General features: G+C 46.2%; 4 protein-coding genes across 4 annotated transcripts in view; 3 read left to right on the forward strand and 1 right to left on the reverse strand.

Moving 5' to 3' along the window:
• Positions 1–5,366: 5,366 nt before the first annotated feature.
• SASH3 (SAM and SH3 domain containing 3) lies at positions 5,367–28,232 on the forward strand. Its single transcript, XM_070951917.1, has 8 exons — positions 5,367–5,435; positions 14,065–14,163; positions 15,806–15,940; positions 17,394–17,505; positions 18,967–19,115; positions 21,863–22,069; positions 25,570–25,720; positions 27,328–28,232. Exons 1-8 carry the CDS (start codon positions 5,379–5,381, stop codon positions 27,510–27,512), a joined length of 1,095 nt encoding a protein of 364 aa, XP_070808018.1. The 5' UTR covers positions 5,367–5,378; the 3' UTR covers positions 27,513–28,232.
• Positions 28,233–32,258: 4,026 nt separating this feature from the next.
• On the reverse strand, positions 32,259–48,560 carry ZDHHC9 (zinc finger DHHC-type palmitoyltransferase 9). Its single transcript, XM_070952181.1, has 10 exons — positions 48,485–48,560; positions 45,838–46,103; positions 38,923–39,083; positions 38,658–38,816; positions 37,064–37,201; positions 36,857–36,905; positions 36,545–36,647; positions 35,560–35,663; positions 34,268–34,433; positions 32,259–33,329 (listed from the first exon to the last, which is right to left on the reverse strand). Exons 2-10 carry the CDS (start codon positions 46,002–46,004, stop codon positions 33,195–33,197), a joined length of 1,182 nt encoding a protein of 393 aa, XP_070808282.1. The 5' UTR covers positions 46,005–46,103; positions 48,485–48,560; the 3' UTR covers positions 32,259–33,194.
• Positions 48,561–49,537: 977 nt separating this feature from the next.
• UTP14A (UTP14A small subunit processome component) lies at positions 49,538–70,185 on the forward strand. The gene is made up of 14 exons (XM_070951774.1): positions 49,538–49,675; positions 51,668–51,741; positions 51,846–51,910; positions 52,888–53,030; positions 54,122–54,277; positions 56,415–56,534; positions 56,657–56,751; positions 58,034–58,157; positions 59,279–59,356; positions 60,340–60,691; positions 62,301–62,632; positions 66,319–66,509; positions 67,878–67,977; positions 69,727–70,185. Exons 1-14 carry the CDS (start codon positions 49,604–49,606, stop codon positions 70,012–70,014), a joined length of 2,190 nt encoding a protein of 729 aa, XP_070807875.1. The 5' UTR covers positions 49,538–49,603; the 3' UTR covers positions 70,015–70,185.
• A 38,114-nt stretch (positions 70,186–108,299) lies between these two features.
• The window catches only part of BCORL1 (BCL6 corepressor like 1), a 41,591-nt gene continuing 30,671 nt past the window's right edge, over positions 108,300–119,219 (forward strand). Inside the window, exon 1 of the mRNA XM_070951725.1 lies at positions 108,300–108,451. The gene's annotated coding sequence lies outside the window, so the exon portion shown is untranslated. The remainder of the gene's footprint in view (positions 108,452–119,219) is intronic.

The following is a 119,219-nucleotide window of genomic DNA, read 5'->3' on the forward strand; positions in this document are numbered from 1 at the left end:
TGTTCCTCCGTCAGATAAACCCAAACAAGATACACACAGTTCAAGAGTTGTCAAGTCCAGTCCGTATTAAATCCAAGGCAGATAACGTTGTTTCAAAGATACAATGTGACTCACTAGTAGTTAGTTTTGTCCATCACAGAGTCTGAATGGCCACCTCACCCCCTTTTATCCCCTGTGGGGTGTGGTCCAGTGACTCAGCTTAATCTCTGGCATGCCTCCTTTTCTGCTGCGTGCGCTTGTCTCTCTGACGCTGGCGTGGATCCAGCCAAGACTTATCTCCCTTCACTGTCCGACTGCGAGGAGATACCTGGCTCCTGGCCAATCTCTTCTCCTTCGGGAGACACCTGAGGCATTGCCAGAGAGGAGGGTCCTGGAGAGGGAGGCCTGGCCAACTCCACTCCTTCATGTTCGGACCCTTCTCCCTCCGATAAATCGGCCTCGGGGATCGGAGTCACAACAGGTTGCAGAGCCAAACCAGACAGTTATGGAGATGCAGATAACAGATTGAAATGGAGAGGGGAAAAAAGGGCCAGCTGAATTCTGTGCACCATCTGGTTCCTCATCCCCTCATAAAAATGTTGTATAACAAAATTAGAGTTGGGGGCTAGGCGCAGAGGGGCTACTGCTGACAAGAACAGTGGCACACTGGTGAGTGACCAGGCTAATGGTTGATTCCAGGCTGAATGGTTGATCTGCAGGCTGAAGACAAAGAAAAGTAGGAGCCCGAGATGGAAACCAATGATCAATGAACAATAGTTTAAGAGAGTGACTACAATGAATGGCCTACCTCCATGACTCTTGGAGGGACTTCCAGTCGAAAGAAGGGTCTGACCATTTGGAAATCTAAAACTCGGGGCTTTTGCCGGGCTTCGCCACCCACTGAGTTTGCAAGTTGAAAGGGAAGCCCGCAGCAATTACCAGCTCAAAAGAGGACCTGCGCCCCCCCTTCCCCCCCCAATTTACGGCTTAGTGGTGGGGGGGGTAGCTTGGTGCTTTGCATGCAGAAAGTCTAGAGTTCCACCTTGGCCATTTGCACGGAGGTCTTCCAGAGAGGAATAGAACAGAATTTGTCCTCTGCTGGAGAGATTAGAGAACTGCTGGAAGAGGAGGGGAAGAGGAAGGGGAGGGGAGGAAGAGAAGGAGAGGGGAAAAGGGAAGAGGAAGGAGAGGAGGAAAGGAAAGAGGAGGAGGGAAAGATGATGGGGAGGAGGAGGGGGAACAGGAGGAGGAGGGGAAGAGGAAGGGGAAGAGGAAGGAGAGGAGGAGGAGGGGAAAGAGGAGGAGGGAAAGATGAAGGGGAGGGGGAGGGGGAGGGGGAAGAGGAGGACGAGGGGAAGAGGAAGGGGAGGGGAGGAAGAGGAAGGGGAAGGGAGGAAGAGAAGGAGAGGGGAAAAGGGAAGAGGAAGGAGAGGAGGAGGAGGGGAAAGAGGAGGAGGGAAAGATGATGGGGAGGAGGAGGGGGAAGAGGACGAGGAGGGGAAGAGGAAGGGGAGGGGAGGAGGAGGAGGAGAGGGGGGAAAAGAAGGGGAAAGGGAGGGGAGGAAGAGGAGGAGAGGGGAAAAGAGAAGGGGAAGAGGAAGGAGAGGAGGAGGAGGGGAAAGAGGAGGAGGGAAAGATGATGGGGAGGAGGAGGGGGAAGAGGAGGAGGAGGGGAAGAGGAAGGGGAGGGGAGGAGGAGGAGGAGAGGGGGAAGGAGGAGGAGAAGGGGAAGGGGGAAAAAGAGGAGGAGGAAGATGAGGAGAATTGTAAGGGGGAAAATGGCACCTTTAGATCTGAAAACTAAGTGGGAGGTTCCACAGGTTGGCACAGAGATGCTGGCGAATCGCTTCTAAGTCACTGCCCTCTCGTTTGCTCTCAGACCCAAATTTATGAAAATGTTCTCCAAGGGACGAAGATCCCTAGGTGGCTCAAAGCTCTCTCGTTTCATAGACTGAGCCTCCCTACGCTGTTTATTCGTACTTAGACTTTTCCTCTCCTGCTTCCCGCTCGGCAGCGGTTTTCACCTGCTCTGACAGAACTTCATTTTGATTCTTTCTCACTCTGTGCTTCAGATCTCAAACATCCTAGGAGTGACAGGGGGGCAGAAAAAAAAACATCTTCATCTGCTCAATAGTAGTAACTGTGAAAGGGATCTTGGAGTCCTAGTGGAGAACCATTTAGATATGAGCCAGCCGTGTGCAGCAGCTGCCAAAAAAGCCAACACAGTTCTAGGCTGCATCAACAGAGGGATAGAATCAAGATCACGTGAAGTGTTAATGCCACTTTATAATGCCTTGATAAGGCCACACTTGGAATACGGCATCCAGTTTTGGTCGTCACGATGTAAAAACGATGTGGAGACTCTAGAAAGAGTGCAGAGAAGAGCAACAAAGATGATGAGGGGACTGGAGGCTAAAACATATGAAGAGCAGTTGCAGGAACTGGGTATGTCTAGTCTAGTGAAGAGAAGGACTAGGGGAGACATGATAGCAGTCTTCCAATCTCTCAGGGGTTGCCACAAAGAAGAGGGAGTCAAGCTATTCTCCAAAGCACCTGCAGGTAGGACAAGAAGCAATGGGTGGAAACTAATCAAGGAGAGAAGCAACTTAGAACTAAGGAGAAATTTCCTGGCAGTTAGAACAATTAATCAGTGGAACAACTTGCCTGCAAAAGTTGTGAATGCTCCAACACTGGAAGTTTTTAAGAAGAGGTTGGATAACCATTTGTCTGAAGTGGTGTAGGGTTTCCTGCCTGGGCAGGGGGTTGGACTAGAAGACCTCCAAGGTCCCTTCCAACTCTGTTATTCTGTTCTATTCAGAATAGCTGAGACAGGGCGGGGGTGGTAGAGGCCCCCCCCCAACCTAAATAATTTGCCCAAACTTGCTGCACGAAACCAGAGTGGTGCAAGCTGGTTGCCCACCAAAGTCAGATGACACCAATGTACACACATTTCATCAGAGCAGCCAAGCTCACACGTGGAGAGAATGGCGCACAAATTTTTACTGAAATCCGCTTCAACATTTTGCCAGGAAGTGACATGTTTTGTGACCTTTATGTGCAAATCATTATTCTGCATAAAGAAAAAGGGGAGAAGAAAGAACCTCATTATAACTTTATTAATTATGGATGTTATTCAACTTTGATATTTAGGGTGGAAGGGAAGCCACAGACTGGGAATGTAATCCTGTCCTAATTATCTGGATCTGAAAGATTAAAGATTGTTTCAAGTCCAGCTTGGCTCTTGGTGATTTGGGCATCACTGTGTAACTGTCTTAGCAGTACGGAAGTTGTACGATGGTGGGTTTTTTTTTTTTAGACAGTTTGGGGATGAAAAGATTAAAATCCGTGAAACTGTAGGCTATAAACAGCAATAAAACAATACAATTCTCTCTCTCTCTCTCTCTCTCTCACACACACACACACACACACACACACACTCCTTCTCTCTCCGTCCCTCTCTCTCTCCCTCCCTCCCTCCCTCTCTCTCTCTCTCTCTACACAGGGTATATAGGATACTGCAAAATCTCCATTCCCACTCCCCTCCAGGGGAAGGATACTGCAAAATCTCCATTCTCTCCCCACTCCTGGGGGAAGGATATTGCAAAATCTCCATTACCACCCCACTCGGGGGCCAGCCAGAGGTGGTGTTTGCCGGTTCTCCGAACTGCTCCAAATTTCCGCTAACAGTTCTCCAGAACCTGTCAGAACCTGCTGGATTTCACCCCTGGTATATACAGAGAGAGGTGAGGGAAATTAGCATATAACTTCCTTGCATTCAAGTGGAACAAAACCTGATTCGTAACTTTTAAAATACTACCAAGAAGATCTTAGTTCTTACCATTTTTAATTCAAATTCAAAATTTTGCCAGAGGTTATGATTGAAATAAATTCACTCAATCCTTGGTTATCTTTTTTTCCCCAATCTGTCAGAAGTAATAGATGCAGTTCCTGGTTTCGTTTGCAAAAAAAGGTTGAAGAATCTTCAAAGCAGCAAGCTCGTAGTTCTGCTGAGAGTGGGTTGGTGAATGTTATAAAGGTAAAAGAAGGAATTGCTTCCCTGCACCAAATATGAAACACTGGTTAAAAATTAAGGAAAAGAGAGGCATTGTTAGATGCCCCAGTTCTCTGCTGTGACTGATCTAGCCATCACCATAAATCTAGGGATCTGAGCTGCAAAGATCCAGATGACCACAAGAGGGTAGCAAAGGGATAGCTGTTCCTGTCTCTCTGCTGCCATCTGGTGGACGTCCATACATTCTGATAGTTCTGCCAATCTCAATAAAACCAAAGTGTTCAGCCTTATCCTACATCAGAGGTGTCCAACCTTGACAACTTTAAAGCCTGTGGTCTAGGGTGAAATCCAGCAGGTTTTGACAGGTTCTGGAGAACCGGTAGCGGAAATTTTGAGTAGTTCGGAGAACTGGCAAATGCCACCTCTGTCTGGCCCCAGAATGGGGCGGGGTTGGAGATTTTGCATTATCCTGCCACGCCCACCAAGCCACACCCACAGAACCGGTAGTAAAAAAAAACTGGATTTCACCACTGCTGTGGTCTGTAGAGATTCTCAGTCATCCAAGTCATGGTTGTCCCAAAGGTGCTTTTTCAGGAAGCAACTGGACTTTCTTGTTTTTCTTTGAAGACGTTTCGCTTCTCATCCAAAGAAGCTTCTTCAGCTCTGACTGGATAGTGGGGAGTGGAAGGATTGATATTCCTTGCAGACACCAGACTTTTAGCTATACAATTTGGGATGAACAGCCTTTGAACGGTGTGGGAGTAGCAATGGATTTCCAGAGGGAAAAAAATTGCAGACTACAGGAACCATTTGCGCTACTCAGGTGACCCTGAGGACACAGATAAACCTCCAAGCACTTCAACGACCCTCTAAAAGGATGCTAAGGACCAGCTGTCTGCAAGGCGTATCAATCCTTCCATTCCCCACTATCCTGTCAGAGCTGAAGAAGCTTTTTGGTTTTAAAGCCTGTGTGGATTTTAATTCCCAGAATTCCCCAGCCAGTCAGTGCTGGTTGGAGAATTCTGGGAGTTCAGATCCACAAATCTTTAAAAAGAAAAGCTGTCCCAAAACACTTCTCCCTCCCTCCCTCCCAAAGTCATCTATCTTTTTTTGTAGCTTCAGACGAGGCCAGTCCTCATGAACGTCAGGTTGCCACTTCCTTCCTGTTTAAAATGTGCAAGCGCAGGGCTGGGTCTCGCTTTCAACTCTTGCAGAGGCCCAGCTGCTGGGAAAGGAGGTCCATGTGATGCACTGATTTCCTGCCTGTTTCTTGGCCTCTGGGCTTCTTGCGGTCCTCTGCTCTCTCTCTCTTGCTCTCTCTCTCTCTCTCTCTGGCGGTCCTCCTGCATCACCCATCCATGAATTAAGGCTCTTTGGAGGTGGCACCATGCTGCGTCGGAAGCCATCCAATGCCAGCGAGAAAGACCCGGTCCAAAAGAGGAAGGTGAGTGGGGGGAAGGTCTGTCTGAAGCCCTCGCAGGGCAACTGCCCGGCTGATCCATTGAGATGGACTGCAACAAGGCAATGAAGAAGGTAGCATGGATCCCCTTCCCTACCTTGGGTGTAGACACTCCAAATGTAGAGTCTGTAGGACTTTGGAGAGGGATGCTTTGTGTCAAGTTAGGAGATGAAGAATCAGAGAGACCACAGAAGGAATTTGAGCCCTGCCTGACCCCTTAGAGGCATCCACACCAGTTGCCCCCTCTGTGTTTTGAATGCTGTCATCAAGCTCTTGTGTCCCTTCTAAAAAAGATGTGGAGACTCTAGAGAAGAGCAACAAAGATGATTAGGGGACTGGAGGCTAAGACATATGAAGAACAGTTGCAAGAATTGGGTATGTCTAGTTTAATGAAGGGGTAACATGATAGCAGTCTTCCAATATCTCAGGGGTTGCTCCAAAGAAGAGGGAGTCAACCAATTCTCCAAAGCACCTGAGGGCAGGACAAGAAGGAATGGGTGGAAACTAATCAAGGAGAGAAGCAACCTAGAACTAAGGAAGAATTTTTTTTAAAAAAAAATAAGTTTTATTGGTTCCCCCACATTTACCCCTACAGAGTATTGGCCATATCTTATCTTATACAATTAATCAAATTCAAATACATTTTACTCAATTACAGTTTTTGCCAAAATCTTTTTTTCCCCTTTTCTTTTATTATGTCTCAATATTTCTATGCTTGCTTACATGAACAACATCTTCATTTGCCCTTAAATTCTAATTATTGCTATTTATTCATATTAGTTCTCTTTTATTCTTTAAACAATTCATTCTTTATCTTAATATCTTTATATTTGTTCGGGGTTGCCTTTCTTCCATTTCATTTTTTTTTATTGTACAGCAATCTTTCTCCTCAAACCTACCACCTCTCTCTTTTCTTAAGGAGAAATTTCTTGACAGTTAGAACAATGACTCAGTGGAACAACTTGCCTCTGGAAGTTGCAAATGCTCCAAATGGGAAGTTTTTAAGAAGATGTTAAATAACCATTTGTCTGAAGTGGTGTAGGCTTTCCTGCCTAGGCAGGGAGTTGGACTAGAAGACCTCCAAGGTCTCTTCCAACTCTGTTTTTCTATTTCTATTCTTGATCTACCCACGTGGCGCAGAGAGGTCCACTCCATCGGGGACGCCGTCACAACCACCCAAAGCATTTTCAAGAGCTCTTGCAGCTGGAGCAGTAAGGAGTGTGGGTCACACTAACGAAGAGGGGGCATGCAAGGAGTGAGAGATGCATTCTGCAGAGGGAGAAGGGGGGATATTGTAACTGCCCAAAGACGTGAACCGTTTTGAATAACAGCGCTTGGATGTGGTTTGGCTGTGCTGCTTTCTGCTGTCAGTACAAGTTTCGTGATAATAGTGGCACTCATATAAGTCTCTGGGTAGTGAGGTTGGGTTTAACATCAGGACTGTTCCAGTAATCCACCAGAATCTACTGTTAGAACACACAATGATCTTCCTCCAATCATAAGGATTCCTTACCTGTGCTGTACCAAAATCTGACTTTTAACTTTTCACAAGTTCGTTCTTTCTTTTCTTTCCCTTTCTTTCTTTCTTTCTTTCTTTCTTTCTTTCTTTCTTTCTTTCTTTCTCTCTCTTTCTTTCTTTCCTTTTCTTTTCTTTTTCTTTCTTTTCTTCCTTCCTTTCTCTCCCCTCCTTCCCTTCCCTTCCCTTCCCTTTCTTCTTTCTTTTCCTTTGTTCCTCCCTTTCTTTTTCTACTTTTCTAACTTATTCTTGGGGATTCGGATTTCCCGCCCCCCCCCCACACACACTACTTCAGACAAATGGTTATCCGACATCTTCTTAAAAACTCCCAGTGTTGGACCTTTCACAACATGTATGATCTATATTCCATCCCAGTAACAGCTCAGGGTTCTTTTGTGTTCAGACTCTATATTTTGCCCTGTCAACCCTGCCTCTTTTTGATCTCACAGTAGCCTCTGGAGCCATCAATCATAGATAGCATCCTCTTGGACTGTCAGCTCTTCGAGCTAGCCCGGACAAGAAACCAAAACTATGAGTACTATCACAATTCTACCTTTGTTGTAAAGTTAGATTTATGGGGCCAATGGCGTACAGTAATACTTCGGTACTCATCCTTAATTGGTTCTGAGAAGTGCGATACGTTCCAAAAACGATGAGTACCAAACAAATTATTCCTATAAGAAATAACATCATGAGTCACAAGGCAGCCAACGTTGATATGTTCTCGCTTGTACGTTGAGTACCAAATAAACAACAAATACCAGGACAAAATTTTCACACCAAAATGCACTGAGTACCAACTTCGATGAGTTTCAAAACAGCTGAGTACTGAGGTACCACTGCATTTCCAGATAAACCTCTCTTTTTTTGTTGCTGTTTTAAGATCAATCAATCAGAATAGAGCTGGAAGGGACCTTGGAGGTCTTCTAGTCCAGCCCCCTGTTTAAGCAGGAGATCCTATGCCATTTCAGACAAGATGATGCACAAGTATAATCCCTTGGAAGCAGTTTCCTACCAGAATGTGAGAAGAGTGTAGATTATCTTTAGGAAGAGATTGGATAACCATTTGCTATCTTTCTTATATTTTCTTTCTATAATTCCCAGTAAGAAAAATTCCGGTTTGACTTCTATATTTGTTGACAAAATTTCTTCCAGCCAGTTCTTTAGTAAATTCCAAAATTTTTGCACCTTTGGGCATTCCCACCACATGTGGTAATAATTCCCAACAGTCTCTCCACACTTCCAGCATATCGAGGATTTCCCCTTATTCATTCTTGCTAATCTTGTGAAGGGGAGGTGCCACCTATAAAACCAGTTTCTCTGCTTGTTGGGTCTTCCTTAAAATCCCTTTTTAAAAAAACATCTCCCTTTATCATCTCCCTTTATTTCCTCCCCTTCTTTCAAGGACCCCAATTCTACAATTTGAAGAGATGAGCTTAATGTCAACACAAAATCAGCTTGGCAACAGGTTAATTTCAGGGGAAGGTGTCCATCTCAGTCTACTGCAAGCATACCAAGCTCCCTGAAGACTCAGGGAGTCTTCGAATAGCCTCTGGGTTTTTCAGAGAGTAGCAGCTACACAATTTGGGGACAAACTTTGCAAACATCACAGGGTGTCCCCCCTGCAATGTAAGGGGCCTCCAGAATAGTGGCTGGGGCTGCCGCTAAGGGTATATTTGGGTCAATGGTCTGTGGTTCCTGCTCTTCCAAGGAAGAAGACTGACTTCTCGCTTAGTTCTTGTTAACTGGTATTTGCATGGGCTTATCTGAATGTGGAACTAAGGTTGCAGCTCAGCATCCTGTAGTTGCCTCTCTCACCTCAGCATCCTGGACTCACCCATATGCACCGAGGCATGTATTTGGGTTTCTGGGCTCTCAGCACATGCCTTTCCAGGAACACCCAAAAGTGTGGCATGAACATGTCTTCTTCTTCCTCTTCCTCTTCCTCTTCTTCTTCTTCTTCTATTTTGGATAAGTTTTTGATTTAGCAAAAGCTTCTATAAACAGATCAAGTTCTTTTCTTCTTCTTCTTCTTCTTCTTCTTCTTCTTCTTCTTCTTCTTCTTCTTCTTCTTCTTCTTCTTCTTCTCCTTCTCTTCTGCTTCTTCTTCTATGTTTTGGATTTAGCAAAAGCTTCTATAAACAAATCAAGTTCTTTCTTTCTTCTTCTTCTTCTTCTTCTTCTTCTTCTTCTTCTTCTTCTTCTTCTTCTTCTTCTTCTTCTTCTTCTTCTCCTCCTTCTGCTTCTTCTTCTATGTTTTTGATTTAGCAAAAGCTTCTATAAACAGAACGAGTTCTTTTTTTCTTTTCTTCTTCTTCTCCTCCTCCTCCTCCTTCTCCTTCTCTTTCTCCTTCTATGTTTTTGATTTAGCAAAAGTTTCTATAAACAGAACAAGTTCTTTTCTTCTTCTTCTTCTTCTTCTTCTTCTTCTTCTTCTTCTTCTTCTTCTTCTTCTTCTTCTTCTTCTTCTCCTTCTCTTCTGCTTCTTCTTCTATGTTTTGGATTTAGCAAAAGCTTCTATAAACAAATCAAGTTCTTTCTTCTTCTTCTTCTTCTTCTTCTTCTGCTTCTTCTTCTTCTTCTTCTTCTTCTTCTTCTTCTTCTTCTTCTTCTCCTTCTCTTTCTCCTTCTATGTTTTTGATTTAGCAAAAGCTTCTATAAACAGAACGAGTTCTTTTTTTCTTTTCTTCTTCTTCTTCTTCTTCTTCTCCTCCTCCTCCTCCTCCTTCTCCTTCTCTTTCTCCTTCTATGTTTTTGATTTAGCAAAAGTTTCTATAAACAGAACAAGTTCTTCTTCTCCTCCTCCTCTTCCTCCTCCTTGCCTGAATTAGGTTTCTTGGCAAAAGTTTCAGGAGTAGTTTGCCCTTGCCTCCTTCCTAAGGCTGAGAGAGAGGGACTGGCCCCAGGTCACCCATCTGACTTTGTACCCAAAGCAGGACTAGAACTCACTGCCTTCCAGTTTCTAACCTGGTGCCTGAACCAGTACACCAAATTGGCTCTTTGGTTTCTGCAGAAAGTGGGTTTCTACAGACCCTTGTTTTTTTTAAAAAAAAAAACAGAAATCAACCCACCCCCATTGCTGCTTTTTGCTACTCTCCCAGGTGTCTGGATTCTGGAAACTGCAGTTGCTAGTCACCTGATGCTAACCCACTTCCTCTGCACTGTATTGATCTACGTGTCGATTTTGAGCAACTCTGCAAAAAAAGAGAGAAAGAGCTGCAGAGGAGGGGGGAGGGGCAGTCACTCAGAACATAGCTAGATCAACTTAGAAAAAGCATCCGGACAACCCAGTATTCAGAAGTGAGCAGTGCTGACCAGGTGGTTTCTCCTATAGCAGGGGTCAGCAACCTGCGGCTCTGGAGCCGCATGTGGCTCTTTCATTCCTCTGCTGCGGCTCCCTGTTGCTGGTCGGCTCCACAATTGATAGGGCTTTCGGTTAGGACAGGTAGAGGAAAAAGGATGCCGCGCTAGGAAGAGACTCTATGGTGGAAGAACTGGACTTCTAGTCAATTCCAGAGTTGAATGGGGGGCTTCCAGTTGGACCTTTGTGGCTCTTTGAGTGTTTAAGGTTGCCGACCCCTGTCCTATACAGATGTGTAGAGGTACCCAAGACAATTCTGCTCTTGGATTTCATTGGTTGAACACCCAGGAGGTAGTAATACACAAGCATTTTTAAAAAAACACTTTTTAATGAAATTGCAAAAAAAAACAAAAAACCCAGAAATGGCTAGGCAGAGGCAAGATGCTATTTGAAACCCCAGATTTGGTCTTGGAAAGAAAGAGCATCAAAAGCTTTTCCCTTCATGTAACTATGTATGAGATTGCCAGCCTGCCAGTTTTGGTCGTCACGATGTAAAAAAGATGCTGAGACTCTAGAAAGAGTGCAGAGAAGAGCAACAAAGATGATTAGGGGACTGGAGGCTAAAACATATGAAGAACGGTTGCAGGAACTGGGTATGTCTAGTTTAAGGAAAAGAAGGACTAGGGGAGACATGATAGCAGTGTTGCAATATCTCAGGGGCTGCCCCAAAGAAGAGGGAGTCAAGCTATTCTCCAAAGCACCTGAGGGCAGGACAAGAAGCAATGGGTGGAAACCCATCAAGGAGAGAACCAACCTAAAACTAAGGAGAAGTTTCCTGACAGTGAGAACAATTAACCAGTGGAACAACTTGCCTCCAGAAGTTGTGAGTGCTCCAACAATGGAGCTTTTTAAGAAAAGATTGGACAACCATTTGTCTGAAACGGTATAGGGTTCCCTGCCTGAAAAGGGGGTTGGACTAGAAGACCTCCAAGGTCCCTTGCAACTCTGTTGTTCTGCCTTTCATTCAGGAGCAAGGGAGTCTATATAGCGATCCCTCAGTCCCTTGCAATCAGTTCACCTCAGTCCCTTGCAATCGTTTGAGCTGAAAAGGAACAAATCAGGGGTGAAATCAAGCAGGTTCTGACAGGTTCTGGAGAACCGGTAGCAGAAATTTTGAGTAGTTTGGAGAACTGGAAAATACCACCTCTGGCTGGCTCCAGAGTGGGGTGGGAATGGAGATTTTGCAATATCCTTCCCCAGGAGTGGGGAGGGAATGGGGATTTTGCAGTATCCTTCCCCTGCCATCAGAGGTGGGTTTTTCAGCAGGTTCTGACCAGTTCTGGAGAACCGGTAGCAGAAATTTTGAGTAGTTCGGAGAACCGGTAGTAAAAATTCTGACTGGCCCCGCCCCCATCTATTCTCTGCCTCCCAAGTCCCAGCTGATCGGGAGGGAATGGGGATTTTGCAGTAACTTTCCCCTGGAGTCGGGTGGGAATGGAGATTTTACAGTATCCTTCCCCTGCCACGCCCACCAAGCCATGCCACGCTCACCAAGCCACACCCACAGAACCGGTAGTAAAAAAAAATGAATTCCACCAGTGGAACAAATGGTCCAGGATCACCCAATGAGTTTCTATAGTTCAGTGTGGACTTGACCCCCAAGTGTCCTGACTCCTATCCCAGCACCACATCACATTGGCTTTTTAATTAACAATCTTCCAGAGTTCAATCTTCCGAAGAAGTCTTACTTCCGCCTCTGATATTGAGTCATAATTCCACCATGCCATTCCACCTCTGTCAAAAGCCACTCTTGTTCCAAGTTGAGGGTTTAGCCTGTTCTTCCTTAAACATCAGCCTCATTATTATAATCATCCCTCCATCAGCAGGCAGGCAGGCAGGCACACCAAAGAACAGGACCTGGTCCCAAGGACTTTATAATTATAACTTATTTCTAAAATCTGTAAAGAGCCCACTGTAACAACATTGCCAAAAAGGCATGAAGAGTTGTTAACCTAATCTTGCGTAGCTTCTTCTCTGGTAATGTTGTACTGCTAACTAGAGCATACAAAACATTTGCTAGACCAATTCTTGAATACAGCTCATCTGTCTGGAACCCGCACTGCATATCGGACATAAATACAATCGAGAAAGTCCAGAGATATTTTACGAGAAGAGTCCTCCATTCCTCTAACCGCAATAAAATACCTTATGCCACCAGACTCCAAATTTTGGGCTTAGACAACTTAGAACTACGCCGACTTCAGTCTGACCTAAGCATAGTACATAAAATTATCTGCCACAATGTCCTTCCTGTCAATGACTACTTCAGCTTCAACCACAACAATACACGAGCAAATAATAGATACAAACTCAAGGTCAACCGTTCCAAACTCAATTGCAGAAAATATGACTTCAGTAACAGGGTGGTCAATGCCTGTAATGCACTACCTGACTCTGTAGTTTCTTCCCCAAACCCCCAAAACTTTAACCTTAAACTGTCTACTGTTGACCTCACCCCTTTCCTAAGAGGTCTGTAAGGGGTGTGCATAAGTGCACCAGCGTGCCTTCCGTCCCTGCTCTAATATTCCTTTTTACTCTTACTCTTTTCATGTATTCAAATTATGTTTATACTTTTACCTGTTTTGTTATACATGCTTGACAAATAAATTTAGGAATATGAATATAATCTGAAAAGTGACAGGTTCCATCAGAGGATGGGGTGGGGGCAGGGCAAATAGGCAGCGAAATGTGTGTATTTTCAGCTACAGGAACCGGTTTAGAAGAAACGGAGGTGGGAAGTAGGACTTAATATTTTTTATGTAACCTCTGCATCTTCCAGCTCTCGCTGATTGACTGCCTCTTCTTCTGAGGGAGGGAGCCACATCTGTGCACACATGTTTGCCTTCCCGTGTAAGAGGCACCGAGGGATGGAGAAGGCGAAAGAACAATGGTCTCCGGGCAACTCCATCCACTTCTGGCTTGCAGCTCCATCTGCTAACTCCTCTCGCCAAGAGTACTGTAAGCTGCCCAGAATTACGGATGTGAGATGGGCGGCTATAAAAAATAAAATAAATAAAATAAAATAATAAAATAAAATAATAAAATAATAAAATAATAAAATAAAATAAAATATATTTATTTATTTATTTATTTATTTATTGCGATTTATATGCCGCCTTTCTCCCTAGGGACTCAAGGCGGCTTACAAAATGACAACTTCAATACAAATCACAATACAATACCAAATTAAAATCAGTAACCCAATTAAAAACTATTTAAAATTATACCAGTGTACCCCCAAACGGATCAGTTTAATTGGCGGAAGAGCCACGTCTTCAGCTCGCGACGGAAGGAAAGAAGGTCGGGGGCTGTCCTGAGCTCAGTGGGCAATCCATTCCAGAGGGTCGGGGCTCCCACAGAGAACGCCCTCCCCCTGGGGGTCGTCAGCCAACATTGTTTGGCCGACGGCCAAATAAAATAAAATAAAATAAAATAAAATAAAATAAAATAAAATAAAATAAAATAAAAAAATAAAATAAAATAAAATAAAATAATAAAATAAAATAATAAAATAATAAAATAATAAAATAATAAAATAAAATAAAATAAAATAAAATAATAAAATAAAATAAAATAAAATAAAATAAAATAAAATAAAATAAAATAAAATAAAATAAAATAAAATAAAATAAATAAAAAACAATGGAGAGGGCTGCAAGATTCCCAAGGCCCGTTGGCTTTCTCTGCTCTGCAATCCATGCTATTTCTGACCCTCTCTGCCTTCTTTCTCCCCACAGCTGTCGCTGCAGCGGTCCAGCAGTTTCAAAGATTTTGGCAAATCCAAACCCAGCTCCCCGCTGGCGAACAACAAGGCATTCAGCCTCGAAGAGGAAGAGGTAACACCCCATCCATCTCCCCCAAACCTGGGGCTCAGGGTTGGGTTTCACTTACCTTTACCACCGGTTCACCCCGCGCATGGTGTACGCGCATGTGCCCAGCCTTCCGTGCATGCGCTTTGCTTGCTTGCGTGCCTTCTGTGCACGCACCCGGCCTCGAAAACATGCCTAAATAGCATGACTTGGAGCTGGAGTGGGTGAGTGGGCGGGCCCAGCCACGATCGCCGCTACCAGTTCGCACAAACCGGTGCAAACTGGCTGAATACCACCTCTGCTTGGGCTCCTCTCTTCTGCCTTTTCAATGACAGCTTGGTTGGCTTCTCTTCGTCCCCCTTTGCCACCAATCCTGGCTCACATCCCTCTCTTATCAGTAGCCAAATTCTTTCCAACCGTATCTTTAACTTTCTCCATCGCTCTAACCTTACAGCAGGGGTCTCAAACTCAAGGCCCGATGTGGTCTGCGATGTGGTTGGATCCGGCCCGCAGGGCCGTCCTAGCAGAGGTGGGTTTCAGCAGGTTCTGACCAGTTCTGGAGAACTGGTAGCAGAAATTTTGAGTAGTTCGGAGAACCGGTAGTAAAAATTCTGACTGGCCCCACCCCCATCTATTCTCTGCCTCCCAAGTCCCAGCTGATTGGGAGGAAATGGGGATTTTGCAGTAACCTTCCCCTGGATTGGGGAGGGAATGGAGAATTTGCAGTATCTTTCCCCCGGAGTGGGGTGGGAATGGAGATTTTACAATATCTTCCCCTGCCATGCCAACCAAGCCATGCCATGGCCACCAAGCCATGCCACGTCCACCAAGCCATACCCACAGAACCGGTAGTAAAAAATTTTGAAACCCACCACTGCGTCCTAGTCTACCCAATGCAAAGAAGAAATATTGGGCCAGTATGGCTTCGGCCCAGTCTACCCAGTGCAAAGAGGAAATATGCCAGCAGTTTGGGGAATGGCGTCAAGCTGGCCATGCCCATGCAGTTGGCCACGACCACCCAGCCGGCCACACACCCCCAGCTGGCCATGCCCCCCCAGCCCCTCCAAGGTCAACCGCAGCCCTGATGCAGCCCTCAATTAAATTGAGTTTGACACCCCTGCCTTACAGGTAGTTCTCCACTGGGAACTTCCACCCATTGCTAAGCCATAACCATGGCCAATTTTATGACCTTTTTTGCACTGCTCATTAAGCAAATCACACAATTAATTATTAAATAAATCTGGTTCCCCCCCCCCCCATTGACTTTGCTTGTCGGAAGTCAACTGGTAAGATCACCAATGATGATCATGTGATTCTGACGTGCTGCCATCATGGTTAACACAATGTTGCCAAGCATCCAAATTTTTATCCGCACTATGATTGCACTGAGAAGGGCAAGACTGGTCATCAGTCCCTTTTTTCAAGCTCATCTTAAGTTCAAATGACCACTACACAAGTGGTAAATTCAGGACTACCTATAGTTGTAGCCTACTGGTTGGCCAAAGAAACTGTTTGCTTTCTGAAAGGCAGACTCCATGTGATATTGAGTCCAAAATCAGTGTCCCAAGCTAGGAAGGTCCATTCCTGAATTCAATTCATCCAAGCCCATAACAATGAGGAGTCATCTTCTCCCTTCCTGGAAAGCCAAGGTCCATGGTTCTCTCTGCAGGTTCTTGAAGGTAACCCACCACCTAGTCCGGATGACGTGGGACGCTCAAAGCTGGGCAAGAGATGGAGAGCCGCCATTTCCCGGACCATGAACCGGAAGACGGGCAAGGCAGTCGCTAAAACATTGGTAGATCAGGTGAGAGACGAAACCGTGTCCACTCCACCTGGGATTTGTGTGTGTTTGAGCGAGAGAGTTGTATAGGATGCCTCCTTCCAAAAAGTCTCACTATCTCACCGTTGCCCAGCATTTAACTTCTTCCTCTAAACCTATTTGCATGCTCTCTCTCTTACACACACACACGCACACACTTCCTTCTCCGTGTGGTTTTGTGAAAGCAGAAAAAAAAAAGAGCATGCAATAGAGAAGGCTTGCAGGTTCTGCTTGTGAGCTCTTCAGCAGGTAACCAACCCAAGGATGCGGGCTTCTGTTGCTACCTAGATACTGAACCCATCTCCACCCAGCCGCAGCGCGAATGTGCCTCATTTTTTTTTATATAGCCTAAAATAGATTTAAGGATGGTTACATGAAATGAAATCTCCTTTCTACCCCATGAGACAGTTCCTTTTGTTTTGTTCTTGTCTCATATCCCCAAATCTCACTATATTCCCCACTTGTGCCAAGTGCAGATGGGCAATGATATTTGGCTGGTCCATAGAAGAGTGGATGAGAATCAAGTATCGTGCTGCAAATGATTAATGGGGAGCTCCCGGGAAGATAACTTCAACCAGGAGGTTGCTCCTCAATCCCTTTTAGAGCAACGGTTGTGGCCCGCCAGCTGGCAGCAGACTCAGACGATGAGGAGGCTGGGGAGGAACTTGGGCCAGTTCTGGAGTCTGGGGAAGGCTCTGATGGGTGCTCTGTGTCAGACGCAGAGATAGAGCCAGGGCCGTCTGACATTTGATAGAGCCACTGGAGAGGCAGCTGCCTTTGGAGGCTGATATGAGTGAGGAGGAATAGCTGGGGCCTGTTCCAGATGCATGTATGCCCAGAGCAGTTAGGAAAGATGAGCAACGGAGGACAAGGAGTCGATTCGGGAAGCAAAGCACATGTGGATGCTGAATGACCCCTCCCTGGCTGGGGAATAAATAGAAGGAAAGAAAAGTGGTTGTCGTAGGAGACAACCATTCATATTTCTGAAGATTTTGCTCATTGTGTTTCGTGCCACAAAGACTGCTTGCCAGAACTTACTTTGCAGCCTTTCAGCTGGGAGCTCACGGCCTGGCAACGATTGCAAGGAACTGATAATGTCTGTTACTGCAGTTAACTCTTTGAAGGACTATTGACTGTTTTCGGTGGGTGAATGCCATTAATTCACCAGAGGTAAATAAAGAGGGGTTTTTCGTGACAAGGAAAAGGCTGGCTCAGAACAGCAACCTGTTGACCTGTGGAGTATGAAATGTGCAGTTCCTTCTTTTTAAACGCTCTTGTGTGTGCAACATGCTCTCTTCCCCTTTCCCAAAAAAGCATGTCTGGGCTTCATGGAAGGCAGGCCTTCAAAGGAAGCAAGGGTCAAACATAGCAACCAGGGCCAACTGTGTTTCTGTCTTGGGAAGAAAGAGTTCTCCATGGTTTCATGTTCATCTTGCAGGGACACGATGAATCCGAGACTCCTGCGTCTCCAGCCCACAGTCCTGTTGAAGAAGACTTTCCCATCTTTCCAGTCACAACTCAGGAGACTAACAGCCCCAGTGCCTCCAACGGTAAACGGCTCACCCATCTTAGATTAGATTAGAATTCTTTATTGGCCAAGTGTGATTGGACACACAAGGAATTTGTCCTTGGTGCATAGGCTCTCAGTGTACATAAAAAGCCAAGATACGTTCATTATGAGGTACAGCACTTAGTGATAGTCATAGAGTACAAATAAGCCATCAAATCATACTAGGAAACAATCAATATAAATCGTAAGGATACAGCAACAAGTTACAGTCATACAGTCATAAGTGGGAGGAGATGGGTGGTGGGAACGATGAGAAGATTAATAGCAGTGCAGACTTAGTAACTAGTTCGACAGTGTTGAGGGAATTATTTGTTTAGCAGAGTGATGGCGTTCAGGTAAAAACTGTTCTTGTGTCTAGTTATTCTGGTGTGCAATGTCCTATAGCGTCGTTTTGAGGGTAGGAGTTGAAACAATTTATGTCCAGCCCTCTTTTTGACTCGTGCAGTATACAGCTCCTCAATGGAAGGCAGGTCGGTAGCAATTGTTTTTTTCTCCAGTTCTAATTATCCTCTGAAGTCTGTGTCTGTCTTGTTGGGTTGCAGAACCCAACCAGACAGTTATAGAGGTGCAGATGACAGACAGCTTCAATATAACCTTCCTTCCTCTTTCTCAAGACCAAGCCATCCCTCTTCTTGTCTTCAGGAGATTCAGCTTCTGGCCTCCGATAGTCCTTTCCTAAACCTATTCTGGTTTACTGTGTCCAGAACCAGATATAATATTCCAGAGATAGGGTTCATCTAATATAGAATCATCATCTTCTTTTAACAACTGCATAATCCCATGCGAGGTGGAGTCTGGGCAACTGAATGGAGCTGAGTGTTTACTGGCCGGATGCCCTTCCTGTCACCAAGGCAGAGTTTTGTTCAGCAGATACATTCTCAATATAGAATGAAGTGCAAATATTTCTTAACGAACTCTAGAACTGCATATGCAGAACAACGATTCCGGTAGTTTATAGAATGGAGAAACTCACCCTAAGCTGAACTCAGTACAGATAGTCCTCGACTAATTTTGGAGCCCAAAATTTATGTCGTTAAGTGAGATGTTTGTTAAGTGAGTTTTGCTCCTTTTTAACCACCTTTCTTGCAATTGTGAAGTGAATCACTGCAGTTGTTAAGGTAGTAACATGGTTGTTAAGTGAATCTGGTTTCCCCATTGACTTTGCTTGGTCACAAAAGGGGATCACATGATCCTGGGACCCTGCAACCATCATAAATATGAGCCAGTTGCCAACGGTCTGAATTTTGATCATGTCACCATGGGGGTCATTCTGCAATGATATGAAAAAAATGGTGATAAGTCACTTTTTTCAGTGACGTCGTAACTTTGAACAGGTCACTAAACGAACCGTTGTAAGTCGAGGACTACCTGTGTTAAACCATCTCCAAGCTGCCATTGAGTCAGCTAACGTTTCTTTCTCCTGGCTCTTGTCCCCTTCTAGAAAGGGAATTGTTCAGTCCCACCGTGAGCAGCCACTGCAGCAAGGAAGAGATCATCTCTACCCCGTACAACGGACCCTTTTGTGGAAAAGCCAAGGTTCACACGGATTTTATTCCCAGCCCTTATGACAAGGACTCTCTGAAACTTCAGGTGAGTGCTTTGCATTTCTCTATGGCAGCAGTCAGCAACCTGTGGCTCTGGAGCCGAATGTGGCTCTTTCATTCCACTGCTGCGGCTCCCTGTCGCTGGTCAGCTCCACAATTGATAGGACTTTCGGTTAGGACAGGTAGAGGAAAAAGGATGCCATGCTAGAAGGAGACTCTATGGGGGGGGGGGAAACGGACGGATGGACCGCACTTCCGGTCAGCAGAGGAAAAAGGATGCCACGCTAGGAGAAGACTCTATGGTGGGGGAACCGGATTTCTGGTCAGCTCCAGAATTGAACGGAGGGGCTTCCAGTTAGGACCTTTGTGGCTCTTTGAGTGTTTAACAGTGGTGCGTTTCTACCAGTTCGCCCCAGTTCAGGCGAACTGATAGTGGCGATAGCGGGAGGCTCCGCCCACCCACCCAGAAGTCAGCACAGATGCTCTGCGCATATGCAGAAGATTCTGCGCATGCACAGAAGCGTCCCACGTGTGCTCCCAGTTCCGAACCGGTAGCAGAAGTAAGCGGAACCCACCACTGGTGTTTAAGGTTGCCGACCCCTGCTCTAGGGAGCTTTCCAAGAGTGTTCCTAATGCCACAAGTGAAAAAGACAGGGCAGGTATTCCTTCTTCCCAAATTAATTTTCCGTGGCAAGAAAAAGAAAAGGAGGAAGAGAAAAATCATGGAAAGATTATACACAGAAAAGGAAGAGGGCCCTCCGCTCAAGAAGCAGTGCTGGGCCACACAGAATATTGGGGTTAATAAGAGCTTTTTGGTGGGCGTTTGGGAGATTTAATGTCACTTCCTGGCTGGCTGGGGAATTCTGAGAGTTGAAGTCCAGAGCAGTGGTGAAATGTAAAATTTGTTACTACCGGTTCTGTGAGCGTGGCTTGGTGGCGGGGGGGGAGGGGGGATAACCTCTTCGGCTGAAGAGGTTGTAAAAAAAATGCTTTTAAAAGGCTCTGACGATCCCAGCTGAGCCGCACGATCGTCAGAGGCTTTTTTTTTAACCTTTAAAAGCATTTTTTTCAGCCGAAGAGGTTGTAGAAAAAATGCTTTTAAAAGTTTTTTTAAAAAGCCTCCGATGATCGCGTGGCTCAGCTGGGCATGGGGGAGGCGCAGAGATTTTTGCTACCAGTTCTCCGAACCACCCACCACCATCGCTACCGGATCGGGCGATCCGGTCCAAACCAGGAATATTTCACCCCTGGTCTAGAGTTCTTAAAGTTGCCAAGATGGGACACTCGTTGCTATAAAATATTGTTTTGATTTTATTAAGAAAATCTGTGCAGAATCTATTAATCCAATACATTGTGCAGAAATCGCTACTGGAAGAGTAGATTACTTCTCTCTGATGTTCATAGCCGTTCTCCAGAACTCGGCATTGCGACACAATTTGCTTTTGGAAATGTGCAGCTTTTGTTGTTTCTTAGGAATAAGCGTCATACGAACCCTATCGCATGTTTTGATTTGGGCTTCCTGCGCTGCATGAATCAAGTTTGTAAAACCACAGCTTGAGGGCATAACGTGTTGTGCAAAACTAGCCCATTGTGACATGCAGAGTGAACCATAACTGTGGTGAATTGTACAACCGGAGACCTGCTAGGCCAGTGGTGGTGAACCCTTTTACTAACCAAGTGCTGAATGGATAAACGCTTGGCACCCTTTGCGTGTGCGCGTGCTATCTGCGCTAACGTGCAGCTCCTCCCCTGTGCGCTGCACACGCAACTGCATCATTGGCGCATGCAGTGGCTTTTGCACAGCTTCCCCTGTGTGCTGTGTGTGCAATTGCACCATCTGCGCATTCATGTGGTTATTGCGCGTGCAATGCAGGTGCGCAAATGCCATCTATGCATGCATGCACTACACGTAATATACTCACATGCATGCACAAATGCACATGCATGCGCAGGAGAGCTCCGAAGACCAGCTGGTTCCCCTGAATTACGCACATGCGCACCGGAGGCCCGAACACCAGCTGGGGCGCATGCGCATGCACAGCTGCAGGTGAGTGGGGCGACAGCTCGTGTGCCAGGAAAGATGGCTCTGCGTGCCACATCGGGCACGCGTGCCATAGGTTCGCCATCATAGGTACTAGGAACTAACGATATTGCAACGCGCTCTACATGGGGCTACCCTTAAAAAGTGTTTGGAGACTGCAGTTGGTCCAGAACACAGCCGCACGAGCTGTCGTGGGTGCACCTAGATACACCCACATTACACCAATTCTCCGCGAGCTGCACTGGCTCCCTATTGGTCTCCGGTCACAATTCAAGGTGTTGGTTATTATCTTTAAAGCCCTACATGGCTCAGGGCCAGGTTATCTTCGAGACCGCCTTCTAACGCATAGCTCCCAGCAACCGGTAAGATCCCACAGAGTTGGTCTCCTCCGGGTCCCATCAGCTAAACAATGCCGGCTGGCGGGCCCGCGGGGGAGGGCCTTCTCTGTGGCTGCCCCAGCTCTCTGGAACCAGTTACCTCCTGAGGTCCGGACTATCCCCACCCTATTGGCCTTCTGAAAAGGGGTGAAGATCTGGCTCTTCCGCCAGGCCTGGGGCCGTTGATCTCGCTGTTGCGATCTCGCGAGATCCGGCCATGAATGGTGTGAATGAGTTTTTAATGTTTTTAATTTTCAAATGTTTTTTTATAATGATTTTAAATGCATTGTGAGCTGCCCTGAGTCTTCGGAGAGGGGCGGTATACAAATTGAATTAATAAATGAATGAATAAATAAGATATGGCATTTGGCACAGAAAGGGGACATCATCCACATCATTGCAAAACCTCCCGTCGGGACCTGGACCGGCCTTCTGAACGACAAAGTGGGCTCCTTCAAATTTATCTACGTCAGCATCATCCCTGAAGAGACCGTCTCGGCTACGAAGACCTGTTCGCGGCACAGGAGCAAAAGGCCCAAGCCCAAAACCTTGCAGGAACTGTTGCAACGGATGAATCTTGAGGTGAGAACCTTGCCCCGACAATGACTCAGTAGGATGTCTAGTCCCCGTCTGTCCGTCCCCCACTTAGAAAGGAAACCAAGCTGGGTGATTTTGGGCAAGTTTGTTTCTCAGCCCCAACCCATTTCACAAGGGAGGGTGTGGTGGGGAAAATGTAAGGTTGGAAGCATCAACAGAATAATAAGAGTTGGAAGGGACATTGGAGGTCTTCTACTCCAACCTCCTGCTCAAGCAGGAAACTCTATAACATATCAGATAAATGGTTGTTCAATCTCTTCTTGAAAACCTCCAGTGTTGGGCACCCACAACTTTTGGAGGCAAATTGTTTCACTGATTAATTGTTCACACTGTCAGGAAATTTCTCCTAATTCTAGTTTGGTTCTCTCCTGGATTAGTTTCCACCCGTTGCTTCTTGTCCTGCCCTCAGGTGCTTTGGAGAACAGCTTGACTCCCTCTTCTTTGGGACAACCCCTGAGATATTGGAAGACTGCTATCATGTCACCCCTAGTCCTTCTTTTCATTAAACTAGACATACCCATAGAATCTAATTGTTTTAATTAGGTTCTATTTAGGTAGTAGTATAGTAGACGATGCAGTGGCTCAGTGGCTAAAACGCTGAGCTTGTCGATCGAAAGGTTGGCAGTTCAGCGGTTCGAACCCCTAGTGCCGCGTAATGGGGTGAGCTCCCGTGACTTGTCCCAGCTTCTGCCAACCTAGCAGTTCGAAAGCATGTAAAAAATGCAAGTAGAAAAATAGGGACCACCTTTGGTGGGAAGATAACAGCGTTCCGTGCGCCTTCGGCGTTGAGTCATGCTGATCACATGACCACATAGACATCTTCGGACAGCGCTGGCTCTTCGGCTTTGGAACGGAGATGAGCACCCCCCCCTAGAGTCTGGAACGACTAGCACATATGTGCGAGGGGAACCTTTACCTTCACCTTATACGACATGGTTCAGAAGGTGGTTTTAATTCCTGACATCTCTCGGTGAAACTATGGAAGATCCCGTTGAGAAGTCAGGGTGTGTGGTCATTCTCCACCAGCAAGGAGTAGAGGGTGATGGATGATGGACATGGTCTTGGCAAGTTGCTGAGGACGAGGGCAGCCAAGGCCAATACCTACACTCAGCAGAACTAAATGGGCCCTGGGTGAGGAAGTTTCCAGCAATTCTCCTGCCTCATATGCATCAGAAAAGCATTACTCATCACCTTCAGCACCCTGATGGCGTGCCTGGCCAGGACAATACTTTATAAACAGGAAATGGCATTGGTCCATTCGCTGAGCATCTCTTGTAATATTAAAAGGGAACTGAAGGAGCGACTGTGTCAGAGATTTGGACCACATCAGAGGTGGATTTCAGCAGGTTCTGACCAGTTCTGGAGAATCGGTAGCGGAAATTTTGAGCAGTTCGGAGAACCGATAGTAAAAATTCTGACTGGGCCCGCCCCCATCTATTTTCTGCCTCTGATCGGGAGGAAATGGGGATTTTGCAGTAACCTTCCCCTGGAGTGGGGTGGGAATGGAGATTTTACAGTATCCTTCCCCTGCCACGCCCACCAAGCCCCACCCACCAAGCCATGCCATGCCCACCAAGCCACACCCACAGAACCGGTAGTAAAAAAATTTCAAACCCATCACTGGACCACATCCATGTTTTGAGCTCCCCACAGAGTAAGAAAACGGGTGCCCGCCTAAGTTTCATTTTGGGGCATGGCAGAAAACAGGAGAACAATATATTGATACCAGTGATGGGTTTCGAAATTTTTTACTACCGGTTCTGTGGCCGTGGCTTGGTGGGCGTGGCAGGGGAAGGATACTATAAAATCTCCTTTCCCACCCCTCTCCAGGGGAAGGATACTGTAAAATCACCATTCCCACCCCAATCCAGGGGAAGGTTACTGCAAAATCCCCATTTCCTCCCAATCAGCTGGGACTCGGGAGGCAGAGAGTAGATGGGGGTGGGGCCAGTCAGAATTTTTACTACCGGTTCTCCGAACTACTCAAAATTTCTGCTACCGGTTCTCCAGAACTGGTCAGAACCTGCTGAAACCCACCTCTGATTGATACCCATTTCTAGCTACTGCAATCAGCAGCAGAGTAAATATTTCATAAAAAAGGAAAAATATTTCTTTAGATGTACCTACTCACTAAATACAGGTGCTTCCCTTATGTTAGGTATTTTTTTCAAACCCTCTTCCTGAAAGTATTAAGCTTTGTATCTTAAAAGATAAATAAGACCTAATCTGCATCTGAGGTTGATTAAACCACAATTATTATTTTTAAAAAACTGTCTTGGATCGTTAGAATCTATTTCTAATGCACTCTGTTAATTAACTCTGTTAATTAACTCTGTTAATCTGTTACTCTATTGTATGAAACAAAAGCAGATTATCTCAGGTTCTCCTTGATGGTGTGAATTGGGATAGGAAACTAAACTCGCAAGCAATGAGAATTGCGTTTAGCAATCTCTGGAGGACCACACCCAGTTCTAAATCCTTTACGTAGGAGTTAAGTCACTTCTAGGTTCTCCAAGAGCTGTAGTGGTTAGAACGCAGCATTGCAGGCTAACTCGGCTCACATTGCCAAGAGTTCGAGTCCCTCAATCCATGACCAGTTCAAGGTTGACTCAGCCTTTCCGTCCTTCTGAGGTTGATCAAATGAAGAGCCAGATTGTTGGGGGCAAGATGCCGACTCTGTAAATCGCTTAGAGAAAGCTGCAAAGCACTGTAAAGCGGTATATATCGACAAGCTATTCCTCTCTCCCTCCCTTCCTCTTAGTCCCTTTCTTCTTCTCCTCCCTGGTGGCGCAGTGGTTAGAATTAGAATTAGAATAACAAGAGTTGGAAGGGACCTTGGAGGTCTTCTAGTCCAGCCCCCTGCTTAGGCAGGAAACCCTACACCACTTCAGACAAATGGGTATCCAACACCTTCTTAAAAACTTCCAGTGTTGGAGCATTCACAACTTCTGGAGGCAAGTTGTTCCACTGATTAATTGTTCTATCGGGAAATTCTTCCTTAGTTCTAGGTTGCTTCTCTCCTTGATTGGTTTCCATCCATTGCTTCTTGTCCAACTTCAGGTGCTTTGGAGAATAGCTTGACTCCCTCTTCTTTGTGGCAGCCCCTGAGATACTAGAACACTGCTATCATGTCTCCCCTAGTCCTTCTTTTCATTAAACTAGACATACCCAGTTCCTGCAACAGTTCTTCATATGTTTTAGCCTCCACTCCAGGTTAGATTGCAGTATTGTAGACGAAGCCAGGAGTTCAGTCCTAACCGGCTCAGCCTCCCATCCTTCCCGAGGTCCATCAAATGAGGACCCAGATTGTCGGGGGCAGTAGGCTGACTCTCTAAACTGCTTCGAGAGGGCTGTGAAGCGGGATAGAAGTCTAAGCACGATTGCTATTACAGGGAGAGAAATAAAAACCACTCCTTCCTACCCCCTCAGGTAATCTATCCCAAGTATTACAACGGGACTGTGTCTCTTCCCCCCTCCCCATTCAGGAGCACATCTCTACACTGTTACTAAATGGTTATCAGACTGTGGAGGACTTCAAGGAGCTGCAAGAGAATCATCTGAATGAATTGAACATCACTGATCCACAGCATCGCACCAAGCTGCTTACAGCCGCCGATCTACTGCTGGATTATGACAGTAAGTGCCCTTCTCCGCCCAAAAAAGAGCTTTCTTTCTTCCTTCCTCCATTGTCAGGCTCCTTTCTTGAAGCGAGGCCAATTCTGGGTGCAAAAGAAACCCCACCTTGAAATCCTACCACATTTGGTATTAAAGATACCAACTGTGACACGAGCCCAAATTGATCAATCGGATTAGACCGCGATGAGATAGAGCAGGGGTCAGTGGTGGGCTTCTACCGGTTTGCCCTGGTTCTGACAAACCGGTAGCGGTGGTGGGAGGCTCCGCCCACCCGCCCGGACATCATCACAGATGCTCCGTGCATACGCAGAAGTGCCGTGCGCGAGCGCGCACTCACAGTTCTGAACCGGTAGCGAAGGTAAGTGAAACCCACTACTGGCAGGGGTGTCAAACTCGATTTCATTGAGAGCAGTATCAGGGTTGTGGGTGGGGTGGACATGGCCAGCTCGATGTCACTCATCAAGGCTCCATTTTCAGCCACAACGGCCTCCTGCAGGCATCTGTCAGTGAAAATGGAGCTTGGGAAGGCCGCCTGCAGCCCTCCCAGGCTGTTTTGGCCCGCAACGGCCTCCTGCAACCTCTGCCATGTGCCTCCCCAAGCTCCGTTTTCATCGGCAGAGGGCTGCAGGAGGCCGTCACAGTCCAAAACACAGCCGGGGAGGGCTGCACACGGCCCTCCCAAGCTCCCTTTTTGCTGGCAGAGGCACCACAGGATGGTCCTTCACTGTTTTCAGGGTGAGCCCACGGGCCACATTTAAGCATCCCGTGGGCCAGATCCATCCCCCAGGCCTTGAATTTGACACCCCTGGGATAGACTTATTACAAATCTTGAAGTAGTAGTTTCCTATGACATGTGATATAAGGCACGTGGGGGCTCAGTGGCTAAGATGCTGAGGTTGTTGATCGAAAGGTCGGCAGTTCAGCGGTTCAAATCCCTAGTGCCGCATAATGGGGTGAGCTCCCGTTACTTGTCCCAGCTTCTGCCAACCTAGCAGTTTGAAAGCAGGTAAAAAATGCAAGGAGAAAAATAGGGACCACCTTTGGTGGGAAGGTAACAGCGTTCCGTGCGCCATTGGCGTTTAGTCATGCTGGCCACCTGACCACAGAGACATCTTCGGACAGCGCTGGCTCTTTGGCTTTGAAACGGAGATGAGCACCGCCCCCTAGAGTCGGGAACGACTAGCGCATGTTTGTGTGAGGGAAACCTTTACCTTTAACTCATGACATGTGAACATGGCTCCATAGTAGGAAGCCACACCGTAGAATTGTTTGCCGGTCCCAACATTTACCGTGAGGCTCCTGTTCATCACAAGCCAGATTACGGAAACTTCTGTTTCTCACCCAATCAATCAATCAGAATAGAACTGGAAGGGACCTCGGAGGTCTTCTAGTCCAGCCCCCTGCTCAAGCAGATCCTATGCCATTTCAGACGACTGTCCAGTCTCTTCTTAAAATAAAAAGAAACCTCCAGTGATGGAGCACCCACGACGACCCAGGAACAAATGAGGCCAGGCCAGACCATCCTTCTTCCCTTTCCAGAGTTTCCACTTTTGGCACCGTCCCAACTCTTGTTCTTTTTAACAGCTGGCTTCTCTCTTCTCACACAGCGAGCAGTGAGGCCGAAGAGGAAGGAGGCATCTTGGAAGGTCAGCTCTTTCCCGGAGAGCTCAAAGAAGACATTCCCCGCGATTCCGGCTGTTTTGAAGGGGCGGAGACTTTGGACAGTGGGCGGGAAGAAGACGTGAAGCTCGAGGAGGGGCTGCCATCCCATTCTCTGACCAGTTCGGGCTGAAGTGAAGGCCCCACTATCTGCATCCTGAGCCCCGGTTGGTTGGTTAGTTGGTTGGCTGGCAAGCAGGAGCTTCCTTCCCCTGCCAAGATAACTCTTTAGGCCAAGTAAGAATACAGCTCCAACTCCTGGCTGATGATGAAGGAGAAGGCTCGGATCCAGAATCCGCACTGATTACTGCACCAAAGACACTGTTGCCAGACTGTTGCATGCCAGAGGCTCCCCTTTCAGAGTTTGGCCTGCGGCGAGGAGGCGCTACGTTGAGACCTCCAAGGTCCCTTCCAACTCTGTTACTAATGCTTCCCAAGAAGCAACCAAACTCCACTCTGCCTCCGTGTGCCCAAGTCTCCTCTTCGGTGCAAAGAGTGTTTGCTTGCCACTGCCACCACCACCACCCCGACAGCTCTGCGCAATCCAAATACCGCCAGAAAGATGGACAAAGAACTTCTGAATGGGGCTGGGGCTTCTTCCATCCTTCCGTCGCTGAGGAGTCGTCCCCACTTTTGTAGCTGTAGTTGGGAAGGACAGGGGTGGGGGTGGGGGGACTCTGCTCTGTTTCTTTTCCAATAGATCTACTTTATTTGTAAACAGCTAGGGGTGTTTTGCAGCTTTAGGACAAGATTCTAATGAAGGACAGGTAGGTGCAATTTCTAAACTGGCTTACTGTATGAAATGGCAAGCACTATTCTCTGGGTACTGATCTTTCCAATAAAGCATATTTTTCTCTGGAGTGTAGATCTGACCCTGTATGTCTGGGTTGTTTTTAGAAAAATTAAAAGGTAAAATATTCTGGAGGGAGGAAGGAGAAAGAGAGAAAGAAAAAAGAGGGAGGGAGGGAGGGAGAAAAGAAAAAGAAAGGAGGGAGAAAAGAAGAAGAAAGAAAGAAAGAAAGAAAGAAAGAAAGAAAGAAAGAAAGAAAGAAAGAAAGAAAGAAAGAAAGAAAGAGGGAGGGAGAAAAGAAAAAGAAAGGAGGGAGAAAAGAAAAAAGAAAGAAAGAGAGGGAGAAAAGAAAGGAGGGAGGGAGGGAGGAAGAAAGAGGGAGGGAAGGAGGAGGGAGAAAAGAAAAAGAAAGGAGGGAGGGAGAAAAGAAAGAGAGAGAAAGGGAGGGAAGGAGAAAAGAAAGAAAATAAAAGAGGGAGAAAGAAAAGAAAGGGAGGGAAAGGAAGGAAGGAGGGAGAAAGAGGGGGGAAAGAAAAGAAAGAAAGAAAGAAAGAAAGAAAAAGAAAGAAAGAAAGAAAGAAAGAAAGAAAGAAAGAAAGAAAGAAAGAAAGAAAGAAAGAAAGAAAGAAAGAACACAATAAGCCCAGGACTCTATTATGAAGCACAACTAGGTAGCTTATTCCCTCAAGGCTTCATCCGAAAAGGGTCAAAGATCTCAAAAGACAGGTTTTGCAGAACAGCGAACGTGCAGTGAAGCAGGCCTGATCTTGAAAACTGCCAGGCAAAAGAGAGGAGCTATTCGTTGCCTGGTTTTCTGCTCTGCACTCAGAGCTGGTCTGCTTAGCACAGCTTCATTGGGTTATATCGAAAATGGGTGCACTGTACAAAAAGAAGCAATTACGGGAAATTCTGAATCTTGCACAGAAGCAGGAGCAGCCAGGCCTAGCTGCAGAGGTGAACAGCGGTGGCCGTCTTGAGGCCAAGGTCACACCAACAAAACTTAACACACCCACACTCCAAAACCTTCACTGAAACCAGCGGTGGGCATACTAGGTAGCTAGCATCAGCCTGGAATAATGTGTCACGGAACATGAAAAAAACGGTATCTTTAAAAGAGCAGGTGATTTCTTTCAACAGCAAAGGGGAGAAACACCAGCAGCCTTTTCTGCTTTTGACGCAAGGACGGGCAGACACACTGGGGGAAAAAAAAGAAGAGTTGTGTCGTCTTTCCACGCAGGCTACCATGTTACACTGGGATGCAGTACCTCTCCTGCCAATCATAGCCGCCGTTATGGAAACGGCTTCTACAGTATTTCTGTCATGAGAAATAAGTGTCAGGTGGGGAGGGCAGACGGTGAATTATTCCAAAATACGGCAGGAGCCTTATCAATCTCCAATGCCGACAGCTCTGTGATGCAATGATCGTCCGTCCGTCCCAAGGTGACGCAGGAATGCGAGAGATTTCAGCGCTGCCATTCTCTCCCCAACCATTTTTTGAGATACGAATACGGGGTTTTTTTCCCCGGGATTCTCTACACATCTGAATCAGGTTACTTCCTGGGAACTATCCCAAAGGAGCTTTTTGAAAAGGCAACTGGACTTCCTTTGTTTTTCCTTGAAGACGTTTCGCTTCTCATCCAAGAAGCTTCTCCAACTCTTGACAGGATGGCGGGGAATGGAAGGATTGATATTCCTTGCAGACAGCTGGTCGTTTGCGTCCTTTTAGAGCAGGGTCATCAACCTTTCGGACCTCAGGGACCACTAAATTCATCATTTAAAATCCCGCGGACCGCTAATATGATCTGCCTAATGACGGGCTGGGTGGGCGTGGCTAGGTGGTCATGTGACTGGGTGGGCATGGCCAACTCGATGTCACTCATGTCAAGGGGCGCCTCGCCGGCACCTACACACGGGTTCTTCCCGAGAAGTTTCCTGGATGAGAAGTGAAACGTCTTCAAAGAATAATAAGAAAGTCCAGTAATAATAGTAGTAATAATATTCTTTACTTGGACGTAATAGTATTCTTCCAACTTCTAATTTCTACCTTTATTATCGAACCATTGATAAAACAAATCCCACGTTAAAAAATAAATTAAAAAATAAATAAATAAGGAAGTCCAGTTAGCTTTTGAAAAGCCCCTTTGGGACAATCGAGACCTGGATGACGGAGAATCTCTGCAGGTATTCCTGGGAAGTAGGTTTCAAAGATTCGGGCCATTCTTCATTTCCCGCTCTAGAGAGGGTAGCTACAGGTAGTCCTGGACTTACAACAGTTCAGTTAGCGACCGTTCAAAGTTACGACGACACTGGGGGAAAAAAGTGACTTTATGACCGTTTTTCACACTTGCGATCTACGCAGCATCCCCATGATCATGACCAAAATTCAGATGCTTGAGCAAGTGGTTCATACTTATGACGGGGTCCGGGTCCCGCCTGGGGTCATGTGATCAGCTTTTGCAAACTTTTCTGACCCAGCAGAGTCAACGGGGAAGCCGGATTCACTTAACAACCCGTGTTACTCACTTAACAAAGGCAAGGATCCGCTTGACAGCTGCGGCAAGAAAAGTCATAAAATGGGGCAAACTCAAACTTAAACGCATGTTTCACTGAGCGACGTAAATTTTGGGATCGATTGTGGTCGTAACACGAGGGCTACCTGTATCGTACTCGAGAGATCAGGCATTCCTTTTTCAATTCATTCCCCCAAACATTCTTTTTGTAGAATGAAGATAAACCCCGGGGGAAAGGATTCTTAGCCAGCTTTCTCTCTCCACCGAACATTATTTTTCCATCGCCTAAGACAGTGATGGCTAATCTTTTTGCCATCACATGCCAAGTGGGGGGACCGCGGGGAGGTCGCGTGTGTGTGTGCCCACACCCATAATTCAATGTGCCCTACCTCCCGTGCATGCACACGCAACCCCCCCCCCCCCGTGATCCCTCCTTTTGGCACACAATGGCCTTGTAGGCCCATTTTTCACCCTCCCCAGGCTCCAGAGGCTTTCTAGGAGCCCGGGGAGGGTGGAAACAGTCTTCCCCACCCCCCGGAGGCCAGAAACAGCCCGTTTCCCGACTTCCAATGGGCCCAGAAGGCCTGAAAATTAACTGGCCGCCATGCACATGCACGCTGGAGCTGAGCTAGGGCAACGCTCGTGTGCCCACAGATATGGCTCTATGTGCCACCTGTGGCACGCATGCCATAGGTTTGCCATCACGGGCCTAAGAGATACATAAGCTTTCAAAACGTATTTATCCCCGTTTTCCTGTCCAACTGGCACAATCACCCCAGAAGCGTATAGGGTAGTATAGCTTTGCAATATGATTCTATGGGCAGAGACGATCTGTCGTGGTTCCCCCTGCCCACCCCATCTATTGTGGCCCGCCAGCGGCCAGCAGAGCTGGCAGCAGATTCAGACAATGAGGAGGTTGGGGAGGAATGTGGGCCAGTCCTGGGGTCTGGGGAAGGCTCGGACGAGAGCTCTGCGTCGGAGGCAGAGAGGGAGCCAAGCCATCTGGTAGTTCTTTGCTGCCTCCGGAGTCTCCAGAATCTGACATCAACGAGGCAGAAGAACAGTGGGAGCCTGTTCCCAGTGTGCGCATGCGCAGATCTGCCAGGAGACAAGAACAATTAAGAAAACAGGGTCGACTTGGGAGTAAGGCTTGGAAATGATTGGCCCCTCCCATAAGACATAAAGGAGAAGCGAACGGGACGTGAGCTTTTGCAGGAAGCATTTAGTTCATCTGGTCAGTAAAAGCTGTGGAAAAGTTCTGTTTGACTCTGTGCTAAATTTGGCCTTGCCCTGCGTGTGGCAATTAGTTCTCTGGCAGCATTCCAAGGGAGATAAGGTGGGTGTTTATAAACATTCCCCTGCAAGACTGCTTGAGAAGCCTTTCGGACTGGGAATGACAATAATTCACAGCCATATGAATTAAAGAGGTTTGCCAGGACTAAGTTTGTGCTGTATACTTTCTCAGGAAGCATAGGTCAGAACACCATCCAAATTCAGAGTACAGATGGCTTTCCCGACATATGGATTCTCAGTGCACATTCAGAGAGACAAGAGAGGACCGAATAACACACAAGGGATCTGGACTCAAGTCATAATTTAAGTCAGGTATTTCCCAAAGCAGCTTCCAGCACCGGATCAAAAGAGCTTCGAGCACAGACATTATGGGCTGTACGGAAGTCACAGACTGAGAGCCCACCTCGTCTTTATCTGTACAGCAATAAAACTTTCTACCCACAACAACACCGGCTCTTCTGCTTCCAGAGCATTTACACGCTGCCCTTGTGATCCCATTTCCCCAGCAGCCCTTCGGTAACTGCTAGTGAGAAGGAAGGTTCTCCCTTTTCCAGGATATGGAAGGAGATCAGAACCGCTTCTAATCGAAAAAGGGAGGCGGGGAAAAGGGAGGGAGGAAAAGGGAAGGTTGATACTGCACCACAGATTCCAATACCTGAACAGACGTCGGGGTGGGGGAGGAGGGGAGACAAAAGGACCACGAGGGTCCCCTGGCAGGGTGTAATTTAGGACTATTTGGGACTTCGAGCTGCCAATTGGCACGGTTTGTCAGGAACGTTTAAAGGAAGGCTACGATTTCTGAACTTGGCAGGCGCTAGCTTCCATGGATCCAGCCCGACTCCATTGGCAAACGGGACCAGTCAAACACACAATACTGCAGTCACAGAGGAAAAAGATGGCACAGATCAGAATCACCAGGTTCCGTCTTCTTCCCAGCACATTCCATGTTCCAGGGCTGGGGCCAGAGAGGCACTCCCTTAATTGGGCTTAGAGACTGCCGACAGAGGAAGAGTTCCGTCAAGCTGCAGCGACGAGTGCCCGGCCTCTGTGACAAAAAGGGAGCATTGGCAACTGTCAAGTTTGTGGGCACCGTTCACGACCGCTGGCGAACAAAACCGCCTAAGGAACAACATGCTGTCCAGCCAGCTGTTCCCGTCCTTGCTCACGCTGCAGCTTCACAAGAGGCAGCCAAGGAAAAGCACTCTCGGGTCCATCTCGGAGGCTAAGGTGTCATCTGCGCAGGATCGAGTGTCTGAACAGTTGATGATTCTGCTTCTTCTGCAGCAGCAGCAGTGGTAGCAGCAGCGACAGGTGGCTTGGTGGCTTCCTGGGGCACCTTGTCTGTTGGCCCAGGGAGCTGCGGAGGAAGAAAAGAAGGGAGGAGGACAATTCACAGCAGAGTCCTGCAAACAACTCCTTGAAAGCAAAACTGTCAATCTTACGGACATTTGGAGACACGTTAAGGATGTGGCTTAGTGTCTTGCCCATTATAGAAATCCTTTCTGGAAATCCATCCACCCAGCAACTTCCCTATGGGATACTAGAAAACAGTGTTGGTGCCAAGGCTGGGAGCAGGTACCGTATTTTTCGGAGTATAAGACGCATCTTAGTTTTTGGGGATGAAAATAGGGGAAAAAAATTCTGCCAACCAGGTATTCATCTGGCTAGTCCTTAGCCTGGTCAGCTTCAGCACATTAGTTCGTGCGCTGGTTTTGAGGTTGGGGCTGGTTGGGGCTAAAAAGCCGCTTCTAAAGCACAGCTGATCGTTGGAGGGAGCAGCAATTAGAAAAGCAGGCAAAGCACAGAAGATTGCTTCCTGCACGCTGGGGCTGAAAAACAGCTTCAAAAGCACAGCTGATCGTCGGAGGGAGCTCCAGTGATTAAAGCAGACGAAGCGCGGAAGGGGTAAGAGAAGGCAGCAACTGTTCCGGGTAGCCATTTTGGGCATCGCGCGTCTTGTTTTCAGCCTCCAAATGTGTTGTGTTTTCGGGCGATGATCAGCGGCGATGGGCTTTGGCGATCCCCGCAGCCTTGAACGGCTCTCAAACGGAGTCTTTGGAGGCTGAAAACATGACGCGCGTAGCTCAAAAACACAAGCCATTGTCGATGGCAATCTCTGCAGTCAGGAAGAAGACGCACGGAGGCCAAAGGGTGGAGGCCGACGGGTGGGCAGGGTTACATTCAGAGTATAAGACGCACCCAAATTTTTAGCCTCTTTTAGGAGGGAAAAAAGTGTGTCTTATACTCCGAAAAATATGATAATTTTTAATCATCCTAAGTGCTTTCCACACTTACCAGGCTTTGCTCTGGGAAGGCACTGCCGCCCTCGGGGGCACCACCAGCTTCCTGGGCACTGCATTCCTTTGCGCTTCTCTTCTCTCCTTGCGTTCTGGGCTCAGGCCCAGCTCCGCTCCCTGAGATAGCACTCTCTTGAAGCAAGATGCCCCGTCTATCCAGCACGCTATAAAGCAGAAGCGGATGAGCAGGGAAAATAAGACTTTTGAGGGGAAAAAAATGTTTAAAGAGATGAGAATAGCTAAATTATCAATAAAGGAGAATATGTGTAGATCAGGCTTGAACTGTGGGGTCCTTGGTGCTCTCTGAGCTTGGTGGTTTTCTTGCAGACGTTTCATGACCCAAACTAGGTTACATCATCGGTGCTGGGAGGGAGGGGGGAAGGGGGAGGGGGAGAAGGAAGAGGACGATGATTGTGGGGTTCTTGTTGCTCTCTGAGCTTGATGGTTTTCTTGCAGACGTTTCATGACCCAAACTACAGTAGTGGCTTAAATCGTGGAAACCTTTCGGGGAAAGTGTATTTTTGAGGTTTGATGGCTAATAACACCACTTTTTTTTTTGGAGTTTCAAGATAATCCTATTCCACTGCTGGAATGGCCTGGGAATAGCCCAGACCTTAACCCAATTGAAAATCTATAGAGCCGACTAAAGAAACTTGTTAGTCAGAAGCGACCCAGCAATAAAACCCATCATTCAATAGAAGCCATCATTCAATCTTGGTTTCACATTAGAACAGCTGCAGAACTCAAAGACTTGCTTCACTCCATGGGAAGACGTTGTAAGGCCGTCATTCATGCTAAAAGTTACCCAACTAAGTATTAACTGACATGGTGATAATTTTTGTATAATTTTTTCTCTGTTTCACTTTTCTTCTTTATACAGTAACTACTATTCTAATAGCAAATCCTTCATAAAAGTTATTGCATTACATTCTTGATTAAATTATCTTTCCATTGATATATAATTTTATGGTACTACTCCCCCCCAAAAAGTGGTGTTATTAGCTAGTTTTAGAAAAATACACTTTTCCCAAAAGGTTACCACAATTTTGGCCATTACTATAGGTCACATCATCAGTGCTAATCCACTGATCGATGAATGATCATTGATGAATGTTACCTAGTTCGGGTTATGAGACATCGTGACTCAGAGAGTGCCAAGGACTCAATAGCTAAATTCCATCTCAGATCTGCAGGAAGAGCCCCTTCCATCAATTCCCTCTCCACCACAAATGCTGCTGCACCGTTTCATACACAAGGGAAACAACATCGAGATACGGATTGAGCCATCACCTGGGAGGCAAAGGACCACACAGAACTTCGCAGCAGTTCTTCACTATGTTACCATGGCTGTAGGGATTCTGTACACGGTTCTTCCCTGTCCAGGAACCTTTAATCTGAAAGAACAAGAAGAGCAGCCTCTAAAAATCCAGAACCAAGGTTAGCATTGATCTACATGATGATGATGTACACCCAGATCCTAAATGAAAAAGCATCTTTCAAAGTTACTCTGGCTTCTTCCAACAGATCTCTCCTGGAACTCTTGGCTCCTGCTGTTTTTCTAATTACTTTGTCCTAATGAGATGCCTTCCTCATCCACAGAAGAGGTTTACTCCCCCCAAGTCTGATGCATCAGTCAAAGGCTCTTTACTGCTTGCAAATGAGAAGAAACAACTGCCCGGTTGAATAGGTGGGCTCTATTCTGCCTGAGGATTTGAAGAAACACTAGAAATTGTAGCAAAGGGACGGAAGATGGAAATGCATTTAAGTCTTTACTTCGATAAATGAAGACTTAATTTTTTTAAAAAAAAAATTGACATGTTTGGAAGAAAGCTTATTGTGTTCTTTGGAAGGAAATCCAGTGGTTCCAATCCATTTAAGGGAGAATGGGTATTCTTTCAAGAAACTTAGTCACGCCTGTCTAGAGCAAGGCCAGACTTCTATGATAATAGCTCTAACCAATGTTTCCGAAAAAGAACATTCTCACAGAGAATGTGAGAGAGAGAGAGAGGGAGGGAGGGAGAGGGAGAGAGAGAGAGGGAGACAGAAGGAGAGGGAGAGAGGGGAGAGGAAAAAAGGGGAGAGAGGGAGAGAAAGAGAGGAGAGAGAGGGGGAAGAGGGAGAGAAAAAAGGGGAGAAAGAGAGAGGAGAGAGAGAGGGAGAGAGGAGAGAGAGAGGGAAAGAGAGAGAAGAGAGAGAGGGAGAGGGAGAGAAGGGGAAGAGAGGGAGAGAAAAAGAGGGAGAGAGAATTTACAGATGTGTCTTTGGAAGTACTTACATCTTCGTTCGTTGTCTGATTCAAGGCTACCAGGAACGTGTGGAATCCAGTTAGGCCCACCACAGACCAAAGAGTGAAAAAGCAGATCAAAACCTCCAGAGCCGTGGAAAGATCAGTTAAGGAACACAAGCTCCTTACAGAATCATTAACTTCTCCCAACGCTATCCAACCCCATTTCCCCCCCTCACACACACACACACACACGCACACACACACGCACACACACACTGGAGAGCAGGGCAGAATGATTTCTCTCCTATTTCTCTCCGGCCAAATTAAAAACAACTATCAATCAATCAGCAGAAAAGATATGTCCCTGGAGTTTCTTTCAGCGTACTCAAAAAGCCGATCTTCAGGGATTCTGCATGGAAGGAAAAACACAATGTTTTTAATCGGCAATTATTAACCACATCAAGAGCGAAGGCCATTCCCCCCCCCCCTTCCTTCCTTCCTTTCCAAGATGCCTGTGCAAAGCTTTTGGTCCAATTTTTTCCTCCCCTGACTATAAGCCCTACTCACTCAGGGCGACGTAAACAATGTTGAAGGAGAAGATGTAGATGGTGAGGAGTGACAAGGAAAGGATGAAGAGGTAGAAATAACGGTAGTTCCTCTTTCCCACACAGTTTCCTACCCAGGGACAATGATGATCGAAACGCTCTGTAAAAAAAAAAAGAGAGAGAGAGAGAGAGAGAGGTTTTTGCTGCTTTTCTCTTCGCTGCAGAAGAGAAATTTCAGCCAGCATGTTGTAAAGTTTCACTCTCATACCAAGCCCACGCTGCAAATCCTTCTGGCTAACTATGGAATGGATTCATGCCCTCGTCTTTGAGGTGGGAGGATTGTCAAGTGGGCAACTTCTGCCTTCAAAACTTTGCTTTGTTTTAAAGAAGCAAACCTCTGTGATAGTGTCAAAGACCGGCAACCTACAGGAAAGGGGCTTGCCAAATTTTTGTGCATATGGGACCGTGTTTCCACGAAAATAAGACCCTGTCTTATATTTTTTTGAACCCTGAAATAAGCGCTTGGCCTGATTTTTGGGGAGGTCTTATTAGTTTGGGGCGTGTGGAACAAGATGGAGCTCCTTTTGCCGTCTTACCTGATTTCCAGCTCTGCGTTTAAATATTTTCAGGGAGGGCTTATTTTCGGGAAGAGGGGGGAGGCTTATTTTAGCGCATGTGCTCAAAAGCCCAATTGGGCTTATTAGCAGGGGATGTCTTATTTTTGGGGAAACAGGGTAAAGTAAACCTTACATTGGACTCTTTGGGGAAGGCAGAGGGAACCAGCAGCACTGGGAGGAATGGTGGGGGGACAAGGCCCACTATCTGAACCTGAAAAACAGTAGCAGAATGTGAGCTCTGATGCTTTCAGGTATTCTCACCCTCTTATTATAGGGAAGTTGCAAATCACCGCAGATGTAGACTTGTGTGGTGGCTTGCGTGGCATCGAAATGACTAACCCCCAAACTCCTGCTTTCGTTTCACTTGAAAGTCTAGAATTTACACTTAAAGAGAGGTTTGAAGGCTGGCTGTAGACATCCTGCATCCGGGTAGGCGGAGTTGTCAGGTCTTCAATTTCTTTTTCCCTTCAATCAGTAGCAAAAGGGACCACTTACTGCCTTACTAGAATGTCTTAAATTCTGCAGAGCAGCTCATGGGCCATCGGGAGAAGGTAAAGGTTCCCCTCGTATATATGTGCTAGTCGTTCCTAACTCTAGGGGGCAGTGCTCATCTCTGTTTCAAAGCCGAAGAGCCAGCGCTGTCCGAAGATGTCTCGGTGGTCATGTGACCAGCATGACTCAACACCAAAGGCGCACGGAATACTGTTACCTTCCCACCACCAAAGTTGGTCCCTATTTTTCTACTTGCATTTTTTACCTGCTTTCAAACTGCTAGGTTGGCAGAAGCTGGGACAAACAACGGGCGCTCACCCCGTTACGTGGCGCTAGGGATTCGAACCGCTGAACTGCTGACCTTTCGATCGACAAGCTCAATGTCTTAGCCACTGAGCCACTGCTGGCTCTCTTTTTTTTTTCTTTTTTAAGAAGGTACTTAAGTGCACATTCTCGGCCCCGAACAGAGCCCTGAAGGGATTTGGAGCCCAGCCTCTTGTCACTCACCCACACAGTTGTCGCAAATACTGCAATGTGAGGCTCGGGGTGGACGGAAGATCTTGCAGGTATAGCAATACTTCAGCTTCACGATCTGGTTATTGATCTGGAAGTTCTTAATGCGTGGAGGTGGCCGCTGGCCGGGAGGCACCGTTCCATTGGTTGCCTCTGAAATGAAAGCAGACTGTTGGCTGCCTGACCTTTGCCCATCTTGCCAGGAGAAGTAGTCTACATCCTCTGGCTGGCTGGTTTCGCCAATTGCCTCCCCACATACCTATTTCCATTTCAATGAAAGCTGCCTCATCAGGTAGGGCCCGTGGAATGACCCCAGGGTCACTGAAGCTTGTCCGCAACAGGGTTGCCATTGCAAACAAAAAGAGAATGACTGCAAAGACGGGGATAGCTGGGGAGAGGTGGATAGCAAGGTAGCGGCACCTGGAATAGGAAAAAATTCAGGTCACTGAAATGACACGCAAAGACAGTCAGTTCCTGTGAAGACTTATAAAGGTTCTAAAAAGGGCTCCAGGCAAGAGTCTCAACACTGTGGATTTCCACCCTTTCACTGGAGGCCAAAGAAGGGACTTGTTGGAGCAGTTTGTATTTCAAGAACCCCTTTTCTAAAAACAATACTCATCAATCCCACAGTCTGTAGAGATTCTCAGTCATCCAGATCATGGTTGTCCCAAAGGTGCTTTTTCAGGAGGTAACTGGACTTTCTTTTTTTTCCTTTGAAGACGTTTCACTTCTCATCTAAAAGGTTGCACATGACCAGCTGTCTGCAAGGAATATAAATCCTTCCATTCCCCACTATCCTGTCAGAGCTGAAGAAGCTTCTTGGATGAGAAGCTAAACGTCTTCAAAGAAGAAAAAACAAGAAAGCCCAATTGCTTGAGAATCTCTATAGACTTTTTAGCTTTGGGATGGATGCCCTTCGAATGGTGTGGGAGTAGGAATGCAGACTACAGGAACCAGGACATCACTCAGGTGACCCTGAGGACACAGATAAACCTCCAAGTGCTTCAAGAACCCTCTAAAATATGCAAAGGACAAGCTGTCTGCAAGGAATATAAATCATTCCTTTTTCCCCAACTATCCTGCCACAGGTGAAGAAGCTTCTTGGATGAGAAGTGAAACATCTTCAAAAGAAAAAACAAGAAAGTTGCCTTCTGAAAAAGCACCTTTGGGACCTCTGGGACGTCACCTCTGGGACGTCAATCCCACATTTGCTGAAAGCTCTTGGAAATATCTCAGCAGCTTCCAGTGCAAGCTTAGAACCAAATCACATCTGTATAAGGACCAGCACTGATTTCCGGCTTCCTCCTCCTGTGGCATTTATTGACACTCTTAGGTTGGCACTTGTTTTTAGGGAGTTGGTTTTGAACAATCATGTGCCTGTTTTGCAAATGATTAAAAAAAAAAAAGATGATAATTGAGGAAAAGCTCACACAGAAATTGTGCTCGTCTAGGCAGTTGATCTCATATTTCAACCAAAACAATCAGACTTAATGAGTTAAAAGGTCCGGCACTTTAAATATTGAGAGAGGAGAATAAGAGGAATAACGAGAGCAAGAATTGCTGGCTCGTGGATTAGCTTATGTACTACTAAAACTTTCATGGCTCTAACCTTTAACTGGATGAAACGATGCACAACAGGGGCAAAACGTTTTCAACCATGTGTATCTCAAATGAATATTCATTGAAACAACGGCAATGAGCAACAGGTTGTCTAGTTTTATATATTTTAACTGCACAGTAGCCCAGTTTAGAGGGATTCCAAATGGATCATCCTCCCCATCTCTCTCTCCTATTTTGGGTATTCCGTCATAAACACATACATGACACAATAAAAACATCTGCACCCCAAGGAAAACAGACATTTTTATATCAAATTGGCAGCCCTGCCCCTTGGAGAAAAGGCACATCATCAAGAATAGTGTTCCATGCCAACATTTTTAATCTGGTTGATCTAAAAGTGCAGGCAGGAAGTATATTGAAACGTAAACAACATTTAAGCATTCATGGAAATCAGTTCATGTGACTTAAACTTATTCACAACACAATCATTTTGATAACATCTTTTTTAAAAAAACAAAACAAAAATTGAACCAACTCCGAAAGTCAAAAATATTGCTAGATCCAACCGCTTAAATAATAGCCTAAATGAATCAGTGATTTCTTAAAATAATCCTCCTATAGCTTTCTACAACTTCTGGAAGCAAGGTTCAAATGCGGAACGTTCTGGTTCTTTCTTTCAAAGTTCCATGTGAATCAGAAGCAAAGTGAGTGTTTTGTTTGGAAGTGACACAATCAGCCAATTAACCTTGTCTCACAGGCTAAACATGCATAACAAAATCAACATTGAGTTGCTATGTACTTTCGCTCTGAACTTATACAATAGTCCTCAATGATATCCTTCACCATGTCCTTTCTCACTCTGTTCTCATTTCTGCTTAAAGAGGAGAATGCCAGGATCTTATGGAAACGTCAACAAATACAAGCAAAACTATTAAAAAATTCAAAATTCTCTTTCTTTATTTAGAAACACTTCCCCAGCATCACAGGTGCTTTAACCTGGCTAATTTCTTCTTGTAAACCTGAAGAGGGGAGAACACATTGAAGATTCACATTGAACTAATAACATGAAGTTTTCCAACTTTTATTTTCATCGAAATTGATTAAGTTGATATGATTGAATTAACCTTTCTAAAAGTTCACCAACAGCAATCTTCTCTATTGTCTTTTAATGCTTAAGACACGTCTTCCCAGTTTTCAAGCATAACCTTTCGCATATCAGGTATAGCTATTTATTTCTAATATTTTGTATCATCAATCAGGCAGCTACATATAAAGTGCTGGACAAGACCTCTGGTTACTATACTTCCCACTTTGTATTATTGCTGATTCATGCCAAAGTGCAGACTAGGGTAATATTTCTCCTACATTTCTCAGTGAACGATATTAAATATTTATATTCCATAAATATAATTTATGGAACAGTTCTATACATTCTCCGTTTTGCCACATTCTCTAACCTGGGAACAGCTTACGATACAATACTAGAGCAGTTCTGATATTTGATATTCTTCACCCAAGGTGGGAGAGCAGTTTCTAAAGATATTACTCCAGGAAAATACCAATACGGTACAGGGACTAATATCAGAAAACTGGTACAGAGACTACAGATTCAGTTTCCATGCATAATGCCACACTTCTCGAACCGGGCATCTGAAGGTGGCTCAGGTATGAACAGCTCTTTTTTGTCTAATCTGTCTTCCATGATTTTGCAAGAATAAAAGGAATGAGGAGAACCACATATCATCCTGAGTTCCTTGCTGAAAAATCAGCATTGCTTATTCAGAACTGAAGAACTGTTTCTGAAATATTCTCCAAGGCAGGATTCTGTTTTCCAGTTAACATTGTTTAATTAATACAACAGTATTTGTTTTATTAAGATATCCCTTCAACTCCCAAGATAAAAACGTATAGACTATCATAAAAGACAAAATAGTAAAATCAATCAATCACAACTCATCACATAGCACTTAAGCTACAGAACACTTCTTCCGTAAATTGAGTGTTGCCTTCTACCCCAAAAGGCCCATGGAAAAAGCAGTTTTGGCTGCTTTCCCAAATAAAAACAGGAACGGAGGCATCCTCCATCCTACAGTACAGAGACTATTTCAAAGTGAAGGAGCTACAATGTGAAGGCCTGGTTCCCTACTTCCTCCCCCATATCATTAATCTGCCCTCATGATCCTCCCTCACCCATAACATCTTCCTATCTTTGGGAACTGGGTGGGCAGACTGTACTTTGGGTCAGATGCTACCCAAAATAGCAGCAACCTGAGCCATATGGGGCTTTGGTAAATGATCATCAAGCACCTTGAGTTGCACCGAAGAGGCTTCTGATAACGAGCACACCTCCCACAAAATTGGTGTTGACACATTAGTAGGCATACAATTAAAGTGTTTCCAAATTACCTTCAAGGACAGTTCCATAAAGAGTAAATTGCAATAATCCAAACGCAAAATGACAAGGCCATGAGTTACTAATCTCCTGATCCAAAGGAGGTCACAACTCATGCATCATCAGTTCCTGATTATGACCTTCCTGGCTGTAATTCCCAGCTTTGATCCAAGCAGGAGTCTCCAAAAGGACCCCCAGATCTTTTTGGACACAGTCATCCCATCGCGGGGGTAAACAAGGAAAAATTCTGAGCAAAGTAAGACTACACCTGGAATACCGCAACCAATTTTGGTCACCATACTACTTAAAAGATGTTGAGATTTTGGAAAAAGTTCAGAGAAGAGCAACTAAGATGATCAAAGGCCTGGAGACTAAACCATATGAAGAACGGCTGCACGCTTTGTGGCTGGCTAATCTAAAGAAAAGAAGAATTAGGGGTGATATGATAGCAGTATTTCAGAATTTGAGAGGCTGCCACAAAAAGAGGGGTCAAATTATTCTCCAAAGCACCAGAAGGCAGGACAAGAAATAATGGTTGAAAACTAAACAAGGAGAAAAGCAACCTGGAATTAAGGAGAAACTTCCTAACAGTGAGGACAATTAACTAGTGGAACAACTTGCCTTCAGAAATTGTGGGCGCTCCATCACTGGGCGCTCCATCAGAAGAGACTAGACAGTCGCTTGTCTGAGATGGTATAGGTTCTCCTGCTTGAACAGGGGGCTGGACTAGAAGATGTCCAAGGTCCCTTTCAGCTCTATTCTATTCTAAAGTCTAAGTTAACAAGAGAAATTAAAGTAAGTGCCCAAATGCCATTTAATTTTCAAGGATGAGAGAAGCAGACTCAGACCAGTCTGCCCCCCTCTCGCCAGCAAATGCTTGAATGCTCATCAAAGTAAGTTGAAAGACATGAGTGCCAACATATAATCATTTGTGTAACAAGACTGATCCATCACTCTATTATCTTCATGAACGCAACAGTCATAAAACCCTAAGGAATCCATTACAAATGGAGGTAGCCAAGATTGGTAAGAGTGATGCAGTGTCACTACAGGAAATGGAGGTAGACAATGCCAGAATCAAGATATATAAGATTGGCCTTGGATATACACACAAAGCACCCAGAGGACCATAAAGGATGCTATGCTTCCATAAGTCCTCTTCATGTTCAACAAGCTATCTTATTACAAAATGCCAGGAGATCTGGCAGCAAAGTCTGTATCTATATAAATGTTAAAAATGAACAAATCAAAAATGATTAGTCCAAAGCAACAGGTGAAAATAGGTATGGTAAAAATAAATACTAGAAGTGAATCTTTTTTAAAAAGCATGTACACCTTTTAAAAAAAAAAAAAACAAATTCTTTTGGTAGAGCTCTAAACAACTGCTCCAAAACAAGAGGCTGTGGGAGAAGATACTACTGAAAGACCTGTTTCTACTAACCACAACTGCAGCTGTAGATTTCAGATATGCTCCAAGCTTTAACGGAAAATATGAGAAAAGGTACCCATTAGATACTGTAGCTCCAAAGGGTGAAGATATGGGGGATGGTGCCATATATGCCAGTTTCCTCTGGTGTCCACATTCCTTTATAATAGATTTAGTTCCAAAGAAGTAATTACAAGCCAATGAAGACAGCAGTCTACCAGTATAACAGAACTAGAATTCTTCTTTGTCTGCAAAAAACTGTCCTCTGCACATGCTAATTTTTATATAATATGCATTAAACCACATCCTTTTCCAGAAATGAGTCTTCCTTTGACCAACTGACCAAGTTATGAATCTGAGAAGTGCATAAATTTCAGATAAACTCACATTAGCGTAATGGCCTCACAACTAAACAGTTCCAAAAAGGTTCCTGCAAATTATGCTACAAACATTATTGGCAGAAGACAACATCTTTTTATTATGCCATTTCCTAAATTCATACTGTAAGCCATTCCTATCAGAATATTCTCCCAAAGGTGAATCATATTCTGGGAAAGAGGGCATTCCAGTCAGCAACAAATCCTCCCCAATCCACAATAGAAACCACATTCTCTCTTAACAAGGCAAATGCACACAATCTCTACTATTCAAATATCTTTGAAATCTGACACGGTATTCCATACCAGGAAAGGATCCAAGAATTTTCTTTTCACTTTTTACAAGGCATTAAACATTACCGGATTAAATTCCTTCATTTGATTTATCTCTTTCAAATAAGAAACCGCAAGAATGAAAGCACCTTTCAAAACAGAAATTCTTGACATCATTTAGCAAAACCTTTCTTTAAAAAATAAATAAATAACGGAGATTGTTAGTATGTTCTGCTCTGACCAACTTTTGAAAGAATGTACTGGTGTGGGAAGGAAAAAACAAAACAAAACAGAGACAACTTTGTTGCTTTCATCCAAAGCAATCAAGACAGAAAAAGCATATCCACCTCCACAAGAAGCCAAATGGGCCGTAGCATGCTAAAGCAGGGGTGTCAAACTCACGTTGTCACGGCAGCGTCACGTGACATATTGGGATTTTCCCCCATTCGCTAAACCGGATGCGGGCGTGGCAAGCGCATGACGTATCCGGCCCGTGGGCCGGGAGTTTGACAATCCTGTTCTAGAGCAACTGTAAGATAATCTTGTCACTTTTTACTGTGAACACACTGGCACACATTAAAAATGAAATTGTTGCCTGCTCTCACAAGAAAGTACATATCTACCCATACGCATACATCACACACACTTTTGCAAAAGCTTATGATATATATCTATATATCTATATATCTATATCTCTATCTCAACAATAAATCTGCTTTTTACTTGTTCATGGCCTCATTTTTTAGAGGTTTGTGTTTTTTTTTAACTCTCTCACACGCACATATTTATATATATATGCTAAATATATATACCTACATCCATATATACACTCACATATATATATATATGTTAATCACTGTCCGTTTTGAATAAATAGTGGAAAGAGAAACTTGAGAGTTCACAAGGTTGATGCTCTATGGAATAAAAATGTGACTGAATCTAGATGTTCTCCTTCGGATACCACAAAGTCTCCTCCCAGAAGGTAACAAGGAAAACAGGTCGTGAAGAGCATGGGCAGCGTCCCAGACAACATTAGGGACCTTGCTCAAGCAGCCCTTAGATCTCTAAGAATGTGGGCTGTTAATGAATTCCAGTCTGGTGAATAAAACATGCAAGCAAGCAGGCCAATGATGATGATGAACTTACTCAAAAGCAAAGAAGAGAGCGCACGTCCCCACAATGAGGAAGAGTGTCAAATAGAAGATGCCTTTCTGACGGGCCATCATAATACGCCCGTCGCAACAGAACGTATTCCTTCCTGGCAGCTTCTCCCATTTCCGCGTCACTTTCTTTCTTGCTATCAACACAGACATGGCTGCACCTTCACCGAAGGTGGGGTAACTCGGTAATGGCCTGTCTCCACTCCGGCCACCGGGAAGCACACACCATCCTCAGCAATCCAGCCTCAGCCCCTGGAAAAGTAAGCAATAAGGAAAGGTCAAGGCAACTCCTCAGGAGGCACTTAAGATTAGGAAATTGGTCCAAGCTGTTATTACTGGAAGCAAATCCTTTCTGGCACACCCACATCCTACATTTAAGCTTTAGTCACTGTACAATTTCATCAAGCAAGACAAGTGCCTGACAAAGAAAGAGAGTACGTGCTGTCATTCTTGATATCAAAGAAACCTGCCCGATCCAGTATTGGGTAATCGATCATGACTCCCTCTGGCAAACGAGACTAGTTTAAAACAATCCAAACTCACTTGGACCTCACTGCATTCCTGACAAACCTTTCCTCTGACTCAGAGGATGAACAGAGAGCCACAGTAGGAACCACAGTAGCGTTTTATGCGAGGTTTGTTTTTCTCCTCCTTGACATGTCAGTCTGTGCTACAGGGAGTAAAGCCCGATCCAGTCAAAATAATATTTCATCACTTACATTCCAATTGTAACCACAAAATGCTGCATGGATTTCCAGGCACTCATCACAAAGCATCACACAGAGTAATTTGAGTCTAGCACAAAGCCTTTGGACCAAACCCAGACATTCACATGCTGGCCTTAGTACTTCAGTCCAAAGTTACCCAACGCTTCCCTACTGAATCCGGTTCCAGAGTGGTTAATAATCAACTCCCCTCCTGTCTCTTTCTGCCCCACCTTTTCGCCTACTTGCTTTAAGGCCACACAGATCGACAATGAGAATAAAGCATTTACCAAAAAAAAACCCCAAACCCTTCTTTTCTTCCAGCTTTGGTTTTCCAATGTCTCCACCACCCACAGCCTCCCGGCTCCCCAACCAGGATCCTGAACAAATAAAAGCTGGGGATGGGCTTGACGAAGAAGCCGTCAACAGACCCACTCAAATTCAGAATCGAGGCTCGAAATAACTTGGCTCTGCTCAAAAACAAGCGCACAAGATCCACCTTTTTTTTTTTAAAGGCTCCTTTCAGCAACCCTTCAAGGAAAGGAGTTTTAACAAAGAGCATGGAGAGAGAAAAATACTCCACCGGTTAAGATGAAAAAAGCAAAATAAATACGGACTCTAGATGAGACGAGATTGATAGATTAGGATAGATATAGATAGGATGGATGGATAGATAGGATGGATATAGATTGATAAATAGATAGCATGGATAGATAGGATGGATGGATAGATTGGATGGATGGATGGATGGATGGATAGATAGATATAGATAGATAGGATGGAGGGATAGAGATAGAGATAGAAAGATAGAGATAGAGAGACAGAAAGGAAGGAAGGAAGAAAAGTTTTTTGTCTAATCCACCTTCTATGTTTTTGCAAGAATAAAAGGAATGGGAATAACCACATATCATCCCGAGCTCCTTGGAGAAAAAATCAGCAGAGCTTATTTAGAACTAAAGAACTCTTTCTGAAATTCTCCCAAAGGCAGGATTCAAGGATCTCTCTGCTCTTATCTATCTATCTATCTATCTATCTATCTATCTGATAGATAGATAGATAGATAGATAGATAGATAGATAGATAGATAGATAGATAGATAGATAGATAATGGTATTTTTTTAAAAAAATTTCAACAGCAGGAAGAGCGAGGAGGGGTTCTTTTGTTTGCTTGGCTTTGGGGGAGGCAGGGAAGGAAGGGTCTCGATCCACGCGCGTCCATCCACGCCGGCCTCCTTCCTTCCTTCCTCGCAAAAGCCATTGCTGCCAGGCGTGGCATAAACACGGGGAACTCGTTCAAGCCTTCTTTCCTTCTTTCCTTGGCGTCCGCTTCTTTCTTTCTTTCCCGATGGAGGGATCGAGCGACGTCTCTTCCTCAAAAAAAGGTTGCCTCTCTTTCTGCAGGGATGCCCCCAACCACCCCTCCTCCACCCACCCACCCCCCACAGCAGCCACGCGAGTCCCGGCCTCCCTCTCTTCTCCACCCCCCCCCACCCGCCCCACGTTCCCACAAGCGTCCCCGGCAGACAAAGGCAGGGCCACCCACCCCCCACAATAACAGCCAAGCCCACCCAGCCACGTTTTCATGCGAACCGCCAGGATCCTGACGACCCCCAAATCTCAACCCCGCCAGTGACAAACCCAACCCGACCTCGACACGTGTCTGGGCATTCCCACGTGCACGGCGGAAAGAGGTCCCCGAGGGGGCGGGGGGGACGGGGAGGGGAGTTGTCTGGCCAAGGGAGGCCTGTCGGGCGCCGCACCCACGTGCGGCCGGGCAGCCACACCCCCGGGCGGCCGAGACAGCGAGGCCGGAGGGGGTCTGAGAAGGGTCTCTGCACCGACCCCACCACCCACCGTTGCAAGGCCAGAGACGGGAGCGTCGCCTCTCCTCGGCTTCCTACCCCGGACCGGCGTGGCTCTCTCTCTCACCTGCCGCCTGGCGTTGCCGGGGCTGAGACCGAGGCCGGCTCCGGCCGAGGCCTTCCTGCTTTTTCTGTCGCGGCGCGGTTCTGAGGAGATGGAGGGGGGGGTTGAGAGGAGTCGCTGCTTATTGGCCCAGCCGCGCCTCCGCACCGCCTCCCGGCTCAGGTGGGTGCTGCGATTGGTCCAGCCGGCTGTCACTCACTCTGAAGTAAAGCAGTGGGTGGGGGAGGGAGGGGGAAGAGAGGAAAGAGGGCGAGGCTGTTTTTCTTCGGCTGGCTTCTTTGCTGCTCGGGCGGAGGGTGGGTGAGGGAAGGAAGAGGCGCCGCCTCACTCGGGGGACCCTCCCGGTAGACCCAGGAGGCGGCTTGTTCTACAAACGGGAGCAGAATTTATATACATATATATATATATTTAAAAAAAAAGAGGTGGACTTCGTCCCCCTCAGGCAGCGCCTGATGTTGTGTGGAGACTCGAACCCGCCCGCTTGGCCCCGAAGGCAGCCTTTTTATTGGTCGGGTGGCCCGTCATTTGGGAAGAGCGGCGGGGCGAGCCGCCTAGTGGGCGGGGCTAAACGAGCCAAAGCGCTGGAACGATTTCCCCCCCCTTTGCGTCAACTAATCGAAACGGGTGGGCGGGGCCGACGTTGGATTCCTACGCTTCATTGGATCGGGGAAGCCGCGCCCCCTCCCTCCACGGTGGCCCAGATTCCAAAGGGGGTGGGCGCGGTCAGCGGTAGCCCCGCCCACCTGGTTATTAAATTGCCGGGGACCTCGCCCTGCAAATCGGGGTAAGGCTTGGAGGAACGAAGTGTTTTTTTTTTTTATCTTATCAGCGTCCTTTCCCCAACGCCTGGGAATTTGGCAATTTGCATAACATTTAAATAATTAGCATAGGTACCCGCAACAGGGCAAGAGCGGGCCCTGTACTTGTCATTCCAAATGAAAGAAAAAAAGGGGGGAAAGGGCGGAACTGCTGCAAAAGTCTGGCTTCAAAGGCGGAACTGCCGGTGCGCTTTACGGCAGAGAGGGCTCTTAACACGTGTTCGGTAGCCTTGTTCGGAAAGGAAAGGTGGTTCCCGAGTTCGGCTGGAAGTGGGGGGGAGTTTCGGTGGCTTTGCACCCCCCAATGGAGACTTTCCAAGAGGAAGATCCCTCCGAGAGGGAGCTGATCCCGAGCGAGGAGGACGAGGTGGAAGAGGTGAGCTCTCTCCCAAGAAAAGAAAAAGACTCTTCTGATTCTGGAAGTTGGATTTTTATTATTATAAAATCCTTCTCTGCACGGGATCGGATAAGTAAGCAAGGATGCATTTCCACGACCGACCGGCGGGTGGCTGCTTTTTCCTGCATTGAATGCGCTTGAGTGAATTGAGAAAAACTCTGCCCACTGTAGCACGTTCGATACAGTGAATGCGCTTGAGTGAAGTGGGAAAGTCTGTAGAGATTCTCAGTCATGGTTGTCCCAAAGGCAGGGGTGATATCCAGTAGGTTCTAACAGGTTCTGGAGAACCGGTAGCGGAAATTTTGAGCAGTTCGGAGAACCGGCAAATACCACCTCTGGCTGGCCCCAGAGTGGGGTGGGAATGGGGATTTTGCAGTATCCTTCCCCTGGAGTGAGGTGGGAATGGAGATTTTGCAATATCCTTCCCCCTGGAGTGGGGAGGGAATGGAGATTTTGCAATATCCTTCCCCTTGGAGTGAGGTGGGAATGGAGATTTTGCAATATCCTTCCCCTTGGAGTGGGGTGGGAATGGAGATTTTGCCGTATCCTTCCCCTGCCACTCCCATCAAGCCATACCGCGCCCACCAAGCCACACCCATAGAACCAGTACTAAAAAAATTGGATTTCACCACTGCCCAAAGCAGTGGTGCATCCTTTTTTTTTAAGGAGGTAACTGGACTTTCTTGGTTTTTTTTTTCTTTTGAAGACGTTTCCCTTTTCATCCAAAGTAGCTTCTTCAGCTCTGACAGGATAGTGGGGGAATGGAAGGATTGATACTCCTTGCAGACAGCTGGAAATTTGCATCCTTTTAGAGCAAGAGGTCTTCAAACTTGGCAGCTTTAAAGACTTGTGGGCTTCAACCCCCAGAATTCTCCAGCCACCTAGGTTGTGGAGTTGAAGTCCACAAGGCTTAAAACTGCCAAGTTTGAAGACCTCTGTTTTAGACGGTCCTTGAAGCACTTGGACATTTATCTGTGTCCTCAGGGTCACCTAAGTGGTGCTCCTGTAGTCTGCATTTTTTTCCCCTCTGGAAACCCATTCCTACTCCCACCCCATTCGAAGGGCTTCCATTCCAAAGCTAAAAAATCTGTAGAGATTCTCAGGCAATTGGACTTTCTTGTTTTTTCTTCTTTGAAGATGTTTCGCTTCTCATCCAAGAAGCTTCTTCAGCTCTGACAGGATAGTGAAGAATGGAAGGATTGATGCTCCTTGCAGACAGCTGGTCATTTGCATCTTTTTAGAGGGTCCTTGAAGCACTTGGAGATTTATCTGTGTCCTCAGGGTCACCTGAGTGGTGCAAATGGTTCCTGTAGTTTGCAATTTTTTCCCTCTGGAAATCCATTCCTACTCCCACACCATTCAAAGTGTGTTCATCCCAAATTGTATAGCTAAAAATCTTAATTGAGAAAGGCTCTATAACTGTAGCATGTTTGAGGGGAAAATGTGTGTGTGTTGGCTTGCTATGGTCCTTGGGGTTGCAAAGAGTGGGACACCACTTAGCGAGTGGACGACAAAAGCCTATTGATGCAGGCATAATTTACCACAAATTATGTTACTTTCATCTGGATTTATAAGTTCTTGCTTTAATGTTGACTGCAGCAAGACTATTGTATGCACAAAAATGGAAGGACGCTTCGATTCCTACCATGGACAAATGGTTGCAGAAGTTGACGGAGTTGGTTGAAATGGCAAAACTGACCACTCTGATTAAAGAAAAGAACTTTTCTTTACAAAGTACTTTTGTTTCCACTTGGAGACTGCTTCTGAACTTGATGCTTGAAGTGGAAAAAAATGAAACTCTGACTTTGGGTTTTACCGAATAGATTGATAGATCTTTACTGAAATGGCTTGTTCGTATTATTACGAAAAAGCAAAAAACTTGTAATTTGATGTTAATGTTTTTATTTTACTGCAACAGAGAGAGTCAGAAGTCAGTGTTTCTTCTTATCTTTCCTCACTTTCGTTCCCCAGGTGGATGAGGAAGGGGCAGCCAAGAAGCACCGGCAACTGGTAGATGCCCTCACCGCCTTGGTTGGTGGGAAGCGGTAAGAGAGAAAGTCCTTGGTGAGGGAGACTGAGAACAAGCCATCCTCAAAGGTTACCATGCAATCCTTTCCCACTAATAAATTGGTTATTGTCCTTCTTGCAGACAACGAAAGGTTGAACGTACTGAGGCCAGCGCGCAGATTTCAGAATTCGATGTGGGTGGTGGAGGTGAGATTTATTTATTTATTTATTTATTTATTTATTTATTTATTTATTTATTTATTTATTTTGCTTCTCACTGTTAAATCCATACAATACCTTTTGATTACCATATTTTTCGGAGTATAAGACGAACCTTTTTCCCCCTAAAAGGGGGTGAAAATTTAGGTGCGTTTTATACAGTGAATGTAGCCCCGCCCACCCACTGGCCCCCACCGTTTGGCCTCTGCCTCCCAATAGTTTACCTACTTGCAGCAAGCAGCAACAGCTCCTTTCATCCTAATTAGCACAAGTTGATTGGATCGGCCTCCCGACTCAGCTGTTTTGCTCAGGGCTCTGCTGATTGCTGCAAGGAGGTAAATTGCTGGAGCAGATTTTTTTTTTCTTTGTGCTAATCAAGCTATGCTGAAAACAAAAATGAAAGTAAAGCAGGCTGTTTGCTGCAAAGAGGCAAAATTGCTCAGAGACAGAGGCAGATTTCTTTTTCTTCTTTTCCTCACCAAAAAAGGTAGGTGCATCTTAATAGTCCAGTGCATCTTATACTCTGAAAAATATGGTATGTACCATCACATAGTAAAACTTTTACTCTGCAACAGTCTATAGGTAGTCCTTGTCTTACGACCACAATTGAGGCCCAAAATTTCTGTTGCTAAGGGAGACATTCGTTAAGTGAGTTTTGCCCCCATTTTGCCCCCTTTCTTGCCACCGTTGCTAAGTGAATCATTGCAGTTGATAAAAGTTTGTAACCCGGTTTGTTGAGTGAATCTGGCTTCCCCGCTGGCTTTGGCTTGTCAGAAGGTCACAAAAAGTGATCCCGTGATCTTGGGACGCAGCAACGGTCATACGTATGAGTCGCTTGCCAAGCGTCTGAATTTTGATCACACCATCATGGGGATGCTCCAAAGGCCGTAACTCTGAAAATTGTGTGTAGAATAACAGTGTGAACTTCGACATTCCCGACTCAGAAATATCATGGCCTTTTGCAGATGCCAATGAGAAAGTCCAGCTCTCGGAGCTGCTACAACCAGTTTCTGCTGTGCCAGCTCTGCGCCCCATTCGGAAACAGCTGAAAAAAGCCCAGCAGAAAAAACCGACTGAAATCCCACTTAGTAAGGAAGACACTGAAAGGGTAAGTCAGAAGGACAGTATTATTTGCGGGAACTGCTTGGTTGCCGTTTTGCTTCCTGGTGCAATTAAAGGGGCTGGTTTGTCACTTTTAAAGCCCTTCGTGGCTTGGGACCAGATTTTCTGAAGGACCGTCTCTTGTCGGTCACATCTACCCGACCCATCAGAGTGGAGAGGCAGGGAATGTTGCAGGTCCCATCCTGGAAGGAGATACACCTGGTGGGACCCAGAAGAAGGGTCTTCTCCCTAGTGGCGCCCTCTCTGGAACATCATCCCCACAGAGATTAGAATGGTCTCCACTCTAATACTCTTCCGGAAGGCGCTGAAGATCTGGTTCTGCCAGCGGGCCTGGGGAACATAGAGTGGGATGGAGCCCATTAAATGGCTCATGTGATCAGCTGTTGCCGGGTGGGTGGGTGGGAGATGGGGGTGATTTTGTTATATTGTACTATACTAATTGATTTTTTTTTGTTAGCTTTTATTGTTTTAAACGTGGTTTTATATTCTGTAAGCTGCCTTGAGTCGCCATGGGCGAATAGGCGGCAATATAAATTCAAATAAAAATAAATAAATTATTACTTACGGTATCTGTTGGTAGGAATTTGCATTCTGCGTGATGGCAAGAATGCGTATGTTCGTGTAGGGAACTTCTAAAGAGAGATTTTTTTTTTCCATGCTGTAGAAATCTTTACCATATTTAAACAGATTCTGCCTTCTCTTGCTGCTCGCTAAAAAGCCTTTTATAGACTAGCATCTGCACTGAATTGTGACTGTCCTTCCTATTGCATCATTTATTAATTTATCTCGTATTTGAAGACCATCCATCTCCCTCGCAGAGTGACTCTGAGCCATGTACACATAGATTAAAAAAAACAAAAACTGTGAATAAATATTATAAAACTGAAACAATATATCAAAAAAATATAATAAAACAAGAATCAAATAATTAAAATTCGGAATTAACAAAAAGGCAGTAAAGTGCTTTTTGTCTGTAAAGTGCTCCCGGAGATGAGTTTCTGTCATTGACCCTTGTAATGTCTCCTTAATGGGATGCTTTGACCATCGGGGCCCTTGGTTATCTGGTTGTGTCTGCAGGTGGTAAGAGAAGCAGCTTACACGCAGACAGCCGAAGCGCTGAACAAATGGGATCCAGTCGTGAAGCAGAATCGACGGGCAGAGCAGCTGATCTTCCCGCTGCAGCAGGAGAGCGTGAGCATTTTGCCCATCGAGGAAGTGATATCGGGTTGGCAGGTCAGTGTTATTTGGACCCTTATGATCATTAAAGTTGGTCTTTTCTGGCTGCAGCAATGTGGTAATCCCCTAAAACAGGGGCCGGAAACCTTAAAAACACTCAAAGGGCCACGAAGGTCCTAACCAGAAGCCCCTGTTCAATCCTGGAGCCGACCGGAGGTCTGGTTCCCCCATCATAGTCTCCTCCTAGCACCGGCGTCCTTTTTCCTCTACCTGTCTTAACCGAAAGCCCTATCAATTGTGGAGCCGACCAGCAACAGGGAGCCGCAGCAGAGGGATGAAAGAGCCACATGCGGCTCCAGAGCCGCAGGTTGCTGACCCCTGCCCTAAGATATACCCTGTGCTGTATTGACCGTTTACCATGCTTTTCCTAGCCCGTGGTTCAGCAAATTAAGGTGAAGGTAAAGGTTCCCCTCGCACATATGTGCTAGTCATTCCCAACTCTAGGGGGCGATGCTCATCTCCATTTCAAAGCCGAAGAGCCAGCGTTGTCCGAAGACGTCTCCGTGGTCCTGACTAAATGCTAAAAGGCGCACGGAACGCTGTTACCTTCCCACTAAAGGTGATCCCTATTTTTCTACTTGCATTTTTTACGTGCTTTCGAACTGCTAGGTTGGCAGAAGCTGGGACAAGTAATGGGAGCTCAGCCCGTTACGCAGCACTAGGGATTTGAACCGCTGAACTGCTGACCTTTCGATCAACAAGCTCAGCATCTTAGCCACTGAGCCACCACATCCCTTTTTTGTCAGTAAATTAGGTTGGTTCTATTCACTTAGGAAATTGAGTTGTAATTGTGCTTCTTATTTCTTCTTCTTTCTTTCTTTCTTCAAGTCAGATTTCACTCCAGGCAACTACCTGGACTATTTTAGAAACGGCTTGTTCTTGTCTTCCGTCTAGGGCAGAAAGAATGACTGGGTCACAGTCACCCATGTGGCTTCCATGTCTTAGCCAAGACTAGAGCTCCCAATCTCCTGGTTTTATCACAGAGTATTTCACCATTTAGCTAGGATTTGCCCATCATTCTAATCCATAAACGTGAATGTGTGTGACCATTGCAACTTCCAATCTGGTTCATAAGTAGGCCCCATAGTAGCTCTTTAACTTTGACCGGTCAAAAGTCAAGGACTATCCCTGTAATATTTTGATTATCTCCAACTTTCTTAATTTCAGTCAATTTAAGGGAACAGACACTGTATCCTCCTTGATCACTCAGTTATCTCCCAGAGCATCCTGATCCTACTTTAAGCTAACTTTGAAAACCACTGAGATGGCTCCCACCTTTCTGTAGTCTGCCTTCAACAATAGCAGCCATCTTGCTGGTTTCATCAACCTCCCTCAGAAACCTGGCCTGAACTTATTATTTTTTTTGTAAGGTTTTTTTATTTTTTTAACTTGAACATATCTTCCATTAAACAGTGTGTTTAATGTCTCTGTGCTATTAAAGTCAAAATTTACAGTATTTGTTACATTGATAATAGTTTTCTAATCTTACAATAATAATCAGCATTATAACGCTATTCATTTCTCCCTCTTAACGTATCTTCTACTGAAAATATAATATTACATTAGATATAATAATCTTAACAATCATATTGATAATCCTATTATCTACATCTCTAAACGTACTGTATGTTCTTTATTTCACTGATCTCCATTTATTTCTCACTTCTATTTTTATTCTCCAACCATCCATAAAATAGCTCCCATGTCATATAATATTCAGTTTGTTCTTTCTCCTTTATAGCAAGCGTTAATCTGTTCATTTCTGCACATTCTAATATTTTCCTAATCACATTCTCATCCGTAAGGATTTTGTCACTTTTCCAATTTTGTGCAAACACGATTCTAGCTGCAGTTAATACATGTATAATTAAATATGCATTTCCTTTACTATAGGTTTCGGGCAAAATCCCCAACAAAAATATTTCTGGTTTTAAATCAGTGTGCTGCTTTATCATCTTTTCCAACCACATTTGTATTTTTGTTCAATATTTTTTTGTCCTGTAGACATGTCCACCACATATGATATGTCCCATGTATCTGATGACATTTCCAACGTTTAGCTGATTTATCTTTAAACATCTTTGCCAGCCTCACATGTGGTTATGTGGTTTATGTCTACATGCCCCCTTTGCAGGCCCGGACCCCCTTGGAGCAAGAGATCTTCAGCCTTCTCCACAAGGCCCAGCAGCCAGTGAAGGATCCACTTTTAACCCCCCAGGAAAAAGTCTCATTGAAAGCCATGAGCCTGGAAGAGGTAAACCTTGTCCTGGCTGACCCCATCCCATCCTTTACCTTGCCTGCCCTGTCGTGCTTGACTCTGTTGTGACTTAACAGAACTTCCAGCCAGCTCTTCTTTGCTTCTTCCATGTATTCCAGGCTAAGCTGCGCAGAATGGAGCTCCAGAGAGCCAGGGCCTTGCAGTCCTATTACGAAGCAAAAGCCCGACGGGAAGGGAAAATTAAGAGTAAAAAGTAAGCACTGGTGGAATGCCACAGGTGGGAATGTGTTATAATGAAAGGAACTGGTGCTTGCCTTGAATGGGGCAGGTAGAATACAGGAGAGGAGAATAAGGAAAGAATAGAATAGAACAGAATAGAATAGAATAGAAATAGAATAGAACAGAATAGGGAAATAGAATAGAATAGAATAAGGAAATAGAATAGAATAAGGGAATAGAATAGGATAGAATAGAACAGAATAAGGAAATAGAATAGAATAAGGGAATAGAATAGGATAGAATAGAACAGAATAAGGAAATAGAATAGAATAAGGGAATAGAATAGGATAGAATAGAATAGAATAAGGAAGTAGAATAGAATAAGGGAATAGAATAGGATAGAATAGAACAAAATAAGGAAATAGAATAGAATAAGGGAATAGAATAGGATAGAATAGAACAGAATAAGGAAATAGAATAGAATAAGGGAATAGAATAGGATAGAATAGAACAGAATAAGGAAATAGAATAGAATAAGGGAATAGAATAGGATAGAATAGAACAGAATAAGGGAATAGAATAGGATAGAATAGAATAGAATAGAATAAGGAAGTAGAATAGAATAGAATATTGTCAGTTTGAATGTACACTAATCAGCATACGTTAAAGTGAAATTTCGTTGCATACGGCTCTCAAAGGGTCAGCATCTCCAATATACACTATATAATATAACATAAAATAAATAAGTACAGAATTGTGCATATACACACATATGTCACAGAGAAACATCACAGTCTAGTGCAGATGTACATGACGAGAAAAATGAATCTTGTGAATTTACCAGACGGATGGCCTAGCGGACAAAGCTGTTATAGAATCTGGTAGTCCTGTTAGAAATACTTAGCACTGGAAGAGATTCCTTTTGGTAGATCCTTGACCTTAGGACCAATCTTATAGCAACCATTCAGTTATGATAGATCCCCTCCAAAAGGAACTGAAGACCTGGTTCCAATGTGATCACATTCCTGATATTTGGCATCCGGCCTGTGTTTTATGGCCGTTTCAGGATCCCACAGTCACAGTAGTACAATTTATGATGGTTTTGTAGTTATAGTCGTAAGTCAAGGACAACCCTTATGATGGGGGATGTAATATATTAAAAACATCCAGAGGACGAGCGGTTCTGGGCTCTCCTCCAGTGCTTCGTCCTCTTGGCTTGCGTTGCCTTCCTTGAATCCAGAAGTGGCGGCAACTCTTTTCTTCACAACTTGGTTGATTACATCCACGGCGTTTCTCTCCTCTCTTCTCACCCCAAGGTTTCACAAAATGCTTAGGAAGGGGAAGAGTCGGAAGATCTTGCAGGAGTTTGAGACGTTGCGGAAATGCAACCCGGAGGCTGCCCTGGAACAGCTGGAGAAGATTGAGAAAGCACGGATTGAGGTGAGGCTGGTCTTCTTCCGAATGAAGCTACCGTATTTTTCGGACTATACGACGCACTTCTTTTGTCTCCCAAAAGGGGGTGAAAATGTCTGTGCATCTTATAGACCGAATACTGCTGAAGCCCTGCCCACCCGCCAGTCATTTTTTGGCCTCCACACGCCCTGTTTTCAGACCTTTTTTTTTTTTCTTTGTTTGGCCCATTTTCGAGGCTTTTTTTTTTTGCCTGTTTTGGGGGCTTTTTCAGCTCGTTTTTGGGGGCTTTTTTCAGCCTGTTTTTGAGGCTTTTTGACCCGTTTTTGAGGCTTTTTTCGGCTCGTGTTTGGCCAAAAATTAGCCAAAAAAAGCCTTGAAAACAGCCCCCCAAAAGCCTTGAAAATGGCCCCAGAAAAGCCTAGAAAACGGGCCTAGAAAAGCCAAAAAAATGGGCCGAAAAAAGGCCCAGAAACAGGCCAAGAAAAGGCCCCCCAAAAAGGTAGGCCAGAAACCTTTTTTTGTTGTTTTCCTTTTCTAAATTTAGGTGCGTCTTATAATCCAAAAAATATGGTAATACCTATATACTGCATGAGTCGAAAAGAGGCTGTGAAAACATCTACAGACCCCTCACATCCTGGACATAAATTGTTTCAACCTCTACCCTCAAACCAACATTATAGAGCACTGCACACCAGAACAATTAGACACAAGGACAGTTTTTTCCCGAATGCCATCACTCTGCTAAACAAATAATTCCCTCAACACTGTCAAACTAGTTACTAAGACTGTACTACTATTATTCTTCTCATCTTTCCTATTCCCTATCTCTTTCTACTTATGACTATAACCTTGTTGCTTGTATTTTTATGATTATATTGTTTTATTTTTTCCTAGTATGATTTTGGTTGCTTAACTAGTACCCTATGTCTATCACTAAGTGTTGTATCTTATGATTCTGGATGAATGTATTTTTTATGTACACAGAGAGCTTATGCACCGAAGACAAATTCCTTGTGTGTCCAATCACACTTGGCCAATAAAGAATAAAAATGAGGCCTCTCTGCTTCAAGATAAACCTGCAGGCATTCTTGGTTTTGGGGGACACCAATGCTCCATTGCGTTGACCTATTCTGTCTTTCTTTTTACAGGAGAGGATGACCCTCAAACACCAGAATAAGGGCAGGTGGGCCAAGTCAACTGTCCTTATGGCAAAGTACGACCTCCAGGTAAGAGAGCATCGGAGAAGGTTTCATCTGAACATCTTAAGATGTTAAATTGTAGTGGCGCAGTGGTTAGAATGCAGTACTGCAGGATAATTCTACTGACTGCCGACTGTCAGCAGTTCAGTAGTTCGATTCTGACCGGCTCAAGGTTGACTCAGCCTTCCATCCTTCCAAGGTCGGTAAAATGAGGACCCAGATTGTTGGGCTGATTCTGTAAACTGCTTAGAGAGGACTGTAAAGCACTATGAAGCGGTATATAAATCTAAGTGCTATTGCTATTCCTCCTTCTCTTCCTTCCTCTTATTTCCTTTCTAATTCTCTTTCCTGGTGGCACAGCGGTTAGAATGCAGTATTGCAGGCTGACTCTGCCCACAGGCAGGAGTTCAATGACCGGCTCTAGGTTGACTCAGCCTTCCATCCTTCTGAAGTTGGTAAAATGAGAACCCAGATTTTGGGGGGCAATAGGCTGACTCTGTAAACCGCTTAAAGAGAATTGTAAAGTGGTATTTAAGTCTTAAGCGCTGCTGCTATTTAATGGAGTCACTCCCAGTACTGCTACATTCATCTCAAGAAAGAGATGAATCCTAAAGGAGAAAATTGCCTAAGGAAGATTAACTATGCGTACTGGTTCATTCATTAATGTCTTGCTTTTTGCAGGACTTTGGAAGTTGTAAGAATACCAGATGCCAGAAGCAGCTACTCCTTAAGTTTTACTATTTAACACCTCATCCCTAGTAGATACTGGGCCAAAAACGTGCTTTATAAATTACAAGTTGGCCCAGCGTATCGGCTCGGATATAATTTTGGCATCCTGCACAGCTTGTGGTTTGCTTCTTGTTCCTTTTATGTTCCTGGTTTGGATTAGTGATCTCTGAAGATTTAGATAAAAATAAGGAAGTCAACGTGAGACTTGCTTTTGTGTTGATCTACTTGCAGTATATTTTTTTGGCTGCTGTATGGTGATTTCCGACCTTTTTATTTCCCAGGCTAGGCAAGCTATGCAAGAGCAGCTGGCTCGGAACAAAGAACTAACCAAGAAGGTCTCCCCTGCCTCAGAAAGCGAAGGGGAAGACGTAGGTGACAACCCTGAAGCAGAGAAGGATCTCGTTCCAGATGTCGTCAATGAGAGGTATATCGGAATGGCTTCCAGCAACCCCTGGATGTTAGGAAAAAGTCCCGCAGAATCCCAGGAGAAGCCAAATCTCCCAACAGAAGACAGCGAAGAGAGCGAGGGAGAAGGAGAAGAACCGTTCATGGCCAACGAGAAGGATCCATCTCAAGGTTCTGATGGACAGTGGCAGAGCCTGAAATGTCAGCAGGGCAGGGCTGAGCTTCAAGGTGAGCTGCCAAAGTATCCAGAAAGACTTTAATCATATCTTAGGGCAGGGCTGGGCAACTGTGGCCCTTTTACAACTCTGTTGCTGAAGTCGTATTTCCTGCAATCGAGTTTGGAGCGGTTTACCTTGAGTTTGTATCTATTGTGTGCTCGTGTATTGTTGCGGTTGAAGCTGATCCGACGATCAGCTGTGACGCGCGATTTAGATTTAATTTAATTTAATTTAATTTAATTTCCAATTTATATACCGCCCTTCTCCCTGAGGACTCAGGGCGGTGTACAGCCAAGATAAAAAACATAGAATACAAATATTAAAACATTTAAAATATATATAAATTTTGGCCCGAAGTTAAGAATCACAAACTAATTAAAAGAATTTAAAAATTTGTTCTAAGCCAACCCGGCTTGCTGAAAAAGATAGGTTTTCAGGGAACGACGGAAGGCATTGAGGTCATGGATTCTTCTTATCTCCGGGGGCAACTGATTCCAGAGGGTGGGAGCCCCCACAGAGAAGGCCCTCCCCCTGCGGGCCACCAGCCTACATTGTTTGGCTGATGGCACCCTGAGGAGGCCCTCTCTGTGGGAGCACACGGGTCGATGGGAGGTCATCGGTAGCAGCAGGCGGTCTCGGAGATAGCTAGGCCCTATGCCATGGAGCGCTTTAAAGGTGATAACCAACACCTTGAAGCGCACCCGGAAGACCACCGGGAGCCAGTGCAGTCCCCATCCAGATTAGCTAGACTCGTCGGACTTCCTGCTTTCTTGCTAATCTAAATCGCGTGGCAAAGCGGATTTCTCCCCCCCCCCCTTTGCTGTTCTACTTACCTTTGCAGACTCGAAAGGCTTCAAAATGTTCCTTTCTTAGCGCTGCGCGGGCGCGGTAACACACTCACAGACCCGGTAGCAGTCTTCACAGAATTTCGCCCCTAAGCGATTCCCATGTTATCCTAGCTAGCACGTGTGAACATATCTGAAACAGAGTTTTGCTTTAGTCCACCCTGGCAGCCTTTTCCTGTCATGCATACCAGAGGTGGGTTTCAGCAGGTTCTGACCAGGTCTGAAGAACCAGTAGCAGAAATTTTGAGTAGTTCAGAGAACCGGTAGTAAAAATTCTGACTGGCCCCGCCCACATCTATTCTCTGCCTCCCAAGTCCCAGCTGATTGGGAGGAAATGGGGATTTTGCAGTAAGCTTCCCCTGGATTGGGGAGGAAATGGGGATTTTACAGTATCCTTCCCCTGGAGTGGGGTGGAAATGGGGATTTTACAGTATCCTTCCCCTGGAGTGGGGAGGGAATGGAGATTTTACAGTATCTTTCCCCTGGAGTGGGGTGGGAATGGGGATTTTATAGTATTCTTCCCCTGGAGTGGGGTGGGAATGAGGATTTTACAGTATCCTTTCCCAGGAATGGGGTGGGAATGGAGATTTTACAGTATCCTTCCCCTGGAATGGGGTGGGAATGGAAATTTTACATTCTCCTTCCCCTGCTATGCCCACCAAGCCACGCCCACCAAGCCATGCCACGCCCACCAAGCCACACCCACAGAACCGGTAGGTAAGAAAATTTTGAAACCCACCACTGATGCATACTATCTTGATTCTTCTGGTCCAGAACCTGGCAATGGAGAGGTGCCACCAGAGGCTCCGCCGAGCCCCCCATCAGGGGAGCAGCCCTTCCTGAGCGAGAAGCTGAAACGCCTCCGCACCCTGGAGGATCTTGAAGAGGGCCTGGATCCAGAAGACGTTCCACAAGAAGACGAGATGCTCCAACCCAAGGAGACCCAGCCCTCCCAGTCGGTGGGCGCCGAGTCCCTGCTGCAGCCCCAGATCAGCAAGTCCAAGAAGTCAGCCAAGCAACAGACCCTGATTGATCTCAAGGCGGTCCTTGCGGGAGCACCGTGTGCCACGAGTTGCCCGCTTGTGCCTGCTGCAGTGCAGGATGAGGTGAGCATCAGTGGGCAAGGAGAGTAGACTGTTCAGGTAGAGGAGTGGTGTCAAACTCAGTTTCATTGAGGGCCACATCAGGGTTGTGTTTGACCTCGGGGTGGGCATGGCCAGCTCGACATCACTCGTGTCGGGGGCGCCTGTGGTGGCCCAGCGAAAACGGGCTCCCAAGCTCTGTTTTTGGCTGCAACGGCCTCCTGCAACCCTCTACCAGTGCAAATGGAGCTCGGGAGGGCCGCGAATCCGTTTCCACTGGCAGAGGCACCGTGGGCTGGTCCTTCACTGTTTCCAAGATGCCCCTGTGTGCCTGATTTAAGCACCCCCGTAGGCTGCATCCAGCCCATGGGCCTTGAGTTTGACACCCCTGATTTAACTGATCTTGCTAGTGGCAGTCCCTTGGATTGCAAGGCGATCCAACCGGTCAGTCCTAGAGGAGATCAACCCTGACTGCTTTTTAGAAGGCCAGATCCTGAAGATGAAACTCAAATACTTTGGCCACCTAATGAGAAGGAAGGACTCCCTGGAGAAGAGCCTAATGCTGGGAACGATTGAGGGCAAAAGAAGAATGGGACGGCAGAGAAGGAGGGGGCTGGATGGAGTCACTGAAGCAGTCGGTGAGAGCTTAAATGGACTCCAGGGGATGGTAGAGGACAAGAATGCCTGGAGGAACGTTGTCCTTGGGGTCACGATGGGAATCAGAAGCCCCCGATGGATGTTTGCTTGGGTCTAGTAACTGGAGCCTAAGCTCAGTTGAAACTGGTCAGAGTGGGCTACAGCAGTTCCTCCATATGAGCTGCTCCTTTCACTCATTTCAGGGTTGAGTCCAAATCACATTAAACCAAATTAGAAAGACAAGACAAATCATGGCCTGTTACAAGAATATTCCAGTGGCTTCCTTGGGCTTCTTTTATGTGTCCACGAGTGGAAGAAACTGAGGCATGCTTTTGTTCTTGAACCGGCCACACATTCCTCAGTATCTTCTAGCTGTGGACAGACTATTCAGGGGTCAGCATCCTGGGGCTCTGGAGCCGCATGTGGCTCTTTCACCTCTCTGCTGCGGCCCCCTGTCGCTCAAAATATGCGACACAACTGCCAATGTGCGACACCCGCCGGCACACAATTTATTGAGCTTTTCAACCCCCGGTAGGCCAACCATGGATAAATCCAAGAAAAGTTTCAGAAGAAAACAAAATGTTTAATTCAACTACATACGCTAGTTTTGTGGCCGCTCAAGAAATAAGTCAGGCACGGGAAGGATTTTGTGGCTCCCGGTGTTTTCTTTTCTGTGGGAAATGGGTCCAAATGGCTCTCTGAGTGTTTAAGGTTGCAAACTCCCTGCTCTAGTTTGCAGTGCTTTAAGGACAGCTCAAACCACGGCTCCCTGAGATTGAACTTGGTGGGGAAGCAGGTCATAAGAGGTGCATGGAGCCCCTTTGGGTTGGTGGTTAAGACACTCGGCTAGAAACCAAGAGGCTGTCAGTTTTTACTCCAACCGCCTAGTGAGTCCCACCTCTGACCATGAAGCCAGCTGGGTGACCTTGGGCCAGTCACTCTCTCCCTGCCTTAGGAAGGAGGCGGAGGAGGAGGCAAGGACAAACCACTTTGGAAATTTGCTTTTTAAAAAAAAACTCTGCAGGGATTAATCTTGGCGTTCCAAGGAGTCGTTGCTCATCCAAAGGGCACCGAAAGAAGGCGCAGCAATCTGGGCTGGTCCTCAGAAGAAATCCAGATAAACAATTTGCCCCCCAAGACAAATGAGTGCCTGCTTCTTAACTTTTATTTATTAACCTTTATTTATGAAGGAGAATATTTGTGGCTCAGGGTTGACATGAGGAGTCTTTGGTGCTCTCCGAGTTTGGATGTTTTCTTGCAGAATGTTTCATGACCAAGCTAGGTAATCTCATCAGTGCTTCTGATCAGCACTGATGAGGTTACCTTGTTTGGGTCATGAAACATCTGCAAGAAAACTAGCAAGCTGAGAGAGCCCCAAGGATCCCACAGTACTCCTCCTCTTCCATTCTCTTCTAGCACTGATGAGGTTACCTAGTTTGGGTCATGAAACATCTGCAAGAAAACAACCAAGCTCAGAATGCAGAAAGTCTTCCTCCTCCTCCTCTTCGTCCTCTCCCACTCCCTTCTAGCACTGATGATGTTACCTAGTTTGAGTCATTAAATGTCTGCAAGAAAACAAGCTCAGAGAGCCCCAAGGATCTCTTATAATGTTTATTTTTTTAGCTTGTGTGGGACAGAGATGTTGGGAGAGACAAGACCCCAAATGCTTTATTTGCTCCATTCCATACTGTTTCATCTCCTTTCAGGGTCCAACAGAATCTTTATAGCAAGAGTAGAGTAGAGTAGAGTAGAATTGAAGTAGAGTAGAGTAGAGTAGAGTAGAGTAGAGTAGAGTAGAGTAGAGTAGAGTAGAGTAGAGTAGAATAGAATAGAATAGAGGAGAGGAGAGGAGAGGAGAGGAGAGGAGAGGAGAGGAGAGGAGAGGAGAGGAGAATAACAATAGAATTAGAAGAGAATGAGAAGAGAAGAGAGGAAGAGAAGAGAGGAAGAGAAGAGAATGGGAATAGAATAGAACAGAATAGAATAGAGGAAGAGAAGAGAATGGGAAAAGAGAAGAGAGGAAGAGAAGAGAGAATGGGAATAGAGAATAGAATAGGAATAGAATAGAATAGAATAGAATAGAATAGAATAGAATAGAATAGAATAGAATAGAATAGAATTAGAATAAGTAGAATAGAATTAGAGTAGAGTAGAGTAGAATAGAATAGAATAGAATAGAATAGAATAGAATAGAATAGAATAGAATAGAATAGAATAGAATTAGAATAAGTAGAATAGAATTAGAGTAGAGTAGAATAGAATAGAATAGAATAGAATAGAATAGAATAGAATTAGAATAGAATAGAATAAAATAGAATAACAGAATAGAATTAAAATAGAATAGAATAGAATTAGAGTAGAATAGAATAGAATAGAATAGAATAGAATTAGAATAAGTAGAATAGAATAGAATTAGAGTAGAATAGAATAGAATAGAATAGAATAGAATAGAATAGAATAAAATAGAATAACAGAATAGAATTAAAATAGAATAGAATAGAATTAGAGTAGAATAGAATAGAATAGAATAGAATAGAATAGAATAGAATAGAATAGAATAGAATAGAATAGAATAGAATAGAATAGAATAGAATAGAATAGAATAGAATAGAATTCTTTATTGGCCAAGTGGACACACAAGGAATTTGTCTCCGGTGTATAAGCTCTCAGTGTACCTAAAAGCTACAAGTGATAAATCATGATCATAGTCATCATAAATACATTCATCATGAATCATAAAATACAGCACTTAGTGATAGTCACAGGATACTAAATAAGCAATCAAATCATACCAGGAAACTAAATAAAACAATGTAAAGGTACAAGCAACAAGGTTATAGTCATAAGTAGAGAAAGGAGATAGGGAATAGGAAGGATGAGAAGAACAATACAGCCTTAGTAAATAGTTTGACAGTGTTGTGGGAATTAGTTAAGCAGTCATTGAACATTTTTCTTAAAAAAATCACATTCAAAATAGCCCAGAGAACCATAACCTTCATCCGTTGCCTCGCCTGTTGACTGAGAACCTAAGGAGCTGCTTCTTCACCAAAGCCTGTTTTTATTTCCTTGGGCAGCTGGAGTCCAGTGCAAGCCAGAGGCAGATGATCCGAGAGGCTTTTGCGAGCGACAACGTCCTGGATGACTTCCTGAAAGAGAAGCGAGCGGCTGAAGAAGCCGGCAAACCGAAAGCCATTGATCTGGTGCTTCCCGGATGGGGCGAGTGGGGAGGCGTGGGGCTGCATCCAAGCAAAAAGAAAAAGAAAAGGTACATTGAGGGATGAGCTTGGATGGCTATCCAGGCCCCTGCCCTGTTCTCTGCTCAATCTCTCTGCTTCTCTTAACAATTAACCAATGGAACGGCTTGCCACCAGAAGTTGTGGGTGCTCCATCAATGGAGGTTTTTAAGAGACTGGACAGCTATGAGCCAGGGTGGCGCACTGTTTAAGAGTGCAATACTGCAGGCTACTTCTTTTTTTTTCCCCATATTTTTTTATTATTAAAAAAAAAATTAACATACATAACATACATGAATCATAATATATAATATTATAACAATATACACAATACAAACAATCAACGAGTGCTCCCCCACCCCTCGGGATCATTCCTGCTTCCAAAATCTTAAAGCTTCTTCTGGTGGTGGTATCCCCCTTCCTCCAGAAAACACATATATTAGGAACTGTTTCCAGATTCCATTGAATTCATTTACTTTCGTTATGCCCCTCCTTACTTGAATATTACAAATCAATTGATCATTTATGGCAATTTCCCATACTTCCTTATGCCATTCTTCCAAACAATAATCACCTTGTGTCTTCCAGTTCCTAGAAATCATTACCCTTGCTGCGGTCAACAAATTTGTTATCAACTCTTTAGTCTCTTTTTTACACTTTATATCTTCCAATAGTGAGAGTAATGTTACCTTTGGTGCCTCTTCTACCTTTATTCCTACAATTTCTTCAATCTCCTTAAATACCATCTTCCACAATTTTTGCACAAATTTACAATCCCACCACATATGTAAATACGTTCCTTTTTCCCCACAACCTCTCCAACAGTTATCTGAATAGTGTTGATTCATATTGCTTAATCTAACCGGAGTTAAGAAGTAACCTGCAGGCTACTTCTGCTGACTGCCGCCTGCCAGAAATTTGGCAGTTCGAATCTCACCAGGCTCAAGGTTGACTCAGCCATCCGTCCTTCCGAGGTCGGTAAAATGAGGACCCAGATTATTGGGGGCAAGAGACTGACTCTGTAAACCACTTAGAGAAGGCTGTAAAGCGGTGTATAAGTCTAAGTGCTGTTGCTATCTATCTATCTATATCCACTAGAGCTGTGGTGGTACAGTGGTTAGAATGCAGTATTGCAGATTAATTCTGCCAACTGCCAGCAGTTCGATCCTGACCAGCTCAAGCTTTCCTTCTTTCTGAGGTCGGTAAAATGAGGGCCCAGATTGTTGGGGGCAATATGCCGACTCTGTAAAACCACTTAGAGAGAGCTGTAAAAGCACTCTAAAGTGGTATGTAAGTCTAACTTCTATTGCTATTTGTCCAGAATGGGTATACAGTTGCTTGAGCAGGGGTTTAGACTAAAAGACCTCCAAAGTCCTTTCCAACTCTTGTTATTAAATTAGGTTCCTCATCAAGCCAGCGCCTGGACCCCCAAGGAAAGACCGCCACCTGCCCCACGTCCTGCTGAACGAACGGCGGAATGTTTTAGCCGCAGCTCATCAGGTGAGAGCAACATTCTTCCCGTTAAAATTTTGTGCATTTAATTGGATTTATTGATTTGATGGATGTAGTTGCCCATCTCACGACAGTGGCTCCCATTTAAAAGCAAAGCCAGAGTTGGCAGGTCAACAACGCAGAGCCTAAGCCGACAGATTCACAAGCCATGCTAACTCCGAATCAAATAAACCACACACTAGCTGGTTTTTACCCAAAGCACTTAATTTGGTCTTTGAACTTACTAACGTGTTTTCTGGGTTCAACCAATACAATGAATTGTTAGAAGAATTAAATGGCCCGAGTTTAACCAACATGCGAAGCTAACCAAAAATATAAAACCCGTTTAGAATAAGAATGCCACTACTCCATCTTTTGTTGTTGTGGTTGTTGTTAGTTGCGAAATCGTGTCCGACCCATCGCGACCCCATGGACAACGTTCCTCCAGGCCTTCCTGTCCTCTACCATCCTCTGGAGTCATTTAAGATCAATCCATCTTTAACCTGGTTTAAATGAATTGTGCATACCCAACCAGTAGTTAAGTGCAAGGAACAGGAATGGCACCTGCTAAGATAAAATCCATAGGAAGAAAAAGAAATAGATTTGAAAACTTTTTTTTTTATTTCTGAGAATCTTATATAATTTCCAGAAATAATACTAAAATTATACATGGGTGAAAATTTTGAAATATTATAAGGCTTTGGGCTTTTCTTTTTTTAGTTTTTTGGCTCTGCAAGTATCTGAAACAATTTCTAAATCCTAACATGGTGTGTAAATCAGGCCATTGTTTTATATCTGAAAATTGAGATTCAGGATGTATGTTGCCGAGTATCCGTGTTTTACAAATTGTGAACTTGGGGAAAATAAATGAAAAACCACTTAAGTTTAAAACTAATCGCTAAGTCGGAAGGCAGATATCCCTCTGCTGCCTTATTCCGATATTGTGCTGGCTTGAATGATGAGCCCTGGTGGCGCAGTGGTTGAAGTGTAGCATTGCAGGCTAACTCTGCCCACAGCCTGGAGTTCGATCCTGATGGGGCTCAGTATATAAACCTATTGCTAGTGCAGATTCAGACAATATCATGCTCTACTTTTCAGTCTTTCCTTTCGGGGCCGACAGTGATTCGATCAGCCTAACCAGCCAGGAAATATGACCAGATAAATTAATTCCATTTTTATTGCAAAGCTGCATTTAAGATAATTTTGCAAGCCTGAAATTACATGTGTCTCTCTTTTGCAGCCTGAGGACACTAGGGAGGATCCCTTTCTGAGTCTCTTATCCTGCCCCCTATCCAGTTGGGGAAAATGTTGTCTAATCTCTCTCTAGACCAGGGGTGTCAAAACTCAAAGCCCAGGGGCAGGATTCGGCCTGTGGAGTGCTTAGATCTGACCCATGGGGCCACCCTGGAAACAGCGAAGGACCGGCCCGTGGTACCTTTGCCAGCGAAAATGGAGCTTGGAAGGGCCATGTGCAGCCCTTGTAAGCTCTGTTTTCGCTGGCAGAGCGTTGCAGGAGGCCGTTGTAGCCGAAAATGGAGCTTGGAAGCCTGTTTCCTCTGGCAGAGTACTTGGGCCGCCACAGGCACCCCGACGAGTGATTGTCGAGCTGGCCATGCCCCCCCCCTCCCCAGGTCAAACACAACCCTGATGCAGCCCTCAATAAAATTGAGTTTGACACCCTTGCCCTAGACAGCATCTCTGCATCCCATCTCCCAAGGTCTTTCTCACATACCATGACGGGTCCTTTTCTTCCCACAGGTGAACCAGCTGCCCTTCCCCTTTGAGAACAGTCAACAGTTTGAACGCAGCATCCAAGTGCCAGTGGGCTCCACGTGGAACACGCAACGGGCTTTCCAACAGCTGACAGCTCCCCGGATCATCACTCAGCCGGGCCAGATCATCCGTCCCATCACTGCAGAAGACACCAACCTGATCCATCAGAAGGACAAGCCGACAGCCGCGGCTGGACCGAAACCAGATTTGGAGTTAACCCTCCCTCTCCGCCCGCCTCGTCCCCACCGTACCCCAAAGAAGAAAGGCCGGTAGGAGTGAATTTGTGCCGATATGACCAACGGGCACATTGGCATCTTATTGGCATTGTCCAGAACGGATGTCCTGCCTCTGGACTTTTCTTTACTTTGATGATGATCCTATATATACAGTAGTGGCCAAAATTGTGGAAACCTTTTGGGAAAAGTGTATTTTCTGAAACTAGCTAATAACACCACTTTTTTTTGGAGTAGTACCATAAAATTATATATCAATGGAAAGATAATTTAATCAAGAATGTAATGCAATAACTTTTATGAAGGATTTGCTATTAGAATAGCAGTTACAGTATAAAGAAGAAAAATGAAGCATGCAGAAAAAACAAGATATACAAAAATCACTATAGAAAAAATGAGATATACAAAAATGATGATGTCAGTTAATTGGGTAACCTTTAGCGTGAATTTTGGCCTTACAACGTCTTCCCATGGAGTGAACCAAGTTTTTTAGTTCTGCAGCTGTTCTAATGTGAAACCAAGATTGAATGATTGCTTCTATTAACTGAGTTTTATTGCTGGGTCGCTTCTGACTAACAAGTTTCTTTAGTCAGCTCCATAGATTTTCAATTGGGTGAAGGTCTGGGCTATTCCTAGGCCAATCCAGCAGTGGAATAGGATTATCTTGAAACTCCAAAAAAAAAAAAGTGGTGTTATTAGCCATCAAACCTCAAAAATACACTTTTCCCAAAAGGTTTCCACAATTTTGGCTACTACTGTATGAGGATCTTCTGTACCAAGGGTTTGCCTGCCCAACTGGAAGATTTACTTGCTTTCTTTCAAACGATTTGGTTTTATTCCCTAAACCTCACCCACCCACCCCCTTTTTTAAAATACTGAAGAAGTTAGTTAAAACTCTTTCAACTCATCCCTTCTTGACAAATGAGCTAACTTGGGAACAAGCAGTCCTATAACCATGTCCCTCTCGCAGGCACCATAATATAGTGTTCAACAGGCGCCTTAGATCTCACAGAAGGATAAGGCACCATTTTCTCCAGTTAAAAACCTCATCCCTTCTCCCAAAATAATTTTTCCTGTTTGGGGAGAGGTTAAGGTGCACCCCAACCCTGCCAGAGAAAAAAGAGAGAACATTTCACTCCATTTGTCTGTTTTAAGATCTCTGTATCATTGCTCATAATTCCACCTTCCTTAAGCAGGATGGAAAACAAAAATATAATTCACGCAGCCGAAAAACAAAATTGCAGTTTGGATAGAGGAAAAGAAGGGCAAAAACCACAGTAAGTTTTCTTGCTGAGACAACCCAGGTTTTTTAGCACTAGAAAAATGTTGGAACCAGCCAACTAATAAATTGATCTGTATATTTTTGAAAAGTGTCTCATTGTGCTTTCTTTTCTTTTTTTTTTCCTAATGCCAGGAGTGTGTTTTTGTACCAAGGGCGAATTTGTGATTGCATTTTCTTTCCTCCTAAATTTTCTCAACGAGATGCAAAAAAAAAAAAAAAGAGAGAGAGAGAGAGAGAATGAGTGCCATTCAAAATTTACAGGCTTGACTTTAAAAATTAGGGCTTTGCCAGAGTTCGTAGACATCAAAAAATAAATTAGGCTGCTTGCTTATTACGAGTTGTCTGAAGTTTGTTACAATTCCCCTGCTTAGCTATTGTATTGATCCACAATTCAACCTCGCGAGGACCGTTTTTTCTAAATTTCCAAATCCTTACAACCGAGAAGACGGTTTAGGTAAGGTTAATGTTTCAGATGCTTAGGAAGGTGAGTGGGTAAGACAGAACGACGGTTTTTTTTTAGGAATCGGCAGGTGAAGTTTTCATATCTTTACATGCTTCCCCGTTCTCGGTGACAGGAAGAGGATAAATTTTGCAAACAAAACAGTTGCATGTAAATTGACTCTCTTGCATCATTTTATATGTGTTGCTTCATCAAAATAGCAACATATTTTTGTTAAAGCCTATTAGCTTCAAATAGATGGGTGGTCCTGCCTCCAGGGGGCATTTCCCCCATTTCCCTCTCTTTTTTTTTTTGTCCCCATTTTGGAGAACGTCAGTGTCGGATATCAAGCCAATGCTAAGCATATCAAAAAGGCCACTCTTTTTGGGCAAGGATACTAAAAAGACATCATTAAAGGAGAATATTTGTAGCTCAGGGTTAAAATGAGGGGTCCCTGGTGCTCTCTGAGCTTGCTTGTTTCCTGGCAGACATTTCATTACCATACTAGGTAACCTCATCAGCACTAGGGAAACCATAAATCCACCTTTGTGCAAATGAAAATACGGCATGCCGATTCTAACCCAGTGTCCTAAACGAGTCGCAAAGGATACACCCCCAGAGACGTGGGACTTAATTCTGCCTTCCTTCACCCCAAGGATCCTTGAGAAAGGAAGGATTACAATACTCATCATGCCCAACAAACATTGCTAGTTAAAGGTAAGAGTAGCCAAAATAAAACAACCCTCCACAATTAATCAGGTTGTGAAATTTGTGCCACTTAACAGTCTATTTAGTTTCCACTTGTGAGAAAGCTCCGATACAGGGTAGTCCCTCGGCTTATAAACGATTCATTTAGTGACTGTTCGAAGTTACAACAGCGCTGAAAATGTGACTTACGACCGTTTTTCAGACTTACGACCACTGCAGCACCTCTTATACGACCTGACAAGCAAAGCCGACGGGGGAAGCCAGATTCGCTTAACAACCGTGCTTCGAATTTAACAGCGGCAATTATTCGCCGAACAACGGTGGCAGGAAAGGAGCATCAACCCTTCCGTTCCCCCGCCATCCAGTCAGAGCTGAAGAAGCTCCTGGGATGAGAAGGGAAATGTCTTCGAAGACAAAACCAGAAAGCCCAGCTGCCTCTTGTGAAAAAATAAAGGACCTTTGGGACAACTTTTGGTGACCTGGATGACCGAGAGCCTCCCTAGACAAGGCGGCAAGAAAAGCTCGTAAAGTGGAACAAAACTCGCTTCGCCAGTTCTCCCTTAACCACAGAAATTTGGGGCTCGACGGTGGTCGTAAGGACTCGCTGTATTAAATTTTCAGGCAGGGGTGGGATTATAGCTACGCCGGGTTTTTTTATCGTCGTCTCCGCTTTGCCGTTCTCTTCCAAACAGAAGCTTTAAAACGGGGGATTTAAATCGGCAGCCAGACAGATTGCAAGCGATCCTTGACTCCGTTCCAGTGTCTGCCTCCCACTCCCCTCCCTCTCCGCCCACCCCTCTAAATCTGTTCAGACCGCCGTTAAATCTACTGCAGCCGGCTACTCAAAAGCCCGATGACCGACACCGCCTTTGCCCCCCCCCCCCCAACTTGTTCCTGTCTCATCCACCAGGAATTATCTCGACTGACCTAATTGTTTACATCTCGCCCGGATCCATTTGGGGCAGTATTTTCTTTTATTTCTCCCACTCGCCCCCCCCGCCCCGCCTTAAACTGGGGCGGCATATGCGCTGCTCCTGTTGAATTGCAGGCCAGAAAGGCCGAAGAGCAGCCGAACAGCTGGAAGGCTTTGCCTTATCCTTTGCATGACAGCTAGTCCTCGACTTTACGGCCTACAACGGAGGCCAAAATTTCTGCGGCTAAACCAAAAGACAATTGCGAAGCGAGTTTGGCCCTGTGATATGACCTCTCTCGCCACCGTCATTAAGGGAATCCACTGCAGTTAAGTTGCTAACTGAATCTGGCTTCCGCGTTGACTTGGCTTGTCAGAAGGCCGCAAAAGGGGGATCAGGACACCAAAACCGTCATAAATATAAACCAGTTAGCAAAACATCTGGATTTTTGATCAGGTGAAGCAAGGCGACGCTGCAATGGTCATGTGAAAAAGCGGTCGTAAGTCACTTTTTTTTCCAGTGTTGTTATAACGTCCGACGGTCACTTTAACGAGTGGTTTTAAGTCAAGGACAACCTATCCTCTTAATTTGAGCCCTCTGGAAGGGAGTGTGATGTGAATCAAAGAAAGCTGGCTAACGCGCGGCTTAATGCACTGAACAGGGGAAGCTGACGGTGTTGTATGAGCAGCTGCTCCTTCCTGCTCGTCTTCCAGAAGAGGACTTCCAAGGTAGACTGCTACAATCTAGGGAAGCTTCCTTGATCTAAACAGCTCTTATAACAAGGGTGGTTCGGACCAGTTCAGGCAAACCGGAAATCATGGGTGCCGCCCACCTACCCTGGCTCTGTGCCATCCTATTTAGGCACAATTTTGAGGCTAGGTACATGCGCAGAAGGAAGGAGTGTGCGCGAATCAGGCGCATGTGCGAATCAAACGTGCGCCGCTGAGCCTCCAGGTGCCGGTACCTGGCCTTGCACTCCCGCAGGTCTTCCCTCTGCTTGGAAAGCCTATGCTCCTAGTCCTCAGTGAGGCGCTTCTGCTGAGCCTCCTTGGCCAGATCCAATTTTTTTTTTTTTTTTGCTTTAATTTATATGCCGCCCTTCTCCGGAGACCCAGGGCGGCTTACAATGCGTTAAGCAATAGCCTTCATACTTTTGTATATTTATACAAAGTCAGCTTATTGCCCCCACAATCTGGGTCCTCATTTCACCTACCTTTGAAAGGATGGAAGGCTGAGTCAACCTTGAGCCTGGGGAGATTTGAACTTGCAGTAATTGCAGGCAGCAGATGTTAATAACAGTGCTTTAGTCTACTGTGCTACCAAGGCTCTCCGAGCCAGCTGTTTTGCCAACTCTTTGTCCTGGTGGCTGCTTAGCTCCAGCCACTGCTTCCTGTTGGGGCAGTAAGGAGCCCGGGTGCGGGGAGGCGAGGAGTGGCTGGGAGTGGAGGGGTAAGTAGAGGCTGGCGAAGCGCCCCTCACCGTGAGTGACATCAAGTTGGCCATCGATTTGGCCACCCACCCACCCACCCAGCCGGTCACTCAGTAAATCATATTAGTGGTCGGGGGAGGGGGGATTTAAAATTTATTTATTTATTATTTATTTATTAGTTCGATTTATATGCCGCCCTTCCTTCTCCGGAGACGAAAATGATGAATTTAGTGGTTCCTGAGGTCCGAAAGCTTGGAGACCCCTAGACTAGATGACCTCTAAGGTCCCTTCCAACTATGTTACTGCTCTAACCACTACACCACCTGGTCTTTTCCTAAATCTGGGGAGGGGGAGGGGGAGGAGGGAGGAGAGCAGATGGACGTCGCTTCCAAAGCCCTCCCCCCGTGAGACCCTCGCCTTCGCCCCGCCATCGGCAACAGTCTGGCGGCCGCAACCGATTTTCCCCGGTGTGCTTGGATCCGCAGATCGCCCCCCGGGATCGAAGCCGAGGCTTGTGGGCGTCACGCGTGGAATCGCCCTCGCATCTCCTCCTCCGCTTGTCCGAAGCCCGCGCGCGGCTTGCATTGCACCGAGCGAGCCCAGGCGGAGCTTCGGCTGCAGGAAGCCAGCGGGCCGGCTCGGAGAAGGCAGCGGCCGGAGCTGCGCACCTCCCTTCGCCGGCCTATTTTCCGCCAGCCAGGTGGTGCTGCCCCAACTCCGCAGCGCAGCTCCCGGGGAAACGAAACGAAACGAAACGAAAGAGAGGGAGGGAGGGAGGCCGGCGTAGGCTTTGTGCCAAGCCAAAGGATTCTCCGCACACTCGCCCTTGCACGCATCTCCCAAACACCCCCCCTACACACATACGCACGCGCGCGCTCCCCAACACGGGTCTGCGGCTTCACACGTGCAATCTCAAACCGGCTGCTTGCAAAGCAAAAGGGAGGAAGGGAGGTGGGGGGATAAAAAACCCCGCGTTCTGGCCGCCGCTTCCTTGCGTGGGTTGCAACGCGCGCGGAGGGGTCGTGGGTGGTAACGGGGCATTAAAAGTAACCCATTCAGAAGACCACCCTTCTTCTGCCCCTTCCCCGGAGGGGGGGTCTTCTCCCACTAGGTGGTCAGGATCAGCCCTCCCTTCCACCAGCACCACCCCCGCGATTCTTCCTGTCTTCAAGGCCCGGCTTGGCCGCTTCCTCCATTATACACGTGTCGCGCCTTGCCAAAAATAAATAAATAAGGGCTTCACACGTGGATGCCCAAGCCGGCTGGTTGCAAAGGAAAATGGAGGGGGGGGGGAAACCCACGTCCTGGCCCCCTACTTTCTTGCGTGGGTTGCAACGCGCGCGGAGGGGTCGTGGGTACTAACGGGGCATTAAAAGTAACCCATTCAGAAGACCACCCTTCTTCTTCTTCTGCCCCTTGCCCGGAGGGGGGGTCTCCCTCCGCCCCACCTGGTGGTCAGGGGGGCAGCTGTGCGGATCAACCCTCCCTTCCACCAGCACCACCCCCGCGATTCTTCCTGTCTGCAAGGCCCGGCCTGGACGCTTCATCCATTATACACGTGTCGCGCCTTGCAAAAAAAGAAAAAAGGGGGAAGCTTCAAATGTGCACGGGCACGCGCGTCTCGCCAGAGCTACAAAACAAGCACGGGGGTGGATTGGGGAGGGGGAGGAGTGGGTATGGAAGATTGGCAGACGCCGGGTTGGCTGATAGATAGATAGATAGATAGATAGATAGATAGATAGATAGATAGATAGATAGATAGATAGATAGATAGATATAGCCCCATATATATAGACCCGTGCATGGGGTTATATATATATATGTGTGTGTGTGTATGTATACGTATATGTATGTATATGTATACGTATACGTATGTATACGTATATGTATGTATGTGTGTGTGTATGTGTATGTATGTGTTATGTATATGTATGTACGTGTATGTATATGTATGTATGTATATGTATACGTATGTATATGTATGTATATGTATGTATGTGTGTATGTATATGTATGTGTTATGTATATGTATGTACGTGTATGTATATGTATGTATGTATATGTATACGTATGTATACGTATGTATATGTATGTATGTGTGTATGTATATGTATGTGTATGTATATGTATGTATGTGTGTATGTATATGTATATGTATGTGTATGTATATGTATGTATGTGTGTATGTATATGTATGTGTATGTATATGTATGTGTGTATATATATATATACACACACACATATACATACATATACATACATATGGATGGGGAGATATATAGATATATATATATCCCCATGCACGGGTGGGGCGGTTGTGCGTGGGGGGGGGGGGAGAGAGATCCCCGGAGCTTCTGAAGCTCGTTTGCGGCCACTTCCGGGACGAGGCTGCCGGAGGCGAGGAAATCGCAACCGAGCAGCCCTCGTGCGTCGATCGGGCTCGGCTTGGGTGGGGAACCGACACGCGGGTTCGGTTTTCCTCCCGGGGCGGGTCCGGCTGCAAGATCTAGCGACGAGGCCAGAGTTTGGAAGCAGCATTGCAAACCCCACTCCTCTCTCTCTCTCTCTCTCTGCCCTGCGAAGGGGCTTAGCGAGAAGGTCGAACGTGTGAAACCGACCCAGGTCTCTAACTAGGGTCGGAGAGAGAGGTGGAAACCCAGAAACCAAAACTCGTTGGGCGATTGTCCAAAGTTTGGAGGGGGTGGGTGGGACGAGGCTCCCCGATCTGTCCCAAATCGAGACGACCACCACCAACGTGTAATATGAAACTCTCGGGTTTTCCCCGATGATGAGGATTATGTCAGCAATTGCCTTGCTTGGAGTTTCTGGAGCAGACGGGTGGGGGGGGGGCTTAGGGGGGGTGGAGAGGAATATAAATATGCATGCATATGTAAATAAACCCACTAATAAATAAATGAAAAGCGAGGAAGCGGATGAGTTTGGGTTTTTTTAGAGCTGCATTGAAGAGTCCCTTTACTATCTGAGTATGGGTTGTGTGAACTGCAGGAGATGTTAGAACTGTTTGGGCCAAGTTTTTTTTTTCCCTACCTGTCTTTGACAGATGACAGGTTGTCTGGAAGGCAGGGAGAGGATGACCTGATGAAAGTAAAAGCAAGGGCCCAAGCAGTTCTGACCTTGGGTTTCCTGGCTAAGCAGGGGGTTGGACTAGAAGACCTCCAAGGTCCCTTCTGACTCTCTTATTCTATTCTTGTATTGGGGTGTTGCATGATGGTACCACCCCAGTTTCAACCCATGAGATGTTTTCCCTGGTGATCATTCTGGCTGGACCGTACAATCTACCTTTTTTTCCCTAACTTCTTTGCAAAATATTCCCAAGCCAAACCCAATTAAGAAAATGGAGTTGCTTTTTTTTAAGGGGAAAAAAAGTTGCGGCTGTTTTATTTAGGAGAAGAAGAAACGTATTTATGCATAACCCCATTATACTCTGTTTATTTCTGCTGGTTATGATGACCCCAAGGTGGGGAAAAAAATCTGTTTACAAGATATTTGGAAGCTAGTCCAGATTTAACACCAAATCATCCTTGTTGCTATAAAAATCTGGACCGGGAAATTGTGAACGAGAGAATCGGAAGTTTTTCTCTGGATAAATTGGCCCTTATTTTTTTTTTCCTAAATTGTGTTTGCTTGAAGGAAGGACAGTGAACAATCTAGTTAGAGCAGGGGTCAGCAACCTGCAGCTCTGGAGCCGCATGTGGCTCTTTCACCCCTCTGCTGCAGCTCCCTGGCGCTCAAAATACGCATCACAACCACCAATGTACGACACCCGCCGGCACGCGATTTATTGAGCTTTTCAACCCCCAGTAGGCCAACGCCATGGATAAATCCAAGAAAAGAAAAGTTTCCGAAGAAAACAGTACATTTAATTCAACTATATGTGCTAGTTTTGTTGCTGCTCAAGAAATAGTCGGGCACGGGAAGGATTTTGTGGCTCCCGGTTTTTTCTTTTCTGTGGGAAATGGATCCAAATGGCTCTTTGAGTGTTTAAGGTTGCAGATCCCTGAGTTAGAGGTATTAACATCCTTGGGTCATATTTCCTGTGCCTCTGTTTGAGAACTGGTGATGGTTTTCCAAGACCTTCCTAACTTCAAGCTTTTCCCATTTGCAGCTAAAAGAGCCATGGATGGCAGCCATCTTCCCAGGTAATCTGGAAACACTATTTAAATCTTTCTAATGACTTTCCTTAATCTGGTGCATCTCCTGATGTGTGATGGTCTTACTTTCCAACATTCCCCTAGTCGATGGCTGTGATGACTGACGATGATAATAACTATGGGCAAACACATCTGGAAGGCCATTGGCTAGAGACAGGAGATTGGGTTGAATTACATTGAATAGTTTATTTGGCCAAGCTTGATTAGACACACAAGGAATTTGTCTCTGGTACAGAAGCACTCAATGTACACACAAAGCTATTATTATTATTATTTACTTTATTCATTAAAAATAAAACTCAAGTCAACTGAATATTCAAAAATGCATCACAAATATCATTGACTGGTGCTAATGGTTGATACGGGTTGCTGCCAGCGACCTAGATATCAGCCAATTATTGTTGTTGTTATTATTATTGGTTAATCTTTATAGTGAGATTCACAGCCTTTGAGGCTGGTTAATAGCTCAGCAGCTCGAGTCCTAACCAAGGACCTAGGAAATGTTAAGGTATCGTCGGAGGATGTAAGCTGTTCCGAGTAAGGTGGTTTTTTGTAGAGTCAAAATGTTCAAGTCCGGTAAATTTAGAATTTCTAAATAAGGGGTAGCCCTTTGGGTATTGCTCCAAGGGCTCCAATTACAATCGGGACAACACACGATTTCTTTTTCCACAGTCGCTCAACTTCAATTTGCAAGTCCCGGTACTTTGCGATTTTTTCTTGCTGCTTATCTTCAATCCGTGCATCACCAGGTATTGCAATGTCAATGAACCGTTGTTGTTGTTGTTGTTATTATTATTATCTCTTATTCATTAAATATGAAACTCAGTCAACTGAACATTTAAAAATGTGTCACAAATACCATTGACTGGTGCTAATGGTTGATACAGGTTGCTGCCAGCGTCCTAGTTATCAACCAAGTAACTTCTTAAAATATACGATGTTCCGAGTAGCGCATTTTTTTGCACTTCTGCTGATGTTATTGCAGGAAGCTGCAATTTCTTGATGTGTTTTGTAAAATTCTTGGACATGGAATCAAGGTACCCGATGACAATGGGTATCACTGTTACATGTTTCATCCATAGCCGTGTAGTTTCGATGGCCAGGTCGCGATATTTTGTGATTTTTTTTCCCAGTTCTTTTTCTTCGACTCTGGCGTCTCCTGGTAGAAGAAAAAGAACTGGGAAAAAAATCACGAAATATTATTATCATCATCATCATCATCATCATCATCATCATCATCATCATATCTTCATTAAACATGAAACTCAGTCAACTAAACAATTAAAAATGTATCAGCAATATTATTGACTGGCACTGATGGTTGATACGAGTTGCTGCCAGCATCCTAGGTATCAACCAAGTATCTTCTTTAAATTATTATTATTATTATTCTTTTATTCATTAAAAATGAAACTCAGTCAACTGGACATTTTAAAAATGTGTCACAAATACCATTGACTGGTGCTAATGGTTGATACGGGTTGCTGCCAACGTCCTAGGTATCAACCAAGTACCTAGGTATCAACCAAGTATTATTACTACAAGTACTACTCCTACTCGTACTCCTACTACTTCATTACAAACCAAAGTTATCCTTGGTCGTAATTTTTGGGTGAAAACATCCAGGATGGTTTATGTTGATCTGTTGATCCTTCAAAATGTCGTGCAAACTTAGAAAACAAAGTCCAGTCTTCTAATAGCTGTGCTCAAGCCATGTGTGAACATAACCCACAAGTCCTTACTCGGCGTTACCATCTTTAACTTCCATAAAATTATATATATTCAAGAAAAATCAATAACAAGAATCATAGTTTTTCATAGCTCCATCCAGTCTGATTTCCGGCCACCGGATTAAACTCCACAAACACGCAACAACAATTTTGTTATTAAATTTTCTGTTTCTATGTGGGTTCAAGAAGGTTTAGAAGCTTCTCTCTGTATTGTCTCTGTAGTGGAGAAGATTGAACATGGACTTTCCAACCGTGAGATTCTTAACTAGGAGTAGAGGCCACAACTCCAGTTATTATAGGCCAGATAGTTTTAGGAAGTAGTGTTTTGAAGAAGGGATACTCCAGTCAGAGGCCAGATTCGTCTTTCTTAATTTCTCCATGAGCACATGAGGTTCTACCAGATCTGTCGGTCTACTGCTCATCACTTGCCACATCAGCTTTCTCCAGGTTGGTTTGTTGGCCAAGAGTATAACATGTAGGAACTTTTCAAACCCCAGGCAAAGAGAAAGGATGTGCAGATAAAGATTCCCTTATTTTATTTTATTTTGTCCACTATGACAACCATGTTAGACGGACACAGCTGAGAAGTGGCCCAAAATCACCCAGAGAGCTTCATGCTCAAGTAGAGCCCAGCACCTTAATCCCTACACTGTATTGTAGACTGTATTGGTTCCGCAGACCTTTATTACATCCTCAACTGGAATGCAGCGTAGCCCACAATGGACGGTTGGTTTTTGTAGGCTTCAACCTTCAAAAGAAGAGCAAGCTGCACTTGCATTATAGGATCAATGTTCTCCTGAACTTTAGGAGAACATGCGATGAATTCTTCTCTAGACGAGATGGGCAGCGCATAAAACCACATAAATAAATTCAAGAAGGGAAGCATTTTTGCAGGAAAGTATCTTCCGCAGTATACTTTTCCAGAGATTCCTGAAAGACATCTGTGGATTATGGTTTATCTCTGGAGTTTCCTGCATGGGACAGAAAGTGGTGATGGTTACAAAGAGGCTGTGAAAATATCGATAGACCCCTCACATCCTGGACATAAATTGTTTCAACTTCTACCCTCAAAACGACGCTATAGAGCACTGCACACCAGAACAACTAGACACAAGGACAGTTTTTTCCCCAAATGCCATCACTCTGCTTAACAACTAATTCCCACAACACTGTCAAATAATTTACTATTATTATTCTCTTCCTTACTAGTATCTATCTCTTCCCACTTATGACTATAATCATGTTGCTTTATCTTTCAATTTATATTGTTTTTGTTTCCTAGTACAATTTGATAGCTTTTTTTATTTTTTTTATTTATCAAGTTTTTATTATTGTTTTTTTAATTTATACGTATCATTGTGTGAGTGGCGCAATGTTTGAGTATCATACGTTTCAATACATATAAACATATTCCTAATTATTACACTCCATTTTCCTTCTTTCATATTGTTTACTCCTACCTTTTACACAAAATTTTAATTTTCATATATTAGCTACTATGCAATAACATCTAAACTGATGTGCTTTATCATTCGTATTATCTTCCATTATAGTTTCAATAGTATAACCCTCAAGAAAAAAAAATACGAAATTGTCCATCTGTTTTCTTTTCTCCTGTACACCATATTTCACCCATTTTTACAACATCCCTCTCCTTTCCTCTTTTCTCCTCCCTCTCTTCTCTACTCCCCTCTCCTTCTCTCTCCTTCCCTCCTTCCTTCTCTCCTTCCTTCTCTCCTTCCCTTTCTCTTTCTCTCCTTCTCCTGTCCCCTCTCTATTTCCCCTCTCTCTTCTCCGCTTCTATCTCCTTCCCTTTCTACTCTTTCTACGATTTGATAGTTTATTAGTAGCTTTGACTATCACTAAGTGTATCTTTTTATTCTCGATTAATGTATTTTATTCTCCTTATGTACACTGAGCGCATATACACCAAAGATAAATTCCTTGTGTGTCCAATCACACTTGGCCAATAAAGAATTCTATTCTATTCTATTATTCCATGGATCATGTTACATGATATTCATGCCTACTGGTGAGGCTACAGAAATATTTCAAAAGCAAGGTGTTTTGAATTGTGTAGATTTATTTTCCTTTCCTTTCCTTTCCTTTTTTTTTTTTGTACTTGTCTTCTCAAGAATCTTGCCAGGTCTAGTTCACACAGCACATTGGATAATTCAGTGGTGGAAAGCAACCAATATATATATTATTGCATGAAATAATATTTTATTGCATGAAAGTAGTCATCATCAGTTAAGCCAAATTCTGGACTCACCTGTGAAATGAATTTTGCACATTTTGCAGATGTGACACAAAGCTAAATGGCTTATCAAAATCACAGAATGAATCCTTCTCCGCCCCATTTACATTTTTGGGTCTTTCAGGAACTGAAATTCAACATACTGTTTTTTAATCTAAGGGCAACAGTTTCAAGACAGCACCAGTTGAATTTCTACCTCTCAGACCACGGCTAAAGGCCCAGCAGTCTGACCACCTCCTGGGAGAGCAGCTGAAAATATATTGGGGGGTCCCTCAACAGATAAAAAATATCTTTTTGCACAAGTTCTCAACAACCCAGCTTACTTACAACTCTTAAGTTACCCTGATCGACTCACCTTGGCCAAGGAAGTGCACCTTGCTGTGTGAATGAGTTCATTAATCTTCTGCCCCTAACGATGCTCTCTATGCGCCACTTGGAAATTCAATCTTATTTTCTCAATTATTGCACACTCCGGCAGGCAGGTAAGACCCTCACCTGCAGAATCACCTGTCGTTTTAGCTGCTAAAGCAAGAATGGGCAGTCTTGAACCCTTAGGGGGCCTTATGGGCAGGTTGTCCGAAGCCCCCATGCTAATTGCAAAAATCTTTCTGCAAGTCATCCATTCAGCATTCAGGGGGGGTGGTCTTTCCATTCCCTAATGCCTTCTGAGTGGGAGGTAGCAAGAGGAAAATTAGATGCCAGAAGAAATGCCCAAAAGACGAGGGCGGGGGGGGGGAGGAGGCAGGAAGTGTGAAGGCTATAGAGGGGTTCTAAATCCATTTGACTCCAGCCTCACCCACTTCTTGCTTCAGCACAGCTCATGGATGGATGCAGAGATTATTTATTTATTTATTTATTTATTTATTTATTTATTTATTTATTTATTTATTTAATTTATTTATATGCCGCCCTTCTCTGGAGACTCAGGGCAGCTTACAATGCGTTAAGCAATAGCCTTCATACTTTTGTATATACCTGCTTAGTAGGGCTTTCGGCTCACCCTAAACAGTGTTCTTTTTTATACAAAGTTAGCTTATTGCCCCCACAATCCGGGTCCTCATTTTACCTACCTCGGAAGGATGGAAGGCTGAGTCAATCTTGAGCCTGGTGAGATTTGAACTCTCAGTAATTGCAGGCAGCTGGTAGCTAAGTGCTACTTAACAGCACTTTAGTCCGCTGCTCCACCAAGGCTCTTGGGAGATGTGCCCCCCTTCCCATAATTATCCAGGGAAGAATAGCCTGAACCTGACAAGGCTGCCCACTTTAAGGAGGATGACCCATAGCAGTGTCTGGCAATGGGTGAAGCAACACGTCTTCTTGTGATTACGAAAGCTGGCAGAATTGTGGTTATGGGTGGCCATGGTTTGATTGTTGGGGTGCCAACAAGCAGCCCAAGCATGCTTTTCTGTATCTTGCAGGGTGGCTTGGCCAAGGAGAAGCTGACCCAGAGAAGACAACTTAGAGAAGGTGGGTGTAATCCAAAAACTCACCCTGGTTTCCTCTTTGGGTGCCAACCAGAGTGGGAGGGAATTTCTCGAGTTTTAAAAGGCCTTTCCTAACTCTTGAGATTTCCACTTCTGACGGTGACAACTCTTCACCGCTCATCCTTCCGGCTTTGTCACCTCCCGTCCCTCCGAGAAGGACTTCCCACTCCTTGGGTCTTGGTAGTAAATCTTTCTCCCCATACTCAAATCCCGCCTCCCCCCACTTTCATCTTTGTGGGGGGGGGGAAGAGGAATAAAATTAGGGAACCCCTAATTTTTTAAATCTGCATTTCCAACGCCAACACGATTTTGGGTGGGAGGACTTTGAATCAAGCTTTCTGCCTCGGAGCCCAGCTTTGTTTGCAACGATTCCCTGGCCCACGAGGAGAGAGGTGTAGTATCCCGGTCAGGGGATGATGGGAGCGGTAGTCCCAAGGCTTAGGTTGGCACAGCGGCTAAGACACTGAGCTCGTCGGTCAGAAAGGTCGGTTACGAATCCCCAGGACAGGTCCTCCCTCTGCGCGAGCAAGGGGGTTGGACTAAATGACCTCCAAAGTCCCTTCCAACTCTCGTTTACTGTCTCCAAAGAGGCTGGGCGTAGTTGGGACGAGGACAGTTGGACGGGAGGAAAGAAAGCCGTCTTGGCTCCCCGCGCTTCTTCTCCTGCTCCCGCTTCCTCTCTCTTCCCCCCACTAAGCGACGTGTAACTTGAGAACTAGCACCTTGGATTCTTGTCTTTTAAACTCTTCCCCGGCCGTCCTTTTGTTCTCCCCAGGAACGGCAGCCAACCCCCATCCCCACCCCAAGGAGGGGTGGGAAAGCTAGGGAGAACTTCGGCAAGGCTGACCGGGCGACCCTCGGGGCGGAGACCCCCCCCCCACAACTCCGCCCTCTCACCCACCCCACCCCACTCCACTCTCTTGGCCGCTTCGTTGGAACCCAACCCAACCCAACCCAACTCAACCCAACTCAACTCAACCCAACCCAACCCAAGGTTGGCAGCTGGGGAAGAAAGTGGGTGGGTGGGTGGGTGGGAAGAGAAGGTCCAAGAAGAAGACCCCCGAGGTGCCCCACCGGGGCTTCTCCTTGCCCCCCCTCCCCTCCCCTTCGCCCTCCTTCCACACACGTTGCCTCGGTCCGCAGCCCAGACCCCTCCCCGTGCCGCCGCCGTCCCCCTCGATCTCCCACAATCCTTTCTCCGAAAGCCAATCGCGCGGAGCTTGCTTGCGTACAGGGCTTGCCAGAAACTCCGCCTCCTTCCCGCTTTCGTGCTCCGGAGCCTTTCTATATAGTCCAGGATGCCGCGGAACCCGGCGGAGCTGCTGGCCGGAGAGGAAGAGGAGGAGGAGGCGGCGCTGGCCGATGTCAGCCCCGGCCGAGCTTGAAGAAGACACGTGTTGGAGAGCTTCCAGTCCCGCGCCAGGTGAGACCCCCCCCTCTTTTGACCTGCTCCCCGCACCGGGCATCGCTTAAAGTCGGGAGTAGGGACCCTCCTTCCCGGGGTGTTCCTTCCTTCCTTCCTTCCTTCCTTCCTTCCTTCCTTCCTTCCTTCCTTCCTTCCTTCCTTCCTTCCAACCCAACCTAGCCCAGCCAACTTTCATGGGAAGGAGGGAGGAAGAAAAGAAAAGTTTGCCAGTGTTGGGGAGGGGGCGCCAGGCAAGAACCGAAGCGATCCTCTCCTCCTTTCTCCCCCCACTCACCTTCCCTCTCTCCCTCCCTCCCTCTCTATCTATCTATCTATCTATCTATCTATCTATCTATCTATCTATCTATCTATCTATCTATCTATCTATCTATCTCTTCTATCCCGCGGGGTTTTTCTTTAAGCCGTGATTTGGTTTTTTTTGGGGGGGGAGGCACGATTGGCTGAGCTCACGGGGACTCACACGCTAAGCTAGAGCCCCGCTGGGTTTTGAGTTCCCCCCCAAACAACAAAGTGGCTCTAGAATCCGAAGCTTAGGGTCTCTCTCTGGGGCAGCTGGGTTAAGAAGATCCCCTCACGGCCCGCACCGGGATTCTCGGTGGGGGTGGGTGGGTGGGTGGGATCGCGGAGTGGGCTTGAGCTTTGCTTCACGAGCAATGGCACTTCGATTTATAGACCGCTTCGCCGGTGCTTTTACAGCTCCTTCTTTCTAAGCCGGGAAGGTCCTCGTTTTACCGACCTTGGAAGGCTGGAGTCAATGGCACTTGGATTTATAGACCGCTTGATTTTACAGCCCATCTCTAAAGCGGTTTAGTGAGTCAGCCTCTTGCCCCCCCACTCCCCCAACAATCTGGGGTCCTCATTTTACCAACCTCGGAAGGATGGAAGGCTGAGTCAATAGCACTTTAGACTTATATACCGCTTCACCGGTGCTTTTACAGCCCCTCTCTAAGCGGTTTATAGAGTCAGCCTCTCGCCCACCCCCCCAATCTGAGGTCCTCATTTTACCGAACTCTGGAAGGATGGGAAGCTGAACCAATAACCCAATAGCGCTTAGACTTATATACCCCCTTGACAGCCTCTCTCTAAGCGGTTTACAGAGTTGGCCTCTTGCCCCCCCCCCACGACCAACAATCTGGGTAAACAAACACCACAGGCTGGAGAATGAGGTGGTGCCTTCCTAAGTTATAGACTTGGGAGCAGCAGAATCTGATGCCTCCTGGGAAGTAAACCTCAACTAAGCTTCATTTTTTTTTTAAAGTGTGTATTAGGATTGCAGCCTGCCCAGGGGAAGCCTTCTGGGTTTTGTTTTTTTTAAGGGAGAATAAGCCCTCCCCCCCTTGGGCTCTTCCGCGTTTGTTTTTGGGGGGACAAACAAAGGCAATTGGGAGACCGTAGGATATGTGCAGAGTGGCCCTCTTCCTTTCGTTTTAACTTTGAACGTTTCGCTCTGGTCTGGCTGGGATAAAGGCTTGTGTTTTCATTCCTGTCTCTGGGTACGAAAATGGGGGGTGGGTGTGTGTGTCAGAAAACCATGCCGGAAAGAGGACAAATTTGACGAAAGAGAGAGAGAGAGAGAGACAGACAGACATCCCAGCGGGAAAGCAGAGCCTGTCAGAAACAGCCAGATCCTGCTTCAAAGGCTTTTTTTACAGAGTCAAAAAAGGGGGCTTCTAGACAAAATCGACCCAAAGGGGGCAAGTGACTTGAGGGACCACCACTCAGAAGGCCCCTTGCCCTATCCCTGCTGTTGTGCTGTCCGTCATGGGAGGCAAGCTGGAATCAAACTTGGAGACATGGCAAAAAGTTTGGCTTCCTTCATTTCCCCAAGGCCAACTTCCAGGCCTGGGGGCTTTCTCAGTCAGTGAGACAGTTTTCTTTCTAGACTTTGCCTCTTGGAAATTCCAGAGTCTGACTTACAGAATGCACAATAGCAAGTGTTGGAAGGGAGGGACCTTGGAGATCGTCTAGTCCAGCCCCCTGCTCAAATAGGAGACCCTGTACCCACACAAATGGTTGTCCAATCTTTTCTTAAAAACCTCAATGTTGGAGCACCAAGTTGTTCCAGTGATTAATCGTTCTCACTGGCAGGAAATTTCTCCTAAGTTCTAGCTTGGGTCTCTCCTTGATCATTTTCCATCTGTTGCTTCTTGTCCTGCCTTCAGGGGCTTTGGAGAAGAGGTGGACCCCCCATCTTTTCTGGGGCAGCCTCTCAAATATTGGGAAGACTTGCTTTCATGTCACCCCAATCCTTCTCTTCATTAGACTAGACATATCCAGTTCCTGCAACCATTCACCGTAGGTGCAGTGGTGCTGAGAGGTTCATTCAGGTTAAACAACGTAAGCCAACAGCTGGAGGGCCAGGCATTCTAGGCCAGATGTAGATGCCCCCCTTCCCTTTTACCTGCAGTGTCCACAGCCACCTGGTTAATTTCTCCTTTAATAATAATTAAATAATAATAATAAAGCCAGCAGCATCCATTGCTGAAATGGCACTCATAAACATTGGCTTCCCTTTCCAATCAGCTGTCTGCCTGTGCCTCATTTCCCCCAGTGGTAAAGCTAGCCAGGACATAGAAGGGACAAATCACTCACAGATTATTTAAATCAGTGCCCCCCCCCCCAATCTTTCGGCACCAGGAACTGGTGCCGTGGGAAAAGGTTTTTCCGAGGCCTGGAGAAGATGCGGTTTCATGTGTTGCCTGCATCCCACGGATGGGGCTTCGCTTGTTGGCGTGGCCTGGTTTCTGGCATGCCGTGGCCCGTTGCCAGTCCACAGACAGGGGGTTGGGGACCCCTGATATAAATCACCTACTCAGCGTTGAAATAGAAATATTTCAATATTCGAATAAAAATAGAACCAACTTTTTGCCGGCCTGTGTAGGGAGCCGAAACTCACCTATGTGATCTGCTCTGCTATTCTTCTTCTTTACAATCGTCTCTGCTGCTCAGGTAAGGGTGGGTGATGCCAGTGACTGCTAGTGAGCTGAAACACGTGTGCAGATGTAGTGCCTTGCACGACAGGGATAAATCACCCCGGACAATCGTGCATCGTTACCACGAAGGGGTTTGTAAGTAGAAAAGAAGGACATTCAAAAGGTGAAGGAATGTTGGGCAAGGGAAATCTGGAAAAACAGGGTTTATGAGAAGTTAACCTGCGTGTCTCGATAGGATCTTGGCCTCTACCTGGAGATCTGTCATGGAATTGAAGCATCTCGGCTGCAAGGAAGCCTAGCTGGACCTTTAATGCGTTTCTATTCTATCTAATTTTTTCTCAACCCTGGCAACTTTCAGATGGGTGAATTGCTGGTTGGGGAATTCTGGGAGTTGAAATCCACCCATCTGAAAGATGCCAGAATTGAGAAAAACTAGTACAGAGGCAGGGGCCAGCTTAGCCAGCTCTGTTTTCCCAGGCCGAATACGTTCAGTGATTGAGGTCTGGAGTTCAAATCCCTAACTCTAGTCTTAACTAGTCAAATCCCTCCCTTCTGTCAAATTACACAACTTCCCAAGCGGGTTGGAAGACACAAAATTAGAAGAGAAGCACTATTAGAAGCTTTTTATTAACCGTGGAGGAAACAGGAGTTAAAATATCAAGGAACAGGTTTACCAAATGTCTCCATTTATTTATAGGGATACGGGTAGCATCTGTATATTAAAATGCTCCTCTCTACCAATATTCGGGGGAGGGAGGGGATTAATGAAATAAAGCCAATAAATAATTAAATGCAGCGGAATTTTTATTCCAAGGCTGCTTTGCCTAAATATGACAATTAACCACCCCTCCATGGAAAATGGGGGAAAAAATTAACAAAGTACTGATGAATCCCAACTTTTCCCTGGAGATACTACTTCTATTTCTATTTGGGTCTTCTGTTAGCACTCTAAACTTTCATAACTCTGTGATCTCCAGACGTGATGGATTACAACACCCATCATCCCAGACCAGGGGTCAGCAACCTTAAACCCTCAAAGAGCCACAAAGGTCCTAACCGGAAGCCCCGGTTCAATTCTGGAGCCGACCCGAAGTCCCAGTCCCCCATCATAGTCTCCTCCTAGTGCGGCATCCTTTTTCCTCTACCTGTCCTAACCGAAAGCCCTATCAGTTGTGGAGCTGACCAGCAACAGGGAGCCGCAGCAGAAGGATAAAAGAGCCACATGCGGCTCCAGAGCCACGGGTTGCTGACCTCTGCCCCAGACAATATGGTGGAAGAGGGGAGGATGGATGCTGCAGTCCAACTTACCTAAAAGGCACAGTTGTATAGGCAAGGAGATATCGTGCAGGTTTCTGGTCCATAATCCTTAACATTCGTTCAAACTCATCCAAAGAATTGCTCGTATCCAGGAATGTCTTTTTTCAGTTAACCTCTTTTGTTAATGGCCTGCTTGCAATCTCTATACTGTCGTTTCAGCCAATATTGATATTTGTTACATGTTACTTTTTTATTTTGGAAAGAAAAAGCAATAAGAATCTACTTTTTTTAAAAAAAAAAAAGTTCCAATAATGTTGCAGGTGCTTCTCTATAACATTTAAGTAAGAATTTAGAACAGGGCAACCCCAAATGCTAAAGGTTGGTTCTTCTTTATTGTATTTTCTTACAACAGGCAGGCATCTGTTTGCCACAAGAGTAAATCGACAAATTCACTTGAAAAACTTAATTCGGGTTGAAAAAGCACTTCCCTATTCACTGGGCAGCAGAGAGAATTTGAAAGAAATTATTTTTTTTCTGAATGTGAAAAATAGTTTCCTTGCACATAGAAAGGACTACATCTCTTACACGCGTGCTGGGGCTATATTTTATTAAATTAACTAAAAGTTTCACACAAACTTTTCATGATCAAATGAGCAAAGCAAAGCAAAATCCAGTTCTGGTACAAAAGCATATTATTATTATTTTTCTTTTTAGCTCTGTTATTGAGAATAACCATTTTCAGTGTGTAATTTCCTTTTCAGCAACTGGCAAACCTGCCAAATGAAGATTGTCTTGTCTCCCCCACAACATGCTGGCCTATGTGGTTAATTAAACCATGGTTTATTGAACAAACCCAATTCCTTGGATTTGCAACGTGCAGTAAACAAACTCAATTCCTTGGATTTGCAACATGGAGTAACAACATTGGCCAGATTTGCCCAGTGAGGAGCAAAATAACTTGCCATATTTTAACATGCTGTGTGAAACTAATCCCAGCATAAGTATGGAACTCCAGATTTGAATTCCCACTTTATTTTGGGGCTCCCTAGGGGTCATCCAGCTACTGTTTCTCCCACCCACCCACCCCCAGAGTGGCTGTTTGTGGGAATACAAAATAAGAAAACGGTTGCAAATCTCACATTCATTTCCCAGAGGAAACACAGTTTATAAACATCGCGTGTTTTTATTCAAAATGTCAGGCATCACATTGGCAAGGTGGAACACAGCTCCCGTATTTTAAAATACGAGGAATTAATTCAAACGTACGTACGTACGTACCCCTCAGAAATCAAAGCATCCTCGAATAATGTTAAAACTCTTGCTGAAGTGAATAGTCTGGGGCGCCATCTGATCTTCAGGAGAAGTAAAATTCTGAATTATTTTCCCCTACAGAGTGGCAGAAACGTAATGTCCTCAAGGCTGCAGATTAGGGCTCTGCTGAACTTTGATTCCCATAATGTCCGGTAGGTTGCAGTCACCTGAAAGATACCCAGGTGATGAAGATAGTCTTAAATATTATTCCTAGTTTTTGCCTTTATGTTCTGTGCATACTTTGGCTCTGATTCTGCCCCCTCCCATCTCTTTCATTTCTTAAAAAAGAAAGAAACCTCCCGTTATGATACCATGGGCAATTTTCTAGACCACTGTTTCTCAAGCTTGATACTTGAAGATGTATTTATTTATTTTATTTATTTATTGGTTCGATTTATATGCCGCCCTTCTCCAGAGACTCAGGGCGGCTTACAATGCATTAAGCAATAGCCTTCATACTTTTGTATATACCTGCTTAGTAGGGCTTTCGCCCCCCCCAAGCGGTGTTCTTTTTTTATACAAAGTCAGCTTATTGCCCCCACAATCCGGGTCCTCATTTTACCTACCTCGAAAGGATGGAAGGCTGAGTCAACCTTGAGCCTGGTGAGATTTGAACTCGCAGTAATTGCAGGCAGCTGGCAACTATTTAACAGCGCTTTAGTCCGCTGCTCCGCCAAGGCTCCTTCTATGTTCTGGGAATTCTGGGAGTTGAAATCCACCCATCTTCAAGTCGCAAAGAGAAAGGAAACGCTAGTCTAGAATCTGCCGCTAAATTTTAAGACACCCTTTTTAAAATAGTCCGATCTGATTGGCATTCAATTACTCGTTTCTTGTAGCAAGATTTAGGGTTTGGAGATTTCCCTCTGCCTAAAATATTAAGAGGGGGGCTTTGTTTTCTAAATACAAGTAGTCCTTGACTTACAAGCGCAATTGAGCCCAAAACTTCTGTTGTTAAGGGAGACATTTGTTAAGGGAGTTTTGCCCCGTTTTTATGACCTTTCTTGCCATAGTTGTTAAGTGAATCGCTGCAATTGATGAGTTTAGTAACGCAGTTGTTGTTCAGTGAATCTGGCTTCTCCATTGATTTTGCTTTTCAAAACGGGATCGCATGATCTTGGGACACAGCAATGGTCATAAGTATGAACCGGTTGCCAAGCATTTGAATTTTGACGTGATGCTACAAAGGCCTTAAGTGTGAAAAATGGTCATCAGCCACTTTTTTTCCCCCAGTGCCGTTGTAACTTTGAATGGTCACTAACCGTGGCAAGTTTCTGCTTTTCTCAGTTTGAGTTTTAAGAGGCTTCGATTTAACTCTTTGAGTCTCAGATGCCTGTGGCTTGGAGAGGCCCATGAAAGATAAGAAGATGGGCGAGAAAATGCTTTGAGTTATGACACTCTATGGCGTTCTTGCTCTTCGTTGCAATTTTAACACCTTTTTTTTTTTTTTTTGGCTGGGCTTTCGTTTTGCATAATGCAAGACCCCAAGCGGAGTCGGCCACCAAATTAATAAAATAGGAACCTTCGCTCCTGTTTTGGTAGAATCAAGATTCTTCGTGCGCCATCCTGTTTCTAGCCTTTCCCTGGGCTCTGATTTTTGTATATTGTATGATATTGCAAGAAGGAACTACCACAAAATATTAATGTGTCAATCTATCACCCGGGTACCATTTCACTGAAATGGTGAATTGAATTGAGGTTCATGTGAATGGAACATGCTTTCCCATTATATGCGCTTTGTCCCTATATCCTCCTGGTTTGCTATTCTTCCTTTCTGTCCCGTATCGTCAGCCAGATTCTAGGACTACTGCATATCCTTGTTTTTATTACTTTTGTTACTTGCTTTTATTACTATTTTATTACTTAGGGTTTGATGAGCAAAAAGAGCCAGTTTGCTGTTAGGGTTAAGGCATCAGGTTAGGAACCAGGGGATTTTCATTTCTAGTCCTGTTTCAGGTGCAAAACCAACTGGATGACTAGATAACAGATTAACGGAGTTGGAAGGGACCTTGTAGTCATCTAGTCGAACCCTCCAGCCCAAGCAGAAGACCCTACACCATTTCTGACAAATGGCAGACAATCTCTTCTTAAAAGCTTCCAGTGATGAAATTCCCACAACTTCCGAAGGCAACTTCTGTTCCATGGGTTGATTGTTCTGACTGTCAGAAAATTTCTCCTTATTTCCAGGTTGAATCTTTCCTTGATCAGTTTCCATCCATTGTTCCTTGTCTGGCCTGCAGGTGCTTTGGAGAATAGCTTGTCCCCCTCCTCTCTGTGGCAGCCCCTCAAATATTGGAAGACTGCTATCATTGTCTCCCCTGGTCCTTCTCTTCACTAGACTAGCCATGCCCAGTTCCTACAACCGTTCTTCATACATTTTAGTCTCCAGTCTATCAGCCAGTCTCTCTCTCAAAGCCCTAGGAAGGAGACAATGGCAAACCACTTCTGAAATCTTGCCAAGAAAACACAAGTGACTTGTCCAGGCAATTGCCATGAGTTAACATTGAAATGGAGGCACTCTGAACAAAATTATTCTTAAGTTTTCCCTACTTCTTTTATGATTTCTGAAGCCATTCCTATTCTCAGCAAAATGAGTGTTCTTTCTTGCCATCTTTTTCGGTGACGGAAAGCCGTGCTTGAACTTCAGTAAATAAAATAATAGCGGAATCTGTCTCTCCTTCTCACACTCCCATCCTGATTCTTCCTGCAAGGAATCAAAGCAGCTGCAGCTGTCATGGACCTGTTCTTCGGTCTTTATTCGCACACAACATTTTTGTCCTAGATCCAGTTATCATGCCAAGCTGCAACATGTCTCGTTTCATTTTAGCATGTTGTTAAGAACTCATCCATTTTATAATAATCGTATTTCTAAATCAAGCCAGTTGTGATTGATTTCACCATGGTTTCTTTAAAATCATAGACCCCGATTGTGGTTGGGTTCCCACAATATGTTAAGACCAAAAACCAAGATATCCCAGGATGATTCTAAGAAACTCATCTCATGAATTTCATGGCAAAATAGAAACTGAAATCAGACTAGAGGTGGGTTTCAGCATTACTCATCACCTTCAACACCCTGATGGCGTGCCTGGCCAGGACAATACTTTATAAACAGGAAATGGCATTGGTCCATTCGCTAAGCATCTCTTGTAATATTAAAAGGAAACTGAAGGAGTGGCTGTGGGTCAGAGTTTTGGACCACATCAGAGGTGGGTTTTAGCAGGTTCTGACCAGTTCTAGAGAACCGGTAGCAGAAATTTTGAGCAGTTCGGAGAACTGGTAGTAAAAATTCTTACTGGTCCCACCCCCATCTATTCTCTGCCTCCCAATTCTCAGCTGATCGGGAGGAAATGGGGATTTTGCAGAAACCTTCCCCTGGAGTAGGGTGGGAATGGAGATTTTACAGTATCCTTCCCCTGCCACGCCCACCAAGCCATGCCACACCCATCAAGCCACACCCACAGAACCGGCAGTAAAAAAATTTGAAACCCACCACTGAATCAGACATATTCTCGACTGCTATTCTATTCAGCTAGTTACCGTGGCTCTTAAGAAGATCCCTCCTATCAGATCTCCAGATCTATTCTAACCAATCTGGTGCTCCCCAAATGTATCAGACCGTAACTCACGTTATCTCTAGCCAGCAAAGTCAGTCTTAGTTTACAAAATAGTTCACAGACGTCGTTTTTGAAATCTACTTGTTCGAAGAAGAAAAAAAAATCTTCTCTTTTAATATTTCTAGAGCCGGAATCTCTTATTAGATGCTATCCAAAATATATGTTGAAAAAGTTCATCCAGAAAGACGGAGGAGAAAAATTAAGTTTTCCAAGCAGATAAAAGTTAAGAGCGTATAAAAGAGTTTAGCTAGAAGGTTTAGAACCGACAACCGTTTAAATTTGAGATATGAGCAAAAATGGTAGGATTTCCTCCAATGTACATTTGCTTCTTCTTTTCCTTTAAATGGAACAAGACAAAAAAAAACTTTATAGTATTGGAAGCCCAAAGGTGGTAGGCATTAGCTTGTAGATTTAGCCGGGTGGGGGTTGACGGAGCTCCAGATAATAGTATGAAAACAAAAATTTTGTGCGTCCTTGAAGGCACTTTCTTCATTTGTCGGAAGGGAGGCGTCTCGCCCCTCCCACAGCATGCAAGAAATCCTTTGGCCCTCCAGACACAAGTATAGAAGCCTTTTTGCTGGCTACGTATTTCATTTTTTTTCCCCCAGCATCAGAGAAAGTTCCTGTGAGCATAATCTTGCTTTCAAACTGAGAAAAATTTGCTCTGCTTCTTAAGAGCCCACGGTAAGGTGGGACGTGTACTGAATTTTTATTTATTTATTTATTTATTTATTTATTTATTTATTGCTTTAATTTATATGCCGCCCTTCTCCGGAGACTCAGGGCGGCTTACAATGTGTTAAGCAATAGCCTTCATACTTTTGTATATTTATACAAAGTCAGTTTATTGCCCCCACAAACTGGGTCCTCATTTAACCTACCTTAGAAAGGATGGAAGGCTGAGTCAATCTTGAGCCTGGTGAGATTCGAACTTGCAGTAATTGCAAGCAGCAGATGTTAATAACAGTGCTTTAGTCCACTGTACTACAGGCTCTTCATTTGGCTGATCCCTTGAAATAAACAGATTAACAGAGTCGGAAAGAACCGTGGAGGTCTTAAAGTCCGACCCCCTGCTCAAGAAGGAAACCCTACACCAGGGATGGCGAAACTTTTCGGCCCAATCCAGAACGCATGTGTGTGTGTGCGTGGTCAGCTGGTTTTCCGGTTTCCGGCACTCTGGAAAACCAGCTGGAGATGGCCTGCTTACCCACAGAGAAGGCTCTGCGTGCCACCTCTGGCAAGGGTGCCATCCTGGCCGTATACCAGTGATGGCTAACCTTTTTGCCATCGTGTGCCAGGAGGGGGGCAATGGGGGGGTGTCATGCACGCACGTGCCCACACCCATAATTCTATGTGCCCCGCCCCCACGCATATGCGCTTGACTCCCCCCCCCCCTTCCAGAAGTTGTCAATCGGGCCGTTTTTGGCCTCTGGAGGACCTCCGAAGGGTGGGGAAGGTTGTTTTCACCCACCCCAGATTCCTAGAGAGGCCCTGGAGCCAGGTGAGGAAGAAAAACGGGCCTTCCCCACCCCCGAGGCCCTCTGGAGGCAGGAAACAGCCTGTTTCCCTACTTCTAGTGGGCCCAGAAGATCCGAAAATCAGCTGGCCGGCACGGTCATGCACGCCGGAGCTGAGCTCACGTGCCCACTGATATGGCTACATGTGCCACCTGTGGCATGCATGCCATAGGTTCGCCGTCCCGGCCCTATACCATTCCAGACCAATGGTTATCCAATCTCTTCTTAAAAGCCTCCACAACTTCTGAAGGCAATTTCTTCCACTGGTTTAATTGCTCTCACCGTTAGGAAATTTCTCCTCAGTTCTAGGTTGGTTCTCCCCTTGATTAGGTTTCCGTCAGTTGCTTCTTGTCAATCGAGCAGAGACCGGTGTGATTAATACTTGGATGGGAGACCAAGAGGAAATCCTTCGGTTATAGCTCAACTGGGAAGTACAAACAGACAGCCCCACGTAGATACATACACAAAACACTTCCTATTCTTAAGCAAGAAACCCTGCCTGGATGTAACCGTGTAATCAGCATGAGTCACACTGGACTCACTTTTGCTAACTGGTTACAAGAGGCTCTGGAGAGAAGGAGGAGAGTATGCAATAAGTATGCAATTCGAATTACAGGTATTCCCCGATTTACGGCCGCACTCGAGTCCAAAATTGCTGTGGTTAAGTGAGGCATTTGTTAGGTGAGTTTTGCCCCCCATTTTACGACCTTTCTTGCCAGAGTTGTTAAGTGAATCACTGCAGTTGATAAGTTAGTAACCCGGTTGATAAGTGAATCTGGCTTCCTCCATTGACTTTGCTTGTCACCAACGGTTATCACACGACCCTGGGACACTGCAATGGTCATAAACATGAGTCAGTTGTCTGTTCATTAAACACGTATGTAAAGAGAAAACAAATAAAAGTATATAAAAATATAATATACTGCTCAAAAAAATAAAGGGAACACAAGCAGAAGACATCTGCGATCTGAATGAATGAAATAGCCTTATTAAATACTTTGTCCTTTACATACAGTAGTTTATACACTGCTCAAACAAGGGAACACAAAACTACTGTATGTAACGAACAAAGTATTTAATAAGGTTATTTCATTCATTCAGATCTCGGATGTCTTCTGCTTGTGTTTCCTTTATTTTTTTGAGCAGTATATATAAAAAATTATATATATATATATATATATATATATATATATATATATATATATATATATATATATATATATATATAGTTATTCGGGTTTTCTCCCGTGTAAAATTGGAGGTGTCTTGGCAACGTTTCGACGAAGTCTCATTCGTCATCTTCTAGGACCACGAAGCCGAGAACACCAGCCTGAAGATGACGAATGAGACTTCGTCGAAACGGGGACGCTACAAAAGTCATAACTCTGAAAAAGGGTCATAAGTTGGGTTTTTCAATGCTGCTGTCCCTTTGAACGGTCACTAAACAAACGGCTGCAAGTCCAGGACTGCCTGTGCTCGAAAGAGGATTTTAGGAAGCATTTGAGGACGAAACGATGGCTTTGTCAGGGTTCCGAGTATTCTTTCCGATTTGAGTTTCGGTGGCTTTTGGGGAAATTTTCTGCTTCGCTGGGTTTGAACCCAGGAGCTCAAAACCGGCTGTCTCTGTGAAGATCAAGATGGATTCTTCGGCTCTGAATAGATCCTGTGGTCGCTTGGGATTCTGGCCGAGCAGGATCGGTGGTTCCTTTGGGAGCGCTCAACTGGCTCAGGAAGAGGAGGAGAGGGTGAATGTCTTTGGCTGCTTAAGCTTGGGATGCTGAACAGGCCACGTAACTGCCCCCCCCCGACAACACTCGGTCTTAGTGAAGCAGGAACCGGAGGATGACTTCAGAAATGCATGTCTCGACACGCAGGGCAGCGGGTGCCACCTGCAGCAAAGAACTGCAGCTCAGGCTGAAACCCTGGAAGGTGCCAGCAGCTTGCGATGCCCTCTTTCAGATGACTCCGTTTGAGTTACCCCTTTCCTTTAAAAAAAAAAAAAAAAGATGTTCATTCTCTACTCATTAGACCCAGGTCTCTTTTAGGCCTGGGGGTGGGGTACGAGACGATATTCCAAGGGGGTGCAAAAACTTGGGTTTAGAAGTTTCAAAATTATAGCATATAGGCATAATTGTAGGCATAGAATTATTTACTTATGTAAGGGGTGAAAGAAGGTGTCAAAGGCGTTCTGGGGGGGAGTGGTAGAAAAGGTTGGGAACCCCTGCTTTAGGCGTTACGAGTTCCGTCTTCCTCTCTGCCGCCACCCCGTCCTTCAGAGGAGCACAATCTGAGTCCTTAGCATGATGTACATACCCCTCCTGCCCCCCCCATCTCTCCATTGTAGCACCACACTTTCCAACAGTTGTTAGGAAGGGACGTACAGGTAGCTCTCGGCTTACAACCAGGAGTGGGCTGCTGGGGGTTCACAGGGGTTCGGGAGAACCTCTAGCTAAGATTCTGTGCAGTTCGGAGAACCCCCAAATCCCACTCCTGGATGGTCCTGCCCACCCCGCCCCTCCCAGGAGTCCCCACATAGCCCGTTTTGGGTGCAGGTAAGTGCAGGGCGCGCGAGGAGGCTTGGGGAGGACGAAAAATGGGCCTACTGGAAGTTCGGGAAAACCAAAAACGGGCCTGTTTCCATAGGGCCTCTGGATCTTGGGGAGACCGTTTTTCACTCTCCTGGAGGCCCAAGGAAAGCCCCTGGAGCCCGGGGAGGGCAAAAATGCCTCCCCCCCCCCGTGGTGCAGGAGGCTGACTAGTCTACACCCACTATGGCCATGCCCACCCAGCAACCAGGCAGAGAACCCCTTGCTAAAATTTTTGAAGCCCACCCCTGGACGTACAGTGTAGTTCTCGATTTACAACTTTACAACAAGTGCTGGGAACTTGCGATTACTGATAGGTCGCGGGGACCAGTTTTGAATGGACCACGGCCCAGTACTGAGCTGTGGCCTGGGATGGGGGAGACCCCGATCTAAATCACCTCCAGTAATTTTGTATGGCACTGAAGAAACCTAACAATATATGGGCTGGTGGACAGTAGCTCCCTTCAGTTAACGATTACCTCGCAGATTAAATGTTGTATTGTAAGGATGTTGCAGGTAGTCCTTGATTTACAACAGTTCGTTGAGTGACCGCCCGAAGTTACCACGGCCCTGAAAAAAGTGACTTATGACCGTTTTTCATGCTTCATGACCGTTGCCGCATCCCCACCGTCATGTGATTTTATATCCGGATGCTTGACAACTGCTTCATATTTACCCTCGTATTAGAATTGTGACCTTTGCAGCATCTCCATAATCATGTGATTCAGATGCTTGACCACTGCTTCATATTTATGACGGTTGCAGTGTCCCGGGGTCACGTGATACCCTTCTGACAAGCACAAGTCAACGGGGAAGCCGGATTCGCTTAACAACTGGATTGCTCATTTAACAACTACAGTGGATTCGTTCAAGAAACGTGGCCGGAAAAGTGGTAAAAAGGGGACAAAACTCACATAACACATTTCTCCCTTAGCAGCATAAATTTTGGGCTCAGTTGTGGTTGTAAGTCGAGGACTACCTGTACTTAAATTTATTTATTTATTTATTTATTTATTGGTTCAATTTATATGCCGCCCTTCTCTGGAGACTCAGGGTGGTTTACAATGCGTTAAGCAATAGCCTTCATACTTTTTGTATATACCTGCTTAGTAGGGCTTTCGGCCCCCCCAAGCGGTGTTCTTTTTTATACAAAGTCAGCTTATTGCCCCCACAATCCGGGTCCTCATTTTACCTACCTCGAAAGGATGGAAGGCTGAGTCAACTTTGAGCCTGGTGAGATTTGAACTCGCAGTAATTGCAGGCAGCTGGCAGCTAAGTGCTACTTAACAGCACTTTAGTCCGCTGCACCACCAAGGCTCCTAGTAAATGGAGAGTATGGAAGAGAATGGAGAAGTGAAAAATACTGTGAGCGTATGAATCAGGTGGAATTTAGCTGTAAAGGTCTAACAGTGAATGTAGTGCCTTGCCCTAGCCCCAACCATTGCTTAACCTTCAGCCTGGAAGACTGCACATCCAGGATCCAAACAGATAGTTCTTGACTTACGAACAGTCACTTAGCGACCATTCCAAGTTATGAAGGACCTTCCTGGGATATATATAATCCAGTTTTGATGCCCCCCCCCCACTCTCTGCAATCACAAGACTGCATTTGGAGTGGTCACCAGCCAGTCTGTATGCTCCTTTGCAGTGTTCCAGAGTCTCTTGAATGCTTTTTATGATGGTTTTTTCCTTGAAAACCGGTATTTATTTCCGGGTTTTGGCAAAACCAGCCCATACCAAAGAATTGTTCCGCTTAAGGACTGTGGTGTTGCTTTAAAAAGATCATAAAATTGGGTCAGTTACATGGGTCACGACTGTCATCAGCAGGCGCCATTACGTTTGTAAGTCGAGGTTTATCTACCTGTAATTGTATTTCTGCAAAAAGTCAGATTTCTCCCAAACCGCACTCCTTCGCACCTTGTGTGCGAATGGTTCCATTTTGGCCACGTGAGTCATACCTGGCTAATTGGTTTTGCTGTTAACGTATAGGATGATGGTAATATTGCACCTGAGGTTATGGGGTTCAGGTCCATGCCAGGATTTGTGCCAACTAAGAACTGCAGAAAATAATTTCCCTTCCTATCTCAAAAGGAACATTTTCAGATTCACTCAAAGGTGCTTTTTTTTCTCCCCAAAAAAAGACAATTGGACTTCCTTGGGTGTTTTTTTTTTTTCCTTTGAAAACATTTCACCTTTTTTCTCCAAGGAGCTTCTAGAACTGAAGAATCTTCTTGAATGAGAAGCGAAATGTTTTCAAATGAAAAAAAAAAGAAAGTCGAGCTGCCTTTTGGGAAAAAAAGCACTTTTGGGACAACCACGATCTGGAGGGTTGAGAATCTCCACAAACTTCCAGAATTCACCTGTTTGAAATCCTGGCTTCCTTCTCCCTGGCCTAGACTCTTGGAACCTGTGTAACATTGTGTGTGTGTGTGGTGGTGGGGACTCTTTACACATGCTCAGAGGCATGGCTCTGGCTCAAACTTAGCTAAAGGTTTCTGGAGGGTCGTCTTACGACAAACCACAGTGCTCCTCTCCTAAGGGAAACAAGTTCTCCGAAATGTTTAAAAACATCGGTCATTTTTGGGGATGGGGAATCTCTCTCCAATTCTTCCTTATTTCCAGCAGGCAGAGCCAGATTCCAGCAGCCCTCAATAGGGTCTGTTGGAGACTGACTCCCCCCCTTCCCCCCTTCCCTTTTTGCATAGACAGGCAGGGAGCGATATGAAATGTATGCAGCTTTGTTCTTTGTAAGATTTCGACTCCATGCCAGGGAAATGGTGCCTCGGTTATCCCGCAGGATAACTAAAAAGGCCGTAACTGGGATCATATCCCCACCTCCCCAAGGCAAGAGAAGGTGGAACAGGGAGACCCACTTTGTTTCCAAAAACAACCAAAAAAAAACCCCAACAACCCACAATTCTTCTACGGGTCCCATTCCATCCATTAGCCTTTGAACTGCGAAATTTAATTGGCATTTTCTGATCAACCACAACTACCACATCATCACCAAAACTTCCCCTCTGCTTCAGGTCAGGAAAAATGCTGCCTTTGGCCAGAATCTTAAGAACCGGAAGAAAATTGGGCTAAATGTATTTTTTTTTTTCCATTCAGAAATTCAGAATAGGGATGGGGTGGACTTCTGAATCTGGCGATCTGAACTTTTTAACAGCTTGTTTCTGGGAATCCCCGTTTTTTTTAAAAAAAGGATGCAAAATTTGGAAGAAAGTGGTACTGGATGACACGATGATGCCAATAATTCAACGGATCTCTTATACGGCTGGGTTCGGTTATCATGCAGCTTGTTAGATTTGGAACGGGTACCGGGGTGGGCGAACCTGGTCAGCGGAGCTTGCTAAGCAAACTGTGGCTTGTTGGGACGTGAGAACCGAGTTCATTTAATCACCCTGCTTGGCATCTGCTCTGCTTCCTTAAAAGATGGGTATCTGATGGGAGAAACCTTCTGCATTTGCATAGGGCCACACTCTCTATTTGATCCTTCCAGAATTGAGATCGAAATGAAAAGCAGGCTTATGAATGGAAAGCAGTGCTAAGGCTTGATTTATTTATTTATTTATTTATTTATTTATTTATTTATTTATTTATTGGTTCGATTTATATGCCGCGCTTCTCCGGAGACTCAGGGTGGCTTACAATGCGTTAAGCAATAGCCTTCATACTTTTGTATATACCTGCTTAGTAGGGCTTTCGCCCCCCCCCCAAGCGGTGTTCTTTTCATACAAAGTCAGCTTGTTGCCCCCACAATCCGGGTCCTCATTTTACCTACCTCGGAAGGATGGAAGGCTGAGTCAACCTTGAGCCTGGTGAGATTTGAACTCGCAGTAATTGCAGGCAGCTGGCAACTATTTAACAGCGCTTTAGTCCGCTGCTCCACCAAGGCTCCTTGATAACCCTATCACGCTGCCTCCAAACTACATGTGCTAATAATTGGATATTGCAGATACCGAGCCAACGTAATTATTACATACCTGCTTTTTTTTTTTCCCCGTCCCTGGCATCTCCACTTTCAGAGGAAAACCGGGAAAATATATATTTTTTCCTGAAAGACCCACTGCCGATTTGGGCCCCTTATCAGCCGAGAAACAGTCGTTTTGCAAATGTGTCTCCTGCACCTATGTTATCCTATATGTTTCCAGAGGCTTTGCCTCTTCACGTTCTGTTTAAACCATCTGTGTTTTTGGTCTAGGGTTTCCCAGCATACCGAACCAAATCCAGACAGCGTGATAGGCGAACCGAATCGCCAAGGTTTTAGCTACTTCTGGTTTTCCAAGTGAACGGTGAGTTGACCTTTTTTTTAAGCCATGGCAGTTCGTAGATTCAACAGTCCACTATGACCTTATGTTGCTATGTCCTTTGTTGGTTGTCTGGCTCCTGCAGGCATAGGAAGAATCTTCCTTAGAAACTACGTGTGAGCTTTTACTGAATGATAGCAGACTTCTGCTGGTGCCATTTGATCCATTGTGCCTATTCACACATGCCTGCTCTTAAGGGTGACATAGATCTCAAATCGAGTGCTCTTTTAATGCTCTCGGCTCGGAAAATAAATAAATTAAGTAGAGTATGCCAGTGCAAGGATAGCTACCAAAGAATTCCCTTCTTAGGCACTTGCAGATCTGTCATTGATGAAAGTACAGATACAGATTAACGGAGTTGGAAGAGACCTTGTAAGTCTTCTAGTTCAACCCTGCACCCAAGGAGGAGACCCTACCCCATTTCTGATTGTGATGGCAGCCCAGCCTCTTCTTGAAAGCTTCCAGCGATGAAGCTCCCACCACTTCCAAAGGCAACTTCTGTTCCATGGGTTGATTGCTCTCAGTGTCAGGAAATTTCTCCTCATTTCCAGGTTGAATCTCTCCTTGTTCAGTTTCCATCCATTATTCCCTGTCTGGCCTTCCGGGTTCTTTGGAAAAGTAAATGATCACCTTCCCAGAACTGTAGTATTATTTATCCAAGGCACTTTTTTTACCAAGCAGATAAGGTTGCAAATTGGGAAGCCTTATTTTTCTTTTGCTTGCAACTTATCCATCCTTTGTTGTTCTCACCACCTTAAGCGGGAGGCATACCAAGTTGAAGTTTACATGGGCTGGGCATTTACAATTTCCTTACTACTGTCTTACTATTACACAGTACTTACTTACTACACAGCAGTCAGGCCTTTTAAAAACAGCTTTTAATGCAGCCAGGGTTTTCCGCATGGAACCTTGGCATACTAGTCTCAGTGCATACTAAAGTCCCAGGTTCTGGGATCACCAAACCAAACTGTGGTTGAGTAATTTGCGAGCTCAGGTTGTTACGTGAACCAGTCCATGCCGCCTAGCTTAAGATTCGGTGTGATTGTGCACATCCTTCATTAACCCATAGCACTCTTAGCAATGGTTTATTGAATTAATGGTATTGTTTGGATGCACCTAAACCAACAGTGTCAGCTAGATTCACCCAACAGGTTGATGCACAGATTAGCCAATGATGGTTTGGCCTAGTCAATTGTGGCTCAGTCCATTTTTGGGTGTTGTGCAAGCAAGGTGAGTTGGGCTTTGGTTTGGTAGTGTGTCGAGTTGATCCAGCTCTTGTGGTCCATAAACTAACAGTGTTGATGGCTTAGCGCACTGGAAATATCCCAGTGGATGTGGGTATATTGTTATAGAACACAGGTTAAAGAGGTTTTGCCTTCATGCAATGTGGGAATTGGGTTATCCGGTACAAAGAACACAGGAAGATATTCTACACGGTAGGAATCCATAGATAATTAAGTACTTGCACTCTTCTTGTGAACGAGTCGGGGTAATGGGAAGAAAAAGAAACATTTCTGTAATATGAGTCTATTGCTCTTACAACCACTCGGTGAAGTATATGAAATTTCCACCCTGCAAATGGCATAGGAAAGGCAGCGGCATAAATGCTTTTTGAGTTTACAAGCACTTATAGAGGGCTGAAGCGGTATATAAGTCAAAATGCTATTGCTCTTCTCACTTTAGGCTCAGGTGGGTTTTTTTCCCCCTGTCCTGAACTCAACCCCGCAGTTTGCAAGCCATAGTTTATGGATTAGCGACATGCACAAGGCTGCCATGGCCCGTTCGCCAAATTGGGGCTAAAACAAGCCTCGGTGTAACCCACGGTACGACGAATTGGGGGTTTGATCTGGAAGCAATCAACTCATTCTTTGGGGCTCGGCATCAGGCGTCCCCCCAATCAAACTTCTTTCGGGAAAGCTGGAAAAGAAGTTGATATTGTGAAGTCGATCATTGTCCGAATTGGCTGGTTCCCTGCCCCAAAACCAGCCGGCAAACTCAGCATCCAGAACCAAGAGTCAGAAAGGAAGGACATCCATTCCGCGACAGCCGGGGCGGCTTATTTGCTCCTTCTTTACTCCAGGAAGTGGCTCTGGGCTTTTAAGAGCGAAGCTGGAGGGAAAGCGAAAACATTTTTTTAAAAAAAAAACGGTACCTGTCCCATTAGGAGCCTCCGCGGAGTTTGAAGTCTTTGAAGTCTGCCTTGATGGGACCGTCCAAAGGGTACCCAACTAGGATGTTAATCCCATCCAGGCCTGCTGGACAACTTGGTCATCTCGGTGAGATCTTGGGGATCTCCCACCCGCCACTGCCCTTCCCCATCATCCGTTGCCCTTCATCAATGACCAGGCTGGGGGTCATTCCCACCACCCTATCCTGGTTTCCCCCCCCCCAACTCTCCCCATCTTCCATTCCCCAATTACAAAAAGTAGCGCTGGAAGAAGAAGGAGCCTTCCGCGTTTAGAGCATCGCAGCCCCGGCACGATATAAAAACGCCCCCTCCCCTCTTCTCCTCTCTCTCTCTCTCTCTCTCTCTCTCTCTCGCTTATTTTTTCTTTCTTTTCTTTTTTTTTTTTTTTAGGGCCGGCTGGAAGAAAGCAGCAGCAGCAGCAGCCAGGAGGCCGAGAAAGTCGCTTCTCTTCCGAGATCGCCCGTTTAGGAAGTCAACACCGAGAAATCGGTGGTGAGCCGGCGAAGCGCGGGGGGGAAGCCCCGAAAAGGAACCGGGGGCGAAGCCAACCTTACCTCCCAAGCCACCCAGGCACCCCGGATCTCGACGCACAGCCTCGGAGGGGGAATTGCCAAGAAGAACCGGGGCGGGCGAGGTAGAGAAAGGAGAAGATCGCCGGTTTGGAGAAGGGGGGGGGGGGGAGAGAAAAGAATAGCAGCCCCGGAGCATCGGGAACCGGGAGGCAAAACGCAGCAGGGGGGGAAAAAGGTGGAAGGTGGCGGTGCAATAATACCTTCCCCCCCCCCTCCCTCCGCAAAAGCCCGGTCCTTAGACGGTCTGCCACCCGGGGGAAAGAAGCAAGGGGCGCAAAGAGGCGGCCCGCGGTGGAGCCGGGGGGCAGAGAGGAGGGTCCCAGCCCGGCCGAAGGGGAGGGCCTTTGGGCAGTGGCGAAGACGGGCCCAGGGGAGGGGGAAGCCGGACTCGATCGCGGCCGAGACGGCCCACAGGGGGGCCGGGCTGAGCAAGGGCGGCGCGCCGCGGCGTGCTGGGGGCGCTTGGCTTCTGCTCTACCGCCGCCGCCGCGACTGGCAAGCAGGCCGGGCCGGCGATCGGGGCCTTGGAAGCTAAAAAAGCAACTTCTCCGCTGAACGGACGGGCGTCGGGAAGACCGGGGAGGGAGGGAAGGAGGGAGGGAAGGAAGGCAGGAGAAAAAAGGGAAGGCAGACGGAAAGTGGCCGGCGTCGGCGAAGGGGGTTTGAGTCCCTCTCCCAGAGAGGCGATCGTCCGGCCGAAGCTGGGGCGCCTCCCTCCGGCTGCATCCCCGAGAGGAGCCGAGGCAAGCGACGGAAGGAGGTAAAAGCAGGCCAGGCAAAGCGCTGCTTTTCCGCCCCGCCACCCACCCACCCTCCTCCTTCCCTTCCTTCCCCGGGGAGAGCAAAAGGGCTTCGGAGCCGCCTGGAGAAAGGGGCAAAGCAGCATCTCCCCCCCCCCGACTTCCCAGGCTCGGGCGCCCACTGCGCTGCGCCACTTGGATCCGAGGGTGCGCCCAGGCGACGCAGGTGCGGAGCCCCAAACCCCGCGCAACAACGGCGGCACTACCAGCAGCAGCTGCTCCTCCTAACCGGGCCTGGGGACGGCAGCGGCGGGAAAGGAGGAGACTTCGGGCCGCGGGCAGGTAACGCCGATGCCGGGGATTTTTTTGGGGGGTGTGGGGGGGGGGAAAGAAGCTGCAGCCCCCGCCGAGTTGCCTCGTGCGGGGATTTTTTTTTTTTTCCTTCTTCTTCTTCCCCTCCGTCGGTTGCAGCGGGACCACCTCCGCCAACCTTGCCCTGCCCTGCCCTGGGCGGTGCGCTTGGCGGATCCCCGTGGGCGCGAAAGGGCTCCGCGGGGCACACACACCTGGCCCTTTCCACGCGCGCGACCCCCCTCCCCTCCCCTCCCTTCCCCGTCCTTTTTTTTTTCTTCTTCTTCTTCTTCCCCAGCTGCAGCCTTCAACCCTTCCCTCCCTCCCCCCCCCCCATACATGCTCTCTCTCCCTCCCTCCCTCCCGCGGGGGTCCCGTGATCTTCTGGATGGGGGAGAGAAGTGGGGCGCCCCGTTTTCGGATGGAGGCGCCCCTTACCCACCCACGCACCCACCCACGCGAGCTTTTGGCGCCCTGCGTGGGAACACTGAGAAGCCCCCCTCCCTCTCTCTCTCCCTCTCTCTCTTTCTCTCTCTCTCTCTCATCATCCCCCCCCCCGACACCTTCCCCAGGCCGGACCAAGGGGGTCCCTCGGAGCCCTGCGAGCGTCACGGCTGCCCCCAGCGCTGATCCCTCGACCCACCCCTTCTTATCTCTCCCTCCCCTCGGGTGGAGGACGGACCCGCCCTTGCCCAGCCCCTCCCCCTCCTCCCCGGGCAGGGCGCAAAGCCCCTCCTCTCCCTCCCTCCCCCCCCTCGCTTTCCCTCCCCCCCCTTCTTCTTTCCCTCTCCGGACTCGGCTGGCTCGGAATAAACCCCCCCTCCCCTCCCCTCACACACACACACTACCACCCTTCCCCTTCCCATACGGGCAGGGCCTGCCGCGGTGCAGCCTGGGAGCGGTAGTCCGCAGGGCAGGGCCGGGTGCGGTGTGGGCGTGGGGGGCCGCCGGGCGGCCGGACTACACTTCCCGGCAGGCCCTGCAGCAGCGGCAGGACTCGGCAGCAGCGGCAGCAGCAGCCGTGCCTGGCTTCTCCTCCGTCCTCGCACTCTCCGGCTGCCAGTGGTGGTGGTGCCGCCGCCGGCGCCGCGGCTGTGGAGCGAAGAAGGGGGAGCCGCCAAAGCCCCGCCGCGCCGTCCGTCCGTCCGGCCCTTCCGCTCGGGCTGGGCTTCTCTGAGGCTGACCTCACCACCACCAACACCCCCTCCCCACCTTCCCCGGACGACGCCGGTCCCTCGGAGGGGGCCCGCCCCGGGAGCAGGTGCGTCTCCGCCGCTTCCCTTCTTCAGGCCCGCCGCGCTCGCTCGCTCGCCCGCCCGCCTTCCTTCCTTTCCTTTCCCCCCCCCCACAACCCCCCTCACTCCGTCGCCATCGGGGAGGGAGAGAGAGGAGGGGGGGCCGCGGCGTGTGAGTGAGGTTTCCATGGAAACAGGGAGCGGGCCTTGGACCGCGGCCCTTTCCTCGCGCGCGACCCCCGCCTCGCCTCCTTTTAACCCCCCCCCTTTTCCTTCCCCCCCCCCACTCAAGAGCTCGTCCGTCCGTCCGTCCGGGTAAGGTCCCGTCCAAGAGTGACGGGGCTGGCAGGCAGGCAAGCAGCAGCGCCCCCGCGGGCTCTCTTCCCGAGCTCCTTGGACGGGTGTGGGGTCGTTCGCGATCCCCTTCCGTCCAGCAGGAAGCAGCCGAGCCGCTTTCTCGACGGCCCTTCCAGCCGAGGAGGAGGGGAGAAGGGAAGGGCGGAGGGGGGGAGAGAGAGAGAGTGAGGAGAGGAAGCAGCTCTGCCCGGACGCGCCTGCCTGCCTGCCCCCCCTCCCTCTCTCCTCCCCCCCCTCTCTCCCCTCCCTTCCATCGACGGGGCGGTCGATCCGGGAAGAAGCCTCTTCTATCTCTCTCTCTCTCTTCCTCCCCCCCCCCCAAACCCATCTCCACTTTCTCTTCGCTGGGGAGGAAAAGCTCTCTGCACGTCGAAGGTTTGGGGAGGGGGGGGAAGGACGGCATTATCTTCCCCTGCGGGCGCCCCTTCCACCCTCCTCCCCCCCAATTCCTTCCTGGCTGGGAAAGTGGGGAGGGCGGGGAGAGATCGCCCCATCGGAGCCCCTCTCCGTCCCTTCTGGTGTGTGTGTGTGTGTCCCCTCCACCACAAATCCCCATCGCAGCCTCCTTCTCTTCTTCCCCCCCACCCAAAAGGAACCGTCGAGGGGGACCCTTCCTTTCGCTTTTGCGGTGGGGTGGGGGCGTTAAAGAGGCTCCTCGGCTGGGTTGGAGGCTCCCTCTGCATCTGCGCCGGCTTCCCCACCTCCCCAAACCACCCCCCCCAAAAAAAACAAGAGACAAGGGCGATGCCCGCGACGGCCCCGAGGGAACGGGCAGCCTGGCGGGTGGGTTGGCGAGGAAGCCGGGGAGGAGCGCGCGGGCGGGCGGGCAGAGAGAGAGAGAGAGAGCAAGCGAGCTCCGGGGCTGGAGGCAGCGGTCGGTCGGTCGGTGTGCACGGTCGGAGGCGGAGCTCACTCCGCCCCGCAAGCGATGCCGCGGAGCTCGGCAGCGCGCAAAAAAGAACCCCCGATCGGCCAAGCGGGCCGAGCCAGGAAAGTGGCAAAGCAGGCTGGCAGCTCCGGTGCGCGGCTGTTGAGCAAGCGGGGGAAGGGAGGCTGGGGAAGCCGGCAACTTTGCCTGGCTTGGCCTGGTGGATACCAAGGTTGCGTCCCCGGCGGAGGAAGCTTGCAACCTCGCCGGCTGCTGCTGTTGTGGGGGAGAGAGAGACAGAGAGAGAGGTCGGAGGAGCCGAGGCCTGGGCTTGAAAAGGAAGCAGGGGAAGAAGAAGAAGGAAAAAAGAGGCGATCGGAGGAAGGATTGCACAGGACGAGGACTTCGCTGAGTTGCAGAAGCCGTGCCCAGCCCGAAGTGGCTGGCTGGCCGGCTGCAGAGGTCCGCTGCTTTGGGGCAGGTTGCAGCCAGAGGTCCTTCCCTTGGCACCTTAGGTATTTCCCTGCCTGCCAAATGCCATCCTCGGCCAGCCGGGCTTGTTTACTTGGCCCTGCCGCTTGGAGAACCGCACGCGGCCTGATGGCAGAGAGGAGAACCGATGCCCCCTTCTAACTTGCCCCAACAGGTGATCGAACCGGGGATCGATACCCGCAGGCATCCTGGCTTTTTTCCCCCTCGGGGACACAAACTCATCAAGCCTTCCAAACAGAGAGGCCGGGGGGGAGGGGGAAGGTGGGTTGGGGGTTGTGAGGCCGAGTTGGGTGGAGATTTTATTCTTCTCCAGTTCTTCCAAAAAGATCTGGGAGAGGTTCCCTTCCTCTCTTACCCCCCCTCCCCTTCCTTCGCCTTGTTCGCCGCCTGTGTTTTTCGAAGCATCATGCTAATTTGCAGCTGCGACAGGTTTCCACAATCGGGTTCCTCCCGCCGGTGAGGCTGGCTGCATGGCGAGAAAGGGAAACTCGCTGAGCCCATTTGCTGAGAGCGAGGGAGAGAGCGAGGGAGAGAGAGAGAAGGAGAGAGAGAAAGAGAGAGAGAGAGAGAGACCTACCGACCTATCTTGTTTTGGAGAGGGGCCCAAAAGTTTGTGTACGGCAGCCGCAGGAGGAGAGGAAAGGAAACACGGCTCCGTTTCCTTGGAGTAGGAAGCACGTTGGACCGAGCTGGTGTGCAAGCGCAAAAGATCCGTCCTGTGTCGTTGTGTACATAATTGTCATCTCGTTAGTAGGGAAGGATGGGCTGAGCTGAGGCCTGCGGCTGTTAAGGCATGCCTTCCATGACATCTGGCAGGTCCGGAATCAGTTTCTTGCCGAAAGAGAAGTTGGCGACTTCCAAACCTTGGAAACTGGCTTTTTTGTTGTTTTTTTGATGGCAGCCTTTTTCGGTAAAGAACAATCCGTGCCCCTTCCCCCCCCCCGCTCCACCACCCGCTTGGTGACGGCTATGCCTTCCTTCGCTTTCGAATTAAGCTCCGAGCACACGCCTTTTGTGAATCAGTCATAGAGGAAGTCCCATGTCAGTTACATAGGGTCTGCATTGTTTGCCTTTTGCATATTCCTCAAAAGTTTGGGGGGGGGGCATTTCGCTGCTCGGTTTATTGCGGGGCGGGCCATGAGGAGGGAGGCTCCGGTGGGCAGGAAGAGGGAATCGTCTCGCCTTCAAAGATATTCTCCGCCACATGCAGGAGGATGGTTTATATGCAGCGTGTCTCTGCTGAAGAAAATTGTAAATGAGGGATGAACTTCGCTTTTAGTGACAGAGCTGAAAACTTGCTAAAAAGGACTGTCGGCCTCTCTAAGCTTTCAAGCTGAGGTGTGTCAAATGTCATCTTTTGGAGGGCAGCCGCTGAAATTCTCAGCCGCTGAAGAATTTCTAGTGGAATCTTTTCCTTTCTTTCTCCTTTTAATTGAACGTGCTTAAGTATGATTTATTTACGGACCGAATTTCTGGGCCGCCCAGTTCCAGAATGGCTTGGGGGCAGCCTCACAATTTTTTTTATTTTTTTAAAAAAACAACAACCTTAAAAGAAGTATAGGTAGCCCTCGACTTACAACAGTTCATTTAGTGACCATACAAAGCGATGACGACGCTTTCAAAAGTGACGCGGGACCGTTTTTCAACAGTCACAACCGGTCATGTGGTAAAATTCAGGCGCTGGGCCAGTGACTCCTATTTATGATGGTCACAGCGACTTGGGGAGGGTCATGGAATACCCCTTTTGCGAACCTTTGGCCAAGCAAACTCAATGGGGAAGCCAGATTTGCTTAACAACCGTGTCACTAACTTAATGACTGCAAGGGAGTCAGTTAATGGCGGTGGTAAGGAAGGTCGTCCAAAGGGAGCAAAACTCCCTTCACGAACATCTCATTCAGCACTAGAAATTTCGGGCTCCGTTGAAGTCGTAAGTTGAGGACTACTTGTATTTTATTTTTTTTAAAAAAACCCACTCTTTGAAGAAACAAACAACTCTCTAGACCAGGGGTCTCCAACCTTGGCAACTTTAAACCTTGGTGACTTCAACTCCCAGAATTCCCCAGCCAGCTTTGCTGGCTGGGGAATTCTGGGAGTTGAAGTCCACCAAGGCTTAAAGTTACCAAGGTTGGAGACCCCTCATCCAGACACATCCAGTGGCTAACAAATGATCGTTTTCATGCATTCAAAGAAAAGAGAGTTGGATAGCTGGCACTGCGCGGTAGAAGAGGGGAAGAAAATTCAATTCCTTTTGTTGGCTAAGTTGCCGTTGCAGAGTGTGTCCACACTGGCACGCAAAGCGACCTTCCTTTTGGAGACGGCCCTAACAGAGATCATCCTATCTGAACTAAATGATCATTTCGGTTGACCCATTCAGTACAGGGAGTCCTCGACTTACAACTGCAACAGAGCCCCCCCCCCCCCCCCCCAAATTTCTGTGGCTAAATCTGTTGTTAAACAAATTTTGTCTCATCTTGCGACCTTTCTTGTCACCGCTCTTAAGTGAATCGCTACGGTTGATAAAGTTAGCGATAGGATTATTTAGCGAATCTGGCTTCCCCATCGACTCTGCTCTGCAGAAGGTTCAAAAAACAGAAAAGACAATCAGATGTCCCTGGGACACTCTGACCGATGCAAGTTGTCCAAATTTTGATCATGTTGAGCGTGGGTAGGGGTCGGCAACCTGCAGCTCTGGAGCCACATGTGGCTCTTTCACCCCTCTGCTGCGGCTCCCTGTCACTCAAAATATGCGTCACAGCTGCCAATGTGCGACACCCGTCGGCATGCAATTTATTGAGCTTTTCAACCCCCGGTAGGCCAACCATGAATAAATCCAAGAAAAGAAAAGTTTCAGAAGAAAACAAAATGTTTAATTCAACTACATTTGCTAGTTTTTTGTCCTCTCAAGAAATTGTCAGGCACGGGAAGGGTTTTGTGGCTCCCGGTGTTTTCTTTTGTGTGGGAAATGGGTCCAAATGGCTCTTTGAGTGTTTAAGGTTGCAGACCCCTGACCGTGGGGATGCTGCGACGGTCATGAGTATGGAAAACAGTCGCGAGTCATTTTTTTTTCCCAGTGCCGTTGTAACTTTGAATGTTCACTAAATGAACTGTTGTAAGTCAAGGTCTGCTTGTACACCAGTTCATTTAGTGATTATTCAAAGTTACAACCAACTGAAAAAAAAGTGACTTTCCACACTTGGTAGCAGCCCCGTGATCGTGTGATCAAAACTCCGGCGTTTGGCAACGGGTTCACCCTTACTGACCGTTGCTGTGTCCCAAGGTCGTGTGATCCCCTTTTGTGACCTCCTGTCAAGCCAAGTCAACGGGGAAACCAGATTCGCTTAACAACCGTGTTACTAGCTTACACACTGCAGTGATTCGCTTAACAACTGTGGCAAGAAAGGTCGTAAGACGGGGCAAAGCTCACTTAACAAATGTCTCGCTTAGTGACAGAAATTTTGGCACAGTTGTGGTCGTAAGTCAAGGACTACCTGCATTACATCCTGTTTGTGTCTTGTCTGTCCTTCCTTCCTTCCTTCCTTCCTCTTCTGAGATCATTGTTTAAATTAAGATCCTTCCTTCCTTCCTTCCTTCCTTCCTTCCTTCCTTCCTTCCCTTCCTTCCTCTTCTGAGATCATTGTTTAAATTAAGATCCTTCCTTCCTTCCTTCCTTCCTTCCTTCCTTCCTTCCTTCCTTCCTCTTCTGAGATCATTGTTTAAATTAAGATCCATCCTTCCTTCCTTCCTTCCTTCCTTCCTTCCTTCCTTCCTTCCTTCCTTCCTTCCCTTCCTTCCTCTTCTGAGATCATTGTTTAAATTAAGATCCTTCCTTCCTTCCTTCCTTCCTTCCTTCCTTCCTTCCTTCCTACCTTCCTTCCTTCCTTCCTTCCCTTCCTTCCTCTTCTGAGATCATTGTTTAAATTAAGATCCATCCTTCCTTCCTTCCTTCCTTCCTTCCTTCCTTCCTTCCTTCCTTCCTTTTCTGAGATCCTTGTTTAAATTAAGATCCATCCTTCCTTCCTTCCTTCCTTCCTTCCATCCTTCCTTCCTTCCTTCCTTCCTTCCTTCCTTCCTTCCTTCCTTCCTTCGTTTTCCCCTGCCCTTATTGAGGCAAGACCCCCCTTGACTTCTGAAGGAAAAGTAAGGGATATTCCTTCACCCCACAATGCCACTTTTGTCTTCCTCTGGAATCCTGTGTCCAGAAGGCTCAAGCGACATATGCCAGGCCCTCGTCCACCTGTTTTCCCTGTTCAAAATTTGTCCGGATCCCTTTGATAACACAGAATCCACGTCAGACTATGTAAGAAGTCCCTAGGCAAAAAAACAAACAATTTTCTCCAAAATTTACAACAGTTCTTTTAGTTCAAAGTTACAATGGTGCTCAAAAGAAATGACTCTTGACTGTTTTTCATACTTACGACCGTTGCAGCATCGCCACAGTCAACATGATCAAAATGTGGACATTTGGCAGCTTGCATTTATGACGGTCACAGTATCCCAGGGACATCTGATTGTCTTTTCTGTTGTTTTTTTTTAACTTTCTGCAGAGCAGAGTCGATGGGGAAGCCAGATTCACTCAACAACCCTGTCGCTAACTTTTAACAACTGTAGTGATTCACTTAAGAACAGTGACAAGAAAGGTCCCAAGATGAGACAAAATTTGCTTAACAACAGATTTAGCCACAAAAATTTGAGGGGCTCCCTTGCAGTCATAAGTCAAGGACTCCCTGTACTGAACGGGTCAACCGAAATGATCGTTTAATTCATGTAGGATGGTCTCTGTTAGGGCTGTCTCCAAAAGGAAGGTCACTTTACGTGCCAATGTGGACACACTTTGCAAAGGCGACTTGGCCAACAAAAGGACCAGAGGCATCCATTGGTCTTGGGACAAGATTTGTGCTCAATGTGCTTGCAGATATTTCTCCTTGGCTGTAAGTCCGAGAAAAGTCCATAAGTCTTTGTCCCAAAGGTGCTTTTTTTCAAAAGAGGCAACTGGACTTTCTGGTTTTTCTTTGAAGATGTTTCGCTTCTCCTATTGAGAAGCTTCTTCAGCTTCTGCTTCTTTTCGAGCAGAAAAGAAGCTTCTTGGAGAAGAAAAACCAGAAAGTCCAGTTGCCTCTTTTGAAAAAGAGACAACCAAGGGTTGGGACAATCATGACCTGGATGACTGAGAGTCTCCATAGACGTCCATAAATCTTGTCCCTTGGTAGATGTGCCTGAATTGTTTGTTTTGTTGCGTATATATATCCAACTATATATATTTATATATATATATGTATATATATTATTTATATTTTGCTGATAAATAAAGGGAGGCTAGTATAGATCTATTTCATGCTATTTAGCTCTCATCAACTGGCCATACCCTTACTCGGATTCAAACTTGGGCTGCCTGCATATTAGGCAGTTGTATTAACCTCTGAGCCACAAGTTCTCCTCCCTTCATCAGCTTGAGCCAGGGGAGAGATTAAGTGTTTTTCTATTGAGGCACCTGGTCTACCCCAATATGTGGGAGGGAGCATACTGCTTCCCTTTTGCCTATATATATAAAAAATGCAAGTAGAAAAATAGGGACCACCTTTGGTGGGAAGGTTACAGCATTCCTTGCGCCTTTGGCATTGAGTCATGCCGGCCACATGACCACGGAGACATCTTCGGACAGCACTGGCTCTTCGGCTTTGTAACGGGGATGAGCACCGCCCCCTAGAGTCGGGAACGACTAGCACATATGTGCGAGGGGAACCTTTACCTTTATATATAGGATTAAGTCTTTTTAAGATTTCAATATCCAGTTTTCAGTAAACATCTCAAATATTTGTGTGGTAGGGGTTAAACACATCAGGAATATCTTGATGTTTGAAACCTGTTGCCTTCCAGATTCGTTTTAATCTGTTAAAATGTAGGTTAAATGGAACTCAGAACTTGGAAGTCTAGCCATGAAAGTTATATTAGACCAGGGGTCTACAGTCAAAGAGCCCTTTGGACCCGTTTCCCACAGAAAAGAAAACACCGGGAGCCACAAAACTCTTCCCGTGCCTGACTATTTCTTGAGCGGACCACAAAACTAGCATATGTAGTTGAATTAAACGTTCTGTTTTCTTCTGAAACTTTTCTTTTCTTGGATTTATCCATGGTTGATAAAGCTCAATAAATCACATGCCGGCGGGTGTCGCACATTGGCGGTTGTGACGCGTATTTTGAGTGACAGGGAGCCACAGCAGAGGGGTGAAAGAGCCACATGCGGCTCCAGAGCCGCAGGTTGCTAACCCCTGTCTTAGGCGTTTCTGAGCTTTTTCAGCTTGAACGATGTCTTTCAAAAGCTTACTTATGGATAAGGATTCTTTCGCGGTTACCATTGGATCATATCCTGCCTTGGCATGAAGGTATTTGGGACAAGGAGCGTGACATTGTCCCATTTCATCTTTCTGGGTTGGTGAGAAAGATGCCCGACATGTTTTTTGGGGAGGGGACTGAGCAGAGATACCAAGCCCAGATTCCCAGTTGTGGTTAGAACTCTTACAAATCCTACAAGCTTAGATGACCCCCACTGAGGTCTTGGCAATCTGGGCAGTAACCTCGTGGGATTTTGCCTCCCTGTTGACTGTTTCGCTTCAGAAGGGTGGGCTCACACCGTTGTGTTTGGAGCCTCCTCTTGAGGAAACGTTCGTTTTAAAGAGCGCCTTGTTGTTCTGTCAACACTTTGCCAGCCGTGTGGGGCTGCAGAACTGAACTGGGTTGCTTGGCTGGGCGAAATTGGGGTAAGAGGTTGGGGGGTGCGCTGTGCTGTGTTTGCAGTGCCGTCTGGAATGTGGCTGTAGGAGCGGCTCTATTCAGCAACACCTGGCACGGTAAAGTGTGTGTGTGTGCGTGCGTGTGTGTGTGTCTTTGGTTATTCGGGTTTTCTCCCGCGTAAAATTGGAAGTGTCTTGGCGACGTTTCGACGAAGTCTCATTCCTCATCTTCAGGCTGGTGTTTTCGGCTTCGTGCTTCTAGGAGATATGGGCTATATGGGCCTTAGCTGATCCAACAGGAGGATCTAATTTACCAAGGAGTTGGAAGATCAAAGGTGGAGAGGTTTTCTGGGCCGTGTAACCATCTCCCCTCGCCCTTCAGACTTTGCTTTCAGACTTGAAGGAAGCAGCTGAAGTTGGTATAAAGTGGAGAGAGGTTCCTCCGTGTTCTGCTTTGGAAAAAAACTACACTTCCATTCTGGCTGCACCTTTCCCAGGCTTTAGGAAGGGGGTGGGCATAATTTGCTCTGCAGCAAAGCTATCTCCACCTCCCATTCACTAGCCTCAGATAAGCCCGTGTCGGGCTGTTGCTTTTCCGTTGGGACTCCCGGCAGCCCTTCCGTGTTAAGTCAAACCCGTGGCCGGCCAGCTCAAGAGCGCCGGTGCCTGCTTTCTCTACCCAACTCTTGGGTTCCCAGGCATTCCTTCCCTCCCGTCCGTCCGGTCCCTCCCCGCCTGGCGCATTGGGAAGCCGAAATAGCATTTTGCAACCCCTGGAAAAGAATTTTGAACGGGGAGCTTGGCTTAAATCCCGGGGGGGTGTGGTCATTCCTCTTCTTCCGCGAAGGAAGTGCCTTGCCTTGCCTTGTTTTTATTTATTTATTTATTCGCTTGTTTGTTTACCCTGTTTTTAAACCTCTCGCCTGTTTGTTCAGCCGGCATTATCCCTTCTGGCGATGCTTGCAGGACGGGCTTTCCGCAGGACGAAATGAATTGTGGTTTTGGACTTTCTACAACAGGCAGGCAGGCTGGGTTCATTTATCTGGCCCTGCTAAATAAAATTGGATGGCTTAGGCTAGTTGGTGGTTAGTTCCCTGTGTCTTGTCAGTCCGGGCTGTGAGTCATGCCTAGGTTTTTCTTCTACCTGACTCTCTGGATTACCTACTTAGAATCCCTTTTGTTCCTCCCCCATCACTTCTTCGCAAGCAATTTTGCACCAGAGACGTAGCTTGGGTGACGGGTTTCCGGGTATTCTTAGTAGAATGGCCATTGCCAGCTTACTGTCTAGACTGAAATGGGCAAGGAGTATCTTGGGAAACTCACCTGATGAGGGATGAGTTCGAGTCAGCCTGGTCTGGGGAACCTCTGAAAAAAAATATTTTTTTTTTGAAATGGACATGGCAGCCAGCAACAATCCAGTGTGTCATAGAATAGAATAACAGAGTTGGGAGGGACGGTTGGAGGTCATCTAGTCCAACCCCCTGCTTAGGCAGGAAACCCTACACTACTTCAGACAAATGGTTATCCAACATCATCTTAAAAACTTCCAGTGTTGGAGCATTCACAATTTCTGGAGGCAAGTTGTTCCACTGATTAATTGTTCTCATTGTCAGGAAATTTCTCCTTAGTTCTAAGTTGCTTCTCTCCTTGATTAGTTTCCACCCATTGCTTCTTGTCCTGCCTTCAGGTGCTTTGGAGAATAGCTTGACTCCCTCTTCTTTGGGGCAACCCCTGAGATATTGGAACACTGCTATCATGTCTCCCCTAGTCCTTCTTTCCATCAAACTAGACATACCCAGTTCCTGCCACCGTTCTTCATATGTTTTAGCCTCCCGTCCCCTAATGACCTTCGTTGCTCTTCTCTGCACTCTTTCTAGAGTCTCCACATCTTTTTTAATCCCTAAGCATGCAGAATAACGGAGTTGGAAAGGACCTTGGAGGTCTTCTAGTCCACCCCCCTGCTTGAGTAGGAGATGATATACCATTCTGGACAGATAGCTGTCTATTTTTTTTCTTTAAAAACTCCACTGACGGAGCACTCAGAACTTCTGGAGGAGGAAAGCCTTCCCACTCATGGTTCTCATTGACAGGAAATTTCTCTTTAATTCCAGGTTGGTTTTCTCTTTAACAGTCTTCCACCCATTACTTCTGATCCTGCCCTCCTGGTGCTTTGGAGAACAGATCGACCCCTTTTCTCCTCTGTGACTTCTTCTTCTTGTGCCATATCTGTCATCGGACGTTGGCTATCATGTTGGCCATCCTGTTTTTGTCAACAGCCGCATGAAAAAGTGCTGCTGAGTTTTGTTCAAAACCCGGTCCCTTAGATTTTGAAGACATGATGTTCTTGTT

This window comes from Pituophis catenifer, unplaced genomic scaffold, assembly GCF_029215685.1.
Source record: "Pituophis catenifer annectens isolate HBS135680 unplaced genomic scaffold, rPitCat1.0.hap2 SCAF_11, whole genome shotgun sequence".
In the NCBI taxonomy this organism is placed as follows: domain Eukaryota; kingdom Metazoa; phylum Chordata; class Lepidosauria; order Squamata; family Colubridae; genus Pituophis; species Pituophis catenifer.

Coding starts and splice junctions, on each gene's coding strand:
- UTP14A (XM_070951774.1), top strand. CDS start 49,604: ATGGAGACTTTCCAAGAGGAAGATCCCTCCGAGAGGGAGCTGATCCCG. Junction 54,278..56,414: donor AAGTGATATCGGGTTGGCAG/GTCAGTGTTATT, acceptor CCCCCTTTGCAG/GCCCGGACCCCCTTGGAGCA. Junction 56,535..56,656: donor AAGCCATGAGCCTGGAAGAG/GTAAACCTTGTC, acceptor CATGTATTCCAG/GCTAAGCTGCGCAGAATGGA.
- ZDHHC9 (XM_070952181.1), bottom strand. CDS start 46,004: ATGTCTGTGTTGATAGCAAGAAAGAAAGTGACGCGGAAATGGGAGAAG. Junction 38,817..38,922: donor TTTCATTGAAATGGAAATAG/GTATGTGGGGAG, acceptor CTTTCATTTCAG/AGGCAACCAATGGAACGGTG. Junction 37,202..38,657: donor TATTTGCGACAACTGTGTGG/GTGAGTGACAAG, acceptor TTTTTTTTACAG/AGCGTTTCGATCATCATTGT.
- SASH3 (XM_070951917.1), top strand. CDS start 5,379: ATGCTGCGTCGGAAGCCATCCAATGCCAGCGAGAAAGACCCGGTCCAA. Junction 14,164..15,805: donor TCAGCCTCGAAGAGGAAGAG/GTAACACCCCAT, acceptor TTCTCTCTGCAG/GTTCTTGAAGGTAACCCACC. Junction 19,116..21,862: donor AGGACTCTCTGAAACTTCAG/GTGAGTGCTTTG, acceptor CATTTGGCACAG/AAAGGGGACATCATCCACAT.